Here is a 144,179-nt window from a genome sequence, read left to right as displayed (position 1 = left end):
CCTTTTCCTTTTTCTATAAAAAAATTTAAAGTGAGGAAGACTTTAGTGTGACTAACATTGAGAATTATGATTTCATATTTCTTGTGAATTGCAATGCTGTTGTTGAATATTAAAACAAACACTACAAGGATACGTAAGAATTTTTTAGGAGCAGAAGAAAAAGACATCCAGAATAAAGGTCAACTAAGAAAAGGACATTTTAAGGGGACACTAAATAACTTTTAAACCACATTTTGAAATCTATTAATTGAGCATTTAGTAAATACGGCTTTTATAAGTAAGACATGTATACTTGTTTCTTGATTTCTACAATTAAATTATAAAAGCTAGTACAACATTGACAGCAGTAAGTGATTTTTGAACGTGACCATGAAATGTGATAAAGTTTTTTAACTGAAAAATTGAAGTAAATTGCATATGTATAGTTTCTCTGATTTTATACTAAAGAACGATCCATTTAAATAGATGACATTTTACTACGTTTAATAGACGACAAATTGCAATCAAGTGACAAATGTATTTAGAATATCTGACTATATTTGATTTAAAGAAAACTATCATAAAAATCATGATTATAATTCATTGTAGCAGCTTAGCACAATGATTACACAGCAGCTATTAGTCAAATGATTTTATGATGATCTTTACAACAAATGGATATGCGAATAAACTGACAGCTAACAATCTTACGATATAACTTTAAAATACTTTGACTAGTATACACTTGATTTTAATCTATCAAAAATAATGTGAATGCTAATTTTAGTCATATATTACTCACAGTGATCTATCAAAGAACAAAATGTGCCTTTGCAATTTTAAAATCTCTTAAATCATAGTTTTCATTTCTGCATTCTCTCCTCATACTATTTTGAAAATGTCAAAATACTTGTCTGTTTAACAGTAAGTATGACATGGAGAAAGAGCATATCACTAAAATATATTTAATCAGAATTTAATTGGCACTCTTCTGTTAACACATAGCTTAAGGTATTTTCTTGATCATAATATTAAAATTAAACATTATAATTAGTATATGCTGAAGCTAAAAATGATGAGAATCATAGACAATAAAGTTCCAATAGGATTGTTATTGATCAGGTGGTTCAATCATTTTGCTTTTTAATCTTCTGAAAGCACACATTGAAAAATATTTTTTGAGCTTCAGAACATTTGTTAAATGTATCTTAATATAATTTAATTATAAGTGATAAAAATTCAAGTCAGTTATTTTTGGGTAGAAACTATTTTCCAGAGGACGTCTATGAATAATTAAGGTTAATTCACCAGATTTTAAAACTGAACATGTTTGAACAGGCTACTTGAAATCTTAATTTTCAAATTACAATAATGGAATCTCTTGTAAATCTTAATGCCAATTATTTCTGTCTGAATTAACTTGCAATCTTTATTGACACAGAGAAAACTGGGGGTTTCTTTTCTTGCTGATAATTATATTGTTCTGGTTGTTAGAATTACAGTGTCTCTGCTTTGTTCAAAGCTGGTCAGGGCAAGTTTTTTGAACTTGGATTTATTGCCACTTACTTGTTTTAGGTCTAGAGCAACCTCCGGAACTGTGACAAAGACTCCTGAACTGATATTTTAGCATATTAAAAGGTTACGAACATCAGTGGGGGACCCTTAGTACAAACAAGGTTTAGGAATATTTACTTGTGCGTAGAGAAAATGTGCTTTGTAGCTTTGTATCATTGGGGAAAAAAAAAGGCTAGTCTTGCTTTAGCTTTCAATTTTCTCAAGTAGTAGAAATAGGCAGTGTATGGTCCCTGAATTTTATGACTATATTATGCCAAAGAAAACAAGCCAGTACATTTTAGTGGATAAGAATAAAAGTATTTTTGAGCAAATGTTTTTCCATAAGAGTTTTTTCTAATCTTTAAGTCTCTGCTTCTTTTCTTACTACATTGATACTTTTCCATTGTGACTTTACCTGTCTCCCCCACCCCCCACCTTTCTCTCATTTTCTTTCAAAGCATTTTTTTCAATCAGCACATGAGTTTCTGAAAGAATATTATTTAGTCTTGGCTTTTCCCTCAACTTGATTCAGCAAAGCTACTGACTTGAACAAAAGCAGTACTGTACCTGCTCCTGGCCGCCAGAAACAATGACGAGCGCCCTGATAAGATTAGATGTGATTGTAAATGCAGTGGGGACAAAGACCCCCTCCCACGACCCCACTCGGAACCCCCTACTGTAATTCCACCACAGTGAGCGGTTGAAAAATCCCTGACCAGAGCCAGACTGCTTGGTAAGCGCCACCTAACAGACATCGAAACCTGATCTGCATCATTTTCAGGCTTGGCAGACATTTTGTGCATAAAAAAGAAAAGAAAAGGAAAAGAAAGGAAAGAAAAGAAAGAAAAGAAAAAAAAAAACCGACCATCTTTGAAACCAGACACAAGCAAACTTTATGCAGTCCCAGTTTTATAGTTTCGAGAAGGACTTAAATCTAAACTATCCCCTCAAAAAAAAGAAAGAAAAGAAAAATATGTTGAGAACATGTATCAAATCAATTTATTTACTTTTCTATTTGAACAGCAGCTATCCCTTTGTGTTAAGTTAAGCTGTTCTATGAATTGTGTAGTATTATAAACTATTGAAATAAGCATAAATGTTTGTGTAGGAATCTCAGAACCTAGGTGCCCAATGTGCATTTTTTTTAACTCATAAAAATTTACCCTGTAATTCTGTGAAAGCACCTTCAGAGTGTCAGAGTTCTTTCTTTTTATTCTATTCTGTGGATAAGAACCTTGACTGAACAGATGTTTTTACCTTCATATGCTATATTGGGTCTTGTCACAAAAGTCTATTTCTTCTTTTCTCCTACTAGTATGCAAATAATAATTTAATCTTTGTTGTGTTCTGCTTCTAAATCTGTCTGTCTATCTATCTATCTATCTATCTATCTATCTATCTATCTATCTATCTATCATTACTCTTTCTATAAATATAAAACACTGATTTCTAGATTTTAAGGGGAAAAATTATATTGAAAACAATGAAAATGTATTTAATTATACAGACGCAACTCACTTTGCCCCACGAGTGCTTTTATAACACTTGTAAGTTTGAATTTTTGTGAAACAAATCATTTAAACTCCATTATATAGACTTTTAAAATCAAAGATAACCCTTTTATAACATGAATACTATCTCCTTAATTGGTCAGTTCTAAGACGCATTTGTTGTGTCGAATGTTCTTTCTAGCGGGCATGACTGCACGCTGGAAAAAAGTCAGATGTTGAAACTGGATAGAGTCTTAACCGACTAATTTGAGAGGTTTACTAATCTCTGAACTTCTGATCCCATAGTAGTAGGTATTTTTGAGCTAATACAAGAGGACAACTCTCGACACTCGCGCAGTTATGGAAATGAGTGACGCACCGCGTCCAGAGCCTCCTATTACCTGACAACCCCCCTGCACGCGTGCGCTGTGATCAACCTTACTTCTTGTCGTAAAACTGCAGAAAGCTGAGACAGTGCCTTTAGAATCTTAATCCCTAGCCCAACCCACTATAAATTTGTATGTTGTTTACCTCTGAGAGAAGAAAGTAACCTAAACAGTACGAATGTTCACAAGATTTCAGCCAATTTGATTCCGCTAAACGTTACTGAAATGTGGTGTTCGCCTTGAAAGTAGTTGGCTGTGTTGATTTTTAAATTATTTCGGTGGCAAAGAATTTTTTTCTTGTTTCTGTTTCTGTTTCGGTTTCGGTTTCTCTTTCCTTTCCCTTTCCTTTTTTCTTCTTTCTTTTCCCGTTTCTTTTCCTTTTTAAAATTTCTTCCTTCTTTGCTCCTTATTTTTGTATGTGTGTGTTTTTCAGTCTGCCAATAACGTAATCAAATATCTTCAGTGCTCTTCTGTCCCTTTTGCAGCCTCCTCTGTCTTAACTTGGAAAGACGTGGATGGGGCAGCACGCTATGCTGGGACTGGGGGAAATGGGAAAGATGACTTCCTTCTGACAGCCTCTTCCCAGGTGCTCAGCAGCCTCTCTATGTCCAGCTCCTCAGCCATTTTCTGGAGCAGTTCCTCTGTTGTTCTCCCCCACCCTCTTCCTTCCATTTCTTACTTCCAACCATGTACCGGACCCTGTCTTAGGCGCTGGGGATTAAAGACACGTGTAGGACATAGTTCCTGCTCTCAAGGAGCTCAGAGCCTGGTGACCAGACACTCAAGAAAAGCAGGAGTGTTTGCTCCCGACCTTCCCCCCTCACCAGTCCTGATCAGGACTGAAGCTACCCCTTTTCCAGGTTCTTCTACCCTCCAGGAATCTGGAAATGAAAGCAAGTGAAGGTAACTGATCATCTTTAAATGTGTTGCTCATCTCAGACAGCATTGGAAGTTTACTTCTTGGCTTCAAAAATGGGGAAAATAGTAAGAATTTTTGCCAACAAAGAGCACAGATGAAGGGGAGAGATCTTTTACATTAGAAATCCTTCTTCAGAATCTCTCATTATGATCCAGCTGTAATGTTACCAAGGTTGGCCTCATCTTCTTGATCCATTAAGATTGATACTCAAAGAAATTCGTTACAACTGTATAAATTTACTTTTCTTCCCCAGATTTTTCACCTTGAGTGTGTACTTTATAAAAGAAAAATAAGCCAAATTATTTACATACCAATAAATATTCATCATAAAGTAGTAAAATTTACATATGTTGCAATATTGTTTTATGTGTTACCAATATATCCTTGTAAAGATTAGAGATGAGCCCCAGGTTCAGCACATCTATACTTGGGAACTCTCTACCTCTTTCTATGTATTCCTGCTAGTCTTATTTTAAATCCATAATTAACAAATTTGTTGTGGTAATATCACAAGATCCCCATAAACAAAAAGAAGAAAAGATAAGAAAAAAACAGAATCAAATTGTATTATATTTCTAGTACTTAGAGATAGTGATTCTTATTTAACATCTGCATTCAACTTTTTTCTATCCAAATATTTCCCAATTTTTCCACAAGGGAGATCATAGTGCACACAGCAGTTTTAAACCATTTTCACTTAACAGTATATCACAAATGTTTAAAATTCCCCAGAAGGATTATGCTTCATGTTTATCAATATGTTCCTATGTTTTATTTGCATTGTGTGGATTGTGTGGATGTGCAATTTATGCAAAAACTCCCTTTTTAATCTTGTCCTCTTTTTCCTTCTGCTATATTAGTGCATTCTGTTTTGGCTCTTTAACCTCCAGCCTCTAAGCTTTTTTTTTCTCCCTGTTCTGCCACCTCCAAATGGAAACTCTTTCCTCCTTTATCTGCTTGTCGGGAAATGGTGTTCACCCTCCAAGACTCAGCTGATGGGCCCGTTTCTCCAAGTCTCAAATCCAGCCTCATCCTCTGCATTCCAGTCAGGCCTGTGGTATACTTGCATTATGAAATCGATCACACTCTGTCCGGAATGGTATCGGCCCAGGTCACAGATCACAGATCACACTCCGCTAGCCCGGCAAGTAGCATTCTTGATGCATCCTCCTGCTGGTCTGTATTGAAATGCTCTGGGCAGAGCAGCCTCTAGATGGCATAGACTGTTTTGGGAACTCCTTACTTGTCATGGAAAGCACAGGATCGTGAAACAGCTGCCTGGCTAAGTTCTGTAATCTGCTTGGGCCCTGTGAGTCACGTATTAGAGGACATGAACCCAGATCATAATTGGGGTGCAGGCAAATCTGATTGAAGGATTGTGGGTTTCTGCAGAGAGACTCAGTAGGAGAAAGAGAGGGCAGCTCCCCAAGAGAAAACCACCGGTTAGCTGAGAGAGCCTGCCTGCAGAGCAGGGTGGAACTGTTGGAGGCAGCAGTGGCTGCTGGGCACCATGAGACTGTGCCTGACCGGCCACGCCTGGCTGTCCCTGCTCTGCCCTGGGAAGGAGGCTGCTGTGTGAATAGAATGCCTTGTACCACTAGGGACCTAAAGGCTCTGCTGTAGAAACCACCCTGAAAAAAATGAGTCAGACTCAAAGACAGAAGCGCACAGCCCTGATGCAGCCTGTTCCGTGTTAAGGGCCCCGTGCAGTCGGGTCTGGCCAGCAGGAGCAGGGGACAGGCTGGGAGCGGAATGCCGAGGTCCACGGAGCAGAAGGACGGGGCGCCGGCAAAGCTGAACGGAGAGCGCCTTCGGGAGAAGCCTCCAGCCACGCACACCCACTCCCGCCGGGCCGGCTGACTCCTGGAGGGACGGCCCGTGGATGCCCCTGCTCCAGCCGGCGCGGGAGGGTTGAGCGCACGGCTCCTGGGGTGAGACACGGATACACGTGGGAACTGCGTGCTTCTACCCTGTGTCCTCGCTCTTGGCGTGGCATCTTACAGGCCCCAAAGAGAGCCACTTATTTATTAAGCTTACAGGCGTTGCTGAGGCCTAATTTATACCTGGCATTATTCCAGGTACTGGGGCGAAAAAGGTTGGCAAAACCAGTTTTGCCCTCATGGAGCTAAATGTCCCTTAAACCAGAATTCAAGCAAATAGATTCACATTTCCTTACTCTCCTGCCTCTTCACGCAGTCTGTTTGGAAATATACTCGTTTCTTTATTTTCATAATATGCTGTTAAAATATGGAGGAACAAGTTGTTCTAGGACATAAATAACCTAACAGGTTATAAATGATCCTTAATAGTCATTGATATGTAAATTGATACTTTGGAACGTACAGTAATTTTTCCAAGTCTCTAAGCCAGGTGACTTGCTTTGGGACCCTAAATTGTTCATTAGCATGTGGAGGAAATGCACATTTTGTGTATATATGCAGTGCAACTGATTTGGAACTATAATCCTAAGTCTATACTGACCTGACAGTGAAGCATAAAATGAAGATTGGTAATTATTTTGAACCAGATTCTTACATAATTATTATTAATTCCTTCATGTTCAAGATGCTCTGCTTAGTCTTGGGAAAGAAAAAAAAAAAGATTCAAGATCATTTCCACTGTCGATATAGTATAAAGCCTAGAAAATTTGGCCAAAGATGTAGACTTTTGAAATGAATGAGTTGCCAAGTGCTACTTTCCCCCTACTGTTGACAGATCAGAATCTTAATCCACAGCGTTCAGCCTGGAGGGGAGCAGTGCACATGTGCTGTGTGCTGAACACAGGCAGGATACGGGAGTGTCCAAATAGCATGAAATAGACTCGGTGCTTCCAGACACCCCTTGTGTGTGATAAGCATATCCAAAGTGTTTCTATCCATTTCTCACTTGAGTCCTGTTATTTTGAAAAATTCTCAAATAGATGAATTTTCTATAGTAGTAATTAGAAAATGGACAATAGTTTAAAAATGAACAAAAGCCACCTCTTTTCAAAAGACTTATTCCCTCCTGAAGAGAGTTTTTTCACAGAGGTACCTACCTACAGTGTATGGCATTTCAGGTTTTTCAAGGAAGAGTCACAAATTTAATTTTTACATCAACCTATGAGCTCAGTAGAATCATCTTCATTTTATAAGTAACAAAACTGGGCTGAAGATATTAGATAATTTGTCCAGTTTGACTAAGAAATGACAAGAAATTGGTCAGTAATCAGAAAACATAAAAAAACACTTGTATAAGTGAAAAGAAAAATTTTTCCCTTTTTGGGCAAAACATGATATTTTTAGATGTTTAGGGGAGATACTTGTGAGATGGGTGGCCTGACCCCTGTCCACAAAGACCCTATATTTGAATGGAGAAAAATAAACCATTTCTGAAAAAGATATAGATCATTATATTAAAAGTGCAAAATAATAAAGTGCAAGTGACAGGCATAAATTCTGAGGTCCTAGGGACTAATGCCAATGCTCAGTGATATTAATGCTATTAATACTAGGGACATTGCTTTCTCAGTGTTCAGGAGAGGGGGTGGGTGACTACCTGTGAATCACTAGAAGTTTTTCATAAAATACTAGCACAGAAACCAGGAAAAGAAAAACCGGTATCCCTGAGCAGTGGGAGGGTTTCATGGAGAAGCAATTTCCTTCATAATTTCTAATTGTATCATTAATGAAATGAAAAAGACAGGGAAGAAAGCACCATCAAAATTTTTACTAATGAAAAATCCACATCAATATTTTCCATATGAAAAGTCCAAGTAAATATTTAAAAATAAGTATGAAACTCTTTAAAAACACATCAGCTATCTAGACAGAACCTTTCTCAGTCTGAAGTTTTCAAACCCGAGTAGAAAAACGGACTCCCTTCCCCACCCTTTCTGTCTTCTCTCAGGGGGTCCTTGGAATAAATTGTAGAGGAGTGCACGTTCCCATCGAGGAAAACCTTGAAGAGAGAGAGAACGCAATACCTCACTCCCATGTAACATGAGGGGATACTTTTTAAAGTAGAGGTTTTATTTTACAACAGGCCGACAGCATATATTCCCACAGGTTTAACCCTGATCTACACCAAAAGGTTCTGAGAGATCTACTAATTAGGTACTCAAGTTTTTGAAGAGAAAAAGATTTTAAAAGAAAAAAAAAATTGCCTACCTCTTTCAAGCCCCCCGGGGAGCTACCTTTTCCATGGACAGTGATGAGTTATGCAGGCTGAGGTGCTGTTCTTGGAGAAATAACGAAAGCAAGTTTTGCTAAAATAATTTTTTTTTAATTCAGATGTTCTTTTAGCTTCAGTTGAAGGAAATTCTTACGAAGGTTTAAACAAGGAAACGTTTAAATTTAGACAGTTGATGTGTGACTTTTCTTCTTTCATTTATTTTTGTAGACAACAGCTGTATAGAATGATACTGCCTAAGGTGTCTACTAATTGATTCATTCTGCAGTTAATTTGTCTAGATCCAAGCTGATAAGCCCCAGAGTAAAAATTTGGACAAGCGAAATAGAAATTTCTCTAAGCCAACATTTAGAACAATATTTGCTTGAATCTTACTGGTATCCTGAATTATAGTATAGCCACAGAAATAAAATATTTCCAGAGGATGTCCCTGGGTCAGTATTTTTTAAGCTTTTGAAATTTGATGTTTTTAATGAATATGGCTTTTGAGATTAATCTTAAGATCTTATGACACATAACATTACTTACAGCTACTATTTCGTCATTAAAAATCCTGATACCAGGGAGAATATAGCTGGGATCCTGGCTCTGCTACTTAATAGGGCAATGATCTTGGACAAGCTCTTTATCTTCTCCAAACCCCAGTTTCCCTGTCTGTAAAATGGGAATAGCTATGTTTATGTAATTGGGATTTTACACAGATTACAGGAGGTTCAGCGTTGGCCATAATTAGTATTGATGACTTACAGGCGAGGTACTTTAAGAAGTTAATATATGAGCAGAGCAGTTATTTAACTGATGGTTGGTAATGTTTCTTTTTTCAAAAACTATGTGATCATTATGGGGGTCTGAATGAATTCATTCTCCTCTGAATGCCTGAAGTTACAAAATAACAGCAGGATTTAGGTTTTAATTCCTTAGGAAAGAATGAGTTTTAGGGTTGATGGATCCAGGTGTTGACTATATTGCAAAGTTTTAAAAAATCAGGTATTTGGCTAGACAAAGAATATATGGAATAAATGCAATATTTCCCTGTAGAGGAACTAAATAATTCCTTCCATTTCATACTAATTTCTACACAGAATACATTTTTAGTCTCCAAGATTTTTAGAAATAAGGGTTTCATGTATTTATTTTTAATAAGCTGCCTTTGGTATATTTGGTATGATATGTATGTACCATTGTCATAATAGTGCTAGAATTCTTAAATATTTTCATTATTTTTTAATGTTTTGGAATTTTTAAAAAAAATTCTATTTTTATACTCCCTATCTGTATCTAAGAGTCAAAAAAAATGACTGTACTTACATTTTTAGAAACAGAGCAAAATTTATGCATCTTCATGGATGTTAGAATAAGGCACTTGTGGGATCATAGCTGATTCTGTTTGGAATTTATTTATTTTTGAGGAAGCTCTATGCTAAGTATCATGAGATCTAAAACAATAATTCAATGCAATTTTAAAAATTGTTTTTTAGAAAAAAATAATTCGACTATGAGAGCTAGTTTTAATGCATTATAGTGGTCCCCCAGTAATTTTGGTTATTGTGGGTGAAATTCAAAAAAAAGAGCATGGAAAACCAATCCTTTGAGAAATTATCTTATGCATTTGTTCAGTATTTCCATATTAGATAATAAAATGATTTAAGAGGTAACAGAAATGTCAAATGGAGGCTGGTTAAGGTATTCATTGGAAACAGAGAAAAATTGTAGCATTTATTTAAGAATTATGATAAAACCAGAGTTAGACTTAAAAATGAAAGGACTTCCCTTGAGTTGGTAATCAAGAATATGATGCCAGATCGACTCTCCCAGTGGTTTAGGGGTGGTGTTGCGGAGTCGATGATTCAAGTGAACAGTGGAGAAACTGCATTTTGGGGGACATAACTCTTTCTGAGAAAATGCAGTAAGATACTATCTCACTGATGCTCTCCTGTGACGTGATCTCATTCCACAGAGATGCTTCTTGCAGGGAGTAATTCTTTGTCACTAGAGATAAGCAGCCCAAGAAGAAAGAAGAGTCTTCTGACCTAAAAGAAGAATTCTGTGAACAGACTGTGTTCCATATTTTTACGAAAAAGGACTCATCATCTTGCCGGTTAGATTCCAGATAGAGATGCAGCTTTCAAAAAGTCACGGGGAAACACTGTGTGAGTTAAAGCAAGTGTGTTTGTGAAGGCTGGCACTGCTGGATTGTTCTCCTTGCTCTTGGGCAAGCAGAAAGAGGGCTTACTTCCAACTCCGACTCAGGAGGACATAACACTACGAAAAGAGACGTAAAAGTGCCTGGGGATCTAAAAGAGAATTAGATTCCTTGCCTGATTCTATTTCTCCATGTTTTTCTTGGTCAGTCTTAATATTTGGGATGGAGTCTCGGGAAAACAGCAATCTTTTCATGGAGTAGACACTTAAAATATCTCTTGAGTGAATGTTGAATGAGAGTAGATAATTTGGAAGAACAATCAGGACTCTGGGTTATTTTTGCTCTGTTAAAGGGTTAATTTAAAAAATCTCCACCCATCCTTCTTGGGTGAGTTGCTGATGCAGTCATAAATTTGGCCATAGATTTCTGACACTTGCTGTTAATGTCAGAAAACAAAGAGGTATCTATGTTAAACTTAGAGGTATCTAAGTTCAAATTGAGAACCATTAAGAACAGAATCAAATAACCTTTTTTGTAGAAAGAACATTGTTTTACTGAATATGCCTATTTTAGAAAAATGCAGTTAATGCAGAAAAAGTGAATGATGCATACGTGCTTTCCTAATAATTTTAATTGAGGTTTAAAAATTTTAATTCACTAATGAAAGAAGACAAGATGAAATACTGATATGTTTTATCTCTCTAGTTATTAACATAGCAATTTTTCAATAAAATTATTAGAGCAAACTTTAGTTTTTTAAAAAATATTATTATAAAATAATCTGAGTCCTCATATATTAAAGTTGAAACTCAGGGTTTTTTAAAATAAAAATTCAAGACGTTGATGTTTCAAAATTATAAGAGGTGACTAGGTTGGGTAAAAGGTCTATTATTCGTGATAAAAGATTTGAGGCTACAAACCTTTTAATCTAAATCAGGCATTAAAAATACTTTGGTATTATGACCTGGTTCATTTGTGTCACTTCAATTTTCAGAAATTAAAGGAGTAACACCAAAGAGTAAAAGCATTTTGAGTATACAAATAAAAAATAGAAAAAAAACAAGCTAACAACTGGATGGGTAAAAATCTATGTACGCATCCATGCCTTTGACTACTGATCTACAGACCTAAGGCAATAAATAGCTTGTTTTTTACCTGACCGTAATCATTAGCTTCTAGGGACTGTTTCAGCCTTCTACTAAGGCTGCTAGTTGTGACACAAACAGTTACTAAACTGAAACCACCTGTTATTTTTAGTACTGCTGCTAAATATCTTGTAAGTGATAATGACCTCGAAGTACAAACTGCGGTCCTCAAATGAAAATGGAAGAACCAAGAGGAGCAAAGATTAATATCTCACTTCAAGCAACTAAGCTGGTGCAGACTTTAGTTTAACGAGTGCTGAAGCCTTATCAGTATACTGCACATTTTCCACCTAGGCAATATGCTGATTACGCATGCACGTGATCTTGGACACTATGTATAAACTAGTCTCCCGCATCAATGATACCCACACTGCAGCCGTTTTAAGAGTTAAAATGGCCCGAGAAATGAACAGTGCTGATAGGACCAAGTTATACATTTCAGAGTGACACCTTTGTCCTTTGATACCATTTCCCAACAAGGTTATCATTGAAACTTCTTCCCTTCGAAAGACTTGTATTTCTCAGTCCCCTAAAGTAGCTGACAACACAGTGTGAGTTGACATGCAGCCCTAGGTTCTTCCTTTTTTTTTTTTTTTCCTTTTCTTTTCAGAGTTCTCTTAAAAGATTTGAGTTATCTGTCATCAGGCCCAAGTTTAGATTCTCCCGAGCCAAAGCAGCTTGGAATGTGTTGGTGAAGAGGACACTCCAGACGGGACAATATGCCTGTCTGCAGGGTGAGCGTGAGGATGAGGGCCCAGGGGTTGCAGCAGCGTTGCTTCGGCTGGGGTAAGCCCCGGAAGGGAGCGCGGAGCCCCCGGGAACGGATTCTGGTGCTGAAAGGGTGCACTTCAACCTTTCAGTTTGTACACAAGCGTCAGCGCAACAGCATTTATCTGGCAATTGGCCTTCTTATGCCTAATTTTCAACCCACAAGTAGGAGTGAGGTTGTTGAGGATATCCTCACCCTTAGAGTTATTCACTTTGCATAATGACTCTACTTAGCACGTTAGGAGGGGGTGCTGATGTCTAAGTGCCGATCTGCTCCACAGTCATTACGGTGTACCCTTCAATTAAGCAGTCCAGATATGAGTTCTTTTAAGATAAACTGAGAGTGATTGCGGTGGTGGTTACATGGGTATGTACATTTGTCAAAACTCATCTCACACTTGACATAGGGGAATTTTATTATAAGTAAGTTATACTGCAATAAAGTTGATTTAAAAAAAAAGTTTAGGCATCTCAAAGTGTGGAGAACGTAATATAAGAAAACTGCTGTCATCAAGGGCATGCTAATTTCTGCTCTTGTTACAGAAATAAACTTTTCTGAGTAGAGTTAACCATTTATAGTAAATAGGAAAAGTAGCCCAATGCATTGATTACAGCTGATCACACTGATTATGTGAAAGAGCACGTCTCCCTTCTCACCATTGTATTCCCATGGGTTTGCCTGGTGCACAGCACGTAGTAGGTGCTCAATAAATGTTTGCGGAATAATAGATGTCTGATACTAGAATCATTATCGTATAAAATGACACTATGCATCACTGTCTTAAAATCTTTTTTTAAATGTATAAGGCAAAGGGAAAGTGTGATAGAAATATTAATTTAATCAGCCTACAGCTGAAAAGATATTCTTGAATTGCTTTGTTAAATATCCTTTAGCGCCATCATACTCTTTTTGCTATTTGGCCATATCAGATGCTTGATGGTCAACATTAGAAGTGGGAATCCAAGCTCATTACAATGTGCTGGATTCTGATTCGTCCTCTTGGCAGAGCCAAGGGTTTTCCTGTCTATTTGATTTTGAATATATCATGCTTTCCACAACCTGGTACAAAACCCCATGCTTTTGCAGGGGATAGATGGGAAAAATAACAAGATTTGAAATCCTCAGTCTCTGTTTATCCAGGCGAGGGGGAGTGGGGTGAGAGTGAGGGTTTTCTCCCTTATACATAGAAATGATGCTCTGTGTTGCATTAGTCATAGATATTTTGAATGATCTGGGAAAGCGTACCAAAGGAAGGATTCTGCCTTGATTTATGAATAGGCCTTTGCCGATTTGGTTGCTTTCACAAAGCAATTTATTTTAAGTGATTGAAATTATGGAATCTAAAGACACCCAAACAGGATAGTGAAATGGAATAGGTGAATCTTCTCTTTGGTTGAGGGAAGATGATGGATGATGATCACATATTTGGAGAAAATAAAATATTTAGGGGCAGGTGTATGGCTGGAGGCTCTTCTGCTTACTTGGCGGTCCAAAGCAATAGTCAAGACTGGCACTCAGTTGAGTACCTGACAATTCAGAACACGGGCTTGGAGAATATAGGAATGGCAGAAGAAGTGCCTTTTGCTTTCTGCACTGTGTTTGGCTGTCTGGTAAACACAGTATAGGAGAAGGCACCACAGCCATCATTTTGAACTGGTATATTTAAAACACTGCATCAACAATACTAAATATTTAAAATAATTAACTGAAAGAGTTTCTTGAAATATTTATAAATTAAGACTTTTTCCTAGAATGTTTCCAACAGGATGTTAGTTTTAATTATATTTACCTTGTTTTCCTACAACAAAGTCTTATTTGAGTACATAAAATCACTTTACTTAATCTCTGTGTGAAAGACATGTAGACAGAAAGGAGATAAATGATCACAGATTAATCACTGCGATCTTCACGAACTCTCTGTGGCTTAAAGTTCGGACCTACTGTTCTCTCTTACTAATGATGTTGACTCTCTTCATAGACTCTTTTCATTTCACAATTTTCTCCATTACACTATAAGCTGCTTCATGGCTGGGGCAAGTTTAGTTCTCTCTGTACCCTTTGCAGTGTCTCCTGCATACTATGATGCTCATTGAATATTTTTTGCAGTGATTAATTGAATAAATGAATAAATACATGCATACATGTGCACAAACGCTTACTGTGGTTAAACACATAAACTGTTTCCCATTTTATCTTTTTTCCTCTTATTACTAGAATCCTCCAATTTTAAGCTGAGCACATGACTTCTTAGATAGTTTCCATTTTTAAATTTTTCTTTCAGCTAGTTTTGACTATATGACCAAGTTCAAACCACTCCTATATTATCAGAAAATTTGTCTCCAAATTTTCGTATTTCCAGCTGAGGACAAGCTACTTGACTTTCTACTCTTTTCTTTTCTCATGAACTGGAACACTAACTTGATTATGAGTCAGTTCCAAACATGCAGAGTTGGATAACATTCTAAGAGATGACAGCACATAAAGATGGAGGGACTCTGGACCTCTGAATGACAACTTGCAGCACAATTATTTTTCAGCCTGGACCACTCATACTGGAACGAGAGAGAGAAGTAAATATCTATTTCATTTAAACTGTTTTACTGGGGAGTCTTTGTTATAGCAGCTTAACTTGTGCACTAATTACTATATATTCTTTATGATTATGTGGTATATACATGCAATCACATACCTATGAATTGAGTTAAAAGGGAGAGGAAAAAACTAAATGACCCCATTAAAAAAAAACTCTTTTGCTATTATTTACTTCACATGTGAACATATAATACATACGTAATAGTTTGCCATTTTGAAGACTCAAAAATAGACTGATACACAATAAAGAGCTGAAAGTCAATTTGTTGACTTTGAGCTTGTGACAATTTTTCTGAGCCTCATGTTCAAAATTTGCACTTTGAGCTGTAAAATGTTATGTATCTTCAAAATTCTGTAGATTCTTCTTAATATTATAGTAATATAAATTTTTAAGAATTCCAATGAGATAACTTCCCAATGATCTTGTACATAGCTGAAGTATTTCTAAATTTAACCACAGGGCTCATTAGAAAGAACAGCATGCTCACTTAAATAGTCCTTCTAGAGTCAACCATGGACATGTAACCTTATATTTAGTTGTTTAAAAGGATGAATAACAAGATGCCCAGTAGTTTTCATAACAAGTCTCTTTCCTTTGAGATCCTGCTTCTGGGTTCCCAGCTCTCTAGCTGTAAGACCAATCCAAGAGAATTTTCACTAGTGTAGATGTCAGAAAGACAGGAATTAAACTCCATTGTTCTCTTCTAAATTTTACTATATAAACATTTTTCACATCTAAATTCAGGATATTTATTATGGTTATATCAAATATTTGCATTTTTTAATTCTCCCAAAATTTGTCATTCCAAAATTATTACAAAATTCTATAAACATTGAAATAATTTTTTGCAAGGCAACTGTGGTGGTTCAGTGGATAATACAAAGAGATTTCAGACATGATTCCTATCTTTAATGTGCCTTCAGACTAATGAGAAAATAGAGTACACTCACAAATAAAAGTGAAAGGTAATGTTACAGGTCTTTTTCACTCGAGGAGAGCAGATATAAGAGACATATGAGTGAAATGGGAAAGTTGATGTGTTAGTAATCAGTGTGGATTTGACGTAGACCTTGAGGTATGAGCAGGCCCTAATCAAGAGCCCTGAAGTGTGGAGCCAGATGGCAACAAGGTGGAAATGTGTACAATGTATTTGCAAAGCCAAAAGTAGCCTGCGTGGTTTAACTGAAGTAGTTGACTTGAATAGGGTGTATGTGGAATGAAGGCTTTCTGGATCACTCTGGGCCAAATCAACTCAGTTCTTGAAGATGAACTTGAGGCACATGGATTTCATTCATCTTTTTAGGGTAAGAAAGATGAAAATCAGCTTCTTATGAAGATTAATTTCAGAGCATGATGTTAAGGGAATTCGAGAAGACAAACTGAAGCCAGAGAATTAAATTAGGGGGAAATTGGGGTTACTCAGGCAGGAGGAGATGTGGATTTGAACTAGAGGAAATGGCAGAATGCATGACTTTTAGAACCCTAGTCTATGGACAATGAATTTGATCTTAATGTGTTTTTTTGTTGTTTTTTTTTAATGTTCCCTCTGCTGCCCTTCCTTAATTGAGCTATGATTTCACATGTTAACCCTGAGTCTTTCATGGCTCTCTCACATTGAGAATTCTTACTTTACTACTTGTACCAGTAAAAGTGGTACTGGTAGCTATTATTTAATAATAACTTTGTTGATCACACACATCTTAATTAGTTTTCATGTATTACAATATGTAAATTACATTACAATATGTAAATTACATTTGGAACCATATGAAACTGCCATACTTACAGGTAAAAATTGAAGCACTGTGGCTTCATATGGTTCACTTAATCCTCACAACAATCATATGAGTTAGTTACTATTATTGTTTGCATTTAATGCAAGAAAACTGAAACATAGAAAGCTTAATTTGCCTAAGGTTGTAAAACCAGTCTGGTTTTACAGAGCTAGGCTTCAGACAGAAGCAGTGTTGTCACAAAGTTCATGCTCTAAACTGCGTGTTATGTGCTTATACTGTACCAAGCCCTTTTATCTTATGTAATCTTCCCAGCGATCTTGGGAAATAGATACATTCCCATTTTAAAGATAAGAAAAGTGGGACAGAGGAAAGTACTTTGACCATGGTCACCCACCTGAGGAGGAAAGGTTAAGATCTGAACCTAGTTCTGTCTGACCCCAGAAATGTTAACACTCAGTCTGTATCCTTTACAGAGAAGGAGGAAGTAAGATTGGCATTCTTGTAGCTACTTATTGATGATTTCAAGAGAAATCCTTTTCATTATTCCACTTTTCTACTTAATTTGTGGACTTTGTCAACAACCAAAATTGTCCCACATCTGTAACCTTATGTTTTGAAATTCTTTCTTGACACTACAACTTGCCATCATTCTCTCTCTACCATGTTTACTAAACATTGCCTTTGTCTTTAAACTGACATCAATTCCCTAATCACATTTTATTTTATTCAACTTCTTTCTCTTTTCACTTCATACCCAAATCATAACGGACACTACCATTATTTCATCTTTGCTTTTCTTATTATTTTCAATTTCTTAATGCCACTGACACATTTGTTTCATTTTGCCAGGTAATTCCCACCCTGATTCAACCAAACTATCAATTTTCTCCAATTTTCTTCTCAGGTAATTTGGATATAGCTGGAGATAACTACAGAACCACGTGGATTGACTTCAACACAAACATGATTTCTAGTCTAAAAGTTGAACCCTAGACACTACACAGCAGTCTTTTTTTTTTTAAAGTCATTTAACTCACTTGTCTCATTTTTATTCATTTCCAAATACACTCAGAACTTGTTTTAAACTGTCTTTTCTGTTCTCAAGCTGCCAATTTCCTCCCCACCCCTTTCAATCTCAACCCCTAATTCAGTGATAAATTAAAACTTTGCATTCCCTCAGTCTTATGACCACGTTTGTTTACCTCTTCTCTCAACCAAATATTTCCTCCTACTCAGAAAAAAAGTTGCTCCCAACTTCCCTCTCTCTCCAAAGATTGCCCTTCTCTCAAAGTTTCATCCTCTCTTAGGACTTGGAACATTAGATTATCTTTTCTCTTTTGAATCATCAATCTCCCACTCATTTTTAATGAATCTCTTGTTGTTGTTTAAAAGCATACTCAAGCTTCAGCTACTCCTTCCTAAGAAAACAAATAAATCTGCCCTTGATCTGGATTCTATGAAGGCGTCTATGGTTAAAGTTGCCAGCTCTGCCTGAGAGCCATTAAATGTTCTCCAGTGTCTTCCCTGAACCACTTATCTGTTTTAGCTTTTCTCGCAAAATGCTTCCTAAACTTTTCTAAGTCTTTCCCAACTCTCATCTCAGGTTCTATTTGCCATTTGGAGCCTCATCTAGCTCCTTATCCTATGAGCTCAGCATTGCCTCTGCTTTAATCTATGCCACCTTTTTGTTCTTTTAAACATAGACTCCCTGTTGGAGGATTCTCCAGCCATATGATTGAGATGCAAATAATTCTTTCACTGCCTGCCACCTTAACTCCTTTCTTAATTAAACTCTCAAATCCATCCCAAGAGTGGTCTGTATGTGTTGCCTACTTTTTAAAATTGAAGTATAGTTGATTTACAATGTTGTGTTTGTTTCAACTCTAAGCAAAGTGATTCAATTATACATATATACATATGCTATACAGTAGGTCCTTGTTGTTTATCTATTTTATATATAGTAGCGTGTATATGTTAATCCCAAATTCCTAATTTATCCCTCTCCCCCTTCCCATTTTAGTAACCATAAGTTTGTTTTCTGTCTGTGAGTCTATTTCTGTTTTGTAAATAAGTTCATTTCTATCATTTGTTTAGATTCCACATATAAGTGATATCATATATTTATCTTTCTCTGCCTGACTTACTTCACTTGGTATGATAATCTCTAGGTCCATCCATGTGGCTGCAAATGACATTATTTCATTCTTTTTAATGACAGTAATATTCCATTATATATATGAATCAATGTGTTACTTACTCTTAAACTGTCTTTGACATTTCATCCTCTTGCAATCTGCTTTTATTTTCACCACTGTCATGAAACTGCTCTTCCTAGCATAACCAATGACCTTCAAGTTGAGTTCCCAAATCCAATCCTCTCATTTAATTTTTTCTATCTTTCTGCTGTGTAGTCAGATCATCCTTCTCCAACATTTCTCTTTTCTAGGTTCTTTGATAATACTGTCATTTATTAACTATTCTGTAAGAATTTTGAGCAGGTTTTATATTACAGGCAATATGTTAGACTCTAGGGTTAGAGAGATAAACTAGATTCACTTCTTGTCCTCAAGAAACTGATGGTCTAAAGAGGGAAAGAGACTAGAAAATCAACTTTTACAGTATAATATATTGAGTGCTATAATAGAGCATAAAAAAGCTGAAGGGGATATGGTAGTACAAAAAGAATAAAAGGACAGTTTCTTGGATTGGGAAAGCTTTTCATATTTCTTATTTTAACCACATCTGCTAATATATCTTCCCTTCCTGCTCCTTAAATATCAGCATTCTCCAGAGTTGCCTTTTCACTTTGTGTCCCTTCTTCTTTTCTATCTTCCCTTTTGAAATATCATTCTAATTTACTTTACCTTAATGTCAGTATCAGTAGCTCGCTTCTATCTGCCAAGTTCAAGACCAGTTTTTGCCTCCTGGAATCTCTTCAGTATATTAAAAACTATGCTCATTTGCATTCCAATAAAATTTGTTTTTCAACCTGAGTTGCCCTTCTTGGCTAATAGTCTTTTCTATTTGGTCCCCAAGTTAGTGCCCTCACATTAATCTGGAATACACCACGTTGTTTATTTATCTGAATTCCCAATTAGGTCATTAGTTACTGGAAGACAGATACTTTGCTCCTGACATTTTTGAATAAACTCTGCCTGGCACATTTAAAGCTTTATGATGTTTATAAATGAATGTATAAAGATGAGAAAACAGATTAAGAATTATTAGCAACATGCTAGGAATCATCGGTGATGTTTAGGTTTGAGTCTTGGTGATGAGAAAAAAGGTTGTGTCATCTAAACTGAGGGAGGAAAGGAGAAGAAAACATAAACTCATGGTTTGCCTTTATTACTTTTAGGTTGACTCTGTTGGTGAAGCTTGCAGGTAGAGAGACTCAGGTTGTATTTGGAAAGACTGCTCTGGACTTGGCAAGGAAGTTTGGGAGCACTCACTGAAGAAAGGGATGGGAATGACACTTTTAGAACTTGGATGCAGGTAAACAAAAAAGGAGAAATGGCTCAAATTTTTTAAACAATGAACAATAGCATCATGTACCATCATAGACAGTGACATCCAATGGGATTTTGTATATACAGCATTTTGGGTCAAAGTTGAATATCCAAGGTGAAAGAGCCATGGTAGATATGTTTAGACAACCAAGGAGAGGCTACAGAGACAACTCTGGAAGTGAAATAGTGTCTTGTCACAAAAATCAAAGTGGACAGGAGAACGGTGTTCCCTTCAACTGATCTGGCCCATAACAGTTGTGTCCCACCCTACAACAACCAAGAAAAGAGAGTTTTGTAAGGAGGTGACCAACCACATTGAAAGAAGTGAAAGCTTAAGCTGAATGAAGTGGGAAAAAACACCAACTGATCGTCCCATTTGATCAAATGACCTTGTAGAACGAAGTTGCAGTAGAATGACAAGGGCTGAGGAAAGACTGGTAGCAGGTAGTTAAGGAGAAGCCAGTGATGGAGGTAGTGAACTGAAAGCATGCTTCAAGAAATTTGGCAGTAAATGAAGGGAGAAATATAAGATATTAACTCTAGGAGCAGTGAAGCCAAAATATTTTTATTTTATTTTAACTTCCTTTTCTTTTTCTCTTTTCTTTCTTCTTTTTTATTTGATGGGGGTAGGGTGGGGGGGTCCCACTCTGTTCACAAGGAGATAGAAAATTGGTTGAGTAGAAAAGAATGACGAAAGAGGACAATTGAGCATGAACCAAAGGTAATGAATAGCTATCTTGAAAGATGCTCTTGGGTTAAACGTAGCCCAGGTAAGTAAGTCTGTTCATAAGCACTAGGCTGCAAATAGCTCTTTCTTGAGGGCATAAAGCTACTTTGGTGGCCTGAGTCCAGGATTCTAAGGTGATTTTCTTTTTCTTTAGTTGGGGATGTTCAAGCATGTAGAGATCTAATCCTACCCCTGACCTTTACATACCTTACTTTGTGGTTTTAAGGAAAATGGGCCAAGGCCATGAATGGAAACATAGCATCACAGTTCGGATGCTGGGTAGCGCATAGCAAATATGATTGGTAATATTGATCATTTTACCTTTTTTTTTTTTTTTGCTAACAGTTTATTTGGGGAACACAGAGTTAGTATTGGCTCAGTGCCAAATATAGGGATTTTATCAAGTATAACAAAAAATAATTAAAAACTTCTGTAGAAATTGAAGGAACTACATTTATAGCTTGTTGCAAGTTTGCCTTTGTGAATACTAATTCATTGCTGCTGAAGTAATCTATCGACTTTTCCATGTGAAGACACCCTTATAAAACAAAGAATTGGCTGGTGTTAATATGTTTTATCATATTTGCAACATTCTTGTATTTATGTGTCTTCTCTAGTTTCAGGGAAAGTTTTAAACCATTTCAGTCATTAGTAAGCAACATACGTTAGCATATATTTTTCTGCAGATTTAACAAATTCACTTCAGATTTTACAATCATTTAAAAATACCCTTTTTAAGTTATAATTTCATGTAACATTTAACTGATTCCCACATGTACAACCTATTTGGATTCCAGTGTCTTCAGTCCTATAAAATGTCTATGATGTAAGCTGTTTCCCAGAAGACATCACATAATGATACCATGTAATGAAACCATCTTTACCCAATACTTCATACTTTCACATCCTCAAATTTAGGTTGTAAATAGAGAAGTTACAAATTTTTTCATTACTTAGAAATGTGTATATTTCTGACCCAGAAAAATGCCTAGAACTTTGTAAAACCATTTGATACTTAAGGAAAAAGTGGTTGTTTCTTGGTGCTGTCATCCTTTGTAAAAAGATGAATAGAAGTTGACAACAAGTGTCATTTATTTGTCAGGCTGGTGAGCAGGATCTTTTGATACACAGAATTATTTGTCAGGCAACACCTTTCTAGTTCTCTCTTCACCTTAAAGTGGATCTATCTACTCTGGGTCATTCCTATCTGTATTTGATAGCAGGGCTTAAGCACAGCTCAGCCCCGTGAATTTTGCATTCCTCTTTTATTACCCTTTCTCAAAAACACTCACCAAATCTTCCTTTTAAAATGTATGTTAAACTTTTATCTGCAGCAACAGCTAAAATGAAATTAGACATGGCACAAAGGACACATTCTAGTCTCCAACTTGAACACTTGGGGAGTTAACATCAATCACTTGTGTAATTCTTTTAGTTTGGCATCTACCCCTTATTCCAGTTTAAAAGTATAAGACATCTCTAATATCAAATGTATAGTAATACATAATATCTAAAATTTAAAAGTTGACTCGTCAAAGACATGGTACCAAAAGTTTTCAATTTTATGTAGGTATCTGATTCCAAAATAGTTTAGGACTTCATTCAGCATTTCACAGACTAAACAAAAGTAACAAGTAAACAAGCAAACAACAAATAAAACAAAGAACAAAAATGTTCTTCACTAATTCCAATCCTCTCACTTGCTTTATTTTCATTGTCTTCAAAGTCTTCATGAGAGTGCAGTTTTGTCAGTAGAAGATAAATCCATGAACTTAGCTAAAAACAATTTCTTCAGATATCTTTGTTTTTGTTGGAGTGTTATCAGTGAATTTAATCCTACTATGTTTTCTGGGATTTGTAACAGTTAATGTAATTCCTGCTTATTATCAAAGTCACCATGCTTATATTTTGATGAGGTGTAAAATTAATATATCGCTGGTTTTAAAAGTTTATCCTGAGTAATATAAGAAGTCAGAGGGGAAGATAGGTTTCTGGATCATAATTTTTTGGCATAACTGTTTATTTAAATAAAGAGAACTCTGTCCCTGGTATTCTAAGTGGGTATGCACATCATCAGTTCCTTTGTTATTATTATTAGTAGTAGTAGGTGAAATGGACAGTCTATTGTCTATTTGGGAATTACTGCCTCTTAACATTTTTATAACAATTGGTCATGCGGTCATTTTTTTCTTGAATGGGAAAAATTAAATTATATTCATGAGTTTCTAAAACAGGGTACAAACTTTTATATATAAAGGGAATGCATTTTCAGTGTGTTACAATATCGCCTTTTTTAGAGTAGGTCAGATATTTCGGGGGAAAAAAGCTATCTTCTACCAGTGATTAAATACATTTGCCAACATCTCAAGCTCAACTTTCCATTCTTTTTATAACTTTATCTGATTTTATATTCAATCTGATTTTGATGTATTTCACAAGATACAATAAGTCATTTTTTAAAAATTCTCTTTTATGTGCATAGTATTTGAAAAATACTTTTAAGTCACGTTGCTTAGAAGACAGATTTCTTTTTGCTTTGCTGGATACGCTTTCTTGAACTGGCAATTAAAGGGTTATTTAATTGGAGAAGTTCAGAGTCGGATCAGTATTTCCCAGTGGCACGTATCTTTAGCAGTATGTGTGGAAGCCAACTCGGAAGAAACACGTTTGAAGTGGCAGAACTAATCATGCAGAAGCAATTTGCGATTTTCTTTCTCAGCCCAGATAAAACAGAGCATTATGACATTGGCTGCGCTGAGCAAGGTCAATTTACTGTGAAAAGCCAGCTATAGACTCCAACTTCAAATAGACTTTTATCCTGCATAGCTAAAACCAGGATTTACTCTACTGCTCACACCACAGAGTGGGCAAAATGAAGTGGACAATTCAATTAGGATGCATCCGTGTTTGTCACTACTTTTTTTTTTTTTTCCAACTGTTTCGTATAATCAGCTTGTAACTAGATCTCAAGATTTCCCACACCCCTGGGAGTGAAGTATAAAGGCTTGGTTGTTCATATTCTGTGCGATAAAGTTGAATTTTAAGTGTTGTCAAATTTAATCAATAAGAATCTACTGACTACCTTAAAAAAAGTTCAATACTGAGTTTCTTTTATTGTATTTAAGTATTTTTGGCTTTAAAATGAAAGATTTCTCTGAAATATATACACAAAACTGTCTTTACAAGAATATAGCGCATGAAAAGCACAACAGAGCTTTTTCAGTTCAGCATTTCTGTCATGTGCTCTATGAATGTATAATTGTTCTTCCTGATACAGGAACCACTACATAAAAAATGATCCCACTTCTGTTGTACTAGATGTAAAATTTGCCTTAGTTTTTGGAAATGATTATATTCATGGGAGCAATCCTATAAATTGTTTGGCTAATCACAGTGGATAAACACAGTCTATTCACTTAGACATGAGGAAAAATACTCTCCTACCTTCTTTTCTGGCTGACGTCCAGAGTAGATTATTCTTACGGAAAATGAAACAAGAGTGTACCTTAATTAACTCTTCAAGGATTCAGCCATCTGGGACATCCATGTTCAGTGCATTTAACTTTATTAAGTGCATCTGATAGACTCGTTGGGTCACAATGTATATCAGCAATGGTGCCAATAATCAATTACATTCAAAATATCACAAAAGTGGGATGAAACTTGTTTCCAGAAGCTGAGACAGAAAGTAAACGCAGATATGATTAAATGTCATTGTTATTATGGTTCATAATAAAAAGTGGACATCCACACCTAGGGCACAATAGCTCTACCAACTAATGTACTAGTCAACAGTTTTCTGGACCATATTCTGACGCTCCCGATAAAAGTCTGGCAGGTGATGGAACTCTTCAGTGCTGACATTCGCTCCTGGAACATTGTGGAAGGCAGTCTTTTAATGTTTTCATTGGCTTACTGAGATGCTGAGGTCAGGCAGAACTCATTGGTCTCCTGCTTTGCTGACCCAGTGATTGACAGTAATGCAATGTTCTTTTGGAATTTATGACTCTGGGTAAAGGACAGAGTGAAATATGTGACTCAGGTCAAAAATGAGGATGGGGAATATCAGAAATGAGGTGCTCATTTTAAATAGAAGTGTAGAATCATTAGTCTTTAATCCTGTGTTTTCAAACTCAGACTCAAGATAACTGAAAACAAATACGGGATACTCCCCACCTCCAACAGAGACTAATGTTTCTGCTTAATAACAAAATATATATTAAAATTTTAAAGCACATATGTGTAAATTAATTTTGCTTTTTGTTTTTCAAATTTAGGCATTTTAGATCATTTGTATACTCACCGATTTCTTTTCTGCTTTGTGGGTCATTTGTCCTCTTGGATTATCTTCCAAAAGTCAGGATCTATTGTGAGTTTATAATAGTTAGGGCTAGTAAGTTGTAAACTTTGTTTCTGTTGTGTATAGAATAACTCAATTCCATGCTACGTGACAAAATGTAATCCCGTCAGCTATTGCTTAGACTATATTTTCACACAAGTAAAATTTAGAGTTTAAAAAAAGTAGGGAATATTAAAATATAGGTGTATTTATTTTGAATATAACTTTCATACATGCATATTATTTCTGTAACTGTGATAGCTGATGTGATCACACCATAGTTCTCAGCCTTTGTTAGAATCACCTGGCTAACTTCAAATTATACTATGGTTGCTCTCACCCCACAAAATTGTATTTCAATTGGTCTGGGATATTGCCTGGCCACACTATTTAGAAAATAAAAGATGACAACCATTTCTTGGTCTACATAACTCCAAATTATTGGTTAGTTCATTGCAAATCTGGGGGCAACTATCATAAGTTTTAAAGAATTTTTTTTCTATTATTCACCCCGTCATTTCTTCACTTCTACATCTTGCCTAAGTAGACCTAAATTATAATATCTCTCTTCTCTGTGTTTGTATGTGCATGTGTGGAGTGGACTAATTTCTCAGAGATCAATTGGTTTTAATACAAACATTTCAGTGTTATGTGTGTGAAAGAGATTTAAAAGTGCTATTTGAAATGCACCTATACAAATTGTTTCTTTAAATTATTTGCAGTTTAACAGTCACCACAATGGCAGTTTTATGTTGAATAAAATTACATATAAAATGATATAATAGATGTGAAAGTGCTTTAAAAGTTAAAAATGCTAAACAAATGTGAAGTATTGGTATTAAAGTACTATTGTGTATCAACAAATTTACTTAATTGAGAAGTCTTTGTGTTCATATTGAACCATAATCCAAGCATTCTCATCATGAATGTCTGAAGTACCTTTTTAGGTAGTCTGACATTTCACATTTTATCTAAGTCAAATTTCTTAAGGCTTTGGAGTTCATGTTGTGTGTGTGTGTGTGTGTGTGTGTGTGTGTGTGTGTGTGTGTGTTATCTTCAAAAAGCAATCTCTACTGTGGTACATAGTTTGCATTTGGATAATCTAATCATGACAGGTTAATACTCTTGATGTACTGCCCGAATAAGATACCTCTTCAGGCTTAGTAATTATCCAACAAGTTGTGAAATTATTTCACTTTCTAACCTGCCATGGCCAAGATAGCTGAGATAGATAATAGAGTTTAATTATACTTAAAATTGCACACACCCCTTGGAAAAGAAATGTGTTCCTGAGAAGAGACAGCAATCCGTGACAAAGCCAACTTTCTGGCTCTCATTGGCAAACTCAGCACACCGACAAACAGGTATCAGTCTTGTCTCATTTACATTTTCAGGGTCAGCTTTATCTCTAATTTCTTACAATTTAATTGACAACATAATGTTTGTCAACAGTACAATGAAGCAAATGAACAAAGTGGAGCCATGTCATCATCACTACCACTCCTACTCTCATCACAGAAAATAATCTTGTCACCCTGGAAAACATAAGAGCTATTGGGATGAGCCACATGCAGTACAGTGTCCTTGAAGCTAGTAGGCATGCAATCATTTTTAAAAACTGAACAGCAAAACAGGTAAACAACAAGGACCTTCTGTATGGCACAGGGAACTATGTTCAATTTCCTGTAATAACATACAATGGAAAAGAACCTGAAAAGAAAATATACTTATGTCTGTGCATGTATAACTGAATCGCTTTGCTGTATACCTGAAACTAACATTGTAAATCAATCGTATTTTAATAAAAAATAAAATTAAAAAAAGGAAAAGAAAAAAGTTGAACAACAAAATACTCTTATTAAATACTTCATGGAGACTTTTTTAGCATTAGCTGTAAAATTAATCATCCTGAATGACCAAATAAAAGCAAAAAGAATAGCTATTTTGAGCTATTATATTTGCCTTAATCCTTCAACATTTGAGAACAGAAATTTCCAGTAAAAATTAAGCAAAAAAGAGGCAAGCTCTGCATAGAAAGGTAGAAAAGGAAAATGACAAAGACACATGAATTTATAGGAAACTATAGAAAATTAGCAGAGAAGCTATACTGGTACTTGATCACAACTTATTTGTTGAAAATTTGTAAGAAAATTTCTCCCCTTGAATTGGAATATTCTGATAAGTGTGTGAGTGTGTGTGAGAGAGACAGAGAGAGAGAGAGACAGAAGCAGAAAGAAAATGGTAAGTTCTGGGGTGGAGGTACAAAATAGCAAGTGGCTTTTTATTATTATTATTTTTTAAATTAAGCACTAGAACCGGAAGAAGAAAAGGTAAGATGAAGTCACTGGCTGGTTATACCTACAGAAGCTTTGACTGGAAAAAATTTTTGTCCAAAATACTAAGAACAAGAGGACACTAGTCCATTGAAACTAAAATGTCCCTCATTTCTGAATTTCAATTTTGAACAGATATAAATGGAAGCTGCTTATGGGGGAACAGTCAGTTCAAGATTTCGTTAGTCTTTGAAATTGAGATTCTCCAGGATTATGGGTGAAGAGAAATAAACCAGGAAATGAATAAACAAGCAAACATGTAGTCCTCCTTGAGTTAATCTTCAGGGACCCGTATCTCTCTTTGGTTCTATCCAAAATTAACCCTAGAGTCATCCCCCTTCATGGGAGTTTGTAAATCCTGAAAGTCCTGTCACCAGCTGGAAGTCCTGTCTGCTTCAAGTATACTGAAAATTGGGGATAACTAGTATATTTCAATTCCCTATTAAACAGCAGGCGATACTACAGACGTTTTCTCTGTACTGCCTTCTACTGGTGTTACCCTGTGGGTGTTCTGGAGAGCCAGCACTTCACTTCCGAGAAGTGTTTATGTTGAACACTTCACCTAAAAGCATTTGAAAGCTTTTCTGTCTCGTTTTCTTCCCCATAAAGGATGCTCCGGGCACCAGTACTGAGGTGAAAGAGACCGCAGGCACCGGTGCACTGGCGAGGGAGTAAACTCAGGAGTCTTGAGTTTCTACGAGAGGTAGAAATGGAACTAACCTTGATGGTTTTGAAAATGCTGAGTGTTTCTGCTTTGCAGCCTAGAAAATGACACAGTACTAAGTTTCAGAATGGTCTGTCTCGGAATAATTGGTCTTCATATTGGAAAAGCATTAATTTTGAGACTATGAAGGAATGGGAAAGTTAGAAAACAGCATAGCCATGTGGGAAACTAGGCACCAGAAGGTCAGAGAACCTGGATTCTGGCTTCAACTTTGTAATATTACACAAACCACTGGATTTCTCCATGTCCAGGGTTCCTTTCTGCAGGACGAAGTTTTATTCTTACCTATCATAAAGAAGCGCTATGAATACACGTGCGCTTAAGGAATGTTTGAGGATGTTTTGCTTAAGATGATCACACTTCAGGGAGCTCTGCATCATCCGTGAAGTGTTCCTTGACCTGTCAAACAGCTTCTCCTTCTCACCCTTCTGCCCTGCCTTCCTTCTCCTCCTGGAATCCTCTTGTTCCAAAGAGCCAACCAGAACTGCTGTGTGTGGCTGTAACACAGGGGACGCCATACACACTGGTTATTTGGACAAATGTATTTGCATATTTATTTAGACACACTTCAGGCAGATGGCAGTAAACTGTCTTTTCTAAAAATATCCATGTATTACAATATTTTGGCAGATGGAAGCAGTGGCCCATCCAAACTGTGTTCTAATTGGATATAGGTCTGCCTTTCTCAGTAGGCAGTGGCTTCATGAGGGCAGGACTGTTTCTTATGTAATCGCCTTTCTCTTACCTCTCTGAAGCAATGTGAGGTACACGAGAACTTAATGAAACATTGTAGAGGGGACTTCTGACTCTGGGAGGGGGCACAGTGAAGTAGGAAGTGATGATTAACCTGAGGGCTCTAAGCTTTATAAAATTTAAGATGATATTATTAATGCTAATAGTTCCAAGGTTCCCAGTAGATCTTAGGATGTTATAATTTTAATGCTATTAATGATATTTTGTAGAACTATATGGAAAGAACCTGGAAAGGTGTTTGTTTGTTTTGCTTTGTTTTTAATCTGTACAACTCCTCTACTTCTACAAATATCTTAAAAGAATTATTCTTAAAAAAGATTTTTTTAGCCAGTTTGTCCTTGCTTGGAGTTGATAGTATTAAGCAGTATATGGCAAGGTTGTAACAGAGGTGCCTTCTGAGAATTAGAAAATAAATTTGCTCTTTGAGAGTTAAACCATAAATCAAGATATTATGGCTCAAAGGAGGTATTTTCAAAAGAACCTGAAAAAGAGTCCAGCAAGACCTGAGTTTAACCTGACGAAAGACATCAATATATCTAAAGAAGGAATGTGTCAGTCCTGAGGGGGCTCGGTCACCTACGTAAGGTGAGGAAAAGGAGGATCCCAGAGGAAACTTTTGCCTCCCTTGGAAGAGTCCACAGCTCGTCTCTCCTGGATCACTGTGGTATCTCCTCCACTTGACTTCTAGACTCCTGTGTTTAGTGCCCTAAAATCCAGAGTAATTCTTTTAAAAGAAAAATAAGATTGTCATAACTCTCTTAAAACTCTACTCTGGCTTACCATTCTACTGGCTTACCATTGCATTTGGAACTGCATACTCTGCCCTGTAAAGCCCCACATCCTGTGTTCCTGTCCATCTCTTACTTAGCACCCTCAAACTATCCCCTAGAAACTCTGGCCTTGTGTTCTTTGAACAAACCACCTATTCTGACTAGAGGCCTTTGTCCTAGTGTCCCCTGGAAAGCAGGATCTTTCTTTTTTTAACTTTCATTTTTTTATTTATTTTTGGTTTTGGTCTTTTTTTTGGAGGGGAGAGATAATTAGGTTTATTTATTTATTTGTTTAGTGGAGGGTCTGGGGATTGAACCCAGGTCCCTGTGCATGCTAGGCACGCACTCTACCACTGAGCTATACCCTCCCTCCAGGCAGGCTCTTTGTTGAGCTGTCAGTTTAGAAGTCATACCTTAAAGACAGCTTCTCCATACTGTTTAAATAGAAGAAGCTCGGTTACTTTCTACGATACGAACACATTGCAGTTATGTAGTCTCCGTAATTTCCAGGCCCTCATCGCTATCTGCTTTTTTGTTTCTGTTTGTCTGTTTGAGGTGGACAGTGCCGAGACAGTCATCCAAATTTGTTTACTTTTCTTTACACAGCTAGAGGAGGGAACACAGTGAGGAGTTTACCACCTGGCTGTGGAGACAGGCTTGACTTCAGACCAGGGCTGTGGACAAATGCTAGGGTTGCTCGTGTAAGGAGTGCCTGAGACTCATGCAGAAGCCACAGAAGGTGTGGCCCCATGGAGTTCTGAAAAAGTTTGAATTTCAGAGCAGAATTTTAAGTAAGCTGTTCAGAGATGGGGCAGAGCCACTGGTAGGTCCTGGTCTAAGCACTAGGGGCCCCGGGAAACCCACAGAAGAGGGGGAGAGGAAACGGCCTGAGAAGACCAAGGTCCCACCTCAAAGAATTTTTCCTGTGATGCTCCCAAACACTTCCTGAGAAGACGAGAGTAAGTCCCAGGAGCGAGGCTGACCTTGGCAGGCAGATAAACATGGAGCTAAGAGCCCGACTTCATCTTCTCATTCTGCGACATCTTCATTTGGCTCTGTGTGCGCTGGGTCAATTTATGTCCCTTTTTCTCTGGGTCTCCACGTACTCAGGCAGGGTTTCAAACACATTTAAGCCCAGTTTTTAACCTGCAACAAGTCTTCCAATGTCCTACTAGGTTTTTCTCTATTAGTTGTGACACTGTAGTCGTGGGAAAGCAAAGCACAACCTAAGAACCTCTGTGTGTATGTCTGAATGTTTATTCATCCTCACAGTCTCCCTAATACTGGTGTCCAGCAACCACCCAGAAAATTTTCAAATGTAGTTCACAATCGGTCTTATTTTGTTTTTAATTTTGACTCCTGTGAATTCCATCTCCCTTGAGATGAAATATAGCAATAGGAAAAAGTTAAAACTACAAGTCAGTTGACTTAAACAGCAGAAACCTACACAGAAGAAAGTTTGTAATTGCTGGCTGATAATCCCCACGGCATGTATAACCGGAGCACACCAGAACGCTGCAGGGGAATTGTCAGAAGCAGAATCAAGGACTTCAGCTCCAGGCTAAAAAGTCAGGATAAGCTTGTGACTTACGTTGCCACCCATGACTCAAAGAACATCCATTCTTTCAAATGACAGGTTTTCTAGTTTAAACCATGCTGAAGAAAAGGAACATGCCTTTCACTGATGCATCATTGTCACTGTGGTTTACCTTCTTAACCTCTCTTCCTGTTGAAGATTCTTTCACATCGGAAGAGTGTCTACAGCTTCACTTCAGTCATTAATTACCTTTCCATCGACTAGAATTGGAAAAATAAAATTTAGGAAAATCATCTCATTTGAGGTGTATGATGAAATTATTTTAAATGCATTCATATTTTGGATGATTTTGCAAAAGAGAAGCTCTTTCTGATAATCTATGTAATTAGTAAACTAATTGTTTCTTGGTGAGCTTTTCAGGTTTATTAAAATCCAACACATATTTTAAAAAATGACTATTATATTTGTGGACCCATAAACTTGTTCATTTGCATAATCTCATATTATATGCGAGAAAAGTGTAAAATTGCTCCAAAAAATGTTAAGTTCTGTTAGTATTTCCAATTTAATTTCATTTATTGTATTTGAATCAATAAGGTGTTTTTGTTGTCCTCAAGAAGAATTGTAAGGAAAACTTTATCTGATTTTATATATTTTTGTGCCAGTAAGAAAGCACTTAATATTCTGACCTTATTTGTTTACTTGTAAGTCCATGTAACTTTATCTTATATATCCTTTGTTCAACTTCCCCTAATATTAGCATCTTATACACCATGGAACATTTATCAAAATTAAGAAATTATCATTGGCACAATTCAACAAACTGAACTACAGATCTGATTTGTATTTCCTCAATGCACATGTCATTATACATTTGTCCAAACCCATGCAATATTCAACACCAAGAGGGAATCATAATGTACACTATAGACTTTGGGTAATGTTGCTGTGTCCATGTAGTTTCATCAGTTGTAACAAACATCACGCTGGTGGGGGATGCTGACAATTACGAATGCTATATGTGTGTGGGGCAGTGGATGTACAGGTAATCTCAATACCCTCTCAGAATCCTCTCAGTTCTGCTGGGAGCCCTTCACTGCTCTAAGAAACTAAAGTCTTAATAAGAAACATTAGTTGACTATGTTCATATCTGTCAATTTCCAAATTCCCTATAAGATTCCATTTGACATATGCATCTGTCCATTTGCCAATACTAAACTGTCTTGATTATTAATATAATCAATATCTTGATTATTTCATATTTCATCTTGAACTTTTGTAGTGTGAATTCTTCAATTTAGTTCATCATTTTCAGAATTGTTTTGGTTCTTTGTTTCTTTTGCACTTTCATGTAAAATTTAGAATTGGCTATTCTCTATCTGCAAAAATACCTGCTGAAATTTTTGTATGTGTGTGATTGCACTGGCTCTACAGATCAAGTTGAGGCAAATTGATATGTTAATAACATTGTTTCTTCCAATTTGTTAAAAAAGTCCATTTCTCCATATTTAGGTCTTCTAAATACCGTCAAGTTTCATTGTAAATGTTCTTCACATATTTTGTCAGATTTATACCTATGTGTTTTATTTTTGGAGGGACAATGTGAATATTTTCTTAAATTTGAAACATGAAATGTTCATTGCTGTCATTGTAGGAGGAAAATTGATTTTTGTACACCTATTGACTTTTTATTCTGCAACCTTATTAAAGACACATTAATTCTAAGAGATTTTCAGTAGATTCTTTGTGATTTTCTACATAGGCAGTTATATCATCTGTCTTTCTAATCAGTATGATCTATTTCCTCCCCTTCCTTGCTTTATAGAACTGGTTAGAAATTCAAGTATGATGTTGAACAGGAATGCTGAGAGAGCTCAGCCTTGCCTTGTTCCTGACCTTAGGAGGAAAGCATCCAGTCTCCTATCATTAAGTATGTTGTTCATTGTAGGTTTTTTGGAGATGCCCTCTGATAGTTGAAGGAAGTTCCTTTCAATTATAAATTTGCTGAGAGTGTTTATCACATATATATATGTTAAACTTTTCAAATGCATTTTCTGCACCTTTTGAGGAGATCATATCTTTTTCTTTAGTTTCTTTAGAATGAATTAAATTCATTGATATTTTTGATATTAATCAACCTTACAGATCTGAGAAACCCCCCAATTGGTTACAGCATATTTTTCTTTTAATATATTACTGAATTTGATGGCATTATATTTGTTGCAGATTTTTGTGTGTATGTTCGTGGAGGATATTATTCTGAAGTTTGCTTTCTTGTAATGGCTTTGTGTGATTTTGTTGTAAAGATAATGCTGACCTCATAAAATCAGCTGGGAAGTATTCCCTTCTCTTCTATTTTTGGAAGAGATTGTATAGAATTGGAATTTCTTGCTCCTATGAGTCTATTGGTTTATTACCTTAAATATCTATTTTTCTATTTCTCTTTTCAGTTCTATCAGTTATTGCCTCATGCATTTTGAAGTTTTGTTTTAGACAAGTTTACATTTCAGAGTTTTATGTATGTATCAACATATGATGTCTCTTTTTAATCTCAAACAATATTCCCTGTTCTGAAATCTACATTGTCTGACATTAATGTAGCTAATGCAGATTTCTTGTTTTTAGTGTTTGCATGGTATACTTTCTGCCATTCTTACTTTAAACCATTGTATGAAATCGGATTTCTTGATTACAGCATGTGGTTGGATATTGATTTTTTTTTATAGCCTGATAATCTTTATCTTTTAACTGGTATGTTTGACCCATTCACATTTAAAGTTGTTGTTGATATGAATGAATCAAACTACCATCTTGATTGCTGTTTTTTAGTTGTCCCACTTTATTTTCTGCTTTCTTTTGCATTAATTGAGCATATTTTATTATTCCATTTTAGCTCCTTCATTGACTTATATTCATAGATCTTTTCCTAAAAATATTATTACTTTCTAAGGTTATAAAATACATTTTTATTTAATCTGAGTCTACAATGTAACAAAACTTTTCTGCCTTAAGTGTAATGTATGTACTTTACAGCATTATATTCCTAATTCTTGCCTCCCAAACTTCATGATATTTTTATCACAACTTTCCTTTCACATGTGCTATAAACACATAATACAGTGTTCTTACTGCCTTAGGCAGTCAGTTACATTTTAGAGCAGTTAAACAGAAGAACATAAGTGAATGTTATAATATAGTTATTTATTCCGTTTCGGACACCCTTCTTTGTGTAGATCCAAATTCCTGATTGATATCATACTCCTCTCCCTGAAGAACTTTAATGTTTCTTGTAAAGCAGGTCTACTAACAAGGAAGTCCCTCTATTTCTGTACTTTGTCAATTACAGTTTAAGTTTTCTACCTCTGAACTGGCTCCACCAGATGTTTCTATTCCTGGGCTGCTTCTCCAGTAAACTGTGATTCTCCCTACCCCTCTGTCTGTCTCACCAATTTTGAAGGCAGAGGTTTGCCTTGTGACTTCAATTCTCTGGTGAATCTAAGAAGAATTTTGAGTTTGTTCAACTTATTCTTTTGTTAAGGTCAGGGGTGGTGACCTTGAAGCTCTTTACATGCAGAATTGGAAACCAGAAGTCAAAATAAGTAATTTTGCTTAAGTTGTAGAGTCAGCAAGTGGCCCTGACTTTAATCTCCTTTATAATTAAGAAGAACCATTTACTCTCTTTCTTCCTTCCTTTTTTCTTTTTAAATGGAGGTACTGGGGCTTGAACCCAGGACCTCATATATGCTCACCATGCACTTTACCACTGAGCTATCCTCACCCGCAAAACATTTTCTCTAGTTTTGCTAAGCACACAGCTCTTTATTGCGAACTTGATGTAATGCTGTATTATACTTTCAATATCAGGAAATTTTACCACATTCTTTACTGTACTTTATGACTTTGTTGAATTCAATTTTCCAACTAGCAAACCTCAAGTGTATACACAATGTATGCACAACTGTAGCAAAACTCAATTTTGCAGTTCAAATTTCTTGGCACAAATTTTATTTTGGTTGGAAATCAGTAACATGCCCTATGATTGGGTAGAGAGTCAGAATCAAATGTGCAGTGGTTTGGACTTCACACTTTTAAAGATTCAGGAGTGAAAGGGAATTGTGTTTTAATTTAGCTGTTTCTCCCTGCATTGATTTCTTGACTTCTCTGTTTCAATTTCTTACCTCGAAAATGGGAATAGTAATATCTAAGTCGGGTTAAATAAATTAATTAATTTCAAAGATTAAATGTGATGATGTGTACAGGGCTAACTATGATGTCCTGCAATTAAGTGGTCCTTAAGGAATTATTATTATTCTGCGTGGGTCTGGTGGAATTTGGGGACCAGTGGGAGATGGATCCCAAAGCAGGGTATGGGAAATTATTGCCCTCCTGGCAGTGGCATGGGCTGCTAGGAGGCTCAGCTTTCTGTTCCTGGAGACGTCTAAGCTAAGGAAAGGTGTTTTTCCCTTAGGGATGTGGAAAAGGGGATTTTGAATTGGGTGGGAGTAACTAGATGTCCTGTAAGAACCCATACAACCTCAAGTGATTTCATTAGAAAAAGCCATCATAGTGCTCTGTTTACATTTGAGTTGTCAAATTTAATTACTGGTTCCAAGAATCTTTTTCTTACCTTATTAAAGTCGTTAGTTAGTGCCTACCATGCTATCTGGGAATATTAACTGATTTGAATTTTACAAGTAGCATCCCTAGACTCAGAAGATCATTGGCTGGCTTATGAATTTCTTTAAAATATGAAATGTTTCTGAGTCAGATGTGTCCAGATGTAATTTTGCCTGTACAGTCTTTTTTTCTTTCTTTTAATTTATTTGAAGCTTTTAAGAACCACAGGTATAGTGGTTTAGAATTGATATGGCTAAAGTTAATTGGTTGTGATCCAGTAGAAGCAGCTCTCTGGATAGAACTTATACTCTCCAATTAGCCACAGTCCCTACCACTCCCTAATGTCCCTCACAGAGCCTTTTTTGTTCATTTTTGTTACTTGCTTATTCTCTCTAGGAATTTTAGTTTGCAACTTCTGCTCTAATTTATTTATTTGTACCATCAAGTCTTTCCATCTACTAGATGGACTCCTCAGTTTTTGAACTTAGTGTGTGTGTTTTCCAGGGAAAAATTGGATTCCATCAAAAATTGTTGAATTTCTAGTACTGTTTTGATTTAATTTTTTAAAGATCAAAATAAAAAGAGTTGTGGATCTAAGTGCCCCAGGGGTGAAGGGTGGCAGTTCTGAAGTAGAAAGGATCTCTATAAGGAAACTATAAGTAGTATATCATGAGTTAACAAAAGCTCAGAGAAAATTTAAAAAGGAAGTAAGTAGCCTAAAAAGTCAAACCTATCATTAGTTATATACATCAAGGTGGTAGAATTTGGCATTGAAATGATTTGGTGGAAAAGAAATATACTGATCAGTGCTGTCAATTAAATTCATGTATGTGAATGTGGATAAAGGTTAAAATTGTAGATTAAACACAGAAACATCTGGCTTTTGGGACTGGGTTGTAAATTAAGCACACTAATTGCACATAGTAAAGTGTTTTTTAAAAACATACTTAGATGCATGCCTTAAAAACAAAACAATACAGAGATGGATGAAAATTTCATTAAAAAACCCAGTTTGGTAAAATGTATCTAGATTGCCATGTTTTAAATTTATTAACATTTCATAATGTCATCTACTTTTCCTTGTTCATTCACTTGACATCTGGGCTAATTAATAGTGAACTCAATTATTAATTCTATATTCTTGGCTCAAAACATAATACTATAATTCTGAATATTTACTTACTTATTGGTATATGTATATGTTTCAAGAAAAAATGGATTTCTCAATAACATAAAAATACATTAAATAGATGTTTAAAATATTGATTAAAATCTGGAATAATATTTTAACTCCATTGTAATTCTTAAATTCTCTAAAAAAGGATTGACTCCTATGGTTCATGTAAGTGGAATTTTACACAAAACATACTTAGGATATGAAATGATATAAATATATTTGTGCTGCAGTAAGAACTATATTTTTTATTACTACATGTTACACAATCAATAGTCACATTAAATCCTATTTAAAAGGCTAGTTCTAGTGTATGTACCAATTTTAAATGTAACTTCTTAAAATTTTATAGGCAAAGTCCTTCAACGAGCAATGAAAAGATGATTAAAAAAAGACGGTTGAATAGAAAAACAGCCGGCAACAGTAATTCATTTTGGATACAGTTATACTTTTTATGAATAAGTCTGCAAAATATCAACATAAAGAGTGTACTTTTTTTTTTAATGAATACAGCCTTAATACTGAAAGCCAGTTCAAACAGTGAACATTTTACAATTCTTATGACATGGGATTACACCCTTGTGGTTCACACAGCACATATTGTATTGGTTTTGATTTTACAACTCAGGGAAGGGGAGAGTACAAGGTAAATAATTTAGTTTCTTTGAAAAGAATCTATGTCATTTTATTTTTCTGTGCTATTTAGGAAATGATGAGGGTAATGGCATACAAAAGTGGTGTCTGTCTCCATGGGCATTTCAAATTTCATGTGTATTAAAATATCACTGTCATTAAGAAATGCTCGCTTTATATGAGGTACTATCCAGAACCACTAGAAAACATACTTGACAAAGAACTTGGTGATTAACACAGGAACAGTATAAGGAGTATTTACTAGCCCATATAAACCTTTTACCAGCTTATTCTGCGCCATGGAACTAAAGTGAAAAGAATTAACATTTGTAACTGCTATCCAGTATAGGTCTTGTTTCCCCTAGCTTGAGAAAACAGAACAAATGAATTAAATGTATTAGAATTTTGCTCTCTTTCTCCTCAAGCCAAGGAGGCAGGGAGTGATGGAGATTTCTTTGTACTATCAAATAAACATGTAATCTAAAACAAATAAACAAACAAACAAACCTTCAAGGAACATCCTGCAGTTCCTTCTATAAAGAATATTCGAGAGCCATTACTGTCACCAGAGAAGAAGAAAAAGAAATAGAATGAGCTGCCCAGGGAAAATGAGTTCCAAAGTATAGATATTCAGGCGGATGAGTAAAGTTTCACCAAATGAGATGAACCATAGTAATAAGTTTCAGCCAAACCTAAGTATTTGTGACTGTAAAAGGTATATGAATTATTACTAAAATTTTATTAAATTCTTGATTTAGACTGAAATGATAAGAGAGAAAATATATTAATGTTCATTAAAAAATAAATTTAATTATATTAGTGAATTTGGTAAAGGGAAGGTTCTTTGCTGAGAAAGATCAAATCCTGATTGCATTTTTTGAATATATTTAAATTTGATATATAACAGTTAAATTTTTGCATATTCTTAATTTATAATACACAATGCTTTCTTGTGGAATTCCTGTTTCCATAAATGGATCTGATTAAGGCCAGGCATAATAAGCTTCAATAAATAGCTTAAGTAAACATGTTCAGAGGATTCACTTAAAATAATGGCACTGTGGGTTTTAATTTATCTCTTGTTTATAGCTTTACAGAAACAATAATATTGATAAACGATAATAAGGAAATGGAAAAATACAGAAAAATGTAAAAAATTTGAGAATAATTGCAATTTCAACACCTAGAAAGAAGCTCTGTTAATATTATAGTGTGTTCTTTCCCATTATTTTAAAGAATATATTTACATAAACATAAATGTTATGCTATTTAATAAGACTGAGATCATGCTGCAAATACAGCATTGTTATTAACATCATCTCATGGAATTAAATATTTGTTTAAACATAATATTTAATGGCTCCATAATATTTTCATACTTGGATGAATTTTGTTCATTCCCCTATTCAAGAGCATTCAGGCGGATTCTTTTCATTATAAATACCTCTACATAAAGATGAATATTTTTAAACATAAATTCTTGATTAAATCTTTAGCAACATTCTTGGGAAAAGAAGTGGGTTATTGGATCAAACAGAGCGACTATTTCAAGTGTCCTGATCCATATTTCCAAACTGTTGTCCAGAAAATTTACCACATTTAGTACATCTCTAAAGTGTTTAACACTATCCATTCCATTTCACTTTCACCCAAATTAAGTGTTAGCTATTAGTCTTTAAGATGTTATTAAAACATTATTAGTTTAATATTTTCCCATTTATTTAATAGTTATCTCTGTGAAATTTTCAAATTTTTGTGTCTTTGCTGATTTTTTGACAGAATTGTTAGTTATTTTAATGGACTTAAAAGTCCTCTTTATATTTTTAGGGTATTAAAACTTTGCCATATTTATAGCAATATTAAAACTGAGTTTGTGGTTTGCTTTTAATTTTGTCAAAAGTGGTGTTTTTTTGATGAACAAACTTTAGAACACAGAACATTCAGACACATTTTTTTGCTTTTTAATTTCTCCCATTGCTTTATATTTAGAAATTCTTCTCCTGATGTAAAACACAATAAATATTTTAAAATTATAGCTATGGACTGGCCAGAAAAGTGTTTAGAGAAAGGAAGACTGAGAAAGGGAATATACATTATATCAGAAATTAAAATAATAAGCAGACTACTGATTTACATTTTTCTAGTTATAATGCTATAGTTTGCTACATTATAAATATTGAATATTTAACATATTTGAAATTTATTTTCATAAATTGCCTTGAGTGAGGGTATGTATCTCTTTTATCTGTTTACTCAAGTGGCAGCTCTTTAATTCCAGGAATTACTTTACATGCCAAGGATAGAGCTGTGACTAAAATAGACAAAAATCTTACCTTGTAGAGTTTATATTCTACTAACATCTAATTTTTTAATGAAAGGCTTACTCAAATTTCCAGCGTCTTTCTTTCTCCACTCAAGTCTAAGGATATTTCTAAATTGTCATAAGAAATAAGATCTACTCTGGGTAACTTTTTTCTTCTGCTATCTGACTACTGATATTTATAAAAGGATAGTTGATTGTTGTGTATTTATAGTAATTTTAATTTCTGATATGGCATATATTCCCTTCCTCAGTCTTGCTTTTTAAAAGATTTTTGTGGCCTTTTCATAGCCTTTTTTTTACCACATATATTTTAAAATCACTAATAAGTTCTATGTATATGAAATGCTGAAATTTGAATTAAAATTGTAAATTACTTCTGAAAGTCTTGACATTTTTATATTCTTTATTCTCATCCAGAAACTTGGAAAGTCTCTCTTTTATTGAAAACTTCCATTTACATTTCTTAGTAATCCTTTTAACCTTTTTTTTCGGTTTTATATATTTCTTATTGAAGTTTTATCTTTTATCTTCCTTGTTTATTGCTCTTATGATTAGAACATTTTAATAAATTTAACTACTTATTGTTACTACAAAGGAACAACTTTCTCATTATATTTATGTTGTATCTTGTTAATTTGTTAACCCATCTCACTAGTTCTAACAGTTTTTCAGTTCAATTTGTAGTATTTTTCTAGATAGATAGTTTTACATCAGCAAATGATTATATTTGTTTCTTCTTTCCAGTAGCTATATTCCTTCTTTGTATTTTATATATAATGTTTGACTAAAATACCACATGTGTAATATCTAGTCTTGTTCTTAAATTTATTTTTTAAATCTTTAATGTCTAATCATTAACATGAAGTCAGTTATTAGCTTAGGCTAAATATTCTTGATCATGGCAAGGAAACAGCTATTCTTCCAACAGTTACTAAGAATTCCTTTGTTTTGTTTTGTTCTTGGGATGAAATTTATGGTATATTAATTTTTTTCCTTTTAATCTTCATTGAGTTTTTCTCCTTTAACTAATTGATTTGTTACATGAATACATTTTCTTCCATTCCTGTTACAAGTTCTATTTAGTTATTTTGAATTATTTAAAAAATTCACTCCTATGTTTACTTTAGGAATTTCTGTATATATAGGCAATAAGTTAAAGTGTCTGTAGTATCCTTTATTTGTTCATCTGTGTCATAGTTTGGATTTATGACTACCATTAAATTAATCTGAAGGCTTTTAAGTGTGGGTGTGCTCTAGAATAATTTTTATTATAGCATAAAATATATACAATTACTGAAATTTGGAAAGAATTCCTCTGTGAAGCTATCTTGTCAAAAGTCTTATTGGAAGGTGATTCTTCGACAACTTTTCCATCTGTTTTCTAACTTTGTTTTACTTTCGCTAATGTTGTGGGTGAAATCAATGAGAATAGCTTCAGAAGGTAAATGAAAGACCTGAAGGGCACAAAGAAGCCCTTCTCTGGAACAGCATTTCAATAATGACACCTCAAATTCAGGGCAGATGGGTTAGGTGAGCTCTTCCAGAACTTTTAAAATTAAATCTTATAACGTAAGTCAGGAAGAACACGCAGCAATTAACTCTTATGGCCAAGAACTAGAACAAGATTGGGTAGATTTTAATAAGGATTATAAACAATGAGAACAGAAGCCATGCTTTTCTTATCAACAGTCTAGTTGAGTCTTTGCAAAGCTAACCTGTGGGGCTGCTAAAATAGAATAAGGCCACTGAGTGACTGAGAAAAATGGGAGGAAGTACCAGTAAAAGGCACGTGGGTGTTGTCCAAGAACAACTTTCCAGTTATGGTTGTTCTATACTTCTCATTTAATTCATGTTCTTTCCTTTGTCATCCTCCTCTTCATGTTATCATGACCATATACTACAGTGTCACAGATCATGTATGCTAATTAATGTATCATATATTTAAATGACTGCTTACTATGCATACTTTTCTGCAGCAAGTGTGTTACATGATGCCATGGTACATTATGGCATTAGGGAGATAATCACAATAACATACAAAGTATTATCATAGTTTCTAAAAATGTTTTTTTATCCATTACTGAATTAAAATTTGTTTGGGATTAGGTTAAGCAATAAATCCTGAGGACATGTCTCTGTGAGCTGGTCAGGCCAAGGAAGGCGTCACAGAGGAAGCAGATGTGAACAAGTCTCTGAGACAGAGTGTTCTACTAGGAATGAAGTATGTTTCTCTTGACGCTAGTGTATTATTGAAAGATTATATTATTATATTATTGAAAGAGAGTGTCATGATCAATTTAATGTTTAGGACTATTAATCCAGAAGCCATCTGTAAAATGAAGTATAAAAGGGGGCGATCAGGAGAAGGCAACCTAGTTGAAAAGCTACTTTAATTATCTTGGTAAATATTTAAATGTCTAAAATGCAAAAACTTTGTGGTAGAGTAGAAAAATCACCGTTCTGTTGAGTCAGACGATCTAAAAATCTCCCTCATCTTCAACTGGAAAGCAATGGAGGAAAATAGCCATTTTTTAGCCTTTTGCCCCCTTGGGATTTGGGCTAGACTTTTGGTCTTAGTCTCTATCAATAAGATGTCAAAGCCTTCAGTTATTACTTTCAGTTCAGTCAAAACCTCAAGCAGTAGCAGTCATATATGGGTGAGTTGCCAGAAGTCTGTTTATGATCATGGGGTTTAATATCACACAGAAAGTCTTAAACACTTCTGAGTATTGCTAAAAATAGATTTACATAAGAAATTGTACTTTTGGATTCCAAAAGTAGTTTTCATTCCTACCTCAGATATTAACAAAAGATTTAGACAATAAGAATTTGGATTTCAGGAACTAAAGCTAGACAGGAACTAAATGTCATTTAAAAAACAATTTTCAATTCATTGCTCCTCCCTTCACCGGGAACTGCACCCCTCACCCCTACCTCAGGTGGCCATAGCAATTAGAAACAAATAAAAGCCACGGAGGATGATAACCTTGTTTTCCTGGAAATAGATGCAAATAAGATACATTATAAAATAAATGACTGTAGAGAAGAAAGATGTTACATTAAACTAATTTTTATTCCTTTTCTTAGACTCCCTTGTCCCTTTCCTTCACATCACAGTTATTATATTTTCCACTCAAACCACAAGAAATATTTCCATAATGAAAACATAAATCAATTTTTGAAGACCTTTTAACAATTAAGATGCATCCAGCCTATGAGAGACAGAATGAATGACACGGGTTTCCAGGAGGAACAAGAAAGTTCCAGGAATATCATGGAGCAGAAGTATCAGGTCATCATCTTCAGAAAGAAAGGACATTATTGCTCAAGAAAATTAGAAAAAAAAAATACGTGTTTTCAATGGACAGACTAGTTGGAAAACATCAAGAATAACTTTTCAGCTGAAATAAAATTCCAGGCTAAGTTTTACTCTTTTTTTTGTTTATTTTTAACCCTGACATAACCATTTCTCCCCTCAAATCTTGAGACCTGGCAAAACCAGAGCTCATACTTGTCCTTAATTTAGAGACATTCCAGAACCTGAATGTAGATGGGCACAGTTCAGTGCGTGGTTTCAGTGATACAGAAGTGTAATAAAGATTTGAAGGTAGCACCTGGCTCCTAGGGAAAAAATAGACCTCAGGCAAAGAAATGCAGGGCAAGTGTTCTTAAGGCAAAAGAATGATGGTAGGCTTCCAGTTATATAAAGAAATATTTTATGAGAAGCTTTTATGTAGACAATTATATGTGGGAAGGTTAACTCTAAAGAAAGGCAGACTTGGAGACAATGATAAAATAAAGTAATTATGACAGGTTTTGTCACACTGTTTCTCTAAAGGTTAAACTTAATCGAAATATGTCACACCTGATGTTTTAAAATTCTTTTGATATCAAAATCAATGATACTCACAGTATGAGTCAACATATGCAAGATTTATATTTTAGACTATTTCTCTTCCGTGTGTTTCTGTGCATTAGGTTATCAATACAGTTGATTCAACTCTTCATGCAAGAAATCCTTAAATTCTTAGATGTTACAAGATGCAAAATTTGTTACTATTTCAACCAACATTTGAGCTTATATTAAAAGGAGGTATTTTTTGCCAGCTTTTTCATATGAAATTTTAATAATGTGAAATTCACTCTTCTGAAATGGTGCTCGTTCAAAGGGTTTCGGAAAACCAAAGCAGTCTTTGAAGTGCTTTGAAAGATTTTTAAAAACATCTTTTGCAAACAAATTTGTTTTTTACAGGGTGCTCTGCTCATTGGCACACTAAGACACCACTTCAAACGTTACAGCAGAGCTGTGGACAGTCAGGAAGCATCCGCAGCCGCCAGGGCAGTCCTCAAACAGACAAGCTGCAGTCCCAGGGAAAGAGAGACACTCAGAAAAAAAAGAAATCTCAAGAATCTCTCAGACTGGAGGTGAAAACTCACTCACCAGGTACACCAGTTTCTGAAACCAGAGCCTGTAGGTCCAAACCTTGTGCTACAGAGAGTCTGAAAGACACGGCTAGACAATCCTGATCCCCTTGGATCCTTAAAGCAGAGCACGAGATCCTGACGTAGCGTCTTTGAACTTGAAGATTAGCAATAGCTTTGCTCATCAGTCAAAATCTATTTTCAGGTACATTGTCTGCATCAACAATATGAATTTTGAGTAAGTGGTTCTCATATTTTTCAGATAAAAAGAACTCTTTTAATTTAAATAACTTAAAAACATCCCATTTGCTCCTGGGAAGATCACAGTGCATATTGATTGAGAAAATACATAAAAGCCCGAACTATGAAGCATGTATAATATCTTCAATACATTTCAATTTCATTAATCATGAAATTGCAGTCTTTTGAATTTGATGCATATAAGGTAAAATTACAGTTTTATTCAAGCATTCTGAGAGGTTTGGACCTCTTGGAATAACTCTGAGATCCATATTGTGGGAACAACCTCACTACACTTTGTTCCCTAGAATTCTGGGCTCTTTTACATTTAAGCTTGTCTACTTGGAATTTTCGACTAGGGGTATGATTAAATTTCTGGAAAGTGATTTTAAAAATGAAGCAAGTTATATTCAAACGCAAGAGGAAAGTTTATTATTAAGAACTTTACTTGTAAAATCTTTGGAAAATGAGACTTAGTTTATAAAGTTAATAATGTGTATTTCCAGTGGTTGGTATGTTGTGTATCAGGCAACAGATGACTTAAAAGTTGATATATAGAGAGAGATATTAGGCATTAGAATTTGAAAGGAAGACCTTTAAACCAGTAATAACTTACTGTATGGTTGGTAGGGTATATAGGACAAAACGATCAAAGATTAAATGCCAATTTAGATTTTTTTTTACTACACCTGTAAGTACCACATTTGAAAAAAAAAAAAACAACAATCCAGCATTTGAGATAAAAATGATTGGGGATCAGAAGTAAAGGGTCACAGAACTTGCTGAATCAGAAGAGAGAATATTAGTATTAACAACTAAAAGAAGTGAATGGGAAAGGATTGGCAAATATTACATTTGTACCTCTGAGTCACATAAGAAAGGTAGGTAGAGTTGGTGTTAAAATTTATCAGTGGGGAGATATATATTTTTAGGGCCATTAAGACATTTACAGTAAAAATTCTTCATGTTACTGAATGTGTGAATAAGAATGACAAATCTTGAAATAATGTATCTGTCCTGCTAAAAGCCCAGAAAGGCTATAAACCTACTTACTCGAAACTCCTTTAGTTCATTCATTGACATTCTATAATAATTTATGACTTAAAAATTAAATGACATGAAATACAAAATGAAAATACAAATATAAAATATAAAAGTTTAACCTTTAAAAATTAGAAAACAAGAACTTGATTTGATTCATCAGTAGAAATATGAATATCAAAGGAAACTATCAAAACTCAGCCACAAAAACTAAGAATTAATAGATTATTGACTTAAAATTTAGGAAAAAGGAAAACAAAGGGATATTGAATGTGACATGATACAAAAACAAATTCTGTTATATTTATATGCAAAATATGAAGACTTTCTTTCTTGGTGTTAATTTTTAAAATGTAATTACAGTTCTTGGATGCACAAGACTTGAAGTAGAAAATTATCTTAAAGCATCTTATGATTTGTTATAATAGTGAATTAAATAAAGATACATTTTCAAATTAACTTCTTTCTTAACCTCCATCCATCATATCTCAGCAACTTCAAAAACAAATATTTTGTATTGTCACAAATGATAACTCCCCAGAACTATGCTGTCTTTAACAACAGGTTCATCCTTGGTTGTTGAAGCAATGTTAACGGAAGAAATCACACTCAGTTTCTACTTATTGCAGTCCTAAAACTATCTCTGTCTTCCATGTTTTTTGATAAAAAGATACCAATATATTATCGACATTAAATGACATAGGTAAAATACAGTACCCTATGTTTTATGTTAGATTGCTTTTTTTTGTGATCCCTATTCCTACTTATATATATATAGAGAGAGAGAGAGAGAGAGACAGAGAGAGAGAGAGAGAGAGAGAGAGTGTCACACAATCTCCATGTTACTTTTTTGACATTTATTCCAATATAAGCCAAACTAAGACCAGTAGAGGAGAAAGATAAAGTGCTTTGGAATGATAGTTAAGGAACACACTTGGTATTAAGAGTATTCCAGGTACTTATTTTAAAAAAGAGGGGTCAAAGATTTTTTTTTTAAATAGAGAGGCCTAGGTAAATAAAATATAATCTGATTTTGGTACGTTATTATTTGATTTTTATACATCCCAGCAGAGAATGGAATAACTTTAACATAGAAGCCATTGCTTACAAACTTTTGTCTCTCTAGTAGTTGATTGATTGGTTTTTTTTTTTCCACTTTCATTACTAACAATGGCTATCAGAAAAGACTCAGCCTTAGTGACTCTGAAAGAGGATTTTTTGTTTATTTTGGTTACTAAAGTGTGCCGGGAAAGCACACATGATATAAACAGCAAATACTCCAGTTGAACTTGAGAATTTAGATGAAATGTATACCGAGCATCACAACAGAGGGGCAGATATGGAAAAAGCTTGTGAGGAGGAAACAGGGAACTTCTATATTGCTGAAAATATACGTAGAGTTTTCTAGGAGAAGATTTGGCTTATAAGGAAAAGTCTGGGTAAAATTTCAGGATTTAAGAGAATACCAATAAAGTGAAGATTGACATTAACCAGACCAGGCTATAAATACCACACAAAGAGACCAAACAAGTCCTCCCCTGACAGGTCTGGCCACCTCCCCCCTTCAGAATAAACCTGTAACGAACAACACTGGAATGAAACCTGTTGTTCCTTTAGGATCAGCGAAACTTAATATGTTACTTTGAGCACTTTTGTTTTTGGATGAGTTCACATCTGTGTGCTTGCTGATTACTGTGTTAAGCACAGGCTAAACCATGCAGCATAACGGCCAGCCCCGTCTCTGCAAGTGATGTCATTTAATCATCTCTGTTACCTTTCTTGTCTTATCACTCAGACTAGTATGACTTCTTTTCTCTCAACATCATTTTGATGTGAAAGAGTAAACTACTCTCATGTTTAAGAAGAACCTCTAATTACCTGTACTGAGAAAAGGGAAAATATTAACATGAAAGTAAACACACCTCTTTCTCTGCTCTATCCTATACCCTTGGAAAATACTAGTGCACAGAACTTGTTTTATATTAATAGCACTGATGTATATTTATATTTTTATTTCCTTTTTTAGTCTTTTAAAATATGCATTATGTAACTGTTATATTCTTATAGTAATACCATACCCTGCAGCTATCTGTTACAAATGTTGACTAATTAACCAATTATATATTTTTGAATAATAATCATGTTTTATTATATACTGTTTGACCTTCCAACAATGATTTCAGTGGTACAATTTCTGATAGAATTTTTAATAAGATAAATCTTTCAGGATATTATCTATAAATGTCAATATGTATGAGCAATATATAAAGGCATTGACAATCTATTTCAATATCATTTGTCATTTACAGTTAATTATTATGTAGAAATACTGGTTAAATTATCACTTGACTTGATTGGGAAATAGTCAACAAATATTAATTGAAGCATTGCCATGTAAGAGTAATAGGTTAATTACTAAAGTTCTCATGTGGTCAGAAAACAAAAGTGATGTGTCTACAAGTAACTTTCCAACTGAAATAAATTTTCTATGAAATAAATATTTGTAAGACATTTAATGAGTATGTCGATTTTACTTGTGGCTCACACTACAAATGTTGTTTTGGGAAGGAAAAAACAGTCTATTGTAGATGAGTGGTTAATACAGTGAAACTTATCAGATGTGTGATGCGCGCATGATATACTTGTTTCTAAAGTAGATGAGAAGGTCCAAATCAGGTGTGAGAGGATAGATCCAAAGCAATGATTTTTCAAATTGTATTTCACAGATTCCGAGAGGGTTTTTGAATGTTGTTTGAGAAAGTTATGGACAGGAAGGCTATCGATTAGAAGATCTACTTTACATATTGGCATCACTAATTTTCTTTGAAGAGCAAGCTGTGCTTTAAAAGAAAGATATGAAAAATCCCTGTTCAGTAATCTATGGAGACAGTTCAGAGGTGACACAAACACTTCATTTAAATTAAAATCATCATGATGAAAGCCTAGACTGTTCTTTTTTGTTGTCTGTTTTATCTCCATTAGGATGCACAGTCCTGGCACATGATAGATGCTCAAAAAATATTTATTTTTATCAGTGCTGATGATGACAAATTGCCCAATATCCTGTATATGTACAATGATATTTAATTCCAATAAGCTCAGATAATGATAGCACAAAACTTATTTTTAGATTTTACTTGCCGTGTTTCTGTGTTTATGATTGAATTAAATTTGGTCTGGTTTTGAGTTCATGTTGAATTTGAAAATTTCACATGGGTTCAAAGTAAAGTGAAATTGCATTCTTTGAAACTATCTATTTAAAAATGGGAAGTTTAGAAGAATAAATTTAACAATCTATTTGGTGAGATTGTTTAGGTTCAAAATGAAGTGTGTGAAACCATATTTATACATATCAGTACGTACTAAATATGCAGCTATTATTAACTATCCCAATAAGCTTCCAATGAAGTGATGTTCTAAAATCTCACACAAAATGAGCTGGAGACACAAAATCATTTTCAAATGGGCTCATTTTTTAAAGGATAAGTGAGTCTCACAAAATAACATTTTACAAAATTGTCTTAGGTTTCCTGCTAAATCATTTTGAAGCACAAATAAGCATAAAATGACATTATCAATGTCTTTAAGTATAGATTGAACATAGTCTTATAAAAATGTATGCAACAGTGTTTAAATATGTCAACTGAAATGAATTCATTGATTTTTTTTTCCCAAAAGAACTTAATCCACCAGACCTGAGGGGGAATCACACATTATTGGGTAAAATGTTGTTAAACCTTACACTATAGACATTACAGCAAGTATGCAAAGTGGACAGGCAGTGATAAAAAAAAAATTGGTACTGCTGTCTTATGATATAATCTAGAGATAATCCAAGAGTGCACATCCAAGTTATTAGTAAATAGAAATCGAATGTTATATGGAATCTTTGTAATATAACTAGGCAAGGGGAGGGGTATTACTGATTTTCCAATAATTTTTGTACAATACATAAACAAACAAACTATATAAAAAAGACTTTACTTATAAAACATAATTGGAAAAGAAAGACTAAAGTTTGGTCACATCATTAAATAAATTGGCAAAAATATAATGATGGCTGTGACTGAGGACAAAGAATGTAGGAATAGTGGCTTTTCTAAAAGCTGTTGTGGAAAAATGTATTTAGGTTTTATATCATTGTTCGATACACAGATAAACATAGTAGTTCTTGAGATGCATCTCCTTTGCTAGAAGTGATAGATACATGTCATACAATTTATGTATTTTATTAAGGTCTAATCTTTCAATTGCAGATTTTGACAGCTATTTGTAGTGATACAGCGATGAATTTTAAAACTTCCGTTTAAAAAAACAGAAATTGATTGACTATTCCATGGCAAGGTGTTAGTACAAATATTTCAAATGAGACAAGAAGTGCTCTTGTTTGCTAACAAAGAAACTTCATTTAAAGTTAGCTCAGCTGTAACATGGCTTCCCTATCACATATTTCTTGCTAATATTTGGAATAAGCCACAGAGGCTCCATTTAGCAGTATATCAATGTCATTGTACATCCTGAAGATTGAAGACAAAGTATCAGCAATCACAACAGAGCTTTAAAGATGTTATTGGAAATGCAAACAAAATACATACATTGATTTGAAAGTTTGATAGAGTGACTTGGCTAATTTTAGAAACTGGCATTGTTGAATACAGCATGAATGAAAGATGCATTTGAAAATTACTTTCCAAAGAATGATCATTTAAAATAGATGAAGAACTGTTCACCTACCCAATTTCAACTTGAAAATTTAATAATTAAGGATTGAGAGCAGATGTTGGATAATGTTAGTGATTCAACCTTGAAACAATTTTCTGCTACTTCTCTTTTAGTCTCCTAGATGAGTTAAATTGAAGTGCATCACAACATTTCAGGATGCGCTGGTAAAAAACTTATCATTTGCAATTGTTCTATGTGATGCAAGATTGTTTTGATATAGTGCAATCCAAACTAAGACACAGAAATAATTTGGATGTTGAAGCTGACAGAAAATGCTAGTCCTCATTACAATCTCTGCTTTAATTTTTGTATTGAAGATAACTTTTGTATTCTCATTGATCACCTTTAGTGTATATATTGTATATTAAAACCTAAGAAAAATGCACACAGATAATTTACAATCTCATGTGTTTGCTGTTTGTGGTTCCATCTTAATTTTCACTTGGAGAAAAAAGTTCATCTGCTAAAAGTGTTTGAAAAGTAGGTTCCAGATGTCCTGTTCAAGTATTAATGTAAAGGATACACCTCTAATTTTCTCATTTAAAATATGGTGATCATAATACTTAACCGCCAGGGTTGTTGTAAGAATTAAAGATAATATGTGAAATGTTTGCAGATAATTTATGAAGCAAAATTTAAGCACTCAGCACAGTGTCTGTCCTGAAATAATCATGCTATAAATTCTGTTGTTTTTATTACTCAAGGAAGTACTCTCTTTGTGAATGAAAGAGAAAGATTCCTCGGGAGCACACTGGACTGTTTGGAAATTTCTGGCCCCCATATCACAGCTCAGCTGCTAATATTTCTTAACTTGGATTTTGTCACAGTTCCTTTTGAAAATCTGACCAAAGCTATGGACTTGCTCCCACTAATGCAACTTTTGTATTGTTCCAGCCTTCACAGATTCCCTATAGGATCTAATCTATCCAGAGGGTCTGGGATTAAGATCCCTTCCTCAAGTTTAAAGATCACAATAATACCATTAGTTCATCAGTGAAATAAACTCAGAATTTTTTTTTCCTCAGATATGTATTTAACGATCACAACAACAATAAGATTTCAGAATTCACCTCATTGATTTATTGTTGTGTTGTTTGTAAAGAGCATTCTTATGGCCACTAAATGGGCTATTCATGGATCCAAGTTCAGATTTTCACATGGTCCCTGGTCTTAAAATGGAGAAGATAGCTGTGAAAAAAAGAGCTGGCTTCCTTTTCTTCTAGTAACAAGCCTACAATTTTCAAAAATTCTTTCCTCAAGCTGTGAACTGATACTCATAAGAAATAGAAACGTGGATCTTGATAAGCAAAACCTAAAGAAGCAATGCAAATGGGTGGAGATGCTGTCACTTAGAGTGCTAATTTCTTTTTGCCAAAATGATACATTTTGTGAAGTGGACCACAGGGAATGTAACTCATTCCTTTTATATTTTGAATGTTTTTTTAAAAGTTTTTTTTTCCCCAGATTGAAAACAAAAGCATTTTCCCTTTTCGTCCTTTTAAAGAAGTAAAAGATGTGGATGATTTGAATTACAGTACATCAGTGAGTGTCTCCGTTCTCTTCATAATATATCATATGTCAAAACTTCTCTCTTTAGAATAACAAAAATGACCTTTTGGTGCCGTAAGCTCAGGCTGACCTCTTAGTAGCCATAACAGTGGCAGAGAAACAATAAAGATACATCAAACAAGAGTTCCTTCTGGCCACTGGGATGCTCAGGGCATGAACCAGAATACGGTATGGAATTTGCTCTCCTAAATTCGTAAGTTAAAATTAACAAGAGGACTTTCTATTATGAGAATCAACTTCATGACCTTGAAGTGGTATTTAAGTATTTCAGTTAACATAAAGCTTACAGCAGTCTGTACTTTAGAGAAAGTGCCATTTTCAGAATATACTTTAGTGAGTGATATAAATATCAACATTTTGAAAGCTACAGATATAGCTTCAAGTAAATTTATTAACGGAAAATGTAGTTTAAACACAAGCATAGTGTGGCTTAATTTGGAAAAATTTAATAGAGAATAATCGTTTTTTATTTGACTTCTTCTCATTAATTAAAATGTTAACATCAGCTTGTCACCGAGAAATGATTTCTTTTCAAAGGACTTGGAACCACACGCTGGCTGATGTTTGAAATCCTGTATCTATATGATTTATCTATAGGGCACCATTTGAACATTTATTATCTTTGCTGTCCAGAGTTTCTAATTTTGTTTATGTTTTTCGTGAAGTGTGGAATTGCAATTATGAATTTATATAAACCCAAGCTCAGTAGTTAAATAAGATGAAAGACTTGAATTACTTCAGTACATTCCTGTGTGTGCAAATTGGGATTCTGGTTACAATGAAGCTCCAGCTTCTAGTTAAGTTGTTTTGGGGGTGGGAATGGGGAGCAGGGAAGATGACTTCATCAGAGAGAACTGGGTCTGTGTAAGGGACAGAACAGTGAGTTCAACCCTTCAAATAAGGTTTCAGTGAGCATTTGTTTGTATGATATTATTGGTTCATTGATAGACACCTGTGATAATTTTCCTCTTGTTTATTTTTGCTATAACCTTTTAATGTTTTAAAAAATTATCTGGGTTTCAAAAAATAACCAATCTCAAAGTCTATAGCAAAATAATTTGGAATCTCTCTTAAAAATAATGGAATCATTGTTTGATCCTCTTTGAATATTTGTATTTAAAGAAACTTTTAAGGCAATGCGTTCTTATTCCTAGATATTTTCCTCACATACTTGAAATTGGGATTTAAGTTGATAGGAACTTTCATTATGGGACTTCTTGTAAATAACTCTTGGCTTCATCCATTTATTCAGTGGGAATTCTGTTAAGTATCTGCCATGTGCTGGGCTCTGTTCTAAGCTTTTGGAAACATAAATGGATAAAACAAAGAAAATGCTCAGAAAGAGCACCTCTTGTTGAAGTGTGCTGCATTTTCTCTGTTTCCTCTCTGGTTCAGCTACATCATGTCAAAATGATCAGTGGATCTCACAAAAACTGTTCTTTAAAACACATCATTGTTGGGAAGGGGTGGGGAGGTTGGGGGAAAAACAGCATAAGCAATATATTCAGTAGTTTCGAATGGAAACAATTTTTAAATTGTCACTAGTCTTCCCTTCAGACTGCCTTTTCTTGCTGTCACTCCTCTTCTTTGTCTTCCCTTCAAGCTCCAGGGTAGACAACCTCTTCCAGGCAGCATCCTCTTCTCCTATTTTATATATGCTGTCATGAATTTTCTTTATTTTGTATTTTTCCTGATTTTGTGATCAGGATTTAAATTCCACGAGGAAGGATTTATACCTTCTGGGGCTTGCATTCCCAGTGAAGTTCCCTAATCATATGGACCACTTGGGAAATGATGGTGATAATATTTTTCATTATATGTACCCAAATACAGCACTTCATTTATTGCTGATTATTTATAAATAATCTTTTATTCTAATGAGTAATACACAGGGTCATTAGAGAGAGTGAATTGAGTAAATATTGAAATCTCAGGAAGGCTCAAGTGACAAAAATAATGACAGCTTCTACCTCTCAGGAATCATTGAAGGTATGAAACAGGGAGTCAATGAATTTCTGGATAGGGAGAAATTTTAAGTGGCATCTAAATTAGGAACTGTTCTCTTTCCATAAAAATTTTAAAAGGCTTAAGAAATCCATCATGCTACAGTTGCAAAAGTCCCAAGTTTATGTCTTTTTTATGTTGTTTTCCAAATAGCAACCTCTTTAAGGCAGAAATCTGAGACTCACATCCTTATACTTAAAAATCATGTCATGACCTGCCTTGCACTTACTGTGAGACTCAAACTCCTTAATACATCATATGCAAGACTACTCATGATTGTTTCCTGACCAGCTCTAGGTTTCGTTTTAGTATTTTGCTCTATTGATGGAGGTACTGGGGATTGAACCCAGGACCTCATGAATGCTAAACATGTGCTCTACCATTGAGCTATACCCTCCCCCCAGAATTTTTGGCTCCATAATATTTAGTAAGCAAGTTGAATGATTGGCTGCCTATAAGATTGCGTAGTTCTTCTTCTGGGCCTCTGTAAGTGATCTTTTCTTTTGGGATTTTCTACATATGTGATGGTGACATCTACAAACAAAGGTTTATTTCTTCATTTCCAGTCTGTATTTTTTTCTTTTCTTGTCATATTACATTAGCTAGGACTTTCAGTGTAATGTTGAACAGGAGTAGTGAGAGGGGACATCCTTGTTTTGTTCTCAATCTTAGGGGAAGATATCTAGTTTTTCATCATTAAGTGTGATGTCAACTGAATGTAGGTTTTACGTAGATGTTCTTTATCAAGTTGAGGAAGTTCTCTATTCCTAGTTTGCTGGGTGTTTCTTAATCCTGAATGAGTGTTCAATTACATCAAATGCTTTTTATGCTTCTGTTGATAGGATCAATGGTTTTTCTTCCTTAGAAGTTTGGTGTGGAGGATTACACTAAGTTATTTTGATTATTGTATCAGTCTTGCATACATGCAATATATCTCATTTGGTCCTGGTGTATAACTGCTTTTACACATTGATGAATTTGGTTTGTTAATATTTTGTTGAGGATTTTTGTATCCATAATCATAAGTCATATTGATCTGTAGTTTTCTTTTAATGCCTTCACTTGGTTTTTGTATTAGGGTACTGTTGATCTCAAAAATGATTTAGGATATGTTCTGAAATTAGATAGTGGTGATGATTGTACAACTCTGTGTATGTGCTAATAATCGCTGAATGGTACACTTTAAAAGGGTGAATTTTATGCTATGTGAATTATATCTAAATAAAGCTGTTTAACAAAGCCCAAATTAAAAAAAAAGAAAACATGGGTGAACATATTAGATTTGGTGATGGGGAAAATTCAGATATTTTTCCTAAAAAAATATTGCTTGCAACATTCCAGTTGGAGAAAATTACAATATTCTAAATTATGCTTTATTCGAACTTCAAAGTTTTATGCAATTATTAAAAATTATATTACCGAGTCAAAATTAATTTTAAAAAATCAAGATAAAATTATATGCACAATATAATTCAAGTTTTATGAAATAGAATATATTTATGTCTCTATTTTTATATATTTCTGGATATAGTTTTAAATTTACATATTATAATAAGAAACATTGCATAACAGAATTCATCTTAATAACAGTAGCAGTTATTTATGAATGGCAGTGTTATGGGTGATGATATTTTAGTATTTTGCTTTACAAATTTAAAAACTTCCCAAATTTTTTATAGTGAGTTTTTTATAGTGAGCATTCATTACTCATATAATCATCAAACACATGTCATTAAAAGATATGTCATCTTTTTACTTTTAATTCTTAAATACATAGTATATAATGTGAGGTGAGGCTCCAGTACAAAACTTCTTTATTTGAATAATATTAATAATAATTACTGATTAATCAATAGTTATCATCTCATTCTCAGTTTTCATTTCGTCATATTCAGTGGTTTTGCCAGTGCTGATGTAATGTTCAAACAAATGAATGTAACGACTCAAGCAACTTCTCAGACTGCATTGTGAAAATCCAGTTTAAGATGAGGATTTCAGAAATGGACTGCATGGTAAGGCAAGACAATTTATAGCACACCCTTTAAGCTAGACTTAATTATATAACACTTATGAGGTCATGTTTATAGAGTTCTGGGAACTCCATTTAAATTTTAAAAATGCATTCAGAAAGTCCCTTTAGTGACCAACTACAAGATGGAGGAGGTAAAGCAAAATTCATTTTAGTAAAACAGAAGCATTGAAAATTTATAGGAATTTCTGAATGAAGTTTATAATTTTACCCATTACTCATAATGACTACATGAAAACCAGAACAGGAAGAAACTGGACTTACTAAAAGAAGCATTAAACAAAGCACTAAACAATCTAGCCTTGCAAACTACTGTACCTAGGAGCCATGTTCCCCTGTGGACCTGCCAGAAAAACACATAAAAGACTAAGAAATGTTGGTGGTATGAACTTAAGAAACAAAATATCCCACCTGGAGCAGTTTTCTTAAGTTATTTAGCCTTTGTTAGTATGCTTAAGAGCAGTTCACATAATACTACTAGGTCCAACCAAACATTTTAGGTTACAGAGCGCACGATATCCACATCAGAGCAGAAGCTGAAATATTTTCAAGCAATTAGTTTTCCTAATTTCCTATTTTTCTTTTGTTTCAATGACCAGAGTCAAATTGCATATTTTTTTCAGAAGTTTGACAGCACTTAACAGTACCTAGTATTTAGAACTTTATTATATTTTGTTATATACTGTCTTCTTGAATTAAAGCAAGATATGTTTCTTATTTGAAATGAAATTTCTTTAAGGAAAGAACTGTGTGTTCCATTTATTGCATGTATTTTCATAAGGACCTAGGACTGTGCTGAGCAATGCTGAATAAATATATGATCTAATTTTGCTAGTGTTAGCTTCTTATCTAAAAACCTCAATTTAATTGGACTTAGATTTAGAATGTCCCTCAGTAACTATGCATTTACACTATATCATGTCATATCATATCATATATCATATCTTTTATACACTCATTCATTCATCCATCCATCTATTCAACAGTCTATATCCAAACTGGCTTTCTTCTCATTAGTCAGGGCTTGGAAAACATTTTCTTTAGAAGTCAAGAAAGTAAACATTTTAGGTCTTGTGGGCCATATGGTCTCTGTTGCAATTACTCAACTCTGCCATTGTTGCCCGAAAGCAGCGAAGACAGTACATAAATGAATGAGTGTGGCTGGGTTCCAATAAAACTTTATTTATGAAAACCAGCTGCAGGCTGGATTTCGCTATTGGCTGAAGTTTGCAGATTCTTGCTCTAGTCTAGCTTCCTCCTCGCTTAAAAATTTGCCATGTATGGATTCTTTTATTACCAGGAGACAGAATCTTCTGGAGATCATACCACTTCACTGCTGATACATTTTTAGTAATATTAATGACATTCTCAGCCTAGTTTTTACAAACTCATTTCTGCTTTCTAACATCCCTAAACTTCTGCCACTACAACTAAAATTGTTGGTTCCCCAGAGTCCAGAAAGTACTGTGAGCCCTCACAGCACATTATATTTATACAGCTCATCCTGTTGTTGGCAAATTGTCCCCTTGCTTATTTCCTCAAGAACCATTTCCCCTATCAAACTTTCAAAAACTACTCTTTCTCTGACCACCCTAGCAGGAGGCTGCCTAGATGTGATAGTTTATAGTTTATAATCTTATGTTTCCAATTAAATAGAATTCATTAAGGAAGATAACTATTTTATATTTATAAATTTCCCCCACTATCTGCATGGTAATCAACAAATAGCACACAGCACCCTTTTCATCCAATACATGGAGCCAGACTTAGATAAGAGTTGGGACATGACTTAGATAACCTGCTTTTATTTCTATGAAGGGGGTCATCAATAGTGGTCTCTTCACTGGTGAGATGCTTTCTTTGATAAAGTGACTGATCCACCTTGAGAACAGGGATGACCTTCCTACCTGGATGGAGGACCAGCTGGTTCACACAGGCTTTCATTATGGATACACCTGACATTCAGGAAGTGGTAGTTTCAATCAAATGGTTACACTGAAAATGAAGGGCAAATCAGAGGCAGAAATTAGCACTACTCAAAGTCCATTTATGGCTGTCTAGTAGGTCCAAATATCAGTAGGGAGGTCTCTCGGCAGATAAAAGAAATACTAGCCTTAAAAAAAAATGTGAAGGTAGGGAGGGAAGAGGAGAATAAGAAGCCTCCTAGAAGAGGCTGAGGGGTTGGCTTCATTGAAACCAAATCACAGGGGTAGATCCTGGTCATCTCTTTCATTCCATGGTTCATTTCCTCTGTGATCTGACGATTAGCTTGTATAGACTTAGAATCATTAGGATGGTGTCTAAAATGTGTTCCTTGGTGAAAACTGCATTTCATTAGTTCCCAGTGTGGAAATGATCTATCCTGAGAAACCCATCCTTACCTGTAACTCAAAGAGATTAGTCAATGGAGAGAAGAGGTTTTGCATTGGTAATGAGAGATAGTACTTGAAATCTAGAGAGCTTGCAGGTGAAATCACAGTTCATGTCTGGGGCTCACAATATCACTAGGAATTAAATGAGCAAGTTCCAACCCAATAGTCTCTTTTAAGAGTCAATTATAAATAACTCCTTCTTGTGTAGATGATCTTTCTTAAGGCCTTATATTTCCAAGCTCTATTGAGTTTTCCTCCTCCTAGAAATACAAGGACTAGGTAGACCATTTCCCCCTGGCACAGATAATTTATACATTAAATTCTTTTGTTTGTTTGTTTTCAGAAGCAGTAGGCCACTCAGCCATGGACTTTGCTGATGGAACAAAATTTAAAGATGGCCTTCGTAGTGGATTTTTGTGCTTTCATGGTATAGCCAAGGTTGGACCCTCTATCATCCATAGCTGAGCTGTGGCAGCATTTATTAGTGACATTGCAACTAAAATGTTTTAATTTACAGTTCCCAAGTTGGCTAATTCCACACACAATTTTAGCAATTATTTTTTCCATCGCCTTTGCTCATTCTTTCCCATTATTTCCATGTTTGTCCACCATTAGGTTATAAATTCTTTTAAGGGCAATGAAACCTTTTCTTTCCCTCTTTTCTCCCCTTATTAATGTGCTATCATACAATTGCTATTTAGTAAACATTATTATGATAGTTTCACAACACTAGTTTGAAAATTGAAATAATTCAGTTCCTTCACAAACTATTAATGTAAAAAAAAAAATCTAAAAAACAGTTTTAAGACAGGACCACACACTATATAGTTAAATCATTGTTAATCATCTAGTGAACCCCAGAGTCAAGCAAGTGAATTATTTGAACCTAAGGTAAATTTTATATTATGACTTCTCCACTGTGTCCCCATGATGGAAACATGTTTATTAACTGACAACATTCTACTTGGGTTTTATTAAGGACTAAATTGAGCTTACTTTGAACTTTAGGAAGGATTTTCTCATACCTAAAGCAGTGAAATAAATTTGTTAAACTTATGTCATGGAAGAAAAAAAAAATGCAGTCTCCATAAAGATTAGCTCTTTTGGGATTGCAGTATTTCAATTAATGACATTCTTTAAATCTCTTAAGTCTTGCTTTTTTCCCCTTCAAAATTCTATTGCCATAAATTTGTTCTCTTGTGTTAGGACAAGTCTAAACTATGGGGAGGAAAATGAAGTCAATTATTCAGTTAATTGAAGTAAAATACTTTTTCCTCACTACTGTATATTTCAGATAAAATCTTTTTTAAAACCTGATTATATATTGAATTATCCCAGTTTCCTCTCAATAACATATAAAGTAAGATCCTATTATTTAAAGTTTCTGATTCTTATAAACTTTCTGACTTTGAGACTTGGTCTATATAGGTAAGTAACTCCATTAGCAAGGCTAAAACATGTCTGGGGAATTGAGCTAGATGTAAAATGTTAAGCTTCAGTTAATGAGTTTGAGGTATTAGAAAGTTTACTCAAATAGAAATATAGAAGTCTCTTCCCTGGAGTCTGCATCCATGTAAGTTAAATAAAATGAAGAACCAAAGTAATTATCTCAGTAAGTAAAGTCCTAAATTGATCTCTTAAATACAATACATACAGACAATAGAGGATTTGAAAAAAAAATCTTTTTACTTGAATTATCCAAATTTGCTCTTTACCTTACATTTTGTCATTTATAATTTTTATCAATTTTATCATTTAAAAATAACTTTTGTTTTTTAAACCTATTTTTGTCATTTAAAACTAAGATGTAATGATCTTTTCTGGAGTCATGTAAATTAAAAAAGAACAAAAATTATCTACCTAGTAATCTAGATGATAATAAAGTACATTTCCTTCTTTATTTGCTACAATCATTCTTATATGTTAGTTTCCTTTGGCTTCTAAAACATTCCATAATTGTCTATTTTAATATTTCATTGTGCCATTAAAACATTTATTTAAAGCAATGGATGTGATTATTTGGGGACAGCTAACTCACACAGGAAAAATAAATTTGTTGACCATATAAAAAGGCATGCTTCATGTAAATTAAAAACATAAATGTGAAAAGTAAAACTATAAAGAATTAGAATGTACATTTAAAAAATTCCATAAAGCAGAAATGAGGATTTTTTGAAAGTGATGAGTTTTGAGTATTTATTACCTTTGTTTTTAATAAATTTAATCTTAAGTTTGTATAGTTTAATTTTTAATGATGCCTGTGTTTTAAAAAAACTCGTTGCAGGACTCCTGACAATTTGATAATTGGCTCTTGTGAGCTGAGACCAAAATGAGGAATTGAACACATCAAAATTGAGGACTTTTATTCAAAAAAGAGCAACATTGAGAATTTGAGTAACAGGCTGGTATTCTAAAACTGTAACAGACATTGTTCTAAAACTGACAAAGATTTAATATCTAAAATATGATTCATGCAAATCAGTAAGAAAAACCCCAAGAAACTGAGTATAAAAATTGTCGGAGAAGAAGCAAGAGAATCCAAATGGCTCACAAATATATGAAAAGATGACTAATTGTACAACTAATTAGATAAATGTAAATTCACACAGAAATTAGATATTACAGGCCTCTGATTATCGAGAGCTAGAAAGTTAGTACTAATACTGGCCATGATACGAGAGAAGACAATTCTTGTGCACTGCCTATGACAATGTAAACTGGTGTAACTCTGCCTGAGATACATTTTACAGGTTTTGATGAAATTAAGTATGCATACAGTCTATTATCCACTGATTTCACTACTGGATATTTACCTGAGAGAAATTTTTGCCTAGGTAGTTCTTGCATTTTTTTTGTGGTATGAAGGATACATAAGCAAAAGTGATATCTATCACTCCGGGCATGGATAAGTAAAAAGAAGGCAGATACAAACAATGTGATATTATGATGGGGCTCCAATCAATGAACTAGATATACATACAGCAAAATGAATAGGTCATACAGTGTGGGATGAAAAAATATAAAGAAAAAAACATTGATAGCTTGATACCACATGTGAAATTAAAGTGCACACACATACTAAACAGCATTATGTGATTCAACAAGATATATATTACGCAGAATCTACAGTGAGTAAAAATAGAATGTGTGTAGAGTGGGAATGAGCTTTAGTACTGAGGAAGGAAGACATAGTAAGACGAGAGGGAAATCTCATATAGACCAAAGATGATGTGTTTCTGCAGTGTAAACAAAACAACAACGGAAACAAGGCCTTCAAATTTCCTTCTGGGTGAAATCAGAGATTCTTACCTTTTCCTCTGTGATGCTTTTACTTCCCCAGTTCACATTATAACATTTACATTTCTCAGCTCTGTGATCCCCTTGATTGACTTCTGCCTTTTTCATGTTACCTTCATCTGTTTCTTTGTATTATCTACCTCTTGTCGATGTCTCTTGTTGTATGGACCACTCTAAAGTCTACTTATTTTTTAGTTATATAGTAAACTCATAATGTAATTAGTTCAGAAATAGAGCTCTTTAGTTTTAAAAGTGCAAAAGGTATTTTAATTGAACAATTCACAGTGAGTCCATGTCATTCATGGATTATATCTAAGTGGAATGGTTTCACTACAAGAATTGTTTACTCTCCACAGGGAATGATGTCAGAGGACCAAGAAAGACTGCCTTTCAGAGTATTTCCTCCATATGCCAGCTATAACTTACGATTCCTTGACAAGGTATGTAGCTTTTCTACTCCACAATTAGTCATATAGCTCATATTTGTAAAGCTCTGCTAAGAGCAGTTGGCCTTACAAGCATGAGTGGGGGGCATAGAGATAAACAACAGAGCAAAACGTTAGAATTTTCTACTGTCTTTTGCTTATAATTGGCAGTTGTACAGGAATATGAAGAATTCTTTAGTTCAGGACTAGATCTTTCCCTTTAATGCCAAAAGAGGTTGTGATGTATTGCCAAGGAGACAACATAGGGTCCCCGTACTTGGATTTCCATATCCAACTGAAGGTAACAAGGCTCCTGCCTCCCTGGTATAGTGGTAGATGGAGCTACTAGAGTCAGAAGTTTCACCACCATCCAGAGGTCATGAGTTCATCCCCCCCATGGTGTCAGTGGAAGCCACCTGGGGAATCAGAGCTCATTCCTACCCAGCAGTAATTATCAGGTATCCATGAAGTATTCCAAGTATCCAGGAAGGCTGAGGGGGAACCTGGACTTCCTTAATCCACTGGTATTCCTTGCTTTCTCTACCAAAGTATTGTCAGAGGAGGCTTGCTAAAAATACTTACATCGGATCCAGACATTCATAGCATACCCTAAATGTCCTGATTAGAATAAAAAATCACTGTCTCAAATGAGTGAGAAAACCCAATAGATATCTACACTGAGTTAAAACAAACATTAGAATAATCTGACAAGGATTTTAAAGCAGCCATTATAAAAGTGCTTTATCAAACATTTAGAAATATGCTTGAAATAAATAAGAAAATGAAAAGTTTAGCAAAGAAATTGAAAATATAAATAACCAAATGGAAATTTTAGAACTGAAAAGCACAGAAACCAAAAGAAAAAGCTCAGTGTGTGGGCTAAGTAACAGAATGGAAGGGACAGAGGGAAGAACCAATGAACTTGAAAATGGAGCAATAGAAATTACTCAACCTAAACAGGGAAAAATCATACTGGGAAAAAGCCAAACAAAACAAAAAACAGAACCTCAAGGACTTGTGGAACTATTCCTCACGATCAGAGATTCTTATCTGTGAAGTTCCTGAGAGTGAAGATAAGGAGGGTGGAGCTGAAAATTTTTCAAATAAATTATAGGTGAAAACTTCCCAAATTTGTCAAAAGACACAAATTTACAGATCCAGGAACCAAGCAAACAACAAGTAGCATAAAAAGAAATCCATGCCAAGACACATCACAATTAAATTTGTGAAAACTAATCAAATAGAAAATATCTTGAAAGTGGCAAGGGAAAAACAACCCCTTACTTACAGGAGAGGAAAAATTAATGAGAGATTTTTCGTCAGAAACCATGAAGCCAAAAGAATATGGTAAACATTTTTCAAGTGCTTAAAGCAAAGAACTGTCAACCAAGAATTCTATATTCAGAGAAAAAAATCCTTCAGGAATCAAGGGGAAATCAAACAATCTCAGATGAAATAAAACCAAGAGATTTGTAACTAGCAAATTAAATTTAACCTAAAAAATGGATTAAGAGTTTCACATTAAATAGAAAGGAAATCTAAGAAAGAATCCTGGAACATTAAGGAGAAAGAAAGAATAAGGAAAAAAGCAAAAATATGCATAAATACAGTAGACTTTTCTTCTCTTCCCAAGTTTCTGAAATTATTTGGATAGTTGAGGTAAAATTATAACACTGACATGGTTCTCAGTGTATGTAGAGCATATACATACTCTGTGTGTGCGTGTGCATCACAGCAAAGCTATACAAAGACAAAAACAGAATATGTAAGTCAAAATGGAATTCTAATAAATTTTCAAGTGACCCACTGGAAAGCAGGTGTAATAAAACAGAGAAATTTTAAAAGAAGGGAAAAACAGAAAACAAGAAGTAAAATAGCAGACTGAAGCACTAACATATAAATAAAGTTCATGAAAAGTATATTGAAAGACAGACATAGGCAGAGTTGATAAGAAAAGATCACAGAATCCTATGCTACCTACAGGAAGAGCACTTTAAGTATAATGATATAGGTAGAAAGGGAAAAGATGAGAAAATAAATAATATAATGTAAAAATTATCAAATAAAGCAGGAGCAGCTATATAATATGAGATAAAGAAGACTTCAAAGCAAAGAAAATTACCAGAGCCAGAGACAAAAATTACGTAATGATAAAAGGGTAAATCCACCAAGGAAACATAGCCTTTCAAATGTTTATGAACCAAGCAGCAGAGCTGCAAATATATGAAGCAGAAACTGATAGAACTGAATGAAGGAACTGATCAATTAACTAAATCATAGCTAAAGACTTCACCATATCACTCTCAATAACTGGTAGTCCAACTGGAGAGAAAAATCAGCAAGGATATAGAACTCAGCAACTCCATCAACTGACAGGATCTAATCAACGTCTATAGAACACTGCACCCAACAGCAGCAGAATACATGCTCTTTTCGAGTACCCATGGAACTTATACCAACCTAGACCCTATACTGATTCGTAAAACATACCTCAACAAATTTAAAAGGGTTGAAATTATACGAAGCTTGTTCTCTAATCACAATGGAATAAAAACAGAAATCAAAAACAGAAACATAAGAAAATCTCCAAATACTTGGAAAGTAAACAATACATTTCTAAATAATCTGTGAAGAGGAAGTCTAAAGGGGAATAAAAAATACATTGAACTGAAATGACAATGAAAATTCAATATATCAAGATTTGGGGGATACAATTAAAGCAGTGTTGTAAGGACGCTAGGATTTCCTAGGACTTCATGCCTTTGAGTCTGTGAAATATAATGACAACTCTAGGAAGTAGGATCAAAGGAATGCATGCAAAATCATCTAACGTAGTGCCTGATCTGTGGTAGGTAAATACCAAAACACTAAGTAGTTTTAATAGTTTAGAACACAAAGGAAATTAAAAAATGATTCTGGAAATGTATAAAATAGACATTAATGGGCAAGTTTTCCCTGAAATATGTATGACTGAATTGGTTTTCTTTGTTCATCTTTGAGTGACACATTCTCATATCAGAATGTTCTCCAATTGAACTATCACCCTCCTCTGACCACTGGAGACCCCTCAGACTAATCTTCTCCATTGTCTAGACTCTCTCAAATGACAGACAAAACAATTGCTACCATTTCTCATCTATTTAGATATTAGTTACCTTAAAGTGTATTTTCTCTTTATCTCATTTAAGGTCAAAACAACTCTAAGATGTAAGAATTATAGTTACACATATATGGAAATCTTTGATGAAGAAATGAAATGAATTAATACATTTATATGGCTAATGAATGATTTTTTTGCATGCCAAGTACAATTTTATGTCAACAGTCTAGAGAAAGAATAACAGTATGTGTGATAATCCTTAAAAATGGAAGGGCTGCTTCTCTAGAAAAACTGACATTTTATTGCTATAACGTATTAATGATATAGCATCTTAATGCATTTGTGACATAAAATATTATATGTCATCCATTCTTTCATGCACAGAAATTTTGAATGTTACATGCAATTTTGGTCCAAACATTTTAAACAGATGTTGAATTGGCAATCCATAAGAATGTTAAAAGGTATAAAACACCATCTATGTGAAGGAAAAAAGGAGTTAGAGCTCTGTATTTCATTGAAAGGTGAATAAGGGGAGGTCCTCTCTTGTATGAATTGAGAAAACCAGTGGCCACAACCTCACCATTGGGGCAAAGTACGTGGCGCCTGTGGGTACCACATTTGAAATTAACACGTCCGGAGATCTGAGTAACTAAGGAATTTGAAATTTGGCTTTCCTTTAGGCCAAGCATTGCCATCATATAATTTCATGAATTTTCTTTCAGAATTATGACTTTTTAAAAAATGGACTGAAATGAGATTTCAGAACATATGCACTATTACCTTAATTAAAATAGAAAACCCAAGTGTGCCTCTAGCTATTGCCATGTTTGACTTCATCTTTTTCATAAACTTAATTCTCTTTCTAATTAAAGAATGATCTTAATGATCAGTTTTAAGATAGTTGAAGCATGGTATTAGTCAGTGTGCTTATCTTGAACTTACTAGGAAAAATCAGGGTCCAAGTTTAGGTAAGACAGCGTAGCACATTTTTCTTTTTGGTTTCCAAGCACAATCTTGTTGCCTAAACTCAGGACATTTAATGTGTACATCATTCTTCTGTCCTTTTCCAAAACTACTGATGGCTGCGTAATTGACTAAAAAGAAGTCCCAAACTAAAGAACATTGCTCCACAAGTATGTTGAAGAAGTTTTTACTCACCTGCTGAAGACTCGAGTTAATATGGTGTTTAGACCATTAGTTTTGTCAATTTTTAAAGTGCTCTCTTATGACAAATACAAGCTTAGGCTGTAAAAAACTTTTTGTTGCTGCTATTCTTAAAAGCATGATCAAGAGTATATTACTATAAAAAAATCTTAAAACTAGCTTCTTAACAACCTGACTATTGCAAATAAAGACTATATAGTGAGGAATATGTGGAAAGAATTATTTAATTCAGTATTATAGAGTCAAAAATTCCAAGGGAATTTGTACTTTTTCTAATGGAGTAAATGTCGTTTAGGAAAAAAAGTTATTGGTATTGGAATACATGCAAAAGACAGATAAATTGGAAAAAGCACAAATTGAAAGTCAAGAAAACTGGAATCAAATCTCAGATCTGCTTGTATTAATGGGTAAGTCACTTAATCTCGGTGTCTTATTTTCCCTATTTATAGACTATAAATAATACTCATTAATGATAAGATATCTTATTAACTCTGACTAAAGAATGGATCTTGCTTTAATTGGATAAGAAGAGGTTTTAAAGCTTGTATTTATGTTATCTTTTTTTCTCACTAGAATGTGAGTAGTTGTCTTTCAACAGTAACAAAAACAAAGTGGGAATCTGCCTTTATATGACATTAGGTATGATCCCTCAGCATTGGTCACTGTTAATATACCAATCACTGAAAATTTTCTAAGTTTGAAGCTGCTCTGCTGATAAGCTAAAACCGGCAAGCCTCACATGGACCTGTATTTACACACAGATGCACCCACCTCTCAAAGTAATTATTTTCTAACAAAGTATTGTTTATATGTTTCATGCAAATTGGTTTGAAGTGTTGCTTAGACAATCTTATTATATTTAGGAATAAAAACTTCCATCAAGAAATTGTACAAAAGAAAATGGACACACCAGCTGGGTAAATCTATCATATATGGCGGGGTGGGATGGGGGTGGGGAAGCACTTTTAATTAGCTGAGTGAATGCAGTCTGCTGAACACAGAAAGCACAGCCTCAGTCATATTAAAATGTGCCTAATTTTCTGTGAAAAAGTCCCATCTGAACAGGCCTGACCACAGTCAATCATACTAAAAGCCACTGGTGCTTAATTTGATTTACCAATATAAAATGCAAATTAGGTTATTAAGTGGAGTGGCAGACTGAGTAGGGCCCCTTTCAAACCATCAAGTTAAATGCAAGCAGACAGCAAACTGGCTGTGCAAAGAAAATTTTAGCATATTCGTTTGATTAGTGCTACAAAAATTTAATTAGGTTGGCTAATTACTTGACAAATTGCTCTACACAAGAGAAAGGCAGAGGAGGTTTTTTTTTTTCCTTTTTCATTGCAAATATCCTGCATGTCTTTTAGCCCAACTGCTATCTGCCAATTTGCAAAAGCATTATTAAATGAATGGAAGATGGTCCCCAACAATAGTAAATCGTATAATGCATATAATTAGACAAGACCCACACAACTATATCCATATGTCCATACTCCCTCATGACTAAAAATATTTAACACAGTATTTCTGTGTAACTACTGTCAAAACAGATTATTACAAATCAGTCAGTTGTTCTTAAGAAAGAAAATACTGTGTGCAATATAGAAAAGAGACGTTGATGAAATTTCTACCCCCCAGAGTTTGTTTGTTAACTGCTAAATGAAATGATGGTGACATGCTGAGGTTTATCACCACCGAATAGACACGTCAGCCCAAAACATGGCAGACTGAGGCCAAGGCTCCGATGGAGTGGCGAAAATCGTCTCCTTGAGATATGTTCAAAATTTAAGCTATTAAATAATTCCCAGTTGAAGTCTACTGATATTTTATAAAACAAATTTCGTTTTTTTGGAACGCTATTCCTTATTCCTTCCTCTATATTCCCCCAGTCACTACATAAGAGAAAGTTGACGTCACTCATTTTTGGGAAAGGCTTGCATATTGTATGACCACAGAGTGAAAGAAAATATTCAGCCTATGGCAGTATTTTATTGAGAAGTTTTGTAGGGCTTTGAGTAAAGAAAAGTGTCTTTCCCTCGTTTAAAGGAAAGCTTGTTTTTCCTAGAGAACATATATGTTTATATCAATATTCAAGAGAACAAGAAAGGGGATTTCATATAAACACAGCCTTCTTTGGAGGATTCCCTTTTTTTTCAGATGTTTTATTTGATTTTTGCTGATTTTCTACAGAACTAGTGAGCCTGTTCTAACTCAATCACCTTGCTTTTTACATGTAGATAACCACTTTTCTTGTTCAATTGGAAAAATTAAATATTTTATTTTATAAACACAAAGCTTAGCAGTTAGTAATTAGATACTACATTTAACCTGTTCAAAAGTAACATCCTATGAAATACCCGGGAAACTGCAAACGACAAGAAATATCTGTGAACAATCATATTTTGAGTCTGTGCCTTAATTTTTGCAATTAGCATTTTCTAACTTAAGTTTAGAACATAAATATAATTACACTGCACAGTGCAGATGCAGTAAACTTATTATTTCATGTAGCACCCTTTACATTGCTGCCATTTTATCCTAACTCACCACTTTTACTCTTTTTAGATTTATAATCACCACCAAAGGAAGTATAGATTATTTGTAGAATACAGATTATGTAGAAAATGTTACTAATATAGAATAAAGTTCTGGGACAAAGTTGTTTCTTCCAGAGCATACATTTGGCCATGAAATGCTGACATTACATTTAAAATCCATGCAGGTATCATCCTTGATAAGAACTTCATCTTTATATGTGAAGGTAAAGCCCACAAAACACTGAGAAAGCATAGAATTCAGTTATAAATAAATTATTATGACAACCTTGAGGCTTTTTTTCTTCAAAGTATTGACTGATTTTCTTTGCTCTTTCCCTTTATCTTTAATTTGGTAAGCTGACTGATATTTTTAAAAACCTGGTAGACACAGTCTAATAGAAGAATTGAGCTCTGAGGTATTTTATTGAGGGTACTGGTGTAAAATAGTAAAATTACTGACTTGCAAATATAGTGTGTGTTAGTATTGAATGTTTAATACTGAATATGGATGTGTTAATATTGAATGTGCTTGACTGTCCAGTAGATTGTATGCATGTATAATAATAGTTACAAATGACACACATGTATAATAAGAAGTAGTTATCTTTTATTGAGCCCCTACTATGTGAAGGCACAGAATTTGATGTTTACATATATTTTATCATTTAATTCTTTAAATAAACTCAAACTATTATTCTTGTTTTAGAGAGAGTAAGATTGAAACCAAGGTAGTTTAAGTAAAGGATCCCAAATCAAAGAACTAATAAGTAATAAAACTAGAATTTGAACTAAATTCTATCTGAATTCTAAAATCATGTTCTTCCCCTATGCCGTGAGTAGGTTTTGGCCATATTTTTTGGTGTGGTTTTATTTGTATCTGTATATACACATGATATATAGTTGGTGTGTTGTGAAACCACTGTGACTTGTATACACAAAGCCCATAGATTTCAGAAGTCCATATCAACCACGGTAATTTAGCTTGATAAGAACCTTTGGAAACATCATGTCCTCTAAAGTTGTGTAGAAAGAGTCAGATTACTTCCCAAGTTGGAGATATCAAAAAAAAAAAACAAACCCACAAAAAAGGAAGGTAAGTATGGGATTGGATTAGAAAAAGTGAAGATTCCATCTACGTGACAAATGTTTTGGGGAGGAACTCACCAGGGCATTGAAGACATGAGCTTAAAGCCAGCTTTAGCCTATTAAAAGACTTGATTTGCTTTCAGTATTGCTGTGTTGTGAATAAAAAAACCCCTGGTTTCCAGAAAGGATAAGATTATTTCTTCTCATTAACATTTTAGAGGTTAAATTTAAGGCTTCTTTAAGACATATGCACCTCCATCAGAGGTAAAGAATGATTAGGCGTTAAATGCTTTTCTATATGTTATTAATATTACTAAATATTTTGTTTGAGATATTTGATAGACAATAAGTAACTTTTCATATAGAAATATTAATCCTCCTGTAGATTTGAATTAATGGTAACAATTCCCAACAATATTTCAATTTGAAAATAATCCTTTAGATTTTTTAGAACTGATTGATAAGATACATGACTCTAGGATATACAGAATTACAGCTACTAATTTTCTTGAAATTCACTATACCATGAGTTGCATGGTGTTAATTCAATCATTAATATATAATCAATCATAATTCCTTCAATATCACACTCATACTTGCATACTCAGGAGGAAAAAACCTCTTTATAATTTTTTAAAAATTTTGAATTTAAACCTTTTTTTTTTTTTTGGATGGCAGAGTAATTAGACTTATTTATTTATTTTTTAAATGGAATTATTGGGGACTGAACCCAAGACCTTGTGCATGCTAAGCACCTGCTCTACCACTGAGCTATACCCTCTCCTCAACAAACCCTCTTCATTCAAGTTGCAAAATTTTAGAATTAGAAAAACGACTTGGTATTTTGGATTAAATCATTTCCTAGTGTCTGGTTTTATTAGTGAAGAGCCTTGACTTTGTCAAAGAAAACAAACATCCTGTTATATGGAGCTTTCTTATTATAATGAGGAGAGCCTAGCAAAGTGCTAACTCCACCATCTGCAGGGTCAAGGGAGCATTTTCTCTCCTACTCTGGGAACTTAGCTCATGCAAAGTGGCCATTTGTGCTTTCGTTCCTCCCTGTGTTCACAAAGGAGAAGTTCAGCCTATGACCTGTAGTTTCATGTTACTGTGTGTTATGTATGTCACCCGAGATGCAAAATTCAAAATGTAAAAGTAAGAGATGCAGGTACTTACTGAGTTGAGAAGACACCAGGAAAAAAAAAAATGCATGCTCTTACCTGGTTATTTACAACCAGAAAAAAAAAAAATTCCCTGATATTTAAATGCATAAGCAAAAGAAAAATAATTTTGCTAGACGAAACCAAAATTTATGCATTACAAAAAAGTAATAAATCCAGGACTGATTTATCTGGATTAATAAACTTAAAAAGGTACTCTGATGTAAAGGAAAAATATTATGAAGAATTAATGTAATTCAGCTTCAAAACCTCAAAGTCTGAGGTTTTTAGACTAAAATTTTCACCTTTTGTCATAAATACTAAGTTAGGCAAGGATGTTATTTATTACTTATTTGCCGAAGAAGTCATAGATCATTGTATGATAAGGGAATAACTTTACCTTAATATTTGGGTAAAACTATCCAATTATTTTGCAGATGGTTGAGTAGATTGGACAGTATGCAGATGAGTGCTGAATATTAGCTGGCTGGCTTAAAAGTTTTCTGCATCAGGGAACTTCTTTTTGACCCTTTGACTTAAGAAGTTAAAAAAAAAAAAACAAACTTTGTACAGTAACAATCCTGTGATTCCCAGGAGTTCTTTATTAGGCAATTCCTAAGCTTCGAGTGTGAATTTCTGTAGTGGCTTTTTCATCTGGCATTTCTAATCAGTGCTAGAAATGCAGGGGTAATAATAACAAAAATTAATAATTGTTGAAACAGAAAAAATGCTTTGAATTCGTTGTAGCTCTAGAAAGAAATCTTAGGTTGGCTTACTTGCTATCACAGTGGTCCCTATATCAATACTCCTATATTTTAAATCCAGAGGATTTTTATCTCCCATGTATTAAGTCACTTTCTGAAAGTATTTTTAACCACTGCGTAACACTTAATTTGTTCTGGTACTGAGTAATAAGTTACTTCTCTTCCCTTAGCTCTTAGCACCATTTATTACTTGAGAGTGACTTAGAAAAACAGAAGCCACTAAGCAGGATTGTCCAAGTTCAGTCTTTAAGGGTGTCTCTTTTCTTCACTTAATATCACCTTGGTAACAATAGCCATGTTTTAAGCTTGTGTTAGGCACTGAGTATGGAACCTTAAGGAGCTAACGTACTTGGTATGATTAAATCAGCTTAATATTGTGGCTACACAGTATTAAGCCAACAAAATTGTTACTAAATATATTAAGTCATAGTATGATCAAATTGATAAAAATTATGGTTTGGGTGGACCAAAACTAAACTAGAGTTTTCTTATTAAAACCGTAAGTGCAGCAAACTCTTTGTTGCAGAAGAAATGTTTTCCCATCTTTTTCCTGCTTTCCCATTATTAAGCAATCATTTTTTGATAGTAACTGTTTTTTTTTTTTTTCCTTGCTGCTGGAGAAATGATTGCCTAAGCTTAAACAACACAGTCTGTTCATCTGAGGATATATATTTTTTCCCTCCTACAGTTCCAAGTACCTTTGGGTTTTAGCAGAATTTATCTATTCGCAGGAGGTTTTTGCTGCTTTGGGGCTGATTTTGTCTTTGTTTCTCTCAAGAGTTAAAAACAGTTGGTGCAAGTCACATTAACAAAGGCTCACCTGTACTGATATTCTTAAGTGAAATCCAGCTAGGTTTACTGCTATCATATAGGGCGTAGATTTATCAGCATGATCTTTTGCTTACCCAAGATAACAGCTTTTTTCTCAAAGGTGAGCTAAGGACAGAATTATTTTCATATGATTCTATAGGAACGCCTTCTGAAAAGTTAAAATATTCACAATGAAACTGCAGCTTGTCTCTGCTTTTTCCCTTAAATGTAGACCACTGATGAGGATTTATGAGAATTGTATTTTATACACAATGAGCCTTCTATAACTTGATCAATGGTTCACTTCTAAAAGTGTTGAATTGTCTCCATGCCTGATAAGGTACTGGCTTCTTTTATTTCCTAATATTCTCCCGAAGTATTGGTTACACATATGTGAAACATTCTTAGTTTATCATGATACTAGGAGTCTAACATTACAAGCTGTGAATATATTTTAGATACCAGACAAAATAGGTACAAGGTGCAGAATGACCATTTGACCATCTTGGTTCCTCTGTGGTTGCTTTGCAAAGGCATAAACACATTCGATCTTGTTGCAGAATGCTACCAACCTTCCTTTCTTTTCTTTCTGTGGGAAAATTGTATCGAATGTCAAAGAGAAACATCGTTAACAAACAACAACAATATGAAAAAAAGCCACCTCAAACTTGTGAAAATTTAAAATTATTTGAGTCAGAAGCTACTTTCAAAAATAGCAGTCAAACTCCTCTTGCTTCAATTGAACATATAAGCCAAACTCTTCTTTTTCTACTGAGTTGACAAAAATAATTGTAAATACTGATATTTTAAATCCTGACAGAATCTTAAACTTTGATGTTTATTGCATTTACTTTATAGAGAAAGGTAAAGAGACTTTTAAAATTTTTTTAAAAAGTATAATTATAGATAAATTTTCTTTGTAAACATCATTAACTTGTTACATTTCTTTCTCTTCTAAAGATAATTACTCTCTTCATTTGTATCTAATTATATATTATTCTTGTCTTTGATGACAACGTATGACAAACAAAAATGTTAGATTGCTAAGGCTTACTATATTTTATCATATATTTGCAGCAAGTCAGTTTTTTATAGATAAACATTTTAATAAAGACTTTTGATAACCAAATATATAACTGTAATGGAATCAAGAAGGAAATATATATTTTCCAATTTTCTAAAAAATTATTTTAAATTATCCTCAGGTACAAATGTCATGATTCTGAAAGAATATGACATTTTACGCTTTCAAATATTTCCCTTTCATACATTTCCCCTTCAAAAAGTAACCTTTATAAGAGAAAGATGTATAAATATCCATGAAAAAAAATGGATTTGAGATTAGCTTTAAACAGGTGAGTGCTATGTAAACATTAATAAAGTCTATTCCTTGTTATGTACCAGTCAGTTTCAAAATTTTTCTAAAACTCATTTTCCCCCCAGTGGAGATGTTAGGGTCATTTGCAAAAGTTTACTATTAGAGGGAAAAATGATCAATAAATCCAATAATTTTTTCCTTCTTTTCAAGTATAGGTATCTTGAAATATATACATATATTTCAAATAATACAGTCTAATTGACCTTACTGTATTTTAAAAAATTCTTGAAGTCATTGAAAGGAGGGTAATATTGCCGTCTTACATTGTCTCAAAGTTCCCATTCATTCATTCCACAAACTTTATTCAGGAACATTTATTGAGTATTTGAAGCAACAGGAAGCTGTATTGATGACTGTAATTATGAAATAGGATAAAAAATGAATATACACAGTTTTAGATTATTCCAAACATTTGAGAGTAGCAAAAAGTAGATAATACAAAAAGGCAGATTAAATAATGAACTCAACTCTGGAGGTTATCTGTTCAAAATCTATGGATCTATTACAATGTACCCAACAGGGAATAAATAAGCAATGTAAGCTATACCCCTATAGTCAAGGAAATCATATAAGGCTTTAATTTCTAGGGTGAAACGTGAATTTTAGGTGCAGATATTGCTGACAGTAAGGTAATTCTCTTCTCAAGGAGCAATGAAACCAAACTTGAAACATGAGTCAGAAATGTTTCAGGTTTGCTATTCTCAGGGACCCCCTTTTCTCCAATATTCCTTGAACTCTCTTTATTTGGAAGATAGACTGTTTTTTTTCCTCAAGTGGATACATGATTATTTTCTTAAAACTTTCCTGAAGCAGGGGATGAGTATAAGCGTTAAGTTTGAAAGAATTTCTCTGCATGCAATCAACTGAGGTATCGACAAAACTGTGATTAATGATATTTTATATGAAAATTCATGGAAAATAACTAGGTGCAATTAAAAACACTAAAGAAGAGAATATTGTGTCTTGAACAGTTGAAAAATTCCACATGCTTATAGTTATTCATGGATTAAAAGAAAATATTTTGGACAACTTGTAGAATAATGGCCAACAATTTTAATTTTGCCTGAGGACACTTATTATGCCTTATCGTGAAAATAATGAATAAAGAGGTTTATTTTTATATAGGAGATCTCTCTCACCAAAGAGAGAGACGGAGAGAAAATTAAAACATATCTGGTTAGTACATGGCTGTGTTTATTTTGTAGAGAACACATTACAAAATTAGAGACCAGGAAAATGGAAGAATTCTCATGTTTCCAAACAGAATGAGAATATACCATGTGAACTTTTAACTTACCGTATCATAGAATCCTTTAGCTACCTAACTGTGATTGCTTTGCAAGTTTCAGCAACAAGAAAAATTTTTTTTTTTTGCTTTCTGGCTTACTTTTATTTCAGTATAATTTCCTCTTTCCTTTCCCTTCTTCATTTTGAATAGCTGACAGGAAATAGAAAAGGTCATAACACATACTGGGGGGAAAACCCAAGTGAACTAAATTGGTAGTTTTCAAATCCATCATTTCCTTTCTATAGCAGAGAGGGGACAGGTATACATGTACCTGAACATACTGTTTTTTAAAGATACACACACCATTCTTCCTTGAAATGACGCTTGTGACTTCTTACCTTCTATTTCTGTTACTGACTCGCACGTACGGTTCTGTATGTTCATTGGAAAAGTGTACAGCTTTCTGAGGCTTTTGTTACAACAGCAACAAGTGAATCTAATTCCAAGCAGATAAATGTCCCAGTTGCTAAGTCAGGCCTTCTGATCAACCTGAATTTGCACAGCAGATCTCTAAATACTCAGCTGTCCTGTTGTAGAATTTCACTTTTCGTTCCCCTGTTATTTGTATACTTTCATAAAGGTTAAAACAGAAAAATGATGCCTACTGAGAGAAGAAAGGTAACTTTTTATTGGGCCTCCTGTTATGTGTCTAAACTTTGATATACATCACTCTCATTTGTAATAGCTTTGTTTTCTATGGATTGTCGAGGAATGAATATTTCCTTCTATGAAGCCTTAAAAAAAAATCTATTAAAGGAGACAGTAAAATGAAACAGGTATTTCCATACAGATAAGTTGTTAACATTTGGGGATATTTTTTCAATAGAAGTGTATATGTGTGCATGTCCTCTCTTATTTTTATAATATTTGACCATATTCTACATATATGTGTGTAATTGTACCCTACTTTTTTCAAATTTTATTTTGAAAATTTTCCATATTATCAAATATAACTTGAAAATGTGATTACTAATGATAGCACAATATTACAATTGGTTAAATATCATAATTTACATAAACTAGATTATTTTCAATGTTTTATTTTACAACTATATTAATTATTCATGTGCATAAATTATTGCATATATTTCTGGATTTTCTTCCAAAAAGATTTTTATTACAAATTTAATATATGCTCACAGTAAAAATAAATTTACATAGCACAGAAAAGCTTAAAGTAAAGAGGTGTTTTCTTCCCACCAGATGCCTGATCTCAATTGAAGACATTTTCATCATTAACAGTTCCTTATAAATCCTTTCAGACTTTTAAAAAAAATGTGAGCTTTTATACATACGATATCTTTTTTAAAAAAAAACAAAATTTCTCAAAATATCTCGTGGGTTTTCCACATCTGAATATAAAGAGATAATTTATTTCTAGTAAGTGTTTCCATTGTATTACATGTATCATCAGTGCCATAGTGTATTTAATTATTTTCCTCAGATAGTCATTTAAGTTCTTTCCATTTTTTTTCTATTAAACAGTGCTACAAAAATATTTTAATCCATCTGTCTTTCTGCATGGGTACCAGTATCTTTAAGATAATTCCTGAAACGTAAGAATCTAGATAAAAGCATTTGAATGCATTGAACAATTTGAAAGTTATTTTCAATTCCTGAAAGTTTTGACCAACTTACGTCTCTGAAATAAAGTATGAGTCTGCCTGTTTCCCCACTTCTTCATTTTTCCGTCTAATACATATGTTACTTACCTTTTATGTTGCACTGCTTTAATAAAGAACAAAACAAGCATTTATCTTACATTTTATTTAGCTGTTTTCTTTCTTGCTTGCTTGTTTTCTTACTTTCTTGCTTTGTTTCTTTTCTTTGTGAAACTCCAGATAATATCCTTTATCCACAAGGCCCTTATTAATTTGTTAGTGCTTTCACATACATATGTATGTGTGTATGTGTGCATGTATATATACATAAATGAAATGTATTCATGTATAACGTATACATGAATACATTTAAATTTTTTAAAATCTTCTGCATAACAATTTAAAAAAGGTTAATTGATTCCTCTCTTTAAGGTTTTACTGCATTAAAATTTATATGTAGTCAAATTTATCAGGCTTTTCTTTTATGGTGTCTAGATTTCAGTTCACACTTAGAAAAGCCTTTTCTTTTCTAAGATTATTTTTTAAAGTTTATGTTTTTGACTACATAGATACATGGACATACTCTCCTCTATGAAAATGATTAAATCTGGCAAAAATGTTTTTGAAAATATTCTTAGTGGTATCAAATAATGCACACAACAGTAAGCAATGATGAAGCCAAAAGCTACGTGGAGGAGGGAATTCAGAGGTGTCAGAGGAACACTGAATCTTTTCCTGTCCTCAAAGTATTTGTGGAACCAGAGAAACAAGGATCCAGTTCCCAAGGCTTTGTGGGAGAGAAAGACAGAAAACAAAAGCATGGGCTTTATCCTGGTCCCAAATAATTTTGTAAAGTAACTGAGAAAAAAAAAAAACACACAAACTTCCCCCCACAAAAAACAAAAAAACACAAAACAAAATAAAATGAAACAACAAAAAGTTTTAAGCTCAGTTCCAGTAGAAACAAGAACATCACAAGCCAAAGCTTTCAGGGATGGGAATTATCAGACACAGATGATGCAAATGATAAAATAACTATTCTTGCTCTACTAAAAAATTAAAAAGCAAACCAGAAAATATATCCAGGGAACAAGAAACTGAGTCACTGAGAAATTTGAAAAACAGTCCAATAGAATCTTAGAAATTACAGAAAAGAGATCATTAAAAGTAAGAAATAATGATGATGTGTTTAAGAAACTGGATGTAGCTAGAGCTTCCTGCAATGACACGTGAGCAGAAACTAATCAGAACACAGCAAGAAATTTGAAAAACAGTCCAATAGAATCTTAGAAATTACAGAAAAGAGATCATTAAAAGTAAGAAATAATGATGATGTGTTTAAGAAACTGGATGTAGCTAGAGCTTCCTGCAATGACACGTGAGCAGAAACTAATCAGAACACAGCAAGAAATTTGAAAAACAGTCCAATAGAATCTTAGAAATTACAGAAAAGAGATCATTAAAAGTAAGAAATAATGATGATGTGTTTAAGAAACTGGATGTAGCTAGAGCTTCCTGCAATGACACGTGAGCAGAAACTAATCAGAACACAGCATGGAAAAGCAGAGATGGCAATTATAAAGAGGTTCAAAGATGAGGAAGATAGAGATTTTGTAACACATATCTAAACCAGAATTCTAGAGAAGAAAGAGAACCTAACAGAGTTACAGCTGAAGAGGCAATAACTCAGAATATTCTGCACTATATAAATTCAAAACCCCCAACAAATCCTAAGCAAGAAACAAACAAAAAAAATCTATATCTAGATACATCAAAGGCATACTGAAGAATACAAGAGACAAAGAGAAATGGAAAGCAGTCAGAGAAGACAAACTAACTTCAAAGAAGAAGAGTTAAAAATCTGACTTGTCCACTACCTCAAATTAAAAATACATGCCATCTCAAATGCCACAATAAGCAAAATTATCTTTTAAGAACAAGGGTAAAATAAAAAGCAGACCACCAGTGTAATTTCCTGAAGGAAATTCTCAAGGATGTACTTTAGACATAAGAAATATGAACCCACATAAAGATGTGATATGGAAAAATTAGAGACCTAAATGATTGATATAAACTGAAGCAAAATTAAATATGTAAAACAATAACCATCTCTTGAAGGGTTAAAGTAAGATTATTGTAAATAGCAATAACTAACATGTAAATATTCACATGGAAAATAATGAAATTGTACCCTGACCACATAGTATACTAAAAAAATCAGTAACTAGTGGATTAAAAATGTAAATGTGAAAGGCAAAGTTATCAAACTTTAGGAAATACTTTGGGAAAAGAGTTCCTTTATTTTATGGTGGTAAAGGATTTCTGAAAACATAATGGTAAATCTTGATAAATTAAGAATTTCTATCCATGAAAATCCCCATAAATAGATTAAAATGTAAGCTCTGAAGTGGAAGATGATATTTGCAAAACATGCCACAGAAGAAAACATTAGAACTTAGAATAAATAACTGTGCATTTGCCTCATTTTAAAAAGCCACTAATCCAATTTTACAAAGGGAAAATGACTCAGATAAGCATTTAAAAAAGAAAAAGGAAAATTCAGAGAGATCAAACTCAATGATCATCTTCTTAGAAATAAAAATTTAAACCATAATGAGATACTATTACAAATTCTCCCTATTACCTAAAAAATAAATACTTGATAATACCAAGTACTGATACTGATACAGCACAACAGCAATTCTTTTACAGTTGGTGGGAGTGTAAGTCTGTGAACATCTTTGAACAACAGTTTGGTAATACTTAATAAGTTGTAATACTTAATAAGTTTTCTCCTTGCTATATATCCTAGAGAAACTTTTGCCAATGTGTACTAGGAGCCACGCACTAGACTATTCATAGCCGCAGTGCTCATTACAGCCACAACCTAGAAAAACTGAAATGTCAACTAAAGTGGAGTGGATACCTAATTTATGGTGCTTTCATAGGCAGGAATGTTATACAGCCCACGTTGAAAGTGAAAATGAAGGATTAGAGCTGTGCGTAACAACGCAGACGCATTCCATACAAACGTATTGTGTGAAGGAAGCAAGGTACAAATGAATACATTATATGATACTATTTGCATATGGTGCAAAACTAGGCAAAGTGACGCTGTCTCTTTCATGGTCACTGTGACCACTGCATTTGAGAGCAGAAGTGGCTCCTATCAGCTTGTGGGAGCAGACTGTTAAATTTTCAGAAGTTTGTTAACCACTGGTAACTTGAAGTTTGCCATTACTTACAGTATGAAAAGCAGAAAATGCTACAAATCAAAACTTTGGGGTCATTTTTTCCCTAAAGAACTACTTGTTAAACATTCCCAGAATGCTCCTTGTGAGGAGCACAAGGGCTTTTGGAATAATCACAATTGTCTATTTCTATACTGTATGGTGATTAAATAGGTTTTCACTCTATAGTTAGACATTAAACTCTCATACTTTTTTGTTATCTTGTATATGTATGATATCATACAATAAAAACAATAAAAGCAAAATATGTTTCTCTTAATAATTTCATGCTGTTAGATTTTATGTATAAATCTTTGACCTATCTGGAATCAATGTCAGTAATGAGAGTGAAATACGAGATCTAGCCTCATGATTTTCTCAACTGGTCAGTGGCCAAACCTGGATCAGATACAAGATTCTCCAATTCAAAGCCTATGTTTTTTGCTCTACCTGAAGCTGACTCAAGCATCTCCTGTGGTTTTTATACAGGTTCCCATTCGTCTCTTTGTAGCATCCTGTTCAAGAGTCTCAAGGATGTAGGTTAATTGTATAAATTCACTCTTGCAGCACCGTAAGGTCAACGAAATGAAATTCTTTTGGCAATCAAGTAGTGGAGTTGATTCCAAGATGGTTCCAAGATATTTGATTCCTCTTAATTAAAATAAATTTAAGCAACCCAACAGGATTATGGCAGTCAAGAGATTGGTAGTGGATATCCAAGTGTTCACATGTTCTCATAATACACGATCACTGGATCGTGTTTTCTTAATGCCTTCTTTAAGGTTTCTGGAAAGGACTCTTTCTCTCTCAGAGTCAGAAACAGAGTACTATAACTTTTAGTTTTAACATGATACATTAGAAGCAGGTACAATATAAATATACTTTACTTTCTCTTACTGATAATTTAGTTTTTGTTCACTGCCAAATCATACATCATATTTGTGGCACTTAGATTTTTCTCCCCTGATTTTATGTCTCCATAGATGTGTTTTCACCAAAAAGTGCCCTTTGAGTATTGTAGAAGTATGTCTTAGTAACAAAATAAAGTTAAGACTGCTAATTAAAAACTTGGTATTTAATACTACTGGCGGTGACACAATGTAATTTACAGCTTTGTAATTCCTTTTGATGGAATACAATCTTTCTTTGCTTTCTTCTAGGGAAAGATCATGCTATATTAAACAGACTTCTGATACTGTCGCGCTCTTATCGTATTACAGAAAGCACTAATCCTTAGGCCATTCGTCTGACTCCCTGTTCCTGAAGTAATCCACGTTGGGTCTTGAGCTGCTCCCTTGAGACTTTGACCCTTTTGAGGATGCTGAGATCAGCTTTACCGTGGAAAGTGATCTTGGTTTTATGCAAAAGATGTCTTAGTTCCAGATCTTAATAAGATTTTCACAATTTTCACTCAAAAAGTTAAGTATGTGCTTATAAATGTTGTTCATGCTCATTACTTCTCTTTATTCCAGTATCCTCTACTAGAAGACAATATGTGAGAGAGGAGTTATTTTTGTAACTTTTTAGAAATGTGGGTGGAGGTGGCAGGATAACAAGTAATAAGAAGGGACAAGAGAGGTCTTAAACTTGATTTCATTCATTGGTATTTTATCTAACAATTGCTACATACTTCAAAATTAAGTATATTCTATATTTAGTCATTTTTGTCATCATGAAAAAATATTTGTAGATGAGGGAACTCAGTTCTCAGACTCAGCATTGAATATTTCTAATAAAGCTGTGTTTTGGGGAGGGAACCCAAGTGATAGAAATTTGAAGGATTTGAATGGAAGAAGATACCTACAAATGTATCAAAAATATTTTAATGGATGTATCAATTACTGCAAATATGACTTCTTTAACTATTTCTTTGGAAAACATTCCCAGGAGACAATGATCAGTCGTTAGGCTAAAAGTATGAGCGAACAGAGAATAGAATTTGAAACACTAATATATAGATAAACTGTGTTCCACAGAACACTCTTATTCACAAAATGTTTTTTTATAAGAGTCATTCTATGATTAAATAAATTTTAGAAAATACGTGGAAAATAAGTTTAATTGATTTTGTTTTTGTAAAACCTCTTCTCCTTCAAAGTGTAAAGGCCTAAGAGTATGCAGAATTTTCCCTGACCGTGGAACAAGTGATCTCTCTCTTAATCTGTCTCTGTCTGTTTGTCTCTCTAGCTCTACATTATGTACATATTTATACTCCTGAAATATTATGAACATCTTATGCAGGAAAGGGTTCTATGAACAAAGAAAGGGTTCTATGATGTTCAGTTAGATGTACTGAGAGGCACTTGGAAAGTGTGTCTGGGGATTTTAGAAGTCAGTGAGGAGAGTGGATTGAGTTATTTAGGAAAGAAATATAGAAATTGAAAACACAACCATAAGCAAACTGTATGCATAGGGGCAAGAAGAATAGTCAGAGAAATGGAAGAAGGGGGATTAGAAGAGTGCCTTGGTGTCAGGCAAGAAGAGGGCAAGGCAAGTCACCTCTGCCCTGCGCCGTGGCGGGTGACACAGGAACATACCAACCCAGTGCTCTTGGGTTCGGCAATGAGAATGCCAGGGCTCACCTACCAAGGAGCACCTTTAGATGAATAATAAAAACAGATACCAGAAGCAAATGCCAATGCTTCTTAAATGGACCGATGTGCTGAATATGAGAGCAAAGTGGGCTAGGGGACTGTGGAGTACTGTCGCACATGCGAGAGAACGAACATGAAGGGGAGGAGGAGCGGAAAGGACACAGAGATGAAGACTGAAGCACAAAGTGGAGCACAGGAAGGAGGAGGGCCACGTGTTCTTCCAAGACAAAAGGAAGGTGGGCAACAGGCCGAAGGGCCTCACGGCCAGTCTGATTCCTTATGTAAATCCTTAGCACAGAAATTCATAAACATTTAATTTCACAGGCAACGTAAGCAATTACCGCAGAATTTCTTACCACAAATATTGACTCTGAGGCATAACATTTAACTTAAAAGCTTTTTTTTCATCATTTATTAATTTTAGTAATAGAATTTGACCTGTCTTTATTAAGGGGTGAGAGAGACATAAAGTGACTGATTATATCTTCACCCCATTGAGTTTATAATCTACAATGAAATTCAAAAGGAAGTTAAGATATTTCAGATAATTGAAAAATACAGAAGGATAAAACTGCTGTCTTTAGACAATCAGAGTTAAGTCCCCGATCTATATATATTCTTCATTCTGCCACTTTTTAGTTCTGTAAGGAGAAATTAATTCACTTGGAGTTGGTATTGTGTAATTATTATCAATATTTAAGATCTTTCTAAGAGAAAAAAATAACACAAGGCCTCGATCTCAAATCTCTTATATGAACCACAGACATTTATTTGAAAGAGATCTATTTAGATTAAAAACCTATAAACATTTTGTTTCTTGGGGGTTTAAATGAGTTTCACTCAGACATAACTTTTCATGGGTGTGTTTGGATAAATGTCTAAGAATTGATGTTTCGAGTATTTTGTTGGCAATAATGAATACTTTATAAATTGTGGCTGCAGCAAGCACTAAGTAGCTTCATCATATCCCACAGTTAATTCCCAAGAACAACTTATGTAAATGTCGATACTCCAGCAGTTTTTCTGAATTTGGTGACAATGAGATTTTTGCAGCAAATTTCTGACAGCAGGTACATGCCTTTGTTGCATTTTGAGAAAGGAATAATCCAAATACTAGTATTTATTTAGCTGTGGAGGTTTTTCCCTTCCCCAAAGCTTTGAGAGTATAAACTGAGAAAAGCAGGCTAAAAAGAGCTTCAAGTTTGATTTACATCTTAAGAACAAAGAAACAAATGAAAATGGGACTATTGTCTTTATCCCCTCGGTTATTGTGTGCAGTATCCTTCTGTAATCTTTTCTGGTAATGAGGCTTAATAGCTGCCTTTGAGATATTAATGGAAATTGTCACAGACAAGGGAGATATTACTGCATCTAATGAACTAAAGTAAGACTGAAAGGAGCAGAAGAGGAACAATAAGTAAAATCTGCACAAATAAGAAGAATTTTACGAGTTTCTAAAATTTAACCCTATAGTTGACTTTGACATAAAATCTAACAATAGAAATGCATTACTAGTCAGTTTTCTAAGATACCATTTGTCAAACACAACAGGCAGCCTTCTTTTTAAAATTATTTTGCATTGATACAGTATTTAAAAACCTCTTGACATCAATATTGCACAATACCTAAAATCAGAAATTTAATATGGCTCCAAGGGCAAGTTGGCTGATTCAGTTGTTTCTGTGAAAAGAACAGATTTCAAAGAAAAAAACTCCAAGATTCAATTAAAATAATGGTGAATAATATAAAGAACAATGTAATAATTCCAATTGGATTCATCTGGATATTAAACGTGTTTGAAAATTTCAAGTTGAAATCAGTTTTTTTAACAGTAATTATACTATGGATTCTGCCTTTTTCAATGCTCACCTCTGTGTTAAACTAATTTTCAGAAAAGTTGATGCTTAGATATTATGATTAAGGGTACACACTTTCTCTTGTTTCTTGAAAGTAGGGGTGAGTGGCTGCCATTTAAGTGGCGATGGATGGCCATCCAATTAGCTGGAAGATGGACAAGTGAACTGTCAGGTAAAATTATGAGGTTAGTGCATAAGTTATGGTGGCCACCAGACTTCTTTTTTTAGCACATTCCCCGAGGAACAAATTGTAAACAATGCCATCCAAACTTCCTAATAAAAGGACTCATGCCAGGTTTCTGCCAGGGTAACATTTGATGCCTAATTGAGCCCAAGATTGTTAACATGTCTCCTTTTTATAGTCCTGAATAATGTACAGCTAATGAACAGATTCCATTTCTAATCTGAAGCATGGACTCCCCAGAAAAGATTCTTTTATGATTTGGCTTCTTAAGAAAAAAATAAAATAAAAACATAGAGACCGTTCTTAGCCCAATCCTGTCTCCATATAGATGCTATGTTTTCATTACAATTTACCTTTCAATTGCTCACAACACATATACAGCAATTCTAATAAGACCTGACTGGTGAATTGATTGGTCTTGAAAACTGCATTCCATTTTAATCATATATTTTGGTTCAGGAGTGAAAAAAACCGATTCCTTGTCCATGACTGTCTTCTTTTTTCTCTGACTTTCAGACATGTAGAACATTCCTGAAATTTTTAGACAGTAAATGCTTATCCCATGCTTAGGAAGAAATACTTATTTTTTTCCTTCAACTGTGGATATTACAAACAGAGATTAGTGGCCTCTCACTTCAGAGCTGTCAGTGTTGAAGTGGCATGAGCTATTAACATTCTATTGTAAGTGGTCAGAAGCTGCGTTTGGCATTCCTGTCAAAAGGCCACTAAACCCTCCAGTCTGTGCTGTTTTCACTGGGATTCTCCATTCCCGTCCTTTCTGATTGGTCGGTGCCATTCAACCTGCCACATTTACTAGCAGTCCCATGCAACTGCTGAATTTCTTTTCCTTAAAAAATAAATAAAAGTTAAATCTTAAGCTATCCTCATATTGATGTTTTGATTTGGCTTCAACAGCAATATTTAATTCCAGGAAAAATGAAATGAAGAATTTTTGAACTACTTTTGTTTAGTCAAATAAGACTAAATAGCATGTTGGCTGGGTGTCAGAATGGCTATCAAAAATATCAGATGGTCCTTCATGTAACCACAAAGACAGATGTACTGAGTACCAGCAGATGTCCAAATGATGGAATCCATCCTTTTCTGACACTGTGCTTCCTCTAAGTTGCATGTTCAGTACAGGCTTTATAATAGTCCTATCCTGGCACTTGCTTATTAAAGGAATAAAATAACATTATGCATTTGTAAGAAGACTATACATATATTCTTGGTCACCGTGTGCAGTTAATTTACAAACTATCACATATTCTTTCCCATATGTATAAATCTTACAAGCGTATCTTGGTTAAAAATCAAATGATAGAATTGGAGTTTTCATATTTTGAGTGTAAACAAGTCACATGCCATCAGTCTTATGAGACAATTGATAATGTATTTTCTAATTAGTAAGTTAATTATTTCTTTCAATAATTCTTTGCTCGGTGCCCATTTTATAATAGGCACTGTGCTGGACATTTGAGCTAAAACAGTGAATACATTAGACAAAAATTCCTAGCCTATAGGATTTGCATTGCAGAGAGAAAGTAGAACATAAATAAATAAATATAGTATATCAGATGAGGCTGAGTGCTGTGAAGAAATATAAACTATGAGTGGGGATTCGAAGGGGCAGTGTGCATAGGGTTCACATACCTGAAGAATCAATTGTAAGAATTTCTGTTTAGGATTTACCCTTATTCTGTCAAGCTCTTAAATTAGAGTGAGACTGATTATTTAGATATGAGGAATTTGGTTGTGCTATTGGTAACTCAAATTTGATAAGCTTTTCTTCACTTTATTTTCAAGGTCTGATCTAAACCTCCCACTTGAGCATGCTGCTAACATACTTACATGAGTTAGCAAATGGAATTCTGTAATCTCCTTCAGGGAAGTTTTTTGAAAACAGATAAATAATTACCTGGGTTTTATTTAGATTTAGTCCTTTCTTGAGTCACAGTGATCCATAAATCTCCCTCAATTTTCTTAGTCTAGAATGCATTCCATCCTCCAAGTACATAAATAGACAGATGATAGGCGGAGAGAAAAAGAAAGAGAAATGATATTGTGACTGTATTGTTTTACATATTAGAATTCTAATGAAAGAGGCAAGCTTTCATAAATAAAAATTCCTGTTTGGTACTGCCTTCACTGGAAGCTACCCTGATGAAATGGGTTTCCTTTTAAAATTAGTTTTACTGTGGCCAGAAAAGACTGGATTTGGGGACTCTGAGGAGCCAGACTAATTGCGACCCAGTTAGAACAGGATGCTTTGCTTTTATTAAATGATGTCCAAGGTTAATGTCAGACTGCATAGATCAACCTCTGTCCTCCACTTGGCTTCCATGAGAGTAGTATGAGTAGAGACAGTGTGACTTTGGCCCTACAAACCTGACAGACAGTGGAATAACCTAGATTAATCTTTTACAATCTAACGATTTTTTTTAAATTGATTAATCTCTTTGACAGATCCCATGCCTCCCTTTTTTTGGAGTGTAAGTGACTTTCCCTTGAGGAACAAATAATCTCCAATTCCCATATACATTTCTGTCTACCAATATTAGTCTTTTTAATGGGATTACATTTAAAGGTTTTTATCTGAAAGAAAAAAACCCTCAATTTTCTTGTGATGAGTGACAATTTTTAATTTACATTTCTTGAATTTTAATATTTAGAATTATTTAATTCACAATTTCAGTGGACTCTAATTTATCATAGAAATGTTTATTTTATTGCTAATAAAATAAGTTTTCTACATAATTAGCGAACTTTTCACAGTATATAAATCTTTTCTTTTCCATTCCATCTTCAGAGAAGTAAACTGCTACATAAAAGAAATTTTCTTCTCATCATAATTAACTCCATACAAGACGTAACAAAAAAACAATGAATGTAGGTGGGTTGAGGGAGAGGATATAGCTCAAGTGGTAGAGCTCATGCCCTGCATGCACAAGGTCCTGGGTTCAATCCCCAGTACTTTATCCAAAAATAAATAAACCTAATTACCCTTACTGCCCCACTCCAAAACAAACCAAAAAATAAATAAATTGATTCCTTAAAAAAGAAAAAAAGCAATGAATGTGGTACTGAGATTAGGGACCCTTATAGATATATTTAGCTCACATGTTTCTGTTGATTTTCAAAGATAGTTAATTTCTAATCTTCAACAAATTGTAAATAGCCTCATATGAAGCATATAACTTTTCTAATGTGGTGAAATATTCTAGTCTGTGGAGAAAAATCAACTAGAATGTATTTGTAATAAAAAGTAGACTATTCAGATATTTAACTGAATCTCTGATAGTGCTTGTTCACTTTGGCCTGTATGCATGTATGAAATGAAAATAAAAACAATCATATATTTAATACAAATATCCTGGAAAATTAAACTAAGCTGGTTAATGCTGATGCATTGGTTTGAATAAGAAAAACAACCATACGCATCAAAGACATTTTATTATTTGACTGATAGTCTTCATTTAAAGTATCTCCTCTCCCTTGGGACAAATAAAATATATTTTGATACAAAAAGATTTAATGTAGGTGTTTTAACAAATTAAGATACAACTTTATTCATTCCCGGATTCAGCAAGCATTTGTGGGAATGAGCTTTGTGCTGAGATGTGGGCTAAGAACCTGCATGAAGGAAGAGTTTACTACCCAATGAGAGACGTGCAATGAAACCAATAATAAGAATATAATGGAATTGTGCTATAGTAGAAATATGCACAACATGGTACAAGAATCGAATAAACAGGACAACTTTGCATAGTGGATCAAAGAATGTTCGAGAGGGGAGATGATACCTTAGCTGTGCCTGGAGAAGCTCACCAGGTTGAAAGTTGAGAAAAAGCATGTATGTGGGAGACATCAAGACCAGAGAGAAAAATCAGGATCTGGAGAAGTCGGTGAGGATGACATATTCAGGGAGCATAGAGCAGTTTGATGTACAGCGGACCCCTGAACAACACAGGTTAGAACTGCACAGGACCATTTATACCTGGATTTCTCTATAGTAAATACTGCCGTGCTACGCGATCTGTGGTTGGTTGAATCCCTGGATGCGGAACCGTGGTTACAGAGGAACGGCTAACCCCGCGTTGTTCAAGGGTCAATTGTAATTAGAGGAATCAGGCTAAGGCTAGATCATGAAGGGCTTGTTATTAATTCAGCCACTCTAAAAAAAATTGGTAGAGAATCCAGGTGGGTTCTCAAGTCCTGTGTTCTTCATTATAATTGTCTTGTGTCCCTCAAAATTACACCAAAGCATGAAACAACAATTCCCTAAGTTGCCTCTTTCAAGTAGGAAAGATAAATGTGTAGATGTTTTACTCAAAGGATAAAAATAAAAGCCAGCCAGCCCCTTTATGCTTTTTCCATTAAACATTTGGAAGTAAAAGCATTGTATCTCTCCTTCCTTCCCTTGTTTTCTAGTGTTGCATTCAATGCAGATAAAAGAGATATGCAGCCATCTAGATCAACTAACTCAGGTTGGCGGAAGCTATGTAAACAGCCTTTAGGGGAGAGCACACAGCATGTCCTAAAGGATTCAGGAAATATTCTCAAGTACCCTCTAAGTGCGGAGGTCAGGGCTACACAGAAGGATAAGATACCCTTCTTGCCCTTGAGGATTTTGTGATCTCCCAAAGTAATCAGAGAAATAAACAGATGATTTTAAAATACAGAGGTAAATTACAAGAAGGATGCAAAATGCCTGGGAACATAGCTCCAGGTCTTCTAGGAATTTAAGCAAGGCATCTTGGAGGAGGCACAGCTTAGCTCGGAGAAGAATAAGTGGTGAGTCCTTTAGCAGAAAGAGACTAAGCAAAAGGCAAGAATTTCTCTGGTGTTTGCAGGAACACAGAGACTTTGAAACTGTTAGAATGTCAAGTCTGAAGTGAATGGCTGAGCCCAGGAAACTGAAGCTATAAAACTAGACAGGGACCCGTGAGGACAGAGAGGACTTTCTATCCATCTTATGGAGTTTGGAGTTAGTGCTCTAGGGGACAAGGCATTAAATGGTTTTCATTCGGGAGAGGACATAATCATATTTGTATTTTAAATTGGTATCTAGCTGCAGTATGCTGCTGTGGTCAGGTGGGATGGAGAAGTTCCAGGACCGCAGGAAGAGTCTCCATCTCATTTACTACTCGTCACAATCATCACCAACTAAGCAGGGGCTCCATACATTTTTGCTGAATAAATAAACAAACCTTTTGGTGGTTACTGATGACAGAGACAAGCCGGAATCAGGACATTGGTGATAGGGAGTGGGGACAAAGGGAAAGACATAAATACAGGGCAAATTTCTAGCAATTAAGATTAACAACATATGGTGAATAGTTCTAAGGGGGAGAAAGAGAAATGTAGAATGATTTAGGGCTTGGAGAAAGGGAACATTTTTGGTCATGTTGATTTTTTAAAAAATTCCCTATGAAGCACACAGTTTTGCGTCTTACAGGTGTACTTGTGTTTTCGGTTGTTTGATATCTAGCATTAGCAGGACTCCAAAGAAGTTACTGCTTGTTTTGCGACTATTCATAACGTACCTGCAAAGAGACTGTTAAATTTCTATGGGCAGAAACTGTCTAAAACTTCTCAAATCTCCCCCACACGGGGCACATCACAGGTTTTTGTTAAGTATTAATTGATTGACATTGTTATTCCACTTTAAGTCAAAATCTCAAATAGTACATTTTTAAAAAACAAAATTCTATCACAGAGTGAAAATAGGTTTCTACAGTCTAAAACACTGTTATCTTCACCATCCATCCCATAGGAAGCACATAGAGCTGACACACTCTTGTAATTTGTTCCTTTTGGTATTCCGGTAGCTCAGCCGCGTTGACTGGTACCTTGGATAGACTCCTTTTATAATGAACTCCGACCTGCAGGAATGAGGACCGATGTACTCCCCTTGCCCTGCAGTGCTGATTCCAGTTGGTACATAGACTCCAGTTTCAGAACTTAGATTCATCCTTCCTGTTTATTATTCTGCTTTGTATTTTCCAGCTTTCCACCGTGACTTGACAAGTTTCCACAGGGCTCTCTGTCTCATTTCAGGATGATTTTTTTTAATGCACATGAAATATATCTTATGAAGCTTATTAATTTATTTAAGTACAAGTGATTGTTTAGGCAGGAGGAACAGTTATGGAAATAGCCATTTTTTTTTCCTTTAGGAGAATGAGGAGAAACTGTAATGCAGGAAAAACAGGACCTGACATTCATTATGAAGGAGTGTGTTGTTCTTGGTGTAAAGGGCCAACTTAAATTTAGTTACACTTATGCATATACATTTTATGAAGGGCTTTGTGCATATTGTTAGGAGGAATTCTGAAGGTGGAAAAATAACCTAATTCATATCTATAAATTAATACTGTAATAGTTACAAATGCTTTGCCTTGTTTTTGCTAGTAGAAACTATATTGATAAACACCTGAAGAAGTAAAAGAACAATATAACTAATTCGTGCTTAAATTTGCTTATCCTAATGTCTGAAATTTATTGCTGTAACAGTGAATAACTTAATGCTGTCTTTATTTTTGCCAGTATCCATAGGTAAAAATTCTGATAGAAACAAAATAAACTCACCTTGAGTAGGAAGCTTCTAATATCACAAAATCAATAGAATCAATAGTAAGTTATAGTCCCATAATAATAACTAATTCAATGTGTCTCACTTGGGTGAGTTATTTAAAGCTACAATATCTTTTTTGTCTGTCCCATTAAATGGAAAAAAACCTTGCACTTATAGTTTGCTGGTGAACATAAAATTAATTAGTATATAATTTATTTCTCATTTCCAAAATAACTAAAGTTCAATGGTAGGGAGGGGTGGAATATAAATTCCAAATAATTTTTGAATGATTGAATCAACAAGTGAAATAAGATTTGATGTGGCCAATACATATTCTAAATATACATAAAAATTTTAAATTATTATTTGTTATTAAAGTTGAAAGCATTGAAACATATCTTCTAATTTTATAGATTTACAAAGCTATAAGAAAAGCTCCTGATACTTGCAGCTTTCTCCAAAACTCTGCTTGATTCCAGAAAGTTTCCTTCATTACTTGAAATATACATCACAGAATAACTTTAATAATCTATGAACATTGTAAATAAGAAAATCACTATCACTTAATACAGCAAGGAATAATTTACGTGGGCTCTGAAAGGCAGATTCGTTCTTTATATAATAGAAATGGGGGACAAGTGGATTAAGTTTGAGTAGCATCTTCCAGCCTGGAAAACTGTGTGGCCGTGGAGTCATGTATTTCTAATTGTGCAACTTGGCTCTGTGTTTGGGAGAGTATCACTTAGATGCCCATGTCCCGAGTATTTTGGTTTTTTAAAAAATATATGAATCTCCATCTCCTTTAAAAGCTTTCAGGCAAGAGCCTTGAGGTAGTAAATCAAGTTTACCTGAGTATGCATTATAACTGTCTTCTAATCCACGAAAGTGATACTCTTATTTGTTTTGTGATATTTGATTCCCTGTTAAATACTTTAAAATGGAGGTTTCCCTCTGTCCATGTGGTGTGAAGGTACTTAATATCCAAGAGGATTCAGTTGTCATGAATATATTTAGAGGGTCTTAAAATACTCCGTTAGACTGGAGTCATTTTGAAGAGTAGTCTATTCATTGCCCATCTCTAAAAGGTAAAATTTAGCAATTGTAATATATCACAAGGGATCATATATTTCTCCTCCTTCTGTCTAGCTCAAGTTTGGGAGTACACTGAAATGGAGCTAGAAGGGGATGTTAGGAAAAAAATTGGCTCACATATTGTCTACTCGCCTTTAGGATGCAACTCAAACTGGAAGTAATTGAAATTGACACACTCATTAGTTTTCCTGGAATTCTTTCATTAGGCAGAATGCATTCATTTAAAACTATTCCTACATATTTATGTTATAAAGAATTTTTTCTGTTTCCATTTAGAAATATCATCTATAAGAAATGTAATATTGATATGGTAAAATAAAATTTACATGTAAATAGAAAATAAAACTTAAAGCAAAGACGCACTTTAAAAAAGCTATACAGATCTTTAAAACATTTACAGTTTGTTACCAAATGGTAATGTACCATACTAAGTTAAAACTGAGCTCCCACATAATGGAAACTTCTCTAACACTCTACTTAAAGTTGAAATTTAGATTTCTGGTCAATCAGTACTTCCAACTATTTTGATTTTGCACTTTGAATCAGGGTTTACATTTCTATGTTCATTTTCAGCATATATCCGATAATGGATAACTATAATTATCCAATAGGAATTTACTTATTGCCTCTCAAACAATGGGTTCTGTTCTAGGTACTCGTTACAGAGGGTTGAACAAAATATTGACTTATTCAAAAATGTTTACGGAGCACCTATTATATGTCTGACATTGTTTTAGGCCCTGGAGGTATAGCAGTGGGGAAAAAGTTGCAAAAGTCTCAGCTGTAATGGTGTGTGTGTGTGTGTGTGTGTGTGTTTTGTTAGGAGGAAAAATTAAAAAAAATAGACAAGATAATAAATAAAATGTAAAGTAGTCAGGTGATAATCAGTGCTAATGGGGAGAAATAGAGCAGGGAAGGGGTGTAGGGAGTTTGGGGAGCGTGTGGTGGTTGTAGTGACAGTTTGCAATTTTTGAGGGAGTCCTCATGGAGAAAATAATATTTGAGTAAAGACCTGAGAAGGAACATGGTAAGGGAGTAAGACACGGAGCCGCATGAAGGAAACGTATTTAGGAAGAGGAAACAGCAAGTGCAAAGGCCCCAAAACGTGCATCAGCATGATGCCCGTATAACAAAGGTGGTTGAGCTGTCAGAACGTCTTAGGTGCTAGTCAGAGAGAGATGGGGGTAAAAGATGGGGCAGCTGATTCCTCTGACCTTTGGAGACGTTATAAGGACTGTTTTCAACTCAAAGGAAAATGAGAAGCCGTTGGAGGGCTTTGAGTGGTAGGAGGAGAGGATCTGAGTTTTATTTTAATGGGATCATTCTGGCTATTGGGTTAAGAATAGATCGAAAAGAGCATGGTGCAAGCAGGAAGTCCATTTAGGAGGCTATTTTAATAATTCACAGAGAAATGTTGGTGGAGGAGACCAGAGAGGAGAGAACAGATTGGGTTCAAGATATATTTAGAAGGCAAAGCATCAACTGAGCTTGATGACCACTGGGCTATGGGATTTTATAGAGACAGGAGACAGGAGACAGGAATGGGTTCAAAGATCTTGACCTGAGCAACGGAATACATGAGGAAGACTATGAGAGGAACAGGTCTGCGGTGAAGTTCATGAGCTCAGTGTTGGCATGTTAATTTTGAGTTGAAGTAGCTGGACATGACTATGGAATTCAAATTGGGCTAAAGAATAAAAATGTCCTTGCCAGGAGCAGAAGAATGATATTTAATGCCATATGTTCGGATGAGTTCACCAAGGTTGTGAAAGTAGATGGAAAATAGAAGAGGTTTGCTAACTTCTCTGTGGGAGGGTGCAACATTTAGAGGTTAGGGTGATGAGAGGAGCCAGCAAATGCGACTGAGAACGGTTATTCTGGTGAGAAACAAAGAAAACCAGGTGAGTAGTGTATCATCCTACAAGTCAAGTGAAGGATTATTTCAAGGATGATGTTGAATGCTAAGTTGAGTAACACATGAAAATTGAGAACCAATCATTGGATTTTAAAGTGTGGGTATCACTGGTGACCTTGATAAAACAATTTCTGTAGGATCATGGGGGAAAGGGTCCAATTCAAACAGGTTAAAGGGAAAATTAAATGGGAGGAGAGATACTTAAGACAGTAAGTTTGGCCTTTTCTTTCAAGGAGTTTTGCCATAGAGTAGAAGAGACCAAAGGATCAAGAGAGGAATTTTTTTCTCAAGATTCGAAAAAATAACATATTTGTAGATTGATGAGAAAGATCCAGTAGAGATGGAAAATTTGAGAGATGCTATGTTTCCTCTTAGGAAGGATATGGAATATAATAAGCTAGCAGCTAAATAACTGAGGAAATAATCAGTGCTGTGATGTAAATAAAACAGGATGCAGTGGGAACAAACGTAAAGGGATGAAGAACGATCACTTACTGAGATGTGTGGGACTGGAAGGAACCAGCTGTGTAATGATGACCTGGGACAGGAATGTTCCTGGCAAAGGGACTAGGTAAGTGTGAAGACCCTAAGGCAGTTCGGTTTTCCACGCACAGAATGAAGGTTTAAATAAAATAAAAATTCTTTTTTTTTAGAGGTTAGTCAGGGAGGTTAGTCCAAGGCGTTTGCATTTTATTCTAAGAGCAGTGAGACGGCATTGGAGGGTTTTAAAACATGTCGATCACTAATGTGGAGGACAGACTTAGGAAAAAGACAAAGGTGAAAACATGAGTAGTTAGACCTATTTCCCCAGGTTACACTATGGTGGTTTGTAAATGCTTTGTTTGGTTTATAAGGCTTTAATGTGTCACAGTCAGTGACATTCAAGATGACACCAGAGTAATAACTCAGATGCACATGGTGGTAATGTGGTTTAGAGTGGATGTGGATAAAAAAAGAATTTTTATTTTATTTAAACTGAAACATTTAAATAAGCATTGTAGAGTACTTTCCAGAAAAACCTTATAATAACAATAACTGGCATTTATTGAACACTTTCATTCCTGAGTATTGTGTTAAAGCATTTTATAAACAATATTTTACTTATTTTCACATGAGCTCTATAGATTCTATAATTTTCCTTATTTTACAGATGAGAAAACGGAACTTCCGAGCTGTGTTTTAAGTTGCTTAGACACACAGTTAAGCACATACTAAGCTGGGGCTCCAGTCTAGTCTGTGTATTCTGGAGTCCCCTTTATTACCTTCCCAAGTGACTGTGTTTTATCTTCCACCTGTGGGAGCACGGCCACCTACATTTCAGGCCTCATAATAGTGCTATTCATCAGTTCCAGACTGTCCTTAAAACCTGTGCTAAGTCAAAGGGCGGCAAAGCCTTGCCTTCCTATGGAGGACTAGAAAATCCCCAAAGTAAAATCCTATGAATGTCTCTACAAGTCCATTTTCCCCAGTTATCTATCTCCTTTAATCTGACCTAGTCCGGACCCTCCGTTTTGGTTAAACCCAGATTAGTTTGTGTGTGTAAGCCTGATTGTTTCCACTGTGAGTACAACAAGGATGCTACGGTCCACTTGTTCATAAACATAGAAGTAGGCTCCCCACTCGTGAGCATGAGTCTTTCTCTGCCATTTTCCTCCTGGCCCAATTATAGGTGATATGGGTAGTTTTAGATAAATTATAACAAAAGATGTGGGGAGAGATTTCATCTACATAGAAACAAATGAGTCAGTAAAATATTTTAGAGTTGAATTAATTTTTAAATTGGGATAATGTTCTTTGATTCTAATCCATATGTCAGGGAAATGAACGGAGATACTAAGCTTCTGCTCCTCCGTAACTACCGTGCCCACTGAAACAGTGAGTTGGTGAGGACAAACTCTAATGTGCAAGAAGAGACTGGATTTGGAGGGAGAAGACCTGAATTGATGATGGTTAAGGGATGACTTACACCTAACCGATGGTCTGGGATGAAATGAGCAGCTTCTATTCATTAGTTCATTGATGGCACTGTTGGCATCTCTGTTTTACAGGTGAGGAGACTAAGGGCTCCTGAGAGTAACTGGCTCAATGAGGGTCACACAGGTAGTAAGTGGCCAAGATTTGAATCAAACCCCTGGGACTCCAGACTCAGATTTAACCACAGTGCTTTTCCGCCTGGTCTTAGGGCTTCTCCCTCCCATTGCGACGGTTTTCAAAATCTCCATTTATTGAAGGAAGATTAAACTTAGTACCCTGAATATCAGGTCATCCTTTCAAAAGTTATATTTCTTTTACAATTTCTCCCATCCCTGGGAGGCCTAGTCCCCTTTAAATAACAGGACGCCCACTGGACTCCCCAGAAGACTAGACTTCCTGGCTGAGCATGGAAATTCGGACACTACAATGATCTGTGCTTATCCCCAGATGAAGGAGATATGTGTAGGAAAGTTTTTTTAAGCTGTGAATCATGACATAAATGACTTTTTAAAGAATGAAGACAATTTTTAAAGATCTTAGTCCTTTTGGTACCATGAAGGCAAGTCTCTTCGATGGCTGTTATTTGCACTTCTATAAATAGAAAAGGCATGAGCAGAGGGTCAGCACTTGTGTTTTCCCTCTGATCACATAAATGAAGTCAGCAGAAAATGGTTCTGTGTGGGAGGAAATTAATTCCTTAAATTTTTAGTCTCATAAACATATCAGGAAAGAAATAGCAAAACAGCCAATGCAGTTTAATGGACTACATCTTTTCTTCTTTCTTTTTCTGCCCCTTCCCCCCTAAAGGAAAAGTTATATATTTCAACCTATTTGAAATTGACCTTCCCTGAATGAATCATCATTTCAATAGACTGGACCTTCCTACTGACCAGCATATACAGGACCACATGCTTTTGGGAGCATGCTATTACCATTCCTAGTGACATCATAAAAAAAATTAGTTTCACTATACCAAAAATGGCTTGCTAACAAAATTTTGGCCCTGAAAAACGTCCATTCCTGAAGGCCTCATCTCGTTAGTCTGTACAATCTCTCTCTACATTTTTTAGAAAGAAAAATAGAGACAGATTATTGTCTGAAGAAGAAAATTGTCTGAAGACAATTGTAAAACTTCTGGGGAATGCAAAAGATTTTTGTAACCACTGAAATCCATGGATCTGGATTCTAGTTTAATACAGTGGCTAAAGGACAGCAAAATTTTCTTCATGAGCCTAAACCACTTTAACATAGTGGTTAAGAGCACATATGCTGAAATGCAGTACCTTAATTTGAGCCTCTGCTCTGCGGGTCACTAGTTGTGTGACCTGGGGCTAGTCACTTACTTCAGTTTTCTCATCTGTAAAATGGGGATGACATTAATACTGACTTCATAGAGTTATCATGAGGATTCAGTAAAGTAACAGTTATTAAAGTATTTAGAAGAACATCTGGCACTTAGTAGGAGGTCTGTGTTTATTGAATACATCACTTTTGGTCACTGCATTATGGCTTGTTGATAATTGGGAGCTTCGAGTTAAACAGTTGTTCTGCATCTATTTAGAAATTCTTGAAGCAGCACAGGTCCAGGTTCAGGAATCCAGGTCTACAGACCATTTTAGCTGCTTGTTAAAGTGTTCAGAGAACGGCTCTGCTCACTGTAAGGATCTGAAAATTTTTATCTGAATGAGATCTTCAAGCTCAGTCCAAACCTTACTTTTCATAGATGTAAAAGACCCGGATCAGGTGGAAAAGAGCTCAGCTGGTCAGTACCAGAGAGCACTAGGACTCAGATCTCTTGGCATCCAATTCAGTTTCAAAGAAACATCACAGTGATTTTGGTATGATGATCTGATCTCCCGGTTAGGACCCTGCCACAAGTTCACTCCTAATAGCACAAGTGTTTGCCCTTCTGTAATGCTGTCTTTACACCACGGCCTTGGCTCAGGGTTTACGTTTACTTTCAAAGTGTAGCAAAGTATATTCCAGGACCAATGTAACAACAGCAGTCACCGAAAGTGTTAGATTATACCACTTTACTGACCCCAACACTCCACATTGTCTTAGATTTTGCCCCATTTACACAGAAAGTTTCAAATCTTTAAAACACAGTGTATAAAAGATACAAGCATTTGGAGAGGCACGTCGTACTTGATAAATAGTAGTCAATAAGAACTGTTATTGACCTTGAATTCAATTATTCTAAACATATAGTGACACTCTGTGGTGGATCTTAGGGAACTAAGAGAAAAGAGCTCTATGCAGTGAGAAATAAACTTAGATTCATTGCTTACAGAGACACTATGGGCTGAAAATAGAACAACTTGAAAATGTTTAGATATATTTATGCCCAATAGATCTATGCTATGTTATTAGTGAAGGAAATAAAGATGGACTTTGGAGCCATATAGAATAGCTAAAATTGATTGCAAGAAGAATGAGAGTCCTTTCTATAATAAAATTATAGTGGCAACCATGTATACAATGCTGACGGAAAGCCAGATACTGTGTGGATTACTTTATCAGTAACCTTTACAATATTTGTGTGGAAGGCATAAAGATGAGATATCTGGCACAGAGTAGCACTCAATGAATATTTGTTGCATAAGTAAGAAAACTGCGGTCTAGGAGGTGGAGGAACTGGCATCTTAACCCAAGGTGTCTGACTCAGAAAGGCCAAGTTCTTCCCAATCTTCATTGTTTTCTGTCCCAGCATCTTGTCAGAATTGAAACACTGGATGATGCATGGGTCAACCTCATTGTGTTAAATTTTGGGGTTGATTCATACATATATGTAAATAAATGAGCCAGAAAACTTAAAAAAAACTTTTCTTACCAAGTGCATTTAATTGTAATGTATTAAAGAGAAAGAAATTAAATTTTAAAAAAGTTCCAAAAAATTAAAATTCAGAAGGATTTACCAGGATGCTTTGTATATTGCAGAATTCCTTCTAGTCCTTGTAGTTATGGGCACTAGAGATACGTTTAAAACTCTGTAAGTATCTAATAATTTGCTAATATATGTCTAGCGCTAAGTATTTCAGAAGTGGAGAAAATATTAGAAAGTTATCAAAAGCCACTTTAGGTATCAAGTTGTTTTGTGCAGAGCTGAGTCCGACAAACTGATTTGCAATGTGAATATTGAGAAAAACCTAAAATGCTGTTATCTCATTCAAGATAATTAGCCTCATTATTTGTAGTCGTTTCTTTAACAAGTGAAATCCAAATAGATATTGATTAGGATTTCCAGATACATTTCAATTCATCTTTATCCTCTTTCTCTGAAGAAGAATAGATCATATTTCTCAAAAGAAACACAATTTGCTTCTAAAGGTATTATTTCTAAGTTCTTATTTTAAACAGAAATACTGTAATAGGTCTCATATAATATACAGGTTTTACAATTCATACACAATAATTACTATTATGAAATATTCATTAAGCATAACTTAAATAATAAACTGAATAAGTACAGTACGTCGGTTGTCATACTTTTCACAGGATAAATTTCCTAGCGGGCAGTCAGGCCATTGACCAGTAAGACTTTCTCACTATGTTCTAAATTATTTATCACATGGGCTCTAATCCTGTGTCTTTTTTAAACATATAACTTTTGTTTACTGTTTTTCTGTAACTAGGTTTTTAATACATAAAATGCTCATGTAGACACTTTAAAGAAAAATTGCATGGTGGCATTTGACGACTAAAGTAGTTATTGGTCCCCATCAATGAGGGGACCATTCTGTGCAAAAAATGGTACTGCCAGCACTGAAGGCCTGAGGTAATCTGAAAACACAATCTTTAACCTGTAATAAAAGTAGGTCAACCATGTCTATATGACTGCAGACACTGGTTAGAGAATGCACATATCAATGTATTCATTCTTATTATGTCCAATTAAGGTTATTGAATTAATATAAATGAAAATTATGTGAACCTAAATGGCCCTTATGTGGCAAAATAAAACTAGAGAGAATGTTTTAAAATATAAGCCTACTTAGTTATTAGAGAAATTTATTTACTTGATATTACTTTAAAGTTTATATTATGAAATTTCAATATTGAGATACTATAAAATATATAAAAATAAGTCTTTAAAAGCATGTATACTTTCTAGAGACAATCTTAACACAAAGACAAAACTGTTTCTGAACAGATTCCATGATGTTTAAATATTTGCAATGTTAAAATATCTGTACGTGAAAATGAAGCTGGGGTGGAGAAAAATGATGATTTACTCTAAGACTTTCTTAAAAGAAACAATAAGTAGAAAATGAAATGTAGTATTTGTATAAGAGATGCTTAAATATTCCAACTGTACTGAAGAAAGTAAGTAAAAAATAAAAACTCTTCGTGTCCTTATCTCCACTTCCCAAAGGTACCATTACTAGCAGGTTTTTTTTTATCCATATATTCACACACATACCTCTTAAAATATTATTACAGATTGGATTATATATATTGTTCTCCACTTGCTTCTTAACACTTAATAACATATTCTGGCTATTTTCCATTTTAACACACCTAACTTATTATTTTTAACTGTTGCTTAGAAACCCCTGTATGGATGTACCATGACTTACTTAATCAGTTCCCTATAAGCGAGTAAGTTTGTTTTCAACTTTTATGTTTATTATTGAAATGTGTCTTGATGGGCCTTGCATGTGTAGCGGTGGGGGAACACATTCATAGAACAAATTTTAGAATAGAAACCTGGGTCAAAAACTTTAAGTATTGACAAACTGTCTTCCATAGCCATTTTACCAATAACTAGGGTATTATGAAAATGCCTATTTTCTTATTCCTTTATGAAACTGTAATCAATGTGATACATAAAAAAGAGTATTGCATTTGGACGTGCATTTCTTTAATTATGACAGCTCATCTGTATGTTTTCATGTATTTACTCACCATCTGTATTTCTTTTTCCGTTATCTGTATCTTTGCCATATCTCTACTGTTCTAAGAATCTTTTACTGTTGAATTGTAAGTTCCTGTTTTTTTTTTTTAATATTAGAGATAACAGCACTTTGCCTCTCATGAGTTGAAAATATTACTTCCTGATCATCATCTGGCTTTTTTAGTTTGCTTATGATACTTTCTTATCATATAGAATTAAAAAAGAAATTATAGTAAATTTTGAATTGTTTCCATTGTACCTTCTTGGAAAGCCTTGCCATCCAAGATTATTTTAAAAAATTAAATATTACATACTTTTGATTTCACTTTATACACATAGTTTACCTATCACTGTATTAAGGTAAGGAAAATAAATTGAATGTTTTTCTGTGGTGAGAATTGAATGGAATTCAAGTTTAGTGCAGAATAAAATGCTTCTTTCTAAATAACTTCTAATATTTTAATATTAATATGCACTGTTTTCTTTTTTGAATAATCAAAAGCTTTTATTTTGTTTAACGACTGACTAATAAAGTTGTCAATGTGCCCACTCAAAGGGGTGATCATTCTTTGTCATTTTACTTTTAGGAGGAAGCCTGGGTTCTTGTCATTTCATGATTAGTAAATGAGAAGGGAGGTTAAAAATATGTAAAATGAAACTGAAGGGATTTCATGTTCTTATTAGGCCTGCTTAAAAATAATGGTGAGGTCTTAATTCAAGGGGGAAAATGTACTTCACATCTAACTGTGTCATTGAGTCTTTATGCAAATTACTTATGCAGTATTTTCTTTATTTATGTTTATTTGTCTACAATACTCCAAGATGTAATTTTATGATACTTAACTAACATCTTTGACAACAAGAGAATACTTATACTAAAAAACCCAGAAGCTTTAAATGTAAATAACTGCTTATTGCTAGTAAAATGGTTTTGGACGGAAAGGCATGTGTTACTGTAAACATTCCTTAGGTACAACATTAGGGCCTTTGGAGCTAACAGTCACCAATTCCAGCTTTCCTAAAATAGTATGAGAACTGACAGATGAAACAGAGTGATATCTGTCAAGTTCTAATTAAAGAGAAGCCAACCCTGATTTAGTTCTTCAGGGAAGTTATCTGTAAGCTCTACTGTATACTCCTCCAACCTATGCGGAAAATATGGACCATGATTTGTGTGTATAGCGTTGGTACCTAAAAGCTGCCTGGCTCCAGGCCCAGCTTTCCAACCAATTCCTCCCAGTGCATTATAATGGGAGGTATTATAATTCAACTTGGCTCTTGTTCTCTGTTGTTCCTGGCTGGAAGTCCCAATTCAAGTTAGAGTGGTGATGTAGAAACTTTTGAAGATTTGTAGGTTTGGATAAAACCCCAATGAGATCAGATCTTTTTCTAAAGTTCTTGCTAATTTGTATGAAGATTCTGTACCTAATTTCACTTAAAGATGAGTTCAAAAAAAAAAGTTATTAACAATTGATTTGGAAAGAAATGAGAATTCTTTTCCTTACCTTGGGAAGATAAGCAAAATATTACTACACTGACATAGATAAATTTACAAAAATTGAAAGGATTATCTATTTATTATGATAATAATTCATCAGTATATATACTGACTGATTATAGTGTCTGATGACTCATCTACAATATGGCTGAGTTTCACAAAATATTTTCTAAATTCGACTAAAATTACCATAGGGGAACCAAATTTGAAAATTTTTCAGATATGTGTCTGAAAATTAACAATCATGGTATGAGGTATTATGGTTTTTTTTTAATTCTTATTATTTATTGAAGTGAGGTCATTTATGATGTTAGTTTCAAGTGTACAGTAAAGTGATTCAATTTTACATATACATGTATATATTTTCAGTTTCTTTTCCATTACGCCTCATTACTAGAAACTGAATATAGTTCCCTGTGCTATCCAGTAGGTCTTTGTTGTTTATCTGTTTTATTTATAGTAATGTGTACCCGAAGTATTACGTTTTCCAAGGCTTTGAACAGGAGAGTCTTGTCAGATACATTGCTGCTTCCTGGCTTTTAAATTGAAACAGTTTCACTTGCTGTGAGCCATCTAGAAGTGGAGGGGTCCCAGAGTGGCCTTATTAATGATATCAAGTGAGATGTTTTGAGTGATGGGTAAAAGAAAGAATCTAAGCAAGATCAGAATCTCCAGTGGATTTATTATATGGCTCCTATGGTACACAGTCAGAAGACTACACGTGAGATCTTGTAATGTGATCTAAACACTAACCAGACATTCTAGTTCTTTTTAATATACTCTGAGAGAATGTGTTTAGAGAAAATTTGTGACTTGGAGAAAAGTCATTTTTTTCCCCATCTGCACTATTCAGGTCTCTGCTTGCTCCTGGCAGTGGTTCCCATTCTAGGACCGTATGCCATTATTGGAACACCATTTCTGTTACTGGCAGTGAAAGCCAAATTCAAATGTCCCAGACAAAGGTATACACTTTTTGATTTGAAAAACATGTGCAAGTTTAGTTTTGGCTTGGAAGGGTCCTCGAAATGATGTATTGATTAGCTTGGGTGAACACAACATTGTAAATGAAATAGACTAGTATATTTCCTGAATCATGAGGCCGTTGGTGGGAATGAGCTGCAGAGGGAATCAGGAGGTTCTACTATTTTGCTATGGAAATGATTCTGGAATGTGGACTTTCAATAGTGATTAGAACAAAACTAATAACTTTTCAGAATCTGTTACTTCTGGTTGATGATTTTTCAAGTATTGTACTATATAATGGTGTGCAAGTCATCTAGAACTTTTAAAACAACTTTAAATTTTCCACAGTTGTCAAGCAGAGATGGTTTGCTTCACTCAACTAAACTTAGTTAAACTTTGATTAGGACAGATTTTCACATAGAAAAACTAAATCTTATTCCCTGTTACATTTCAATGAACTCAGAAAATATTCAATGTTTTCCTTTTGAAACCATGGGGATTCTAACTGTAGGACACTTGAGGAACTTGGAGAATGTGGAAGGAATTGATTATAACCTGAAGATGTATTTTGACTTTTAATCATGCTAGGATAATGGGTTGAAAAGGACATTGGACAAATTTATATTTGTCTTGTTTCTAATTGAGATATAAGTGATATATACAGACTACATTAAAGAATAGTGTTTGATTTTCTGAAACTTGTCTATTAAAAAGTCGCCAGCAAGAATGACTTGCGGTTCCTAATGATCATCCTCCACTGCCTACAATGGCAAAGTGATTAACAGAGACACTAGTAACAACCATAAACTTAGAAGCTCTAAGGAAAATTAACTCTCCACCACCCCTTTCCCTACTACCCAACCCTTTCCCTACACTTTACCTAGTGTCCTTTTTCTGATCCGTGGTCTCATCCAGACTATCATATGACTTTTACTTGTCATGTCTCCATAGGCTCCTCTAGATTATGACAGTTTTTCAGACTCCTTGTTTTTGATAACCTTGACTATTTTGATAAGTACTGGTCAGATATTTCATAGAATGTCTGAATGTCTTTCAATTCAGGTTGTCTGATGTTTTTCTCATGATTAGATTGGAGTTGTTGGGTTTGGGGGAGGAAGACCACAGAGGTAAACTATTATGTGTCATCAAATCATAACAAGGGTACAGATTATTAGCATGACCTCACTGTTGATCACCTGGCTGACGTCATGTTTGCTGAATCTCTTCCCTATAAAACTCCTCTTTTTTTAATTATGTGGTTCCGCTCCTTTCATCAATGCTTCAGTGAGGTTATGTGATCTATCTGTGCCACACTTAAATTCATTTGTCAGAGTCTGTGTTCCATTTTGGGTTCCCCCAACAACTTGGTTGATTTTAATTTGCAAAATCAAACTCATTCTTTGTGGTATAAAAAATTAATAATAAAATTAAATTAAATTCCCCTTTTCCCACTTCCCATGCTGTACTCTTTGGATGGAAGTCACTGCACAGCCCACATTTAAGGGGTGGGAAGCTATGCTTAGCCTCTTCGATAGGGAAGTGTCTACATAAATTATTTAGATTTCTTTTCTGCACAGATTTGTCCATCCTGTCCCATTCATTTATTTATTTATATAAATATGGACTCATGAATATTTATTTATTCTGTACTTGGGGTTATAATCCAGTACTACATTATCTTGTCAATCATATTGTTCCAGCTTTAGCCATTATTAGGAGCTTTTGGTTGGTTCCTGTGTCCCTTTGACATACTCCTGTTGTTGGATTTGTACTTTTTTCTTTTTCTCAATACTTTCTTGTTTCCTGACACTACAAAATGTTCCTGATTCTTTTTGTATATTCCCTGATCCTTTTTAGATTCAGCTGTTTTCCAAAGGAAACCTAGTTCCCTTAATTGAAGGATGGTGTTTGAAACCAAACTCTGAGGGCTGGGTGAGCTAGTTGTTCCTGGGTTTGTTGCTCCTAGGTCTTCTCAGCTGACAGAGCAAGGAGATACGTGTATGTGTACTAACACCTATATTTACAGGTTGTCTAAAAATACTTCTTTATGTAACTATATTGTGCTAAACATGGTTTGTTATGATGTCTCCTAGTATAATCCTACTATTACTAAATGGATTGTTCTGGCCTCTTCCCCTTGTTTATCTGTATCCCCCACCCCCATCCATTTACTTAACTGATAAGTTCATACATGTATAGTGATTTCAGAACTGTTCATTTGTATGCTTTTGGGAAACAACTTTATCAAGTGGAACACAGTTTTTACATACAGTTCCTTTTGCCTTTGGCCTTGCAGTATCCACTCTTCTCCAAAGTTACACAGATCAGCAACTTTTCCCCACCTCTTTCACTGAGATTATGTTACATATTTGCAATACAGGTAGATTCTTTTGTCCCATTCTGCATTCCATACTGATATCCCCAAATGATTTGCTGTTTTTAAGTTTGCATATTTTAAAGTTGATACTTTGTGTTGCACAGTTCTGTAGGCTTTGAAAAATGCAGTCATATACACATCATTAGGAACATACAAAATAATTTCACCACCTTACAAAATCCTCTGTGCTTCATCTATTCAGTTCTCCCTGCTCCTCAAATCCATGTCAAACACTTAGCTGTTTACAGTCTCCAGAGTTTTGCTTTTTTTCAGACTATTATATAAATGGAATAAAAGACTAAGCAGCATTTTGGGACTGACTTCTTTAACTTAACAATATCAATTTGAAATTCAAACATGTTTTGCCTGGCTTGTGAGTCCATATCTTTTGATCACTGAACATCATTCCAGTATACCTTGTATCAGTTTGCTTATGGTTTCACCTATTGAAGGACATTTTCTTTGCTTTCAGTTTTTGGATTAAAGTTGCTGTAAACATTTGTGTGAAGATTTTTGTGCGGACGTAAATTTCTTTTTCCTTTTTTTGGGGGGGTGGTGGTAATTAGGTTTATTTATTTATTTTAATGGTGGTACTGGGGATTGAACCCAGGACCTTGTGCATGCTAAGCACACACTCTACCCCTGAGTTATAGCCCCACTTCCCCTGTGGACATAAGTTTCAGTCAGTTAGGTAAATACCAAAAAGCAAAACTGCTGGACTGCACAGTAAAACTATGTTCATCTTCATATACATGGTTTTATGTAGACGTAAGTTCTGCAAAATTGTTTTTCAAAGTGTTTATATCATATTGCATTCTCCTTGGCAATGTATGAGTGTTTCAGTTGCTCTGCATTTTTTCCCAGCACTTGGTTTTCAGTTTTTATTTATTTAGCTTTAGCCATTCTAATAGATATGTTGTGATATCTTATTGTTTTTGAATTTCATTTTTGTGATGATTAATGGCTGCATCATTAGACGTGTTTATTTGTCATTGGTATATCTTCTTTCGTGAAGGTTCAAATACTTTCTTCATTTTTTAGTTGGAATGTTTTCTTATTATAAAATGTGAGAGATCTTTATATATTTTGCATACAAGTCCTTTATCACGAATGTGTTTTTGATAGCTTTATATTGCTGTAATTTACTCATTGTAAGATTTAATGATTCTTAGCAAACTTCTAGAGTTGTATTATTATTATTATTATTAGTTTGCAGTTAAAAATCATCAAACTTATTTTAAAGATACTTATAGATATCGATATGGAGCTCTCCATTCATTGGAAGATAAGAATTTTGAATATTTTAATGTCCTCCTCTTATTTCTTTATCACCTAAAATTTTTCCCATTTGAACCCACACTATGAGTATTACTTTTTTTCATCTAGACATTTTTAATCTCCTTTTAAGAGATTATTTTTATATTGATCTTATGTTTCATAACTTTAAGAAAGATTCATTTACTATGCATTCAACTTGTTTCAGTTTACAATGCTTTTGATGTTTATGACTTGGTGAATTTGCAAACAACTAACAACTGTTATTAAATACCACAGAGAACAGATAGAATAAAGGGAGATATAATAATGGATACAAGTATAACTTCATCCAATTGTGATTAAAAATTCATTTTTATCTGTATTAGAATATAGTCATTATGTTAGTTGACTATAAGTCAGTGGAAGTAGCCAACAGTTAAGTTATTAGCAAGCCAATAGTAAGTTAAATCTTAGACTACCTTAACCAATTTGGTGATTGGAGCACTGAGGTGAAGATTCCCACCACAGTACACACTAACGAGAAGCACACTGGAGTGCTGGATTCAGTTCTGTTTGCCATTTTACAAGGGAGACATTGACAAATTGGACCTAATACATAGGGCAACCAAGATAGTAAAAGGGCTAGACGTGGTGTCACATAAGGAATGTTTAGAAAAAACTGGAATGTTTAGTCTGCAAAAGGAAAGAATGATGGGGCTGTGGATTGGTTGGAGGAACGTGATAGCCATCTATTTTTAAACATTTACAGGACCAACAAAACAAAGAGGAGGATTTTTTTTGTTGTTACAAAAAGACTCACTAGTAATGGTAGATTAAGTTCAAAGGAGGCAAAGCTTGACTTATAAAAATGAGAACTTCAACTCTTTTAAATTTAGAAATTCTAAAATAGAATGGGTTTTCTGAGTTTTTTGCAAGCTTAGCAAAAAAACAAAAAACCCCAAAAAACAAAAAACCCAAAAAAACTCCAAGATCAGAAATATGCAGGAATCCTATCTAAATATCCTTGAAGTTTGTTAATTAAAACTCTTTGTAAACCTATACTCCATCGAGCAATATTTCCTATGATAATTAAGGATGTGATTCTGATAGCAAATGATAGTAAACCCTCTGCTGTCCTAGACATTGAATATAAAGTATGCTGGAAAGAACAGTTAATGGATGTTGCAGTTAAAATTATAAAGATAAGGTGGATCACTTTTAAATAAGCAGATAAGCAACTACTTTAATTGGAGAATATTTATCTAAGGGTACAGAAAAAATCATAAGCAAATATGTCATTTTCATAAGACATTAGGTAGGCAAATCTGACTGAAAAACAACTATTTGTAAATGTTTATGAAATAATTATTTGGAAGAAAAGATTAGGCTTGTCACTAGAGCCTCCAATGACTTCCACCATGGAAATTAAATGATCAATTTATACTCATCATTTTACTTGACCTCTCCTGAGCCACTGATGCAGCTAATCACTCCCTCCTCTCAAACAAATTCACCATTTGGGACACTATGCATGTCTGGTTTTTATTCTTCCTTTCTGGTTGCTCTTCCTTGATTTTTTTTTTTTTACTATTTCCTACACAAATTTCAGAAGCAGTATAATTTCTTTTTTAAAAATTCTTATTTTTCACTGAAGTATAGTCAATTTACAATGTTAGTTTTAGGTGTACAGCAAAGTGATTCAATTATACATATACATACATATATATTATATTTTCAGTTTCTTTTCCATTAGAGCTCATTACAAGAAATTGAATATAGTTCCCCGTGCTATAGAGTAGGTCCTTGTTGTTTATCCATTTTATATATAGTAATGGATATCTGTTGAGCCCAAACTCCTAATCTGTCCCTCCCCCTCCTTTCACCCTTGGTAGCCACAGTTTGTTTTCTATGTCTGTGATAGAAGCAATTATAATTTCAGTCACATAGCTTTATATGCCACATATAGGCTGATATCACCCAAACGTAGGTTCACCCTCTATTTCCCTGAATTTCACATTTAGTTATGAACTGTCTACTTCATATCACCTCCTGTATATTTAATAAAACATATAAAACTGAATATGTCCTAAAATAAACTTCTGCTAATTTACTTCCCATCATGACCACTTTTTTCCCCTTGTAATATTTTCATTCAATTATAGCTCTATTATTACAGTTGCTCAGGGAATTAGATTCATTCTGGATTCCCACTTCCCCCCATTGCCACACATTGAATCCATCAGTTAATCCATTGGGTCTGCCTTTAAAATTTATTCAGAATGCACCCACATCTCATCTCATGTTACAACTGCCACTCTGATCCCAGCCACCATTATCTCTTTTCTGGATTACTATGTCCTAACTTGTCCTCTTGCTTCCACCTTTCAGGGCGTTCTCAGCAAAGCAGCTTTTAAAATGAAAGCCAGATCATGTCACAACTCTGCTCAAAACCTTTCAATGACTTCCATCTCACTTAGAGTAGAATTTAAATTTGTTACAATGATCCCACAAAGTCTTAATGATCAGGCATCCCTCTGACCTCATATCTTAGAACTTTCTCCCTTGCTCATTCTACTCCAGTCACATTATTCTTTTTGTTTTTCTTTCTTCCTTTCTTCCTTCCTTTCTTTCTTTCTTTTTCTTTCTTTTCTTTTTCTTTTTCTTTCTTTCTTTCTTTCTTTCTTTCTTTCTTTCTTTCTTTCTTTCTTTCTTTCTTTCTTTTTCTTTTTCTCTTTTTTCTTTCTTTCTTTTTCTTTCTTTTCTTTCTTTCTTGCTTTCTTTTCTTTCTTTCTTCCTCTTTCTTTCTTTCTTTTCTTTCTTTCTTGCTTTCTTTTCTTTCTTTCTTCTTCTTTCTTTCTTTCTTTCTTTCTTTCTTTCTTTCTTTCTTTCTTTCTTTCTTTCTTTCTTTCTTTCTTTTTCTTTCTTTCTCTCTCACTTCTCTCTCTCTCTTTCTTTCTCTCTCTTTTTCTCTCTTTCTCTCGTAAAGACAAGGCCCTTCATCTAGATCTTTGCAAGTGCTGTTCCCTCTACCTATAATACCCTTCCTCCAAGATAGCCATTGACATGTGCTCTTATTTCTTTCAGGACTTCACTTAGTAGTTACCCTTTCAGTCAATCATACGCTATGTAAAATCACATCCCTTCATCTCAACATTTAATATCCCTTTCTTTGTTTTATTTTCCTCCTTAGCACTTCTCACTATAAATATATCATTTACCTACTGTATAACTTTATTGATTTATTTGGCTTGTTGTCTCACCTCCTTGCTAGACGTAATTCACCTTGCTCACTGCTATACTCCAGTGCTCAGAAGTGTTCACACCATGTAGCTGTTGCTCAATACATCTTCATAAAACAAAATTTTAAATGCATTTTGAAAGCCCTGAGCATTAGGCTAAAAACTTAAAATTGTGTTTGCTTCACTTTGGAAGTGTATGGAAGCTTTCTGACAGTAAAAATTAGGCTAAAGATGTGTTGTAGGAAGATTAATTTCCCAAATTATAGTTTGAATACACAGAATTCTCAAAAGCCACAAAGGTTTAAGAAAAGACCACCTCGGAGTGCGTTACAGTAATTCACAGCATCTTGTGGGGAAAAGGAAATGGAACACAACAAGGAAGAGACTAATTACAAACAAAGAATTAATATCCAGTGGATGGTTACTGGATAAGAGGGAAAGAAACCAAAATAAATTTGGGTGTGAAATAAGTTATACAGAAGAGGGAAGATCCATTGGAATAAATAAAGATATTAAGAGAAAGAACTCATTTATGAGGAAAAACAAAAGTATGAGCTGACATTATTTATAAACTCAAGTAATAGTGATAGTAACAGTGAGAAAAGATACCAGTTTTACTTCTAATAAAATAACATTGGTTTTCTGTTTGTAAATTGTCTTAGTGTTTCCTTTAGAGTAATGGGGAGAGACATTCAAGTAAAAATATGCAATATTTGTTTGGAGATAAAGGAATCATCTAGAAATGTAGACAAGTTGGATATGTTGATCTGACGGTCCCCACATGTACTGTAAGAATTGACACTGCAAGAGGATGAATATTCCGACAGAAAGAGTGTAAAGAGCGAATAAGATAGCAATTGGGGCAGGAAGAAAATCAATTAAGTGTGGAAACCAAGGGTGGAGAATTCTTCAAGATCTAGTTTCTCACTTTTATAGACTTGGAAATATTGGATGTTAAAAAATAAAATCATCAATGACATTTGAAAATTCTTTTTTTTTTTTTTTAGTAGAATAGTGAGTGAGGAAATCAGTTTGCAAAGGATTAAGATAAAAATAGTGCAGTGGATGATGGAGTAAACCACCCCGGCCTCCTTAAGGACTGAAATTCTCATTCCTCCAGCTACTGGCAATGTTGGTGGCTGACAGCTCTTAGCCGAGTCACTCTCCCGGAATTGTCCTTGGCTGAAGAATGCTCACTCACCCAAGGTCATGGCCCCTCTTCTGGAGGTAGACTGCAACCAAAACCGGTCAATGAAAAAGTATAAAAAGCCAACTTTCTTGCCTTAAAGTGGGACAGGTGTTGGGGACCATCCGCTCCAGAGACATCAGTGGTATCCAATGAGGTCTTTCTTGTGACTGCATTGCAAATCAACTCCTCCTTCTCTCCAGTCTAACTTAACTCTCTCCCTGCTGCTGCTTCTGAGGGCCCTCTTCATAAATTTCCTGTGTGTGACTCTCCTCCCAGGAAATCCAACTGAAGATACATTAGACATCTGAGACATATCAAGGAAAATATGTGCTAAAAAGTTGGGAACTAGTAACACTTCTGTTTATGATAAATAAAGACGTTTACTGCATACATTCTTAAATTCAACCAGAGTCATTTCAATTCAATATGGATTTGTTAAACATCCAGTGTTTATACTCTTTGCTATTGGGAGCATAATAAGAGCAAGATGGTCCTTGCTGATAAATACATTAAACTTAAGAAAGAGCATTGATTCTGATTGAGGTTGGAATCTTCCCAGATTACAACCAAACTCATGATTAACAGCATGCAGATGTGCATAAACTTGTGAAAATGCAATGTGACTCTGAAGGATGTGAGATGATACTAGTCAGTGTTTACAAGATGTTCTTTCAAAGATACTCTACGCATCTGTAGACTATTTAGTATGTTAACTACCTTCTTAGTTCCTTAAACAGGTGTGCATCTGTAGTTTTAAGAACACAAAAAGAATATAAATTGGCTTACAGCCACATCATTTCATGATATATTTTCTGATCTTGGATTAAGACAGTACATTGATGGACAGTTCTTAAGGAAATTCTGAGAATGTTAGTTAATGGTTCAAAGATAACTCACTGCCAGAATTTTTAGGAAATATAATTGGTGGTTTCTAATACAAGGATTATCCACATGGTGATATTAATTCAGCCTTTTGACTTTGAACAGTCTTTAGAAAACAGTTCCTTTTTGCCCCCTCTAACCCATTTAGCAAAACCAGCAAGAACTGAGTGTCTGAACTTTCAGCATTTCTACTCTCTCACACATGGATATTGCTGGTAATGTCACTGGATAGTTAAAAATTCTGTAAATTTGTATCACAATAAACATGAAAAATTTTTAAAAAACATTAGCTGCTAGGTTGAAAGGATCTATATTGAGGAAAGAAATCATAGAATAATATAACGATAAAGTAGGAAGTAGCATTCACAGGCAAGACATTGTAAAAATACCCATTACAAACAGTTATCCATGATGTACTTAAATATTTCTCAGGAAGGAAATTCTAAGTTTCTTCAGAAACAGAATTTAATAGTTTCTGCCATTAATCTTAAGCAAATCCCTCTAGGACAGTTGAAGTCCATTTCTTGATTTTCTATCTTCAATGCTCTCAATAATTCAAATACAGTTGACAGTAAATGTTCATTCTAACTGAGAAATCATTAAAACTGCTGTGTTTTCTGTCACCGTCCACTTGGTGTGGATGGTCTAATTTGATTTTGTCATCCAAAACACACACAAACCATTCTTATCTCTATTTTCATAGCTTTTTTCCTGAAAAATCATACATCGGTGTTGAGATCATGACCAAGATTGCTCCATTATTATGAGACAATGAGAGGAGTTATTTTCAAGCGGAAGACATTCATCCCATCATGATGCTATATTATTTCACCCCAACACGTTCATCCATGACTCCCTACCTACTTTTAAATAAGAAACATGAAGGAAGTGTAAAATAATTGGCTTAAAGAAAGCATTCCAAATGATATCCCTTGCTTTATTCCAAATTTTTAAATTAATGTCTCACTTTTGTTTTGAACAGGGTTTGTTCACCATTGCTTGTGTCTGGAGGTAACAGAGGTCCTTCTTTATCATGCCTGGTTTTCTCATCTTAGTAATGTTTACACAATTTGTAGGGAATGGCCTGTTAACAATTTCTGGATTAAATTTTTATTTACAGAGAGTCCTGCTCTGGGAGTAAGATTGAATCACAGAGTTTCCTTGGTGAATAAGCTTACATGGCTTATTCCTACCCATGCACTGCTTTTAGATAGTACATTATCTTAATCAGTGTACACTATGTGTTTGACACTGTAGAGTGATATAGAGAAATTCTGCTCTTCTGGGCAGACATTTATTGACCATGACATTTAAGCAAGGCAGATGCTTCCTTTACAAAGAGTGTTAAGAATTGGGCTTATCATGACAAGTGTAAATGTTTAGCCCAAGTATTAATTAATAACATTTTCTTGTGTACATCTAAAAAAACAACATAATTGTGCTGGCAAACATCTAATGGGGTACCCCCCTCCCCCAAAAAAGAGATTAATTCAACTCCATCTGGGACTCTTTGTATAATCCCAATTTTTCCAGAAATACTTTACAACAAAGCCTAGACAACTGTTGAATCCTTCACAAAGGCTGCCTGTCTGTCTATCTGTTCATCTGTTTGCCTGCCCAGATGCATTTGGTTAGAGAATAACATGTATTTCTTTATAAATCTGTCTCCATAGCTTAGGAAGTAAAGGGATTTAAATGGTAGCAGTATTGTTTACAGCATATTACCAAAGTTTGGAATCACAAACTGTTGGCAAAAACCACTGTATGTCCTTTAAAAATTGCATTCTTTAAGCTGTGTAATAAATACAAAAAGTGAAGTGTACATAAAAAGATTGAAAAGATACTTTTTTTAAGCTGAAAACAAGCAGGGTGCCTAATAAGGACAATACAACCCCTTTATAAGTATATATGTGTTACACATAATACATGTACCTATATATTACATATGTACGTATATATATAACATGAATACATATATAGGTATAATACTATTTGTATACTATACATTTAAAAAGAGGTCTGCTGGAACTCTTACAAAAATGTTGAGTGATTACTTCTGGGGAGAGAAGTGAGATGGGCTACAGGTTGATGGTGATATTACCACTAATCTTCATATTTCCTTAGCGATTGAATTATTTTTAATAAGTATAAAAATTTTTAAACAACTATAAAATTGTTTTATAATTCAAAATATATCAAAGACTGAGATACATGTTTCTGCTGTTCAGAAAATGAGGAAGCAGGCATTCTTCCTTGCAGACACGTTGGCTAGCAGTCAGCTTGCAGGAGCTTTACACGTAGTCCATCATTTTGTTCTTTTTTTTTTTTTATTTTTAGTGAATATAGCTTCTAAATTCTTTTCCTAGGATTTTAAAATCAAACTACTTGGATTTACCCTTTTGCACTGAGGCAAAAGAGATCAGAGTGAATGTCGAGCGATTTTGGGGACTGCTATTTTTTAAGAGAAAGTTTTTAGAAATTTCCTAACAAGGAAATTAAAAATAGTCTAAAGCCATCTGAAAACTCATGTGGAAAATAAAATTTTGCTGAATAAGATGTAAATATTCCCTAAATTATAGTCAAATGATAACATCAACTACACATGGGTCAAAATTATTGAAGCACTGACAGCCACAGCCCATAAAATGCTATGAATTTTTTACAGCCCCAAGGGTGAACATTATGAGGTGGGGAACAGCTCCATTCAGAATTAACAATATACTGTTAAATAAACCAATAAAAAAAATCTATCTACTATCTCCTCTTTTCTTTTGGGTAGCCCTTTTTTTTTTCCTTTATGTAAGTCCTTTCTTTGTTCCTAGTTCTCTATGTAATTCTTCTATTTTGGTGACAACATATGATTGGTAAGATCCTAGTGATTGAAGCAATGACTTTTTAAATGGCAAATTCAGTTTCAGACATTCTGAAAATTGGCCCAAAGTCTCCACGATTTCCCTTTCAGGATCATTAGGAAAGCCATAGTTGGCTTTAATGGTGCTGATAATTATTTCATATGTTTGGCTCCGGTGCAACTTGCTTCCAAAGTCTCTAAAACAATAAATAGTTAGAATGCCAAAATCTCAGAGATGATTACAACTAGGTACCAGAGACATCTCTTCAAATCCTCAGTAGAGTGTGGTCCTCAAATGTATTCAAATGATTTATTACATGAAAGACACTGCCATATTGGTAGAAAGTCATAAAAAGTTAAAATTAAACATATAATAAAGCATTAAACAAATATATGTATGTGTGCATTTATAAGTATATTTATCACAATGATATATCTGATTATATGTGTGCTTATATATGTATGTGTTTGTATGTATATATGTGTATTGTGTATGTATGTACATGTATATACATACACACATTCCCAGAGTCTACATTGATAATTGGAAACTTAAGAAAAAATATATTAGGATAAAATTTACATTTGAGAAAATTCTTGCATTAACATTTTTTCTGTTTATTGAATAAAGCCCACATTTATTTAATTTGTGCAATCATAAAACTTTGGTGTTCTGACAAATAGTTTGAAAATCTTCCACAAGACGGTCTTTCATTAATTGTTCAATCATTAATCTTGAGCTTTACATTTCAATAGCCAACTTCCCAACTGACTGTTTTCCTTAGAAGTTTAGAAGGCAGTTAAAATGAAATGCAGCAAAAAACATAACAAAACAAAGAGACCTCTTGATTCCATGCACACAGCCCCAGCCCCTCTCCCTCATCATCTCCTCTCAGTAAACAACAGCACAATACAGTCACTCAAGCCAAAAATCCCAGCAATGATCCTGGATTCCTTTCTTTCCCTTGTCTAATATAGTTAGCCCATTAGTTCCAAAACCAACTACTCCAGCTTCTCTTCATGTCCTCTACTGCTCCCCTAATCCCACCTACTGGTATCTCTTGGCTTCATAACTTTAGGAACTTCCTAACAGACCTCCTAACTTCATGCTCTTTTTATAAAGCCTATTCTCCACACAGCAGCCAGAGTTATCTTAAGAAAAAAAAAATCAGCTCATATCTCCCTCTTCCTGAAACCTCTGATGCTTAGAATAAACATAAGTTTAGGATAAATGCAATAATAAAATGCACTTAGAATAATAAAATGCAAACTTCTTATCTTTCCCTGTAACACCCAATATGACTGATTCCTGGTCTGTCCCATCTCCTCTCACCTCCGCTTTGTTGTCTCCTCTCTAGTTACACTGGCTTTCTCTCTATCACTTAAACACATCAAACTCACACCTGGAACATATTTCATAATGATTATTTGTGGAATAAATGAAGGACTTGATCTGGAGAGCACAAAGATGACTAAGACACAGATTTGGATCTCCAGAAACCTACAGTCTAGTAGAAAGTGATGGACTAGTAAACAAACAAAAACAGTAAGTTTTCTGAGTGATATGAGAACACTATTTATAGAAGTTATAAGGCCAAAGAGAGGAGTCATCAATTTTACTTGATGTCTATTGAATTAGGTTTTGAAAGATAACTTGGGAGACATTGGTCAGGAAGGCTCAGATTGAGGAGGGCACTGGAGGCAGGTGGTGGACTTCCTGAGGCTCACAGAGGATTGAAACCTCATCAAGAGTAGGGGGACACTCAAGTCACTCAGCCCGGCTTGACCAAAGCATTAGACCTAAATAAGGGTCTATTGTTCTATTTGATTATGAACTATATAGGAAAGTAAAAACAACAATGAAAAAAAACCCCAAAACAAAAAAACACAAACCTCTGGAGGCCAAGTGATACCATCAGATTAGAAACATATTTCTTACGCCCAGGCGAGACTCACTGAGTCCACTTGAACAATCCATCCTTTTGTTCATTCAACATTTAATTTATATCATCTAACTTTATCCCTGGTGCTGTTGTAACTGTGGGGATAGAGGGTTCAGCACAGCAGGCTAAGTGCTTGCTCACATTGTCCTTACAGTCTAGTGGAGGAGACAGGTCAAAAACAAGCAAATAAATACTTATTTATTATTTCAGGCAGTGATAAATGCTCTGAGGAAAAACAAGTCAGGGCGAAGGAATAGATAGCGGTGGGGGAGGGAAGTTGCTGATTTACTTGGAGTGATTGCACGAGGCTCTCTGAGGAGGCGAAGGGCTCTCTGAGGAGGTGAAGGTTTGAGTAAAGACCTGAAGAGACTGAAGGGGGAAGATGCAGCTTTCCGGAGGAGGAACACTTTTCACTGACGACACGGTGATGATGGAAGTCTTGAAGGGCACATGTGGTTGCGTTCCTAGAGGAAGAGCAAGGAGGCCAGTATTCGTGGAGCATGAACTAGTGGGAGAGTCATGAGATCTGAGTCAGAGCTGGAGCTGGTGGCAGATCATATAAGGCTTTGTAGGACTTCTGCTTTTATTGGGAATGACAGGAAGCTACTAGATATTTATTTATCTTAAATTTTTAAATTTTTATTTTTTTGGAAATTTTTTGAATAGAAGGAAGACACCATATAACTTGTGTTATATTAAAAAAAAAATCCATACAGTATATAGAGTGGAGGACCAGAAGGGAACTCGGGAGACCAGTTTCCTTCTGGGAGGGAGTCCAGGCAACAGATGATGGTGGCCAACTAGGAAGGTACCAATAAAAATGGTAAATAGACAGAAACAGGTTTATTTTCAAGGTGAATCACTCAGGACTGCTTGATTTTATATTGAGAGTGAGAAAAAGAGAGGAATTAGGATGAGTTTTGGTATTTGTTTGTTTGTTGTTAAACAGTTGGCTGTATGGCTGTACCATTTATTTTCATGGAGAGAGAGATTTGGAGTTCAAAGTCAAAAGTCTATTTTTGCCATATTAGTTTGTGATGCCTATTACTTAAGCAAATACATACATTCAGACTGAAAGCAAGGAGATATTTTGACAGAAATAAGATGGTCCAAGTTTGCAAAAGTAAAACTTTGATTTTAACCCTTCAGTCTGAGTTGCTAAGGCTGTTTTGGTAGAGATTAACTCAATGATAAGAATGAGCTGAAAACTAAAGCTGAAGACTACTGGTGACGGTCTCCCAAGACGTTCCTTGTTTGTTAGCGACAGAAATTGAATTGGCCCTTAGAAGTCTACACAGTGAACTTGGAATGTGAGAAAGGGAATCGCATGGATTTATGAGGTTTTCCATTAAGAAAAGCATGAATCACCAGTCCTGCTTGAGCACCGAATATTCTAAGCTTCCCTAGCGCCGAACATATTACATTTATAATATATACTGTCTCTTTGTGTTGTGTCAACACAGATTGACTTCAGATCAGAAGAGATACAATTCACAGATTTTTCTGTAAAAATCATATTTCAGTCCAGTCATCAAGGTCATATCCTGCCCTTGATTAACTTTGGTAAATCCTTAAGATTCAACAATTACAGTGGGAAAAAAAAAAGAATAAATTAATTTCATGGATGCCTAAGGACATTTATTCTGTTTAAATTTTACTACTCATTAATTTCCCAAAAATGTTCTAGTTAGACTTCTCAATGGAGAATTCAGTGTGCTTTTCTTTATGTATTTACTTTTATATCCATTCATTCAGGATAATGAAACTAGAAAACTGGAAAAATTCAAGCTTAAATAATCTTTTATTGCTTAGATGTTAAAGAGGTTTTAAACTCAGCAATGCAAAAAAACCAAAAAACAAAAAAACATAGGGACATAATCAGAATGTGATTTTTGGTGAATTTAAGTGGAATTTCAATTAAAAATGGCATTCTAATGCAGTCATTTTACTAGCTAAATATCTCTTCATTCTGTCTAAATTCTTGTCTTATGAATTAAGAAGAAAAAAATTGAAGATGATTTCTAAAAATAAAGCCATAATAGATATGACCTTGGAATTTTATCCCTTCTGTTTAATGAATACTATTAATGTTCTGGAAGGGTAACTCATCTGAAACGACTGTACTCATTATGTTAAATTATCTCTAATTATTATTTTCAGGCAATTTGGCACAAATAGATGAAGTTCAAAATTACAATCCTCATGGAATCTATGGTGTTTGAGAAACAGAAAGTTATAACTTTATGTATATAATCATGATGTCAAATCAGCAGCCGATTGAGTGGAACTGGCTGGAGCCAGGCCTTTCTATTAGTTGGAATACTGAAAAGGGATTCGGTAGCCATGCATTTTATTCCCACCTGGCTCTCCCTTTGTGATACTACTCTGAAACACTCTCTTAGTTGGAAATAAGCCTGAGCTGGGTTGCTTTACTCATGTAACGACTAAGATTAGATCCAGTTTTGAACTCATTAGCTGAAAGGAGGCATTTTATTGTTGTAGTCGCATACAATTGTGTTCAGAACTGGAAAAAAAAAAAAGAAAGAAAAAAACAGCCAGTGATACAGATATGTTTTGGTAGTGATCAGTCCCATTAGTAATTCTAGCCAGTACCGAACTTGCAGAGAAGGAAAGAAACATTCTCATTGACTATAAAAGCTCTGGTGTGTCCTCTTGGTTCACACTTGATTTCATTCTTTTTCTCTGAAGCCGTGAGCTACTCACATTGACAGTCGGAACAAGGAGGCTGATGAAATAGACCTCCTAGAAGAAGCCTTGCTTTCTTCATGCTGAAGACGATCCCAGCCCTCAGAAAAGTCGTTTTTATAATGGGAGCCAGCCCAGCAAATGCTTTCTGCCCTAGGGGCCTGTCTTACAAATAGTGATTCAAAAGAAGTACAAGGAATTGACTGACAGAAGGGGAAAGAAATGTGGTTAGGTTCAACGGAGGTTATGTTTAGTTTTAAAAAAAAAAAATGCTGGTTTAAGAATTTCCTAAAATGCTCTAGAATCTCAACATGCTGTAATCAAAAGCAATTGCAAAAATTCACTTTGACATTTGTTTTATATTTTGTAATCTTGTGGAAATCACATCTCAACCTTTTATGATTTTTTTATTTGAACACACTTTAAAAAAAAAGTCTTTCAGGAACGAATACATTAAAGACATATTGCTAGAAAGTCAGAAAGCCGGAAGGCATAGGAATATTTTGATCAAATCAGTCTGAAATATATTGCTGTAAATCACTAAAATTAGAAAACATGCATCATTCATGACTTCTTACCAAGAATCTAAATAAATAAATACCACCAAGTAAACATACTTAGCTGAATTCTAGCGTAACACAGACACATGGCCAAATAGAATTCCATTCCAAAATACTCGATCTTATCCCCAGTACAGCTGGAACCTTTGGCATTTTACACAAGTACTCACCTTGTGTAAAATGCAGACACTATTCCTGAGTCCCTTCGCAAGCCATACGTGGTCTCCTAGTTGCATGGAAATTATGCTAAGGCTCTCTGTTCATAGCCTGGCTAAAGAGTCAGAAGATTCAACTTTTTCCTTTTCAAGGCGTCAGTCTAGGGCTGCCAGATTTTGGAGAATTCTCAGGACTGGATTTGTAACTTAACACTTCTTGTGAAATCATTTCACTGAAGCAATTGTTTTATCTCCCAAACGATCCTAAGTTTGGCCCCGATCTCAGGAGCATGTGTGACTGCCACGTTGCTCTTGCCCGCCTGCTTTGGGTTTCTCCGCCTCCCTTTATCTGCCTTTTCCACACAACAGGACAATCCAAAGTGAGTGTCATTTAGGTGTCACCAGTTCTGTGAGACGTGAAAAGCTTTGCCAGTTAACATAAAACAAAATCCCGGAGGTTTCATGGAATCGCATTTCCCTACTGCAAAGAAAGTTGAGAAGAGGGGCAAGGTAGCTTTAGAGTGGGAGTTTGAATGAGGACACTTTGTCCATGAATGGAAACTCTACATTCTTTGTTATTTTTAACAGGCTGTGTCTGTTCTCCTTGAAAGAAATTGTATGAGAGAAGATTGGATCAAGTAGTTTTTATTTTATTTCAAAGCACTTGTACACTTTTCCAAAGATCAACTTACTTAGCCAAGTAATAAACTCTTGTTTTACAATAATACTAGTGTATATTATATCACTCTAGCTTACTACAAAATACAGAATTAGAGTTGGGAAACAAAACATTTGTTTCTTTGGGGAATGAGGCATATATCATTACCTATTCACTCTGCCAGATATAACTTGAACCTTTTAAGCTATTCAAAGAAATACCCAACTAGTTAATCTGCTTTAGGAGGAAAGAAAATCGCTTTGCACCTACTCAGCCTCTTTTGTATTTTTTTTTTAAGTCTTAGCCATTTGCAGTCCAAAGGAAGTCTAATTTATATTTTCTTTACATGTGTATCTTTTCGAAAGTTAAAAAAAAATCTGTTTTGCATGTTTTCCAATTCCGCTTTTCACACCTTTTAGAGGATTGTAGTTTCACGGTGGATAAATGAGTTCATTAAAACAAATATTCATTTGGCTGTTTATTTCTCATCACACAGAAACCATTGTGTGCAAATCATAAATAACTTAAATTACAATATAGTTTACCTCTTATACCTGAAAACACCTACACATATGATTATGATTTACCCATTTTTTAAACTTGCTTCACTCTTTTTGTTCTGATATACCTCTGAAGCTTTGCTTTTAAAAAGGTCCCTATCGTTATGAACTGAACAGTCGTTTAGACACTGACATAGGAAGACAAAACCTATTTTTATATTTTCTGCTTAATTGACTTAAATTTTTCTTTCTTGCTCACAGATTGACCAATTCTTTGATCATTTACTTTGTTCTTAGCACCTGGTATAATAGTCAACTTTGCCATAGGAAAAGAATTAGATAATTTGCATACCTTTTGCTAGTGACTTTGAAAAAAAATCCATATATTTCCTATTAATGCCATTTGACTAAATTTTGTTAACTTGATTACTTATACTACCTTTTGGAAGATTCATCTTCTATGGTGGTCACTACCACTTTGTCTACAAAACAATCAGAGAAAAAAGTTGTGGGTGGTCTCACAGACACATCAGTTAACCACTTGATTTCTATTTCCACTAAATGCTTCAGGTTAAGTGATTTTTTTTGGTCAGAAGTGATGTTTTCAGACATGTTCCTACAGGTAAAGGGACTGAACTAAATGTCTTGTTCAGTCATCTTTGCATATTGCTCGCTGCATCACCAAGAGACATGACAGGCTATCTGAATAAAAAATGGTACGACAGGTCAATTTTTTCCTGAATGAAAATAGGTACTGGTACAAAAATATCCTATTATTGCAAATTGTCCCTTTATTAAAATCTTTAGAAGATTTGGGGAATTCTCAGGTTTTGAGGAAAACAGCCCCATTCGCAGGTCCATGTAGCTCCGTCTTGCCCTTAGAAGCATGAGTTTCCCTATTCGGTTCCCTGAAAATATGATGTCATTTTACACTCTTTACACTCTAAAATGACTTTATGTATCTTTTCTTTACACAAGAAAAAAAAACTGGCGAAATGACATCACACAGGAATATAGGTGAGAGTTCTTCCAAGTTCTGTACCAAGTCTTATGTCAACAGCATGTAATTGTGCTGTTAGTGGGCATTTGGGGCTACACAAGAGCACACATACTACCACGCTGCAGAAAATCTTTATTGGAGAGGTCTCCATCCCTGGATTCAGTGAACAGTTTCTCAACAGCATTATTAAATTAAAAAAAATTTAACTCAGTGGCTCTCAAACTTAGATATTATAAAAGAACTTGTAGGAATAGAGAAAGACGAGGTATAGAGAAACAAAAGGAGAGTGAAATACAAGGAAGCGAAAGAAAGAGAAAAGAGGAAAAAAAAAGTTATGAAAGTCAGGGGAGAAATAATGTGTAAGTGAAATGAGATAAACCGTGTCATGTAGTTGGAAAAGTTTCAGGCATAGAATAAACTCTTTAATAAAGATTAGACACAATTGGAATTATGTGCTTGGCACTTAAACAGTTTTATTAAGGATGGTATCATTTACTCTTACCCCAAATCTTGTAAGGTAATTATTTTACCAATGGGGAAGTTAAAACTAAGAGAAAGTAAGAGAATTGTTGGTTTCATAGCAGAGATGTGACCAATTGAAGAATCAAATCTCTTCTGTCTTCAGATTTTTTGACTACAGCTCCTGATCGTCATAGCTGCTGACTGTAGCTGTGGATGTCTGGAGTAAGTGGCTTTCTCTAGTTACTCTTTTTCCCCTACTTCGGTGAATAAGCTAGAATTTGGCAGTGAGTGAAAAGTTGTCCATGTACAGGTAGGTAGGTAACAAAATAATCGATTTTCCTTAAAAATGGGACCTTGAGATAGATGTTTCCACAGGAACACCTTGGAATCATGAAGAGTTCTGTTTGGATTCAGGCAGTTTCAAAGTGGTTCCCATTCCCCTAACAGTAGACACTTAATCTTGGACAAGTTAACAAATTTTGTCTAAATTCATTATCTCTTCTATAAAATGGGGGTAGAAATAACTTGCCAATCTTTATTAGAGGATTCAGGGCATTAAGAGGTTAACTTTTATAATTTTGACTTTTCCAGCTTCCATGGCTGCCTCTGTCCTTTGGCTTGAGGGCCATTCCTCGGTCTTCAATGGGAGAACTCCAGTCGCTGCCCTGTCATCCCGTTGTCTATGCCTGTGTCTCTGACTTCTGTGTCCCCTCCCCACTGTGATTATATTGCCCACCCAGTCGATCTAGGTTGATCTTTCCATTTCAAGATTCTTATTTAATCACACCTGCAACGTCTCATTCACGGGTAACATCCACAGATTCTGAAGATAATGACAAGAACATGTTTGAGGGGCATTATTCAGCCTAGTAAAAGGGCCTGTGACAGTCCATCACTGATTCAATCAGCCAAGGGCTGCAAAAGGATAACTTTCACAACAGGAGCTTTCACTCACTTGTCCAAAAGCCCTCAGTACTTTCCATGTGCTCACATTTCTGATTCTCACAATGACACTACACAGTTTTACAGATGAGAAAACTGAGACACAGAGAGGTTAGTTAACTTGCTTATGACCACACTGCTATGATGCTAGAGAAGAACTAGCATTCCAAGTTGGGCAATCAGACTCCAGAAGCCCAGAGTTGACCACATTGTTCTAGTGCCTCTTGACTTGAGAACTGTTCTTTTCAAGCTGTTGTGGTTCCTTAGAGAACATCAGATTAGCAATCAGTGTATAATTAAGTGGGTTTCTTTCACTAGTGGACTGGTGGCCAGTGGTACCTCTAGACTGGGGCATCTGGGTCAAGGGCTTCTCAGCTCACAGCTTAAACAGGCAGGGCTTGTCCTCAGCCATCACGAGCTCTTCTCCATGGTACTTTAATCAGCAGAGGTAGTTTGCCATCACAGATGTAAGGAATTTTCCCAGGGGCCCATCCTCAGACCTTCCCCCAGGTATAAACCTCGGCAGTCAACAGGACCTTATTTCAGACATACCTGATCTTTCCTCCACACTCCAGCAATCGATCACAGTTACGTAAGTGATAGAACAGTTCCAGGTTTTGGGAGGGAGAGCTGGCCAAGAATGAGCACTCCAGCTGCCCTTGGACTTTTTCAGAACTAGATAATTTATTTGTTTAAATAAACACACTTGCCTTTGTATATGATGCTATTTCTCCTTTCCCACTAGACCCAGATCTACCTACATCAGCCTTCAAACACTGATACACAGTATATTCGAAGTACAGCTTCGATTATTCCAGAATGAGTCTCCTATTCCAGCTAGACCAAACTGGTTGCTGTTTCTTACTTCTCTGACATTTCTGGACTCATGCCTCTCACTCCCATCTGTAAATCTAGGCTTCCTCAAAGCCAGTAATTTGACTCTGCTGTTGGCTTTGGATTTCTCCTATTACATGTTTTTCCTGAGAAATGAACTTGGAAGACCCTAACAGTGTGAGCACTGGGAAAGGTCACGGGGTATACATAATTACAGGGGAAAGTCCTGTTGACTAATACATCAAAATATTAACCTGCCACAGTGTGTGAACTACTTTTTGAAAGAAAGATACATGAAGGGCTTGCAAAGAAAGAGGAAGTCTCTAAACCATAAGGTTCCTATCAGTGAAGATGCCAAAATCATCTCATGACACTGACATAGCTGGCAACCAATTGCCTGTATGTCTTCTGTTTGGCAATTCTTATGAGCCACACATATTCCTTTTATTTCAATTTTGTCTTGAAGTTATCTGATACATGTTCTCCATCTGTACTGCCAAGGTGTACCTTTCTGGAAGGTAAAGAGACACTGTTTCTGTCTCTTTAAGCAACAGGTATATGTGGGTCCTCCAGAATATTTAGCATGTTTTCTTACATGGTGTCACCATTAGTGGAGTGACTACACAAGTTGGGACGGCTGGGAAGCTACTAATGACAAGCATTTCCTGTACTTACTTCTGTCAATTGATAGATTTGTCCTGCCTGTATAAATAAGACATTTCATATAAGAAATATTTTATATGAAAAATATCATTGAAGAAATGCTGGACTCCTAACCCCTGCTGATGGTGAATTTAATGGGACCAAATGAGAACTAATTTAACTTATATTTTCTAATTAATTGTATAATTAGTGAATTATAATTTATAGTAGAAAATGGAGCCACATTAAAGACCAAGAGTAGAGATTCAAATGATTTCCCACCCATATTTTATATACAGTGGACCAGAAAAGCCAATAAAATACCTAAAAGCCTGATCTGTGACTTCTACACTGGGATGAACTTGAGAAGTTAGAGCCTGCTTTGGAAAATGAGAATAAATGTAAAATCACTTGGTGCATCACTGTGGCAGAGGAGGGGTCACGGGTATAGCCCCCCTTGGTGGGAAGGAATATTTTATCACTGAACTTGTTTAGAATTACCAGCACATGGTGCTAATAGAATAAAGACATGTATTTAGATGGTTCATTATTGTTTTAAGATTCTCTATGGATAATGCAGTGCCTTAATGGGAACATCCCAGGTAGATTAATTGCATCCCTTCCCTTTTGATACACAATTATATTCTGATTATTTAATACCTGGAGCATGTGTTTTCTCGAATTTTGCTCAATAATTATGCATGGAATAAACAAGTCAACCATTTTGACTGAATTTACACATAGTTAGATGCAAGCCTATATTATACCCTAGACAAGATAGCAAAGTAGGAATTACCTGTTTTCGGCATTCCTTACATCATTAATTCTCTTTAGAAACAGTTTTGTACATCTGCTACGTATTAAAGTGCAACATTAGATTCTGAAGATATAAAGACAAATAAGAATCAGACCTAGTATTTCTCACTGGCCTATGGGAGGTCATAATCCAATAGGAATAACATACACCAATAAACAACAAAGTCTAAAACACAGTGATGCATGCTGTGAGAATGTTGAGTGTAAAGTCTGTGGGGGCCAAGAAAAAGGAGCAATTGATTGTCCTCGAGATGGAAGTGCTGAAGTCGTACAATTGAACTGGATTTTGAAAGTCAAAAATGAGTTTGCCTGTTAGACTAATGGGAGAAGGGCCTTCTCTTTCTGCATTGACCAGGGAAGGAGGAAAATCACTAGATAACCTCTTTGTGCCAGGGCTTTACCTATCTCAGGAACAGTTTTTGCCTTGCAAAGAAGGACACTTAGAGGTGGAACTGTGTAAGTCGTGGAGTCACCAAGTAGTGGACACTGAGGCAATACAGAAGGCAACATTTTTATTTGGGGAGTCTCCTGGCATTCCTCAAATCATACCCTTTAGGTGATTACCTGTCCGATATGTACAGAAGACTGGCTTAAGTTTGGGTTCTCCAATTGAGATATTCCAATAAAAAGGAGACATAGGGTTATGTTCACCAAATAAATAATGTATTTTAATTGTTGGGAAAAAAACTAATGAACTCAGAGTTGTTTTAAAATGTATGGATTTAGTTTTTGAAAAACAAATCACCTCAGGTTCTCAACAGGGTTGCAAAATACAAGTAACTAGAAAATGTCAATGCAGGTTGTAAAAACCTAAGTAGCACTGGAAATTATCCACATAATCCTGGTTTACAGGATTTCCATTTCAGGAAAATACCTATTAAAGTTGTTCCACCTTGGGTCACTGACATTGCATCATCTTTCTAGCAACCTAACTCTCCTTCAAGATCTCAGAATGTCATGCAGTCACCATTCTCACGAGCAGTGTTCTGTCCCACATCCCTCCAACAGTGGAGGCTGGAGTAGATCAGAGTCTAAAGATAATAATTATTGTTACTGTTATTGATGGAAAGTGAGCTCTTTCAACTCATTTCTTATTTCTTTTTCCAACTAGGGGATCCCAAGTTAACAAAAACAAAGAGTTGATAGAAAATGCAGGAGAAAGTGCTCATTTTCACCATTCTTGTATGTTTTTCTCCCCATTTCTGTCTCTTCTCCTGACTGTTCATGACCCATCTGGTTGTTCCTTGAGTCAAAAGTCCACACACCTAATTTCAGTAAGCCTTTGGCAAGTGAAGTCACTGTTAGACACACCTCTGAGCTGCGAGCATTGGCAGATTCTACACTAGGTTTTGCCAATGGAGATGTTCATTTTTATTCTCTGCTTGTTTTCTCAAATTCAAACTCATTCAAGATTTGTGGTTCTTGCTGTAAAAAGAACTGTTCTGTTGACGGACAGGGCGTAAATGGCTTTTTAAATTGTCATTCTATCCAGTATGTTTCGAAATACCATTCAATGAATGCATTTTTTTTTTCACGGCAAATACAAATATTTGCGAATCTACCTTTAAGTGGGAAAGAAAAACCTTTATTCACAGATTGTTCCACTTCCTATTTTGCCTGTTAGGCTTCAGGTGTCTCCTTCTGGGCACAGCTAGTTTCTAAGCTTTTTAGTTGGCCCTGTCTCAGAAACATAGACATTTTCACCAGATTGCCATTAAACAGAAAGTACATTTTGATTCACTTCAGCTCCCTTTGTCTCCTGGGGATCGGTTTCTTTTTTGTTCAGGTGCAAATGTCTTGGCACAGCTGTCCGAAGCACCCTTCCAAGCCTTGTGCAGAAAATAAAAATATTTTGCTAGTCAGTTATAGCAACAAAAGGAAAAGAACCAGGCTCGCTTTTGCTACTTTCTGAGCATTCAAGTAGCAGTTCCGTACTGTCCCCTCACGGGAGTCTGGCCCCGAACAGCACACTGCAGGCTGACTGCCAATCCATTCTGTGTGGAAGTAACATTGGCAGAAGTTTGCTTTGGCAAAGGATCTGTTTCTTTCTCACCTAAAGCTATCACAAGCTTCCTGTTGTATCTGCTCTGCCCGATGTGTTGCCTAGCATTCTGTCTGACCAGGGCCACTTTTTAATCGACTTAGCGCATGCAGGGAATATGGTAAATCCTTCAATTAATTTATCTTGTCACAGGCTGTTCTGTCACTCTTTTTCTGTTTTAAAGTTTATCTCTCAGGGTTTGGGGTTAAAAACTATCCCAAAAAATCAGTTTGTCTTATTACTCGTCAATATTTAGGCAACCTTGTGAATGACCATTCTTGAGGGCCCCTGCATCTTCTAAACCTGCGGGGACTGCTTACCAACACTCAAAGCGCACACAGATCTGGGAGTTAGATCATTCTGGCAAGAGTGTGTTGGCAAAATATCAAGAGCTTGCACGTTCTTATTTTGGTACTGTTTTAATGAACAAATTTGATTTGAAAAATCAAAACAATTACAGTAATCTCGCAGCTCCTTGAGATCTTCCTCAGTTAATCAATGGGGTAATTGATACCTATTTAACCTCTGCAGTCAATTATAACTTTGTTTAATTCTTGGCCTTGTGAATTTCCAAGCAATTCTGGGCAAATAACCACTCTTAATCTCAACTGTGTCATCTCTAATAATGGGGATAAAAATAAAATTTATAGCACTGGGTTATTGTAAAGATTGAATTATATGCCATAATTCACATATAGTACATCGGATATTGCCTGGCTTTTCATGCTCAATGAAGATGGCAATGAAGATGATGATGATGATTGATGATGTGACTCCAGTTAGTAGTAAACCAGTTTTCCTTAAGCTTAATTCTGCTTTTGGCTGCTATGTGACAAAGTCATAATCAAATAATAGAATTTAGCCCTGAATGCAGTCTTTTGCCACGTACTGATTTACAGATGCAGAAATTAAAGCTTAAAAAGGTTAAGCAAGAGTCCTAGATTTTATAATTAGCAGCAGATCCAGGAATAAAACCTTGATTCTTTATCCAGGATCTCCAAAGTTCATGTTTTTCTTCTACGCTTTGTCCTTTCCCTGTCTGACAACTTCCTTTGTCCTTTGCTCCAACAATAAAACACATAAATTTTACAAATGGAAAGCAGATACGAAGGCCAGATTTAGAGGAGGCAGAAGGGAAGAGGGAAGAGAGAGAATTCTAAATTCCTTAATCAGTAGCAAGCTCACTAAAACCCACCCTTGTTATGTCTCCAAGAAAGGTGAGTTTTGATAAGGACTAAGAATGTCTTGGGTTCCATTACTTGCTAGGTCTTTACTGAGGCTGGACAATACATAACTTACACAGACTTTTTTGTTCTTTCTAGAAGCATTTTTGAGGGGACTTCTTCAACCTTATCCAAAGATTCAACCTGTTTTCTATTTTGTGTTTATGACAGAACTATTTGTTCACTAAGTAAAGCCATGCCCACTCAATCTCTTTCTCCTCTAACGACTTACAACAGGGACTGGCAAGCCAGGTAATCTCTTTGCAGCCACCTTGGGGACAAGGATGACCAAGCTGCCCACTGGGGGTCTTTAAAGTAGGTTTTCCTACCTTATGAGAGGGAATAACATGAGAAAAGAGTTAATTCTCTGTCTTTGTTTTTTAATTTGGAATCTGAATATTACATTTGGAGCTATAGCAGCCATTTTTCCCCCCATGAGGCAATAATCATGATGACAATAAGCCAACAATTCAGAATAGTGAAGTGGATAGATAGAAAGAAACTGAATTCTTGAAAACATTGTGGAATTGATGACCTATCTTGAGACCACACATCTTCAGGCTTGCTGTTAACAATAAATGCTATGTTTTAAGTCATTATTAGTTAAGTTCTCTGTTATTTGTAGCAGATGTTATTTCCAAATGACACTTTTAGATGGAGAGAGTTAAGCATGTGGGTGGCATCTCTACCTAAGTGGAGGAAGGTTCCAAATTTTTCTTACTCTACCAGCTTCAGGGAAGGGAAATGATATGGAAATCTACAAAGTAATCAATCCATGAAGGTAATTTAGACGTAATTCAGAGAATAAAGAAATTTTTTTGTCTCAGTATAGGACTAATTATAATACAGTTAACCCTACCACTAGAAGCTTTACCTCCTAGCACAATAAATCAATTGTTTGCCTTTAAGAGATAGTCTTGAACAATATTGCAAACCATCTAAAAATCTGTGTATTTAGACTTTCAGTGAGCCTAATTATTTATATTGAAGATGTTTCTTAATTTTCTGATATTTTATATCAGAAGTCATATTTCTTTTGCTCAGCTGCATGTTTCACATCACCAGTTGACTCTTAGTGAGCAGCCAAACAGAACATATTAAATGTTTTTGAGGACTGCTCAGAAACAATTGACTTGTTAATGTACATGTCTATTTTGAAAATGCACTCTAAAATTTCTTTAAAATTTGCTGGGTTTAAACTTTTCAGAAAGTAATTTAAAATGTGCCTACCCTTTGACCCTGCAACTAGGTACCCTAGTACCCACCGTGTTATGAAAGATGGCCACAGTTACTTACTATGACCTCTACTGAGAGTAGAGTCTAATTTCCCTCCCTTTAACTTTGGGCTGGCTGTAGTGGATTCCCTGACTGGTAGAAAGTCACAAAATTGATGTTACAGAATTACTAAGGTTAGGTCATAAAACACCTGGCAGCTTCCATCTGGGCCTCTTGGAACATTCTTTCTTGAGCTCTGAGTTGCTGTGTGAGATGCCAACTACTCTGAGGCTGCCATGCTGAAGAGTTTGCATGGAGGCACTCCTGTCGCCTGTTCCAGCCGAGCCCAGCTTTCCAGTCATCCTTGTCCAGGCTCCAGTCATAGGAGGAAAGTTGTCTAGGGCCCTAGACCAGCATATCTGACACCTGAATACCCTTGAGTAATTTCCATTCATGGCATATGAAACAGAAGAACCACCCACAATTCCTGACACTCAAAATCTTGAGAAAAAATAAATTGCTACTTTAAGCTGCTAAATTCTGTGGTAGTTTGTTATACAGCAATAGATTACCATAGTATATGAATCCAAAAATGGTCATTAAATGCATTAGCTGTAAAAATGAAGACCTGGAAACAATTTAAATTCCTTGAACAAGGGACTAGTAGATTGACCTAGAGATTATCATACTAAGTGAAGTAAGTCAGAGAAAGAAATATATGATATCACTTATATGTGGAATCTAAAGAATGATACAAATGAATTATTTACAAATAGAAACAGACTCATAGACATAGAAAACAAACTTATGGTTACCAAAAGGAAAGGGGAGGTAGGGATAAATTAGGAGTTTGGAATTAGCAGATACACACTACTATATATATTAAATCGATGAACAAAAAGGACCTACTGGATAGCACAGGGAACTATATTCAATATCTTGTAATAACCTATAATGAAAAAGAATATGAAAATGAATATATATGTATAACTGAATCACTATGATGTTATCAGAAACTAACACAACACTAAATCAACTGTACTTCAATGATTAAAAAACTAAAGCAATAACAAGGGACTACTTAAGTTATAAAACTAGTTATAAAACATTGCTGTAGATAGTATGAATTCACACACACATTAATGTTTAGATAGATCAGTGTATGCGTGTGTGTGTGTTTGTCACAAACACACCTGTACAAAGCTGCTAATGGTTTTTGCATCACGGGAATGAATTTTGCCCCTCTTTCCAGTTTTCTTAGTGTTATGGTTTAAAGATATTTTTGTCATTTTTTGTTTGTATGTTTGTTTCCATTGCTTAGGAGTACATATTCACTAAGAAAATTTAGAAATCAGATAAAAGTGACCAAAAAAATAGATACTACAATTCTATCCAAGGATACTCTTTGTATTCTAGGCTTTTCTATACATGTTTCATGCATGTTTCTATACAAGCATTAAGTTGCTGTACATCTTTTATATATCTGGGCTTTCCAGATTTAACATCATGTCATCTGCAAATAATTATTTTGCTTTCTCCTTTCCAAGTTTCACTAGCTAGACTTCGGACAATGTTCGATAGTAATGGTATCTTCCTGCAGTTTTGGATTAAATCCCACATTGTCTCCTGGACAAAGCTTGATAGTCTCTATCATGTTCAGGAAACATTTTTATTTCTCTGTATTAAAAACTTATACTAGTTAATGGTTCTTGGATTTTGTAGCCTTTTGGGGTATCCAATTGGAAAGGCTATATTATTTTTCATATTTAACTTGTCTATGTGATAAATTTTATTAATAGATTTTATAATGATGAATGGTTTCATTCTTGGACTAAAGACTGTTTTGTTGTGGTCTGTTTAAGATTTTGCAAGTCTGCAGTCATAAAAAAATTGGATACCCAGATTTCTATTCTGTGTATCTTTGTCAGCTTTTATTTCTAGAATAGTTCTTGCTTTATAAAGAAGTAAATTTGGCAACTTCCCTTTTTTTAATCTATGTTTTTCAGTAATTTTTGTAGCACAGACATTAGCTGTGTCTTAAAAACTTTAAATAAATCAAGTGTGAAAGCAATTGTCTGAGAAGATGCTTTTTTGTTTGTGCTAAGTTTTTCAGCACTTCCTTTTTATTTTTGCTTTTTTTTCTTTTAAAATCCTTATTGAATTAGTTTTGGCTATTTGTATGTTTTTCTTTAGAAAATATGTCCATTTTCTTGAGATTATTAAATATATTAGCATCAATTGTTCCTAAAAGAATCTCATTTTAAAATATATGCTATAACTGAATAACTGTTGAAATACATCATTTCTACTTTTGAAATAATTTTATTAATCAGTCTTTTCTATATCATTATTTGTAAAAGTCTCATATTTTCATTTCCATAATTTTGCTTTGCAGTTATTTCTGCTTGAAACTCTATTAACTATTTCCTTCTGAAGTATTTAGATTTTGCTTATTTTTCTCCCTATCTCTTGAGTAAACATTTAAAAGATTTCATTTATTTTAAAACTAATGAAAATGACATTTACTCTGAATATAGCTTTGGTTGCACCTCGTTAAGTCTGATGTGAGTGTATTTTTCTACTCACTCTGTTAACATTAACCCAATTTTCTCTTTGACTAATTGTTATTTACAAGAACATATCTAAAAATTTCCAAGCATTAGGTTTTGTTGATGTCACTTTCTCTTCATTTGACCTTCCTTAATATCTTGGAATATGGTCATTTGTGTGAAAATTATGTGTAGTTATATTAAAATTGTAAAGATTCTTAAGCCAATTTAGCAAAGTTAAGAATAGCATACAAATGTTCCACTTTTCTAGGATATAACTTCCCCCTACTCCTCACCCTACTCCTGCTCAATGCTATCCTCAGTGATTGTACCTGGAGATAAAACCCAATATTTTTTTCTTTGTTATTGCTACTTGTTCGGAAGAAAAAAATGTTCTCTAGAACATTCTTGAGGTTTTAAAGCAACTGAATGGAGTATATTCCGGGTTCAGACATATCTGAGAATATCTTTGCATTGCTTTCATGCGGGAATTATAAGTTGGCTGGGTGTAGGATACAGAATGTATTACTGTTAAAGTTTTATTGATGTTACTTCACTTTCTTATTATGTTTAATATGCAGCCCAAATTGGAAGGCAACCTAATATTTTCTGTATCTTGTGACTAAACATTTTGCTGTTGTTGAGTGTTGAAGAAATATTTAGCTTTAAATTTAAACATTTAATTAGGTTAATGCAAAGTGATGATCCCTTTCCTTAATCTTGTCCTTAATATAAAAAACACAAGAAAGTTTATTAACCTAAATCTCAGGCCTTTTCTTTGAAGATGAGATTAGTGAATTTTACTTATATTTTTATATTTAATGATTTAACTTGTACATGTTCTTTTTATTTTTAAGTATTCTTATTACTGTAATTAAAATGTTTTATTGAAGTATCATTTGCATATTTTAAAATGCATAGTTTGTTAGCTTTTAATTCAATTTAACTGCTGCTCACAATAGATACAAATATTCTCTTGTGCCATTTTCCACAATTTCCTTACATCCAATGTCATAGATTCTTTGGCTGATTCCAGAAGTTCATATTAATGAACTCATACAGAATGTGTTCTTTTGGGTCTGGCTTCATTCACTCAGCATAATGTGTGTAGATTCACTCATGTTGACTTTGTATCAATAAGTCATTCTGTTTCACTTCTGAGTAGTGTTCCCTTGTATGAATACACCATAACTTGTTTGTCCTTCCTCCTCTTGATGGGCGCATGGACGCTTATAGCTGTTTACTAGTATGACTAAGTCTTCTGGGAACATTCTTAGTTCTTACAATCAGTTCTTATTGTAAATGTATGTTTCTGTTATTCTTGGATTAATACCTAGGAGTTGAACTGCTCAAAACGTAGATGTGTGCTTAACTGCATAAGAATTGTACAAGTATGTAAAATATTGTACCATTTTATACTTCCACTGACTGTGTTTGAAACTTCCAGTTGTTCTACGTCATCACCATTTAATATTAGGGTTTTTTTTTTTTGTATTTCAGGCATTTTATGGGTATTGAATGGCCTTTCATTGTGATTTTAATTTGCATTTCCCTGTCAATAATTTTGATCACCTTTCCAAGTGTTTATTCATTTATCTTCTTTTGTGAAACATCTTTTCAAATTATTCCCCAGTTTTTTAATGGTTGTTTACATTTTCATTGTTGGTTTATAGAAGTTCTTTATGCATTCTGAATACAAATTATTTGTCAGAAAGGTATTTGCAAATTTTTTTCCAGAGAGTGTTTTTCTTTTTTTAAGGTAGACATTCTCTCTAGAAAAGTTCTATCAAGCACACATGTAATTTTGCCCAAGGGTAATTTTGTATTCAGTTTCTGACCAAATAGTAGATTCATGAATCCACCTATACTTCATGAATGTATCCTATTTTTATCAAGCTTAACATTTATTGCCTTCAATATAGTTTTAAATTAACTATTATATTTTTGTTTCAATGTAGTTTTGTATTTTGTTTTGGTCCATTATTTTTTCATAATAGTTCTTTTTGTTTCCTGATGTAGCAAGTGTTACATAAAATTTTCTAGCTGGAGGGGAATTGAGATGCAACTACTGTTCTGGATTCTGACACAGACCGAGAAGAGGATAACCCAGCCTTAAAGTGGGTCTGCTTTTGGGGGGCCTGCCCAAGTGCAGACCATAGTGAGAATTATGAAGAAGCTCCCTTATGAAGCAAAAAATTTATAAATGCTCTTTGGAAATAGCTTCAGTGCAAAAATGGAGGTCATGGGAAACAGAGGTCATATTTGTCTATATGCTTAAATAATAAAACTGAGTTTATAACTATAATAATTAGGTTAAATGTATACTTGTGTATCTACATATAACCTAATTATTATAACTATTGTTGAGTTGCTATTATAACAATATAAAATTCAATATTACAGAATCTCTTTTTGTGACATCTTAGAATAAATATTCACAAGGCTGACATGAGACTTTCTTTACTACAGTGGAATTTATCCAAGAGGTCCGGATGTGTTATCATCTGTACCTATTGTAATTTTAATTAGTGACATAAAAGAGATCATGATATTAAATTTTTTACCCACTTTTGGTCATTTTTGGATTATTTTTAAGAGAGTAACTATGATGCACAGACATAAAGGGACTTTTGTAAATGATGTGTTACAGTGCATTTTGAAGCAATGTCATTTTATGTTTTAGCATCTTCAAAATTCATATCCAAAGACTACAGAAAAAAAATCACAATAAAACTAACAAGTAAAATAAAAACGTATTCAGTGAACAGAATTTCTGGCATTATTCATCATGTTTTAATATATCTTTGTGTGATGTGTCTGGGTTAACTTCCCAGGACTGCCGTAACAAAGTACCACAAACAGGGGAGCTTAAAACAACGTAAATTTATTCTCTCAGAGTTCCGGAGGCTGGAAATGTGAAATCAAGATGTCAGTAGGTCCATGCTCCCGGTGAAGATTCTGGGAAGGAACCTGTCTTGCCCTGGGCAGCTCTGGTGGCCCTACTCTTTCCTTAGCTTGTGGCAGCATAATCCGCAAACCTGCCTCCATCTTTCCTCTGTGTGTCCGTGTCTCTGTGTGTTCTCATGGCCTTCTTATAAGGCCGGTTATCAGAGTTCAGGCTCATCCTCACCCAGTAAGACTTCTTTTTTCTTTATCTAATTACATGCTCAAGACTATTCCCAGATTAGGTCACCTTGTGATGTTCTAGGGAGACATAAATTTTGGAAGACATTCTTCAACTAGTACAGTGGCCTAAAAAATACCATGATTAGTGACATTAAAAAAGATTAATTTTATTAATTTTAATCTTTTAGTTCATTTTTTGTCTAAAATAACTTCACATTATATTAAGAGATCTTCAGGTTGGCATGCTGCTGGCTTCAATGCTTCATCTTCTGAATGACTAGACTAGTGGTATAGCATTCGATGAGTAGTTTAATATCAAGAACTCTCAGTTATTCCAGTTATTAAGAGTGAGGGAATTGGGCTAATTTAATGCTAAGGTCTTTCTGTATCTAAAATTCTTTGGGTCTAGATAGAGTACAGGCATCTTTCATAATCATGATTTATCTAGCAATTTCAGTTATATTGAATAAAGTCAAGAAAACAAATTTAATTTAGTAAGGCAGGAAAAGTTAATCTCCAAATGAATTCTCTCTGTTTCACATATTTTATTGGGAATAGAATAAATCAATTAAAAAACAAATTAAAAAAATAGAATAAATAAAGTTAGAGCAACTGACTTTCTATATAATTATCTGGAAATTTGTCTTACACAAGAATTCTTATTTAGATGTGAAAATAGGTTTTTTAGTGGTTGGTACCAAGAAAGCTCTTCCAAATCAATAACAGAACAATTGATAAATTTCAAGAACCGTTTTAGAATCAAATAACTACATATACATATGTGCATAAGAACTAGATCTTGTCGCCTACTGTCTCTTTGTGTGTGTGTATAAACTTACATGCCTCAATTCTGTTTTTCAAGTATTTTTGCTGACAAGTTAAAAGTTTATCAAGACCATTTTTCTGTTTACTTTGCTGAGGAGGGAATGATTATATAACCAGTAGAAGCAAAATCTGAAAAGCAATTTAAAAAATTGACAATATTTAAACAGTGTGGTTCCTTCCTTGTATTTCTAAACATCTCAATAGATGATTGTAAATTCATTGATTTGGTTATGAACCCTGGGGATATTCTTATTTTTTTCTAGAAAGATATTCCCCTAGGAATCAATTTTCTCTATGGTGTATATATCATAATAGCCATTCACAGTCAGTAATATCATTAGCATTTCTTCCTCACTGATGACTGAGTTTTTTTAAAAAAAGCTATCAGTTGTCATGTTTCTATGATGTATATATTTATATAAATAAGTTATTTATACACTTATATATCTTAGCTAAATAGCAAATCACTATGGTTAGATAATAAAATGCCCAGAGAAATGCATGGATGAAAAATTCCTTCTTGATTTGATTTTATATGTAAATTAGGTTTTTACAGTATTTTCCCTTGCAACGCGATACACAAGAATTGTCTGTTTTAGACTAACGTTCTGATATTAACTGTGGGATTTTGGACATATTATTTAAATTTTTGAAGCTTGCTTTCCTCATTTCTAAATATAAGCACAGCAATGCACATCTTCTTGTGAAAAATAACAAATATATGTTAAGAATATCTTACATAAAGTCCATATTTCATAAATGGTGGCTGCTCTGAATGATTTAGGTACTTGGAGGTTTTTCCATAAAATGCAAGAAAAAAATTTAAAATTTGTTTCTAAGAATTGTTGTTTATAAACACAAAAATGCTAAATCAATAGTATTGTCTAACTGAAAGTATATATATGCAATCTTATTTTGAAAATCAAAATTGTTAGCTGTATAATTATTCCCTGGCATGTGTAGTAAATATACCACAGATTTTATTTAAGAAAGTGATTCATTTAATTTAAAAATAGTAAAATTAAGTGGTTCAGACTACATCTTTAAGTAATATAATTCAAATATTGCCAATTATTGTTTAATTGTAGTTTTTTTTTTTTCCAGATTTGCCTGAACATGGAAGCCCTCGGGACTGGGGGCAAGTGGGTTTCTTGGAAATGCCGAGTCTTAGACTTCACTCATAAGAATCTTGATATGCTTGGCCTAGGGTTATAAATTCATTTGGGGGGGAGAATTGTATTTCTAGAATGTTTTAAGATTAGGAAAGGTCTGGGGAGCCCAAGTTACATGGCTAGATATGAATTAATAATTTAAAGTTATCAGAAATGGGAAGAACTCTTATCTAAATAACTTCCTTCAGTGAGTGTCCCTGTTCCTCGGGGTTACATTTCAAAGATGGCAGTCATGCAATAAGTCTGTGACATTGCTTTAAACCAAATGTTTCACACAGCATGACTAAGGTTTTCTCCAGGTGGTGGGGTGTTGCTGGCACATATACTGAAATTGCCCAAGTTAGCATAACCTCCTCAGGCTTAATGGAGTGAGAAATTGGGACCCAATGGAGTACTTTTCTGGGTAGTTGAAAGAAACCTTGATGAAAATGGTGGCTCTGCCAGCAAGTGTAACTGAGCTTCTAGTGGAAATAGAATAAGGATTAGACTTTTCAAAATAGAGTGTTAGCTCCCTCATCTTCTGTCTTCTGTCAAAATGGTATGTATATTCCCTTATTCAATAATATAGAACTATAGCACTGCTGTTCTTGGGTCAGCAACTCTAAGTGATAACAAAATCTCAACCAGACAAAGGCAGAAACAATACATTATTCACCTGTTTTGCTAAGTCTTCATTTTAGTTCAATAATCTATGGTGCATATTGTTCTAAGATGCTGTTCTCACTTCCACCTGGCAGTAGGAATGACCTAGGAGTGGGAGCATAGTTAGGGAAGGCATTCTGGAGAGGGGCACCAATTTGTTTGAGAGATGGAGACAATGACCATTCTCAAGTTTAGGTCAGATTGTTCACGCTGTGAGAAATGTTAAGATAACACAGTATGAGAAAGATACTTAAAATGATAAGATATTAAACACTGTATTATGCATATGTTTCTGTTTTTAAATTCATTTTGTCTATACAATTAGATTATACAGGATACTGGTATGTAATGAAGTGTTGAATTATCTGTGCTATTTTACACTTGAGACTTAAAATTTTCTCTAGACTTTTAACAAACCGAGAATCACTAATATGATCAAAATAGAGGTCAAATGTCAGAAGTTGAAAACAGTATTCTCTAATTATTAAATTCTCATCTTTTGGCAGTTTCTCCAAGATTATACATTTCCCATTTTCAAGATATATAATTAAGGCCCCATTGTCTTGTAATTTAATTCTTATTCATTACAATAAATTATCATTTGTAGTCATAAGTTGATCAAAAGAGAAAGTTAAGCACTGCAATCTCTCTACATTTAACATCTATTCCTTTATCTTTCTATAACATTATGACTCCCTTTGGGTTTCCATTACCACTGCATGACTTGTTTCATATTAATGCTCTTCAATCTCATGTAGCATCTCATTTGATTAATGATCTTTCTGTTAGGATTTATCATGCCATTTGATTCTTCCCGTGCCTATTCACAGTGCTTTAGACCTTAGACAAAATAATATGAATAAAGTGTCGTTCCTAAGTATGCTGTTTATCCTCTGTTTTTTTCCCTGTCTGCTCTTCATTCTCCACCCTTGTCTGCATGCTTGCACAGGGAGATGGTAAACTCCCACTTGGGCTCTTCCAACAGAGTAGGGTAGAGTGGGAGGAGAGAGAGTTCAGGATACTTCTCTACTTCCTTGCTTGGCACTGCGTTTTGGGCCACAGGTAGCTCAAAGACACCCTCCTCCTTGGCTCAAACTCATTTTTTAACTCTAGTAAAACTAGTTGACTGCTTTATTCCATCAGCCCTGGCAGTGGGAATGATGTCTTGCTGCCTCCAGTATTTGTTCCTTGTTCTGTTTTATTCTTAACCTTGCCCTTTATTCAGTTTCTTTGCTTAAACCACCCAGGGACAATTCTGCTTCCACAGAGCCCCAGACTGATACAAAAAGTTAAAAAAACTCAATACCCCTAAAAGCTATAAGTTGAAATTTAAAAATCTTAAAAATATGTGGTCTTGGGAACATTTTCAAACTAAATGTACGTCATATGCAAATATTCACAAAACCCTGTGTTTCATACTGACTTCTATTGATAATGCACACCTTGTCAGGTAAAATATACCTTATGATAAAATAGCAATCACAAGGGATCAACAATTGGTTTCATAGATTTCTGTGTTTTCACTTCCATCTTGGTTCCTTTTCAGATTGTTCTTTTCACAGAAAACAAATAGCTACTGGTGTTAAGAGCTATTATTCTTTCTCCAGCTTTTTCACATTGGCTGTTATCAAGTGTTCACTCTTTAGTTCACAATTGCTAAGTTAAGTTTTAAAAAGTCAAACTGAGATAAACAACAAAAGTCCTACTGTATAGCACAGGGACCTATATTCAGTACCTTGTAATAACCTATACCAGTAAAGAATCTGAAAAAGAATATATATTTGTATAACCGAACCACTTTTCTGTACACCAGAAACTAACATAACATTGTAAATCAACTACACTTCAATTTAAAAGTCAAATTGAGTAAAAAAATTATTGAAGTCTAAGAAGAACTTTCTTATGTAACATTTTTAATTGTAAAAAGTAAGATTTTTGAGGACTGATAACATTATTTGCAATTCATTTAAAGGTTTAAAAAACCCCTAAGTCAAAAACTTAAAGTTCGAAGAGGATTTAAGAATCTTGCTGAAGCAGGATTAAATAAAATACATGTAACCCTCCTATGAACCAGTGCTACCTAACAGGCATATAAAGTAGGCCACTAATAAAAGCCATATATGTAAATTTACTGTTTATAATAATCACATAAAAATGTTAAAAAGAAACAAGAGAAGTTAATTTTAATAATATGTTTTATTTAACCCACTATACCAAAAATACTATTTTAACATGTAATCGACTTAAAAATTATTCATGAAAACTTTACACTCCTTTTCACACTAAGCCTGCAGAACTTAGTGTGTGCTTTGCACTTAAAGTGCACCTCAATTCAAATGAGCCCCATTTCAAGTTTTCAAGAGCACCTTCTGGTGAGGGGATGTGGTTTAAGACAGCACAGCTATTAACATCCTGGGTGCCTAAAACTCTAGACTGGAATAAGATTTGTTTCTGAGATTTTTTCCCCCGGTTGCTCATCTCATCTGCCTACCTATTTCATCCAGCCCTGAAAATTCTGTTTCTTAGAAATCCTGATCCCCCAAGCTCCTCTGTATGTTTCAATAAGAATTGATAGAACGGATGTCTTTGTAAAGATAACAAAAAAGTTCTTTTCACAATACTTCCTCCTAAAAAGAGTTAGTAATCAGAGTCTGTGAGGCTCTTGCTATCACTTATCGTGAGGGCGACAGGTGGTAGATGAGCCGTTAAACTGCACTTCCCTTCATACCTCAAGTTTGAAAGACCAGCCTTGAGCTGGGCTGGAGGTGCGCCCGCTGGGACCCACCTCCTGCTCTCACTTCACCTTTCTGAGACCGGGAAGAATGGTTGCGCAAGGATTTTAGCTATTCTCTTCACTTTTGGACCCAGACTTGGCTGTAATTCCACTGTTTTAATATACCGTGTTTACACATACCCCTTGAATGCTGCTCCGGACTTAAGTTATCAATGGACCCGCACTTGGCATCTTCCCTTCATTAGTAAAAAAAAACCCCAGCAATTTGTACATTTGATATTGAATTAAATTTTAGTGAATAAGAGTTTATACTTTAATTTGTTCATTCTGTGAACTGCTTCAATTTTCACCCTGATGACCTCCTGGCTGGGTTTACGACCGCAGTTTCTAATTTTATAACAGTGACTCTAATAACCGAGGAAAGCCAGGCAGTAGCTGGAATAAAGCTACATGCACACCTACTCAAGTGTAGGAAGTGCTCCATAAATAATAGTTTGATTTTGTCAGTGTATTCTAAAAATATCAATACATTTCTGGAAAAAATTGTAGTAAATTAAGATTGAGATCAGCCTCTGAAATTATACAGCCCTCACTGGAGCTGGAAATACCAGTTTCCAAGTTTATTAGCTGTGTGATACTGGGAATTTCTCCTAACTCTCTAACAATTTTCATCTGTGATGTGGGGATAATGATAGTCTTTAACTTATGGCTTTGAGGATAAATCAGATAATATACGAATGTGCTTAACACACCATAGGCTGGTACACAATAGTGTATAGTGAGTATTGGCTATCATTATGATTATCATTATGATTTTTTGTAACAGAGCTACCCACAGGCTAAGGGAAATCCCCCATTCATTCATTTATCCACTTAATATTTACTAAACAGCTACCATATGCCAGATGCTGTGCTAAGCAGTGAAGGAACACAAGTGAACAAAATGGACAAGGTCTCTACTGTCATGGGTCTCAGTCTGCTAGGGGATACAGACAAATACCTACATGATCTGAACAAGGTGCTTCATGGAGGATGGACAGGGTGCCATGGTGGAACATCAAACCCAGATTTTGAAAGTAAGAGCAGGAGTCAAAGAGGCTCTGTGGTGAGAGTGATGCTTAAACTGAAACATGTGACGCTGTCGACTAGTCAGAGGACAAGGAGGAAAGGTGCCAAGATTCCAGACTCGAGGAACGGCAAACGCCCACAAGACAAACAGGTGTGCCGCAAACTAGGAACAGACGGGGCTTCAATGAGACTGAAAGGAAAAGCACAGCAGAGGCAGGACTGGCAAGGTGTGCTTCGAGAAAAGCAAGCGGCGGCTCATCCGTGTTAGAAAGGCAAACCCACCTCATAGACATAGAAAACAAACAGAGGGTTACCAAAGGGGGAAGGGGGAGGGATGAATTGGGAATTTGAGACTAACAGATATGCACTGCTATATATAAAATAGATAGACAAGGTCCTACTGTATAGCACAGGGAACTATATTCAATATCTTGTAATAACCTATAAGGGAAAAGA

The sequence above is a fragment of the Vicugna pacos genome, chromosome 3 (assembly GCF_048564905.1).
Source record: "Vicugna pacos chromosome 3, VicPac4, whole genome shotgun sequence".
Taxonomy (NCBI): domain Eukaryota; kingdom Metazoa; phylum Chordata; class Mammalia; order Artiodactyla; family Camelidae; genus Vicugna; species Vicugna pacos.
Note: the sequence above shows the minus strand (reverse complement) of the source record.